The sequence below is a fragment of the Arachis ipaensis genome, chromosome B5 (assembly GCF_059453495.1).
Source record: "Arachis ipaensis isolate K30076 ecotype BB chromosome B5, ASM5945349v1, whole genome shotgun sequence".
Taxonomy (NCBI): Eukaryota; Viridiplantae; Streptophyta; class Magnoliopsida; order Fabales; family Fabaceae; genus Arachis; species Arachis ipaensis.
This window is the reverse complement of record NC_142440.1, coordinates 26,294,029-26,438,207: the sequence shown is the minus strand read 5'-3', so window position 1 is coordinate 26,438,207 and position 144,179 is coordinate 26,294,029. Positions and strand designations below refer to the sequence as shown.

The 144,179-nt window shown below is 34.6% G+C and overlaps 6 protein-coding genes, 1 non-coding gene and 1 pseudogene across 14 annotated transcripts; 2 read left to right on the top strand and 6 right to left on the bottom strand.

Annotated features, from left to right (window-relative positions):
• Positions 1-5,691: 5,691 nt before the first annotated feature.
• Positions 5,692-13,051, bottom strand: LOC107643375 (putative potassium transporter 12). Its single transcript, XM_016347001.3, has 10 exons — positions 12,669-13,051; positions 12,120-12,348; positions 11,795-12,043; positions 11,391-11,441; positions 10,027-10,287; positions 9,415-9,467; positions 9,192-9,306; positions 8,633-8,887; positions 7,307-8,400; positions 5,692-5,730 (listed from the first exon to the last, which is right to left on the bottom strand). Exons 1-9 carry the CDS (start codon positions 12,915-12,917, stop codon positions 7,361-7,363), a joined length of 2,502 nt encoding a protein of 833 aa, XP_016202487.1. The 5' UTR covers positions 12,918-13,051; the 3' UTR covers positions 5,692-5,730; positions 7,307-7,360.
• A 15,117-nt stretch (positions 13,052-28,168) lies between these two features.
• On the bottom strand, positions 28,169-29,723 carry LOC107640398 (cytosolic isocitrate dehydrogenase [NADP]-like; annotated as a pseudogene).
• Positions 29,724-57,504: 27,781 nt separating this feature from the next.
• On the bottom strand, positions 57,505-57,612 carry LOC148563666 (small nucleolar RNA R71). The gene has a single exon (XR_015884287.1). It is a non-coding gene; the product is annotated as a small nucleolar RNA R71 (small nucleolar RNA).
• Positions 57,613-69,956: 12,344 nt separating this feature from the next.
• LOC107643374 (uncharacterized) lies at positions 69,957-73,980 on the top strand. Of its 4 annotated transcripts, none has more exons than XM_088489017.1 (6): positions 69,957-70,106; positions 70,233-70,903; positions 71,057-72,467; positions 72,982-73,183; positions 73,287-73,477; positions 73,553-73,980. In XM_088489017.1, exons 2-6 carry the CDS (start codon positions 70,280-70,282, stop codon positions 73,588-73,590), a joined length of 2,466 nt encoding a protein of 821 aa, XP_088345143.1. In that variant the 5' UTR covers positions 69,957-70,106; positions 70,233-70,279; the 3' UTR covers positions 73,591-73,980. The 4 variants fall into 4 exon arrangements, with proteins under 4 accessions (XP_088345143.1, XP_088345142.1, XP_016202484.1 ...); XM_088489016.1 differs by having other exon boundaries at positions 69,957-70,156; positions 70,254-70,903; XM_016346998.3 differs by having other exon boundaries at positions 69,982-70,156; positions 70,254-72,467.
• A 6,060-nt stretch (positions 73,981-80,040) lies between these two features.
• LOC107643373 (spermidine synthase) lies at positions 80,041-84,029 on the bottom strand. Its single transcript, XM_016346997.3, has 9 exons — positions 83,684-84,029; positions 82,436-82,512; positions 82,221-82,343; positions 81,845-81,949; positions 81,615-81,687; positions 81,452-81,523; positions 81,163-81,358; positions 80,876-80,999; positions 80,041-80,416 (listed from the first exon to the last, which is right to left on the bottom strand). The coding sequence occupies exons 1-9, from the start codon at positions 83,859-83,861 to the stop codon at positions 80,351-80,353; spliced, it is 1,014 nt and encodes a 337-aa protein (XP_016202483.1). The 5' UTR covers positions 83,862-84,029; the 3' UTR covers positions 80,041-80,350.
• Positions 84,030-117,387: 33,358 nt separating this feature from the next.
• On the top strand, positions 117,388-122,233 carry LOC107643371 (cyclin-dependent kinase-activating kinase assembly factor-related / CDK-activating kinase assembly factor-like protein). The gene is made up of 6 exons (XM_016346995.3): positions 117,388-117,831; positions 119,087-119,187; positions 119,333-119,406; positions 119,506-119,609; positions 120,615-120,680; positions 121,781-122,233. The coding sequence occupies exons 2-6, from the start codon at positions 119,126-119,128 to the stop codon at positions 122,039-122,041; spliced, it is 567 nt and encodes a 188-aa protein (XP_016202481.1). The 5' UTR covers positions 117,388-117,831; positions 119,087-119,125; the 3' UTR covers positions 122,042-122,233.
• LOC107641786 (putative disease resistance protein RGA4) lies at positions 122,206-127,617 on the bottom strand. Its single transcript, XM_016345243.3, has 2 exons — positions 124,224-127,617; positions 122,206-122,475 (listed from the first exon to the last, which is right to left on the bottom strand). The coding sequence occupies exons 1-2, from the start codon at positions 127,474-127,476 to the stop codon at positions 122,354-122,356; spliced, it is 3,375 nt and encodes a 1,124-aa protein (XP_016200729.2). The 5' UTR covers positions 127,477-127,617; the 3' UTR covers positions 122,206-122,353.
• Positions 127,618-128,086: 469 nt separating this feature from the next.
• On the bottom strand, positions 128,087-136,535 carry LOC107643370 (superoxide dismutase [Fe] 3, chloroplastic). Of its 5 annotated transcripts, none has more exons than XM_016346991.3 (10): positions 136,176-136,535; positions 135,444-135,631; positions 134,623-134,764; positions 132,928-133,005; positions 132,436-132,627; positions 129,902-130,073; positions 128,779-128,852; positions 128,675-128,701; positions 128,524-128,547; positions 128,087-128,447 (listed from the first exon to the last, which is right to left on the bottom strand). In XM_016346991.3, exons 3-10 carry the CDS (start codon positions 134,713-134,715, stop codon positions 128,322-128,324), a joined length of 786 nt encoding a protein of 261 aa, XP_016202477.1. In that variant the 5' UTR covers positions 134,716-134,764; positions 135,444-135,631; positions 136,176-136,535; the 3' UTR covers positions 128,087-128,321. The 5 variants fall into 5 exon arrangements, with proteins under 5 accessions (XP_016202477.1, XP_016202478.1, XP_088343981.1 ...); XM_016346992.3 differs by having other exon boundaries at positions 134,623-134,729; positions 136,176-136,530; XM_088487855.1 differs by having other exon boundaries at positions 134,623-134,846; positions 136,176-136,529.
• Between the last annotated feature and the right edge of the window lie 7,644 nt (positions 136,536-144,179).

The following is a 144,179-nucleotide window of genomic DNA, read 5'->3' as shown; positions in this document are numbered from 1 at the left end:
TTCGATGGTAAACTTAAATTTTATTTTTTAAAAAATTTGTTTAAAAATTTAATACATAATTTTAAATATCTAAATTCAAAATTTTTAAACTAAAAATTAAAAATTTTAAATTTTCATAATAATTTATCTATAATTTTCGTTAAAAGTTCACAAACAAGTTCACAAATAAATATTGAAACTCTCTAGATAATAAAATGTTAAAAAAATTAATTATACAAATAGGACAAATTAAGATTATAAATAATTCATGTTTATCAGCAAATAGGACAAATTAATTATACAAAGAGAGTACAAGTTATAAGCAAATAGGACAAATTCACAACAAATTAATTAACATATCATGACACATTAACATTTTAAGTAATCTACTAACATACATATTATATCTCTTAATTAAATAGTATATCTATTTAAACTTATACAATTTTAGTAACTTACAAACTTAGTTGAAGGTTTTGCCTCACAAACCATTAATCTATGAATAAAGAATTACTAGCACTGAAAATCTACTGTCTACAGGCGTATTTTCTGGAATAGCAGGCTATACACCTTCAATTGCAAACTATAAACATAATCAACACACAAATTATAATTAAATAAACAAATCAAAGTTCATATATTCAAATGAGTAAATTGCAACAAACTCAATAAAATTGACAACAATCAACTTAGCAAAATTAATTCAGAAAACAATTAACTTAGACAACAATAAAATAAAAAAATTAACAACAATCAACAATAAGTCAATAATTAACTTAGAAAAATAATAAATTAAGATTAACTCGGAGAATGAATTACAATCAATACTAATTAACTCATAAAATAATTAACTCAGACAACAATAAAATAAAAAAATTAACAATAATCAACAATAAGTCAATAATTAACTTAGAAAAATAATAAATTAAGATTATCTCGGAGAATGAATTACAATCAATACTAATTAACTCAAAAAATAATTAACTCAGACAACAATAAATTCAAAAAATTAACAACAATCAACAATAAGTCAATAATTAACTTAAAAAATTAACAAGTTAAAATTAACTCAGAGAATTAACAAAATCAACACTAATTAACTCAGAAAATAATTAACTCAGACAACAAAAAACTCAGAAAATTAACAATCATCCAAAACACTATTAACTCAGAACAAATCCTAAATTACACCCAATCTAATCTAACATTATTTAATTTCTAATTACACTAAATTAATATAATAAATCCTAATCTCACACTTTATTAAAAAAATTTAATTAAGAATTTAATAAAATACTTAACAAAATCCTAAACAAACAAAAAAATTTAAAAAATAAAAAATATAGAAAAAAATACCTCTGATAGTGGCTGCAGGATGGTAGATGTATGGTGGTGACTGGAGGCGGCAATAAAACCTATGATGGTGGAGCTAGGATTTAGTAATATAATAAACAACTAAAAGAAAAAATAGACAACAACCTTACTTTTGGCACGGTGGACCTCAGCCACGGACCACGGTGAGGGGGACAAGATGACAACTTTCGATGGCAAAGAACACCAATAGCGGCGGCGCGATGGAGACTTTCTATGGAGACTCTAGCAGTAGTGACAATGACGTGCTAATCTGCAACAATAATATGGCTTACCGGTGGCGATGGAAGCTCCAGGTGGTGGCGGTGTAATCTTTTTCAATGGAGCAGAGGGAGAGAGACGAGAGAGAGAGAGAGAGAAGAGAAGAGAGAGAGAGTATACAGGAGTGAGGGAGAGTTTTGCGTTTGAATTTTATCCCAAATTTACTGTCGAATTTATCGGTGGAAAAATGTAACGGTAAAGTATTCGTTGTTGCCTAAATGCTGTGTTTCACTAAATTCTATTACCGTCAGAATTTTTCAACAGAAAATCTAACAGTAAATTCGGTGCTAATAAATTTAATTTTCATGCCTCTATTTGGATTTAATTACAGAAATTTAAATCCGATGGTGACTTATTCGAAAGACGAATTTTTACTAGTAATCATCAGAAAATTTGCCGTAAATTTGTCGGTAACGTCCGTCGCTAAATCCGACAGTATTCAGTGCATTTTTTTATAGTTTTTTTTTGTCAAATTCTCTTCTAAAATAATTTTATAATTAGTGTAAAATTTTTTATTGGCTCCTCTTAATAAAAAAAATTGATTTGAACTTATCACATTATTATTGTAAATTATAAGATGTTCGTCTATCTTCTTAATACAAGTATTTGGATAAGAATAGAATTCTAACTCTATCTAATCCTATAATTAAATATCTAACCCTAGCGACTTTTTCATGACGATTTTGTGCTGGACTCAAAAGAGGGGAGAAAAAAGTTTGTCATAGATATATAATAACAAATTCACTAGGAAAATAATTTGGAAATTATTAACATGCACGATTGCAGTAAAATAATGTAGAAATTACACGACTCCATTGATACAAACTCCAAAACTAATGTTGTATTGCATTACTCGAGACTAGATACACACACGTTTACCCCACCTAAGTTTTGGGCAAAGTCCAACAAACCATAATCCTAGGCCAATAAACACCTTTTGTGTAGCGAATGACAACTGCACTATAAAATTACGTACTACTGCATGCAAAAATCATAGTATCTAAATGAATACGTCAGTCCAGATAAAGTGTTGAGTCAATAGCGAAGAAATAGTCCTTAAACAATTATATGTACACCAATTTAGTTCTGAAAAGATTAATCTTCTCATTAAATTGGTCCTTAAAAAATATAATATTAAATTAAATTAGTTCTTATCTAAATGAGATGATTATGTATCATTAAATAATTTATATCATATATATGTCATATCATATTATTATTTAACTGACAAAAAAATCTAATTTAATTTATAATTATATTTTTTAAAGACTAATTTAAGAAATTAATCTTTTGAAGTCTAAGTTGACATATGAAACTGTTAACCCTTAAGAAATTAATCTTTTTAAGAACATGTATTATGATGTCACATTTTCTCTCTCTCTCTCTCATACCATCATGATACCTCTTCTCTAAATCTTCTCTCAACTCTCTTATCACCATCATGGATCTCAGGCAATTTTATATACCAGACAAATAGATCAGCCTTCTATTATACGTGGCTTCAAGGGCTGACATACACAACATTTATCACAATTCTGAGTTATTCATTTTATTCTTTTCAGATTTTTTATATTCCACTTGGATGCCATTTATAAACCCAAGGTTGAAGGAAAACTATACACGTTTCATCGTGTACTCTCTAGTCTCTACACACTAAGGGACCAAATGCTAGAGTTTATCTTTCTTGTTTTTATGTACATCTAATCCATAGCCCCCTCCTTTTTCTTTTTCTTAATTTGTATTTTAGTTGTGATGGTTACTTATTTCTATTTGATTCCTCATCAAGTGTTGGGGTTTAATTTGTTATAACAATATGACTCTAGATTCATCATTTTTTTAATTTAATTTTAATAAATTGATAGTATAAAATAATTTTATACATATATTAATTAATTATATATTATTATATTAATAAAATAAATATTTTTTATATTAATTACATAAATAATTATATAAACTATCAGATATAATTAAATAACTGTATAAATTATTTTACGCTGAATCAAAGTTTTAATTTTTGAGCAGCCCTACCTCATTTAGATAAACGTTGTTATCATGTCATTTTCACAAGCTGTCCTTCAACCCTTTCAATGCTTGATAGGGGTTCGCTGCATGCTTAGCCTTTTGGGTTAAATTATTGTATATTTATAAATATATAAAATTTATATAGATGAGACTATTAATAAGGATTTAAATTTTAATGACTTTTTTGTGGATATATCGTTCGCTGCATTCATATATGGTATCTGGTATGAAAAAACTAATTAAAATATAAGGGAAGAATTTTCATGGATTTAATATTATCCGTTAAATTTGAGGCCCGTTAGGCGAACATATACATTCTAGAAGCTAGCTACTTCATGACCCCCAAAAAAAAAAAAAAAGCTACTTGAGATATGTCTTTGAAGTTTGAACCCCCTAATCACTAAATTAATATTAAATGTGCGTTTGACTTGTATTTTTTTTTAGTATTTTTTATTTTTTAAATTTTGTAGAAAAAAAAAACAAAAAATAAAAAATAAAAATAAAAAATAAAATTTTATCATTTTTATTTTTTAATAAAATTTAAAAAACAAAAAATATTATAAATAAAAACAGAAAATAAAAACGTAAATCAAATCTACCCTAAAATTTTATTAATTCTCATACCAAATTACTCTTTATTGTGGTAATTTCTATAACAGACTTAAAGGTAGTCTGATTGGTTCGTTTCTGTTTTTATTTTTATTTTTTTAGAATTTTATAATAAAAGTAAAAACTAATAAAATATGATTTTGTTATTTTTACTGTTCAATTTCTTATAAAATTCTGAAAATAAAAATATTAAAAATAAAAATGGAAACAAACTAGGTTCTAATAAGCTGCATATAATTAGCATATTATTAGCTATCCATAAGCATGAATCTAGATTGGAGGCTTTCATTTTCTCCAATCAACAGCTCAAAAAAGTGGACAAGATGTATAGAATTTGATATTTGAACACATCAAAGTGTTTAAGCAAATAAGACATGAAAGTTCAACCACTCATATTATGTAATAATGATCCTGCTAATTAATAAATATACTCATCTAAATGATCTCAATATCTAATTTAGCTATTGTTAATGTTGTAAGTATAAAAAATGCCTAAAATTAGTCATATATCAGAAAAAATAAAAAAAATAAAAAAAATATAAAATAAAAAATCTATTAATTTAACACTTTAAAATTTTAAATTAAATATTGTGTCTTTTTATTTTATATTTTTTCATTTGATTTTTCAATAATCGAGAACTCCAGCACCCTTCTAATATCAAGATATGCAAGAGTTATGTGAAAGCTATGTGTTAGTTAGTATTATATATTAATATAAAGATGATGAAGAACCAAAGAATCAGACAATTGTGATGGTTTGATAAATAACCAAACGTGTAATCTCATGGGCAACCATTTTGTCCTTTTGTATTTAATAGTGATAATTATATTATTTTTATATATTGCATGAGTATCATAGACAGAGTGAATACCGAAGTGCCCTTGACAAGGACTTGAAACATGCCCTACCAGTTATGGGCATATCCTCAAGTAAATTGCACTTCTTCGTGCCGACATTATTAAAAAAATCTAGTACTTCTTAGGAGGGATGCAAATTAAGAAATTAATTCTCTTACCGAAAAAAGAACACATATATTTAAATTTTAAACATTGTTTTATTTTTGTTGAAGTGTTTTTCTTTATTAATTTTTTTTTTGTGAGCAAAATTATTATATTCCAAATTATTGGCAAATTCTAAGTTGGCCGAGTGATAAACAAATTCATTTCATTGTTAATAGTATTTCAATAAAGTTTGAAAAACTGGATAAATCATTGAATCAATAAATGTAGATGTTAAAAGGTTTAGAAATTCAACTAAAAAAATAATAAAATAATACGATTAACTGTTAAAAAATCATATCGATTTAATTGTTTAATTAATTTTTGACTTTTTCTTGTCTTGAACTAGACTATTTTAATAATTTATTACCAATTAATCCGATTGAACCAGCTTACTTATTCTAATTCTTAGAATCTCAAAAAAAAAAGGGAAAAAGGGGCTAAAAATACTTTTTTTTTTTTTGTTGGTGAACAAGATAAAAAGACCTTTATTTTGAGGTACACCACTCAAATTCAATTACGAGGAAATTTTTATTTTTGGAACAAAATTTACAAAGATCTTGATTTGGTAATTCGTATTGAAACTGGTTAAAGCCCAAAAGAAAAAAAACTAGATACAAATTAAACGGGCTAGGATAATATATCTTTCATCTTTTGAAAAGGATACTAATAATATTTGGTGAGGTTTATCCAAAACAAAACCCTTCATGCTTAACTTCTTTTTAATCCCATATAAGCCCTGTCTCCATTTCTTTTTTGACTGAGCATCTATTGCTCTCTCTACTAAACCCTAATTGAAGAGTAGTTGTCATTTTTGTTTGAAAGTGGCCTTTTAAACTGTGGGCTTTATAGTCAAATTATAAAATAAATGGATCAACACACATTTGGCCCATAAACAGAAAGCTGTTGGGGACTGAGTAGTCTTCCGGTTGCCGGTTGACCAATGAGTAATGACTAAGCACATCAGATTCTCCTAACTCAATAAAAAGCACATCAGATTCTATTAAACATAAAATATTTGGTGCAAATAAAATAGAATAAAATAAAATATTTCAGATCTAATAAAATCAACAAATTTATTATTTTTCGTCAATACTAAATTAAGTACTAAATTTTAAAGGATAAAATATTAAATTGGTCCTTTATCTTTGGACGTAATTCTGTTTTGGTCTTTAAAGTTTAAAGTATCCTATTTAAATTCAAAAAAAATTTATTTAGCATCAATGTAGTCCACTGTGAAATTAAAGTTACATAATTAATAAAATATCTTACATGACAGTAGTATAAGAACAAGGTTGATAATTTGGAGAATAAGTACAAGCTCTAGAGGTACAAAATCAACCGTAGATGCATCAATACATGTATTTATCATTTTTCTTAGTTTTATAGAAAATATTTCATTTAAATTATAAGAAAAATAATAAATAAATATATTGATGCTTGTACTTATTCTCTAAATTATCGACCATGTTCTTGTACTACTGTTATGTAGGACATTTCGTTAATTATTTAACTTTGAGCTCACGGTGAGACTAAATTAAAGCTAAATGAAATTTTTTTGGATTCAAATAGGACACTTTAAACCTTAAGGATCAAAACAGGATTACACCCAAATGTAGAAGACCAATTTAGTACTTTACCCAATTTTAAATTATAAACTTTAAATCTTAAATTACAATAATATAAAGATAAAGCATTAACTAAGTATTAAATAATATGGTTATGCTAGGTAATCAATAACTTTCTTGAACAACATGAACAACAGGCCCTAAAATTGCCTAAATTCAAGTAAAACACACTACACTCCAAAATATTCACCTAAATTTTAATATTAGAATAACCATCCGCCTAGTGAATTGAACATCCGATATATCCATTATTCACATTGTTTAATATTTTTATTGTTTGCCTATACTTTTTCTAAATAATATCGATAAAAAGTATTAAACCCCTAATATTTTCCTTTTTTTTAGTCACCAAAAAATTTTCTCCACTAATATGCAAATATGATATGAGTTCTTAGGATAAATTACACATATACAAATGTGAATGTCATTGTTACCAATCATTGATAACCAAATTGAGGTTGCATAAGTAAAGTATGATAAATAAGTAATTAGACCATATATGTCATCCCAACTTGAATGATATTTGTATGAGGCACTCTCATATTTGCAGTGCCTCCTCTGCAATTGTTTCTAAGGAATGCATAGAAGTAATTAATCACCAATTTCTTGAAGAACAAGGAGTTCTTCTTGGCCCTCACATCACCATGTCCAAGAAGATACGTGCACCCTGATGCAGTTGCTTCTCTAAGTGCCGAAAGCTCATATTCAATACCATCATCTTCATCTAATGACATGTAACTTGTCGGGGCTTCCTCGGTGATTGAAGTTCCAGTTTCTTCGGAACTATTCTGGCCATGCATCAATGGAATCCTTAGCTCCTCAGCTACATTATTGTTATCAGAATCCTTGGATTTCACCAATGCATTGTCCATGTCCTCCTCAGTTAAGTTACTGCTTTCCATGGTAGTTTCTTGAGCCTCTTTTCTCAAGAATTTCTCCAGACTTTCGATGAGAAGTTGCTCGAATGCATGGTGATCCTCCTTCCTTACATCTTTATAGCCATACCTCGCGACGCAGCGAAACATATGGTAATCTTTCGGACAAACTCTTCGGAATAGAAACCTTTCCTCTTGAGGTACAACCGGGATAGGAACATGTTTAATGCAGACGAAAACTATGGTCGAGTGAAGGGCCGGAAGACTCAGCAAGAACTGTAAAAAAACTGAAGGAATGCCTTGGACAAGCTCATTATATAGCAATCCAATTCCCGGAACTCTTACCGTTCCAAGATTTGATCCAAGTTCAAGCATCAAGTCTAAGGAAATTTTCTCCTGGACTTCACTTCTATACTTCAACACGCTCCCGTAGTTCCAAGTGTACATCACGGAGAGGAAAAAGGTGGCGAAGGCGAGTGGAAGCCAGCCGCCCTCGAAGATTTTCGATAGGACGGACGACATGTAAATGAGCTCCACCGATCCAAATGCAATTGGGAAACAAAATGCCCAAAACAAGTTAGTTTGCCAAATTAGAAGCATTACTAGTGTCACCAAGGTTGTGCTAACTATCATGACACCAACTTCAGCAATGCCTGCATAAGTTTGCAATAAGATTTGGAGAAAAAATGTTACAAGTTAACCAATATCACCTTGTTTGATTAATGCAGTTATTTCCAAACATTGCTGTTGCGATCATGAATAGAATCAAACACAGATAAGAGAGGCAGGGGTAAATCCAAGACCAATTGTCAAATTGTCACTCTAAAACCATAAAAGAGAAAGAGAAATGAATAGTCCTAGAGGATGAGATGAAGAGAACTTTACCATAAGCATTTGCAATATCAGTAGTGCTTTGGAAGATAGAGACAACAACTATGCACATGACCATCAGAAACCAGTTAATTACAGGGATGTAAATTTGACCCATGAACTTTCTCGAGGTGTGAATTATCTTGAGCCGAGGAAAGCACCCCAAAGCCATAGATTGCTTTACGCATGAAAATGTAGCCGATATCATTGCTTGGCTAGCTATCATAGCTGCAAGTGTGGCTATCACAAACACTGGCCAGAAAAGACTTCCTATGTCACATGGAAAATGCAAACATAATGTACCAATTTGATTACTACTCCCTCCGTTCCCTAATGATGGTCGTTCTAATTTAGCCACCAATGTATTTGTGTATAAGTACATGTATTACTTAACTCATTTTTAATGTATTCTAATATGTATTTTATATTATATTAGTGGCTGATTTTAGTGTACACCTATCATGATTTATAAATGTACTGCAAACTCGAGGGCGACCACCACTAAGGAATGGAAAGTATGTTGAACAAATGTCTCATAAGTAGACGCAATTAGCACTGTGTTAGAAAATATTACCTGGAACAGAGTCATAGAATACTCTTGCATATGATGTAGGGTTCTTCAGCAAAAAAGCAGCTTGGCCCATATAAGCAAGGAGGAGACATGGAAATACCACACAAGTAAAGGCAATCTGCATAGAAAATTGTATGAGAAACTTAAAGAAAAATTCAAATGCTTATAGAGTTTTAATTAAGAAAACTCTTTGGTTTACTCTTCAAAAGGTTTCACTTTCACATACCTGTATCGCTGGTACCGAAAAATGACCAAGATCGGCAAACATTGCTTCTGCGCCTGCAAGCAACATATGTAAGTCACTGAATTAGTTATTTAAGAGACAAAATAAATACTAATTCAACATTGAATAAGTCTGCAAAGAACAAAATCTTCATCAATGTTTAGAAACCACAAATTCAATTAGATGTGACACAAAATCATTAACATATTCTACCAACTTTGCATTGTTTTAACTGCATAAACCTGTTATCTCATTTCTGGAACACAATTCTGAAACTCAATAGTGATCTATACAAATAGAGAAGATGTACAATATAGCATGCAGACTAATGAGATGAATCAATAAGGAAATACCATATTCTTGTGATAAGAAAGGGAATTCCCATCTTTATAGCCAATTAACTATGTCAAAAAAGGTGACTGCACGCACGAAATTGCTTTCACGTGAAAATGATAGATAAGAACCCTTAGTTAACAATTTAGTCAATTATATCAAACCATCCAACAGTTCTCAACTATCATCTTCATATGAAGACAACTTTATGTGAGTAGTCACCATAAAAAAATTATGCCAATCAACTACATTGTTAAAGGTTTGAAGCAATAAAAATATTACCTGTAATACAAAGAACACAACCACCAAGAGCTGACCATGCCTTTTTGCCATTCTTCTTAAAGAAGTAAAAAATAAAAGCCGGATTAATTGCTCTCAGAACCATAATATCATGCTTAACTATATTATAGATTCCAATAGAACCAAGACAAAAGAACCATAAAGCAAGTATAGGTGCAAACATGAAGCCAACTTTGCTAGTTCCGAACCGCTGTATGCTGAACAAAGCTACCAGGACTACTATTGAAACAAGAACCACTGAATCTGCAAGTTTAGAAAGTAGAAACATCCAAAGTCAAAATGATTAACCTTTGATCCATATAATGCCTCCATTTCTATAAACAGTTCAAGGCTGCAAAATTTGACTCCTCTTTCTAAAATCCAACGTACGAGAAGAGATGTTGACTAGCCATTTTTCAGAAAGACCATGCTTGTTCTACTTTTAGCCAAAGTGCACCCTGCTCATGGTAGGATGCACCAACCACAAGAATTTCCATCCAAAGTAACATGTAACTATTGATGCTTTGTGCCTTATTTAGCATTCATTAATTGTTGCAACAATTAATGAATGTTAAATAAAACAAGTTATGCCTGTTTTTGGCTAATTTTCTTTGGTTACCAAACATTTTCGTTATAATAAATAAAATGATTAATTATTTTGTCCATTCTTAAAATTTTACCAATTTTTCAATTAAGTTTTTATAGTTTAAAAGTTTGTAATAGAATTTCTATATTAGGAAAAAAAATTCAATTAGGTCCCTCAAAATTTTTTTTATTTAAAAAATACAAAATATTATTGGAATGTTCATTTTTTCATTTTTGTATTTGACGTAAAATAAATTATGGAATATCCTAAAAGTAAATAATCTCGGATTATTACGATTTTTTTTTCTTTTGGAAAAAATAAAAGAAAAGTCTAGGGGGCAAGCAATTTTATTGCATTTTGGCCAGCATGTAACCAGCAGAGAAAGGTGAGCCATTGGATGAAATTTTACACCAATCTCACACCATCAAATCATCATTGATGGCTAGTTGATAACTACCAATCACAAATGTTGCTGGTCCCCTAGCATTGCTCAAAAATAAAACTAGTAAGGATTTAATTATAAATTTTCATCTAATATGGAAATCTAATTACAAATTTTTCAACTATAAGAATCCAATTAAAATTAGAGTGAGATTATAAAGATTAACAGAGTAATTAAAGCTAAATAAAATACAAATTGGAATTTCTTCACAAACTTCCAACCCCTAATTTTTGTTGACCCTTTTTCCTCTTAACTTTAACTATATGTATGTTCACTTCTATCTTTCTTTCAAAAAAAAAAAAAATCAAATTATTAGAAAGAAAAGGAAAATGTACCCACTTGTACCAAATCCATGTATTTCACCTTGCAGCCCACTTATGGCAGACATCACTGCAACAAATAAAGAAGTATCATGGTTAAAATTAAGCTGCAAAACAAACCATATTTTCTTCACAACATCTTACTTCAACTTTGGAATAAGATAAACATTAAATTAAAACTCCAAGGAAATATGGCGAATTACTTTTGATCAAATGCATACATCAAATTTAATACAAAAAGTAGCAATCAGATGATACAGCTCAAAAAAAAAAAAAAAAAAAAATTAAAAGTAGAAATTCAACATACAGGAATGTTATATATGTGCTGATGAACATATGAACATTGAGCATTCATCTTTGAAAGAGTAGAATATGTCACCATAACTCTTCTCTGTGCTTGTCAAAAAGTTGTTTATTATGTACCTGATATTGCTGGGGTTAGAATACCATCTCCAATAATCATGGAAGTTCCCAGCAGAACCAACAATAACAAAAAGGTTTTCAAAGATGAGCTCTTCTCCAAAGTCTCCTTTATGTTTAAAGCCCTTTTCATTTCTGGAGTGGGGAGTTTGAGCCTAAAACTAGAGATATGTTCATCGGCTGGTTGACGATTCGGAAGCATATTCACATTTGCATATCTGCAGATCAAGGAGTATAGCGCAAACGTTCCTCCTACAGTTGAACCATTCAATGATAATAAATGTGGAATTTAGCTACAACAATGGTTAGAGGGAAGTAAATCTGTTACCTTCTCCATTGTCATTTGCTTTGAGAACAACAAAAACATACTTTGCCAATGGAATAAGAGCTATTGTGTACATTACTAGTGATAAGGCCCCCAAGACATCAACGTCCGACTCGATCGGAACCTTGCTAAAGACATCTGCAAAAACATAGAGAGGACTTGTTCCCATGTCCCCATATACCACGCCAAGAGTCTGAAATGCTAATGCAAGAGTGGGCCAAAGTGAAGCATCCTGATTTACATTAAAATACATTTATGTCTTCAACTGTATACTTGAGAGGTTTATTTGAAATTATGCATCACTTGAATTATTAAATGTTCAAATTGTTGGACGGCGGATACAAGCAACAAAATCAATGATATTGAAATGGTGGCTTCAAGTTCTTATGAATACCAAGCTCATTAGAGAAGTGTTGTACCAAGTAACTGCAATTAACGAGAAATTGACCATTGAAGAACAAAACTGATTTCATTGAATCCTTGAAGGATCAACTTGAGCCCCAAAATGCAGAACGAACAAACATGCATGAAACATAAAAATGACAAAATCACCTTGGAGTGTTGATCTTGACTCTTAGCGATGGCCATGACTTCAACATCCAAAGAATTCAATCTCTTGGGACCCTTCAAAAGCCTCCTCCTCACTGATCCATACCCTTCTCTACCCTCATTTGACCATGCAGGAACCTCCATAGTATCCACTTCACTGCCATCAACCCACCTTGACTCAATACTACTCCCTTCATTGCTTCCACTTTCCAGCAATCTCGCATTGCTCTCTTCAACCCCACCAACTTCCATTTCTCTCCAAACTCCCAAAGTGAATTGTCTGAATCTTTGAAACCTTATAATATAAACTCACTTGGGTCTAATATACTAAGGAGTTAGTGATCAAATAATATTACTAATCAAATTTGTGTGACAAATGAAATGAAGACAAGTGTACAAACCATAGGTGGATCAATGCTTAATTTTTGTGATGGTATGAATGATTGAATGCAGCATGGACAAGACTAATATGTATGTTGTTTTTATGGAAGATGCCATGTGATGAGAGTGGCACCTTAGACCCTACAAGATGGGTCTCTCATTTTTCTTTTGCACTAGTTTTCTTGCTGGACTTTTCTTGTCAGAAAGGACCTAGTATAATTCCAGCACAAGTCCTTCGTTATTATTACTTTATTACCTCAAAGGATAAACTATCCAAATATTTTTTGTATCTCCTAAATTAGTAAATTCATAATATCAATAGAAAATTATTTAGTGATTTAGGAATATGAAAAAACAAAAAATCAAAATAACTTTTACCGTCAAATATTATAATTTGTTTTGATAAGCAAAATATTTCAAAAGCTTTTAATGATATTTTTTAAAATATATAATTGAATAGCTATATAAAAATTTTATATAAAAATGACTACTAATTTCTAATTAATTTTACACCGTCATCATCACGTAGGCAATATTTATACCAAACAAATAAAAATAACACTATCAAATAGAAAAAAAATTACCGATTAATTGATATTTATTAAAATACCGATTATATTATGTGTACATTAATATTAATTAATAAAGTCTGTTATCAATATAAAATATATATCAAAAATAAATTAAATTATATATATACAAATACATTAATAACTGATTTTAGTATATGAATAATATTTTTTATTAAAATAATACCTTCTATAATAAAAAAATATCATCTGCTTTTATTAGATATCTATAATAAATTTTCTTCCTCTTGTGTTACTTACCATTATATAGCACGCACAACAAAATTATTGAGTATCCGCCAGATATCTACATTTGGTGATATGTTGATAAATATAGGTTTTTTTTTTTTTTTTACCAAAGATAGGAGATTTAAATCCGTAACTTTTTAATTGAATATGAGAAGACTATGCTATTTGAACTATAATTTATTGGCATAGATTAAAAAGAACAAATATAACAGATCTATTATAATTTAATAATATTTTTCTATCATAATAAATTTGTTGAACAAAATAGGTTACATCATAATGAATTTAATAAAGCAATAATTAGATTATACTCGTGTTATTGCTTGTACTAGTATTTAGGGTGTGTAAATATACTAACATCATATATTACGAACACTATAATATGAGTATATTTATTTTTATTGGATTGAATTAAATTATTAATTAATTTAAATTATATTTATTTAAATTTTGAGTTTAAAATTTTATAATTTTAAAATTTTAAATTATTTGAATAAAATTGAGTGAACTTAAAAAATAAAAATCAAATACAATATTATCTAAAATATAATATCAACGTATTAAGAGATTATGTACATGTATTGAATAATTTTAAAATTTTAAATTGTTAATTTTTTTAATTTAAAAAATTTAAGTCATTAATTTTTTTCAAATTAAATGTTTAATTAACCATATAAGTACAAGATTATAAATACGTAAATATTATGTTTAAATGATTAAATCATTACAATTATACACGTATGTCGGATACACTAATATTAAATCCATTATACTTATATCCTGAATTTTCTTTTAATTTACCATATTCCGAATACTGTGTATCCGATTTATGTTTTAATAATTTTTTTGGCACAATATCCAAAATGTATAATTTGTATTTAATATCTTAAATTATCTGTAATTATATATTTTAGTAAATATAATATTTATTTAATTTAAATAAAAAACTCAAAGAAAGAGAGTATGTGCATTTAATTGGCATTTAATGATATTAAATGACTCTTTATATTTATTAATGGAGTAATAAATTTAATCAATTTTAAAAATATTTTTAGTCAAACACTTTAAACTTTTGGAAATGTTTGGTAACAAAAAAAAATCAGCCAAAAATAGTCATAATTTATTTTATTTAGCATTTATTAATTATTACAACAATTAATTAATGTTAAATAAGACAAGTTCTGACTATTTTTTTGTCTTAAATTTTAAAAAAATTAATTAACAAATTAATTCTTAAAAATTATTTTCATTAGATAATACATTTTTTAAATTAATATTGTTGTTAGTAAATAACATCATTCGTGTACATACAGCGGTAACTAGTTATGTAGCCATCTATATATTTATCTATTTATATTTTATAAAAGTTGATGTGAAATTGTCAATATTTCTATACAATAAATTTTAGTTATTTTTTTTTTTAATGATGTCATATCAACATTTTTAAACACATGATAACATATGAGAATTAACCATATCTTTAAGAAAAAGAATAAAAAAATTAAAAAGAAAAAACTCTTACCTATAATTATTATTCAATTAAAACATAAATTACTAATTGAACGCAATAAATATATACATTAAAAATATCATAATAATCATAATTATAAAAAAATTTCGTTACAAATATTCAAATTTTACATAATTTAGCATACTTATACATATGGTACAAGACTCTTATTATTACACTATCACTAAAAAAAAATGTTGAGTACCGTTAGATTTTGCGTCGGACGTTAGCAGCGAGTTTTTCGTTGGATTTGGCAATAAATTCGTTACTCTAAAATATTGCTGTCAGAATTGATGTTCTGACGATAACATCGACGGTAATATTTGAAGGGAAAAAAGAAATTTTGGCGAGCTCACTACCATCGGATTTTCCAGCAGGTAAATCCGACGGTAACCTTGTTTAATGAAATGTTGCGTTTTGGGCACACGGAAAATGTCACCGTCAGATTTTTTCGACGATAAATCCAACGGTAATTAATCGTGCCCTTAACCAAAGAACGAACTGTAGTCTCCCTCATTTCGAATTTCTCCATTCTCTCTCTTCATCACCACCCCCTCTCTCTCATCACTGCCTCTACCTCTATTCTCTGTCCCCTCCTGTTGCCGCTGCTGCCGCTCCACCGTTCTCGGCGAGCCAGAACCTCTGCCGCCGGCCATGCTCAACGCTCTACGTGGATTTAGGGAAGCAGAACCTCCACCGCGAGCCATGCCTCCACCACTGCGACGTCTGCCGCTCTCTCTACCGATGCGCACTTCGACAAGCCACCTCCACCGCTGTAACCTCCACCTCCACCGTCGCTCCACTTTTCTTGCTCTGAGGTTGGTTTTGAAATTTTGTGAATTTTTCTATTAATCTTTTCTATTTTAAATTCATTATGGTTTAATTAGAGTTTAATTTTTCGTTAGTAATTTAATTTAGTTAACTACTTTTTGCTGTTAGGTTGATTTACAGTAAAATTAGAATTTTTTATTAAGATTTCTCTTGGTTCATAGGTAATTAAGCATGCTACTGTGATTCTTGGGTTTATAATTTGAACTTATTTAAGGTTCATTGACTAATATTCTGCTGAACACTGCAATATAATACTGAATTAATCTATACTTTCTCTTATGAATTATACCTTGTTATAAATGTAATAGGGTGAAAAATATTGTTTAAAGAGCAAAAAATAATAGCCTGGTATTATTTAAGATTAATATTTATAAATATTATATGGTTGTTAGTGCTATTTTGTGTTTTTTGTGTTTCTGCATGTCAAGTGTTCAATGATATGAATTTCTGTGTTAGTATTATTATAATTCATTGTTCATTTAGTTGTTCTGATTGATATGCTATTTTTAGATATCATGACTGGTAGAGATCTGCCGGATCAAGCTGCTGGTCGTGGTCGTAGCCGTGGTCATGGTAGAAGGAAGGCTTCTTCTGGTACCCCCGAAAATTCTGGATCCTCTCCCTATACTCTGACAATCCCAGTGACGTTACAGATTGCGGGATTAGCGGACCAGCCGTTCATCATGGTCCTTAACCCCAATAACGTGCCTCCGTCTATGGTGACGACGCCGTCTCCTATCGCTTAGCAGTCCGTTGCCATGGCAACTCTGCCTCCAGCGACGGAAGTTGCGGCCTCGGAGTCCTCTCACAAAAGTGAGGCAGCTGATACCCTTTCATGCCCTCCCATCGTACGATTGACCATCCTTATAGCGGCACGGGGTAAATATCACTTTGAATTTTATATATTTTTTTATTATTGTTATTGCTGAAAGTTCAATAATTCTTGGTTATTTATTCTTATTTAGTGGATTTAAGTTTGATTGCCTGAAAGTGTTTCCTGTTTTTAGATTATAAAATTGCTGAAAGTTCAATTCCTGGTTATTTATTTTTTTTAGTGGATTTAGGTTTCATTGCTTGAATGTGTTTCCTATTTCATTAATTATGGAATTGCTGAAAGTTCAGTTCTTGGATATTGATTCTTGTTTAGTAGATTTAGGTTTCATTGCCTAAATGTGTTTCCTATTTCGTTGACTGTAGAATTACTGAAAGTTCAGTTTCTGGTTATTGATTCTTGTTTAGTGGATTTAAGTTTCATTGCCTGAATGTTTTTTCTATTTCATTGATTGTGGCTCATTCTAGTTATAGATAAAACTCTGCCGAAATTTCTATAAAAATCTCTATGTATTATTGTTTGTCTGTGGATTGTTGATAAGTTCGCGTCGAACAACAATGCATGTACTAAGGAGATGACTAACGTCATCAAGCTGATGTACGACCACCTCTAGCCCAGCTACAAGAAGATTCCCACTGAGACCAGACAGCGATGGTTTGAGTAATTGAGTTATGGGCGGTAATTAATTTTTTTTTTTAAGATTCAAACCTTTTTTGATAGTTTATATCATCTGTTTTACGTAACTAACTTAAAAGCTTCGTTGTGCAACTGCACTTTCTATGGGACGTTGAGCACAATATTACTATTAGGAAAATATTCAACCATAGAATAGGTCAGCAGCTCCAGAAGATGCTAGATGATGTTTGTAAGGGACGGGACCACCTGACGACCTGGCTCCAACCGGATATAAAGAAGGCTCTGTTAGTTTATTGGGAGACCGATGAGGGGTTCAGGCATCGACGTCTCACCAACATAGCTAATAGGACATCGGCCAGGTAGTCCAAGTATATCGGCAGCTCAGCAATCTTCATGAAGACTATGGCCAGGCTGGTATATAGTGTCTTTAATTTTGTTAATAACTTAGTTATATTCTTTTACGTATCATTACTAGGCATCCTAATCATATTGTTTCAATGCAACATGTGTAGTCGAATTAGTTGAATCGCGAGGTGACATTAGCGAAGACGTTCAAGCAACCCACATGCTAAAGGAGAACAAAGAGAGATTAGCTAATCAGCAGTCTGAGGACTATTATGTGAGTAATATACATCTGATCCTCTGTTATAAAATTATTAGAGATTAACTGTATATTTGTCGTACTAATCACAATAACTTGTGCTAGACAAGAGTCCTACATACATAGACTAAAGGTCGTGACTCAGCAGTCTCAGCAAAGTGGGGAGGACGTCGCCGATGGCTCTACAGCTTCAGTCGTCGATTGTAACACCCTACCACACTAAGCTTTACGCTTAAGTCATAAAACAGAGGTGGTGTGGTATTACGACCTCTAAAATAAAATGAGTTTATATAATAACAGAAGAATTATAATATGCTAGGAGCCATGAAGAATAGAGGAAATAAAAATCACGAAATAAAAGCGCAACGCTCCAGGAACGAGTTAACTTGCGTGCTAAGAAAACCTTAACTTATTAAACATAAGATAATAGAAGTAGGAATAGAGTGCCAAAGATACAAAAAACAAGCTCCTGACTCAGCCCGCGAAGTCAAGACTGGTCGGAGAATATTTACATATATGTACATACATATCCAAAACCCCAAAAGTTCATATACACAGTCCTGCCTCTCCATAAACCTCTAAGAGGATAAAAAAGAACAAGTTATGCGGAGGGAAAACTAAGTACATATATATGCATCACTGTACAGCAAAACTACCCAGTAACCACTCCGCTTCAAGAGTCCAGACGCCTAACGAGATGCCTCTTGACCTGCATCTGGAAAACAACAACATAGTATGGAATGAGAACCGGAGGTTCTCAGTATGGTAAAGGTGCCACACACATAATATATAAGGTCTTGGGAATGCCAGAGGCAATCCTAGAACGCCGGCACTCAGATTATAGAGCTTAAAGTATTAAACAGGAGCCATAAAAGGTGGTTTTCTAAGAATATTTAATCCTAACTTAACTTTAAAATCTAAGTCCCATACTGCCATTCCTCCATACCTCCAACTCCATCATGCATTTTCACAGACAAATAAACAGATAAAGGCAAGCACAAGAAGGTTACAATTATTGCAGGTAACAAATACACATTTAACATGGCAAGCACACATAGGCACACCCAATTAAAGCACAAGCAAGTAATTCAAGTATTATGCATATGATGCATGCCTGTCCTATGGCTGATGAGGCTCATCTGTCGGTTATCCAGCCAACCCGACAAGTCTGAATTGTACTTAGACTGTCCCCCGACGTGCATCCCCAAGAGTCTATGCAAAGCTTTATCTCAAATAATCAATAATGATCAATGGGGGTAATATTTCCGGGAATTTATATAGTGCCCGGTCACACTTACGTCGTAGGGTCAATAGAGTATCGAGTTTTCAACCTAGTACACATGGTGGCAAGCCACGGCACTTAATCCAGGGAACCTCGTATCTCAAATCATTAAATTATTCAAGAAAGTTTCATACATAATCTTTCATCAGAATATCCAGTCAAGCATCATATATGACTTATCCATAACATCTCATAATCAATTCATCACTTTTCAACTTTACTTCACCTTCAAGTTATCCTCATTTTCCTAGCTTCATCTGATTATCAAGTTCAACACTATTATTTATGACAAATGGAATGAAAATAGAGGTTTAGTAGTTTGAAATAGGTTTTAAAAACCTTAAAATCATGTTTGCTGGAAAAGGGTGCCACGCGTACGCGTGGCTCACGCGTACGCGTGGAATTGCAAAAACGCAGCTCGCGCGCGCGTCCCTCGTCATGCGTACGCGTAGGTGGATGCCTTATGTCACGCGTACGCGTGGACATGCTTGCTGGTCCATCACGCGTACGCACAGGGTTACTCGCGTCGTGCAACCAAAATTTCCATTCCACGCGTATGCGTGGGCCACGCGTACGCGTGGGCGTATTTCTTTTCAAAAAAAAAACAGCATCAGTTACACCAGAGAGCTGCAACCTTACAATTTCCAGCTGCATTACCACACATTTGTCACCCAAACTTCCGACGGGCATAACTCAATCATTTTAAATCGTTTTCCTTCCATTCTTCGAATGGCATAAACTTCATGAATCCAATTTTCGTTTTAAAATATTGGAAATAAATTGAGGGTCCGGAAGCCAAGTTATACCTCGCCGAAGTTTGACCAAAACCAACTTTTGGAAAAACTTGCAAAACCTCTTTCCTCATTCAAACAATTCTCATGCTCCCAATACATTCACCTGCACATACTAACATCAACAAATCCTATTTCCTCAACACCATATCCACCATAAACATCATACTTCACACCCACAATTATCACATATATACAAGCCAAAACCACCATCAATAATGGCATATATACAAGCCAAGTCTCACAACCAAACTAATAACAAAACTCAACTATACTTACACCATTCATCAACCACCAACCATCAATACTACACACACACACACACACACACACACATATCAACAAAACCATCAAGCCTACAACCATTATGCATGTAATCTATAAAATCATCATCTTAGCCATATCTCATTACTCATATCTCATTAAAATGTCCACATAATAACCATCTCTATTACACAATCAAACCACATCATAGATATCGAGTTTACTAAGCATTATACCATTCCGTTGCAATTAAGCTTATCCTATGGTCATCTAGCCTAAATTTTCACAGAACATTATATATTAAATGCAAGAAACCTAAACCATACCTTGGCCGATTTTCATGTAACGACCAAAGCTATTTATTCAAAATCAAGACAGCCCCTCAGAACCTCAACTAATCAGCTTCCTCCAAGTTCCAGTATTCACAATTTCAAGCTCCAATTATTTATTTACAACCTAATACACATTTATAACACATATATATCCAATTTAATACTCAAAGCTCAAATTCAATAAAATTAAAATAGAATTATCGCATCCTCACCTTACCCAAGCTTCACATAAGCAAGAATGAACATTTTTCTCAAGTTAATTGGATCATAAAACATCAGAAATCAAAGAAATTCAACCTTCCTATTCATAATTCAAAAATTGGGGAAAAGGAGAAACTAAGGTAAAATAACAAGTTACCTATGAAATTATTCTGGTAGAAACGTAGAGCTCGCCGCGGTGATCGCGTGGCCGCAAACGGTGCGGCGATTGGAGCTCGGACGGAAAATTTACGAGGATCGAAAACCACCGTAAGGGTTTTCGGTAAAGTTTCGTTCTCTTCTCCCCAAGGTATGCTTCAGTTACGTTTCTGTTGAAATGAAGGGGATGAAGGGCTTGGGCTCATTTAAAAGGGCTGGCCCGGTTGGACCGACAGTCTGGTTCGAGTTTGGTTCAACCAGTTCGGCTCGTTTGGTCCAATTTTGAACCGATTTCTTCAAAATTAGTGTCAAATTCTCGTTTTGATGAGCTCTACCCTAATTTAATATTATTTTTTGCATGTCTAATCTTCCTTGTTAAAAACTAATTTATTGACTAATTATTTACTAATTTAACCGGAGTTTACATCGATTCCGATGCAGTTGGCACGAGATCACCTCAGCGCCCTATAAGAACCGTGTATACGGATGAGCTCAGGCTGAAGTGGAGGGAGTCGCTGGGGCGACTTCAACATATGGAAGCTCAGATGAAGGTGTATCAAGCCCAGATGCATGCCGCTGGCATCAACCCTGCTGGTGGCACACGATGGATATCACTGCCTTCTGCACCACCGACTCAGGGCCACGGGATCGATGACAACGACGACGACGAGGACTACCTGGATCTGTAGTTATTAGTGTTTGGTTTTATTGGTTCATTGTATTTATTTGATGTACTTGACTTTTAATTTATTTGAACATTGTATTATTTATTTTAAATAATAGGTTTTCATTATTTATGAATTGATCATTATTTGTGTGAAAAATAAATTCAAATAAAAATTAAAATTGACCTTATTTCAAATTAAAAAAATTGACATTACCGTCGAATTTACCGAGGGAATAATCCGACGATAATAGTGCAGAAAACAACATATCTTGGTGTCAACATTACCGTAAAAAAAATTTGCAGGTAACCAAATGGCTTTTCAAACAGGTATCCCGTCGCAGAATCTGACGGTAGTCACCGTCGGACAAAAAAATTCCGATGGTAAATATTTACCGGCGAGATTTATACCGTCGGACGATAATTTAACTATCGTCTAGTTTCTTTTATTTTTTCAACAGTAAATCCGGTGGTACTCAACATTTTTCTCGTAGTGTATTTGGTCGCTGAAAATTTGTCCAAATAAGTTCAAATTTGGTACAACATTTTCTTATTAGGTACATTCAAATACAAGGTAAATTACTAAATTGGTCCCCTACGTTTGGGCATAATCCTGGTTTGGTCCGTAAGGTTTAAAGTGTCCTATTTGATTCCAAAAAAGTTTCATTTAGCTTCAATGTACTCCCACTATGAGGTCAAAGTTAAATAATTAACAGAATGTCCTACACGACAGTAGTACAAGAATAAGGTCGATAATCTAGAGAACAAGTACAAGCTCCAGAGGCACAAAATCAACCGTGGATGCATCAATACATTTATTTATCATTTTTCTTATAATTTAAATAAAATACTTTCTATAGAACTAAAGAGAATGATAAACAAATGTATTGAAGCATCTACGGTTGATTTTGTGCTTTTAGAGCTTGTATTTGTTCTTCAGATTATCGATGTTGTTCTTATACTGCTGTCATGTATGATATTCCGTTAATTTTTTAACTTTGACCTCACAGTGGGACTACATTGAAACTAAATGAAATTTTTTTGAGTTCAAATAGAACATTTTAAACCTTAAGGACCAAAACAGAATTACGCCCAAACGTAAAGACCAATTTAATACTTTACCCTTCAAATATATCATGATTATAAAGTTAATTCATAATTTTATATTACATTTTTGATATTTATATTTTAATTCATTTTTTTCTAATTTTTTTAATTATTTACAAACAATAAAAACAACATATATATATATATATATATATATACAATTCTAATATAAAAAATTTATATTTTTAAAAAATAAATAAATTTAAATTTTTAAACAATAAACTATAATCTAATTTGTCTTATATTTTAATTGAATAATTATATACAAATTATTAAATAAATATTTTACAAGATATTTTAATATAAAATACGTTAAATTTAATATTAGTTTACATATTATTTAATTAAATTTTAAATAATACAATATTAGAATATAATATATAATATGATTAATTTATTTTTTCGTACATGCTGCAGGTCTCACTCAAATTTAAGTATTATTTATATAATAATGACAAGTCAATCCCTCTGTACAGTAAATAAGACTGTGTTTTGCTGTCATTAAAAATATTGATTTTCACGGAGTCTAATATTTTGTTTTTAATTTTTTTTAAGAATTAAGTTAAAAAAATTTTTTTTAAAGAGTTAGTTGTCTTGTCAATATTCTGATTGAAAATAACATATTTAAATTCATAATCTTATCAATATTCAAATAATAAAAAAATTGATAAATATAGTGTCAAATTTTTTTTTTTTTACATTTTAACAATGATGGATATAATATTAAGTGTTAAGCATGATTTTTAGTCCTTTTAGTTTTAGTAGAAAATTAAAATCATTCAGTTTTTTTTCATTTGAAATTGTCCTATCATTCAATTTAATTTTTAAAATATCATTGAAACAAAAATACTTTTTTGTTTATAGAAAAGTTTAAGGGTAAACAATTTTATTAAATTTTGGCCAGCATGTAACCAACAAAAAAAAATGAGTTATTGAATGAAATCTCACCAATCTCACACTATTAAAATCATCGTTAATAACTATTTAATAGTTACAAATCACAAAAATTACTATCCTAACATTCCTTCTTGTTTATTACTCGATCTCCTTATCACACCTTCAATGTTAACAAATTATTCAAATTAACAATCAAGAATCAATACAATAAAGAGAAGAGTTGGTTCAACACAGCAGTTACGACAATCATCTAGTGGCAGCGTCATCATCATGTCACTACCGTCACCTACTTACTCCTCATCATTGCTCTCTCTCTCTCTCTCTAGTTTACATTCGGCGGCGGCGACAATGGCTTTCTCTGCCACGCTGTCATTGTCTTCTCTCTCTCTCTCTCTAGTTTGCATTCGACGGTGGTGGCGACAATGGCTTTCTCTACCACGCCGTCATTGTCTTCTTCCTCATTTTTTTTTCCATTTCTTCTTTTCTTATTCTCTTATCAGATCATATGTTCATCTTTTCTTTTTCTTTTGTGTTTCTGTGTGGGTGTGAGTGGGGTGTGTGGGTGATGAGTGTAAGTGTGAGTGTGTGTGAGAGAAATTGGTACTAATTTAATAATGATAGATTAGATATATAAAAAGAAAGAGAGAGAGATATTTTAAACATTAGAAATGATTTGAACACACAAAAATATTAGAGATGATTTTGATTTTTGACAAAAAATTATATAGACAAAAATCATAATTAACCGTAATATTAAAATAGTTTTACTTACATTACGATCAAACTCTATTTGACTTCATATTAGATTTAGACTTCTTCCCTTCTTTTAAGTGTTAAATAATAAATATGACTATTGTAACATGCTTTCGATAAGCACTTGCATAATTTAATATATGCTTCTTCCTTAGTTTACTGTTTTTTATATATCTTTTTTATTTTTTTTATTCATTCATTTTGACGGACTTAATATAACAATTAAAGTTAATTGTGGTAAAGCATACTATCTACTCGGTTATTCATTGTTTACAATATAATAATAAGCTAAAACACAATTATTCGAGAGTAAATATTTAAATTATTTAAAAAAAAAAGTTCTTAACAAAATTTTTATAAGGTAATCAAGTTTTAAAAATATCATTATTAAATAAATTAGTCCTTTTTCAAAACCAAACAACTAATTTGTCTAATTAAAGTAGTTCTCGAAAATTTGTAAAAGATAAAAATTTTGTTGAGATCAAAACGTTTGATTTAAAATTTTTTAAAGATTAATTTAAATATTTATTTATAATTCAATCATTATTTTAAAATTAAATCATAAGTTAAACAACTGCTAACCTAAATTAAAAGTCCAACATACACGTACACTTAATAAAAAAAATACTTTTTTTAAAAATCTATTTATAAAATAATTTATAGGCTTAATTTTGAGTGTAGATGAAAGGAACAAAGATACATGCGTAATTTGCGTTGGAAGATTGTGTGATTGACAAGTGTCTTATGAGGAGGATAATTAGTTTTGAGTCTCTCGATATAGAACTAACTTGAGTTGATTAAGTGGTTGGTTCACTCATTTGTTTAAGTAAATGTCGAAAGTTTGAATTTCGCATTGTTCATATAGCAAGCTATTGACCAGTAGTAAATCTTTAAATGAAGCTCAGCATATATGAGCTGCAAGTCTTTTTTGAGCTTGTAAACCTACCAAAAAATATAAAACCACGATGACACAATTTTGCAGACTTTTGTAACACCATGATAACCGAGGGGAGCCAGCAAATTGACCCCATCTTATGAGGTTTATAAATTTCTGAATAAAAGTTAGGTGTAGAAATAATTGAAGATTAAATTAGATTAGTAGATAGTTAGATATTGCTTTGCTTCATTTTGTTGTTAAAAATTTCGTATTCTATTTTATTATTTTAACGATAAAGAAAGATGTTATTTGTATATCAAAACTTGCAAAACAAAACTCATATTAACGAGAAAAGTTAATTGAATTAGGATAATTGCTTTCAATAAAAAGATACAATTAATATTTATAATAAAATAAAATTTAAAATTAGGGTTAAAACTTATGATTCCAGCATTATATTTATCCAAAAATCCTTATGAAGAGTTTGAGAGTTTAGAGATGGACCAATATATCTTTAATGTGTTATTTATATTTTATATTGTTCTTAATTAATAAAAAATTAAATATAAATAAGTATTTTTTTAAATCTTAAAACCAATTTATTTATAACATTTAGTTTATATATGTCTGATGAACACATATTAAAGTCATTAATAATAATTTTTTAAAAAAGTTAAACAAAATTAATTTTCAATATATGTATTTTATATTTATTTTAATAGATAATTTAAAAATTATTATGTATAATACTCTTAATATGTGTTTTAATGCGTGTATTGACTAAATCATTCTTTATAATACAAGTCAAAGTGAATAAGTTGCAATAGTGTGACTATTGTTTATTTTTCTCTCAATACTATATAGAATATAAAGTTAGAGTAAAGGATAAATAAGTCATCAATTTTTTGTTTTGTGGACATTTTTGTTCTTTAAATTTAAAAATATTTTAAAATTTTTTAATTTTACAAACGGCGGACGGATAGGTCTTTTCCGTACATTTGCCTCTCGAAGAACAATAGAAATTGGTGAAGTGATGCTCGCGTATTCGTTACAGAACTATGTGTCTGTTACGATGCTGATGTGGTATGTCTCCCCAAAAAGCAAAGGACAAATAAGCCCTTGCACTACAAAACGACACCATTTTGTAATTTTACAGTTCTGCAATCTGAGAGAGGGTGAGCTAGAGAGAGATTAGGTGAGAGCCAAAAGGAGGAGGAGAAGAAGAAGGCAGCATGTGGTGGTTTTGTGGTGGCCAGACATGTGATCACTAGAGGTGAGACAAATGGCCAACGATGATGTTGATGAAGATGGTGGTTAGAGAGTGAGAGGGGTTGTTCTTTTTCTTCTGTTTTTGTGAAGAAAAAGAAAGAGTCAGAATGTGGGGAAGGGAAAAAGGAGAAAGGAAAAAGGAGAAGGAAGTGGAGGAGGCCGCGGTGGTGGCATGGACTGCTGGTAATGAAACAGCAGAAGGCAGCGATGATGTGGGACAACGAAGAGGAGGGAAAGAGAGAGGACCGCGGCGGTTTGGTGTGGCGGTTTCATCATAGATGGTGGAGGCTAAGGTGGTTCTAGGACGACGAGGGTGGTGGTTTCGGCGATGGAAGAGGAAGATGGTTGTTATTGGGGTCTGAACAATAACTATAGAGTCACTACTACATAATTGACTTTTACTAACATTTAAAAAATGTTACCAAATCATATTAAAATGTTTCCTATGTATATTAGTAACATTTTAACAAATGTTAAATATATCCTATGTTACTAAAGAGTTTTACTAATATTTTTCTAAAGATTTAATAACATTTAGTAAAAATGTTATAAAAGATATTCTATAGTAATATTATGAGAAATGTTACAATAGATTCATGGTAACACTTAGAAAAATGTTACAATAGATATTTTTTGTAACTCTTAGAAAAATGTTACCATAAGTAATTTTTGTAACATTTAGAAAAATGTTACCATAGGTAATTTGTATAACACTTAAAAAAATGTTACAATAGATATTTTTTGTAACATAAGAGATATTTTATGTAACACTTAAAAAATTATCACAATAAGTCTTTCTAATAATATTTTAAAAAAATATTACAATAGATATTTTATAGCAATACTCTAATAAATGTTACAAAAGATTTTCTTTGCTAACAACAAAAAATATTACAATAGATCTTTAGTAATATTTAAATACACAAAATATTGAATTAAAATCTTTTTCTCAATTACATATTTACACCCACTTTACAAATTAAATCCAAGAAATTTAAACATTAAAATTAGTCTAATAAGTCAATTTTCTATTTCTTCAATATGCTTACATAATTAAATACAAAATTAAAACCACAATTAATATAACCATTGATTTAATATAATTCTAGACAATGTGAAAAATATACTACACATAATACACTCTAAGGCCTAGCTGCATAAGCACTCAATTAATATAACTGCATTCTCGTGCATCATATAATGGTAGGATATTAGAATTTAAATATGTCAAACATTTTATTTTATTAGAAAAAAAAAAGAAAAAAAAAAGAAAAGAAAACGAAGTGTCCCAGTGCCAAAAATTACTTAAGCCCATGGACAAGAAGTGCAAGATCCTTTGTCATCTTTTCCAATTCCACTGTTCCAATGCAAGTTGCTTTCAGTTTCTCTGTAAAGTCCAACAATCTAGCATTTCCATCCAACTTTGTCCTGGAAAGATTAAATCTCTTAGTCTTTTATTCACGAAGTATAATTTCTTTCTTTCGGAGTACAGGTGGGGATATTAATTTTGATGAATTTAGTACAAGAAAAATTTATTTGGATGGATTTTGACATTTACCTATGCACAAGACCTCGAGGCTAGGCAAAAATTGATGCTATACTATTTGTGCTGGTTTCACCTCCCTTCTTATGAACCCGGTAATGACGAGTAACAGTGTCATGTGCTACCTCTGCTTCAATGGTTTTTCCATCTGGACAAACCTGTCAAAAAATGTAGCTTCTTAAATCAAAATCCATGCTGAAAATACATGCAAATAAAAAAATGGCAGAAAAAGATTAGGAAAGCAATACTAGCACTGATGTCATCAAGCTAAGAGAATCAAATCCTGTTCAATGAAAAAATTTGTTCAGATCACATTAAACATAAGCAAGTCTAGTGAAGAATTTTCTAAATCCTTGTGTGCAACCAGTTTTATTACAAGCAACAAAGCTATCACAAACTAAAATCTGCTTGAAGATCACAAAAGAATATGATATCCACCTTGAGCCAAGAAATCACTCCACATGTAGCCAATTGGTAACTGAGATATCGATCCACGGTACATACTGAAGTATGCAATAGGAGCAAGCTTCAATTTGTTTTTCCTGAAGTCATTGATGATTCCTCTTATGCCCCACCATATTAGTAGATCCACAACTATATAAGATAGCTGGAGCCAGAAAGAAATATTAAAAAAAGATCTATTGAAAACCACAAAAGCACCAAAATCAAATAACAAAATATTATTTTGGCAAAAGACTTATCCAATAACCAACACTTTTAGGAACTCATGCCAAAGGGTGAGGAAATGCATATGTTGGCCTGCATATTAAATATCAAATTCTGAAGTTATGCCTAACTTGTTATGAAACCTTATCTTACCTATATAAAATTGTTAAGGCAATTTAAACTCACGTCCATGGCATTGTGAAGAAGATGTGAAGAGGTACCCCAAGGACTTCAGCAACATGTGTGTGTCCTGCAAGCCAGAGCAGATGATAGAGTTTGATCTATTTCATTCTTAAAAAGTCATGTGCCAGTGTTACACAAATCTGCAAACAATAAACATGTTCTGCAAGAATGAAAGGAAAACTTTTCTTTTGAAATAAAGAGCAATCAACAATAACCTTATGAATTTGGGAAACAAATTCTGGAAAAATAAACTTCTATGTTCTACATGCTTTTTTATGTAAAAGCCTCTGAATTTCAAACTTCAAATTTGCAAGTTACTTTTGTGATCCTAGTTTTCCTATTCCCTTTCTAAGAATATTACTAACAATTTATATTTGATCTACTAACTACTCACCATAAGCTAGAGGATTGGCAATAATAGCCTGGGCTCTAAATGGAACACCGGTCTCCAAATCAGGCGCCATGCATGCTGTAAGAGTCCGAGTTTTTCACGCAAAACTGTTTTTATAAAAATAATAATTTTAAGTTCCTGGAATAGATTCAAAATTTAGAAGTTTTAATTTGAAAATAAAAATGTGAAATTTAATTTTAGTGAATTTTTCTGAGTTAAAAAATGTACCTTCTTCAAAAAGTTTTTGTAAAAATTGCGTACTGACGCTTAAGCTGGCAGTACCGGCTCTAATTTGTCCAATACCGCGTATTTTGGAAAATGAGATTTTGAAAAATGATTTATTATTTTGAAAGGGGTAAAAATAATTTATAATAAAAAACCGGACACTAATCTTAAAGGTTTTGGCCCAAAGTGGGCCAAACGGGCTAAAAACACTAACGGGTAAGACCGGACTCTTCCTTTCTATCTAAAGAAATATGGTAAGATCTCACGTCTCCATCTCCAGTTTCTAGCCCTAGATTCTGCGCATTTTTATGTATGCTTTTTGAGTAGATTTTGTGGTTTTGGTTGTTTAGGTGATCTCTAGTAGTGGGTAATTGTTGGATTTTACCCCTACTCTCGTTGGATAAGGTAAGGTTCCACTAAACCCTTGTGTTTAGTTATTTTGTGTATCTTAGGTTTTGATTTTGGTGATATATGTATTGTTCGTTTGAGCTTTGGTGTTTGTTGGAGTTGGTTGAGGCTTTGGATCAAGCTTGGTGGCTTCGTTTTGGTGTTTGGTGTGTTTGGAAATCGGCCAAGGTATGGTTTCGGTTTTCTTTATGTAATATGTAATGTTTCTGGACACTTAGGCTAGTTGACCTTAAGATAGGATTGAATGTTTGGGTGTATGATTACTTGTATGTATATTGGATGCTTGATGTTAAGTTGTATGGAGGTGGATAATGAGTGTTGTGATTTAATTGTAATTGATGAGGGATTGATTATTATTGAAATTGATGGAAATTTGTAGTAATTATTCATATTGTTGATGGTTGATATTGATTATGCGGGTTTATGATGGTTTTGGATGTTGGTGGTGATTTTGATTATTGGTTATTGTGGTTCATGTTAAAAGTAAGTGAATGAGGTGGTTTGATGAATTGAATGGATTGGTTGATGATAATAGAATGAAGGAAGTGGTACTTGTAGCATTGATTAATGTTGAGAATTTGAATGGTGGTATTAAGGATATGGGATGTGATGTTAGGTTGAATTTAGAGTTGGATGAGGTGAGTATTAAATGGTTTATATGATTGAATGGTTGATGTGGTTGAGAAATATTTGGTATGGATTCTTGAGTGATTCTAGTAATTTTGGGTTGTGAATAATTGGTTTTGGATTGAGTTTTGGTTAAAATTGAGTTTGTTGAGATTTTGGATAAAAATGAATTTTTGGTGAACTTTGATGAATTATAACTTGGCCCTCGGTTTTTGAAATCGACTGAAATTGGTTTTAAATTGAAGATGATTTCAAGGGCTTTAAGACGATATAAAGTTTAAGGAAAATAGATTTTTGTAGAGGAAGTTATGATTGTTCAAAGTTTGGTGTCGAAATCTAAAATTCTGCAGAGTTGCAGAATTTTGTGATTTTTGGTATGTGCACGCACACACCAATGGAGTTTTACAACCTGCGTGTATGCACAGCCCTGTGCGCAAGCACAAGTTGGGAAGGGTTGTCTGTTGGGGGCGCTAGCACAGGTTATGCGAATGAACAGACTGTGAATTTTGGCACCTGTGCGTATGCACACGTTTTGAAACTTCCTGGGCGTGCGCACGCACACCCCTGTGCATACGCACACGCCCTGTTTCTCAAACTTAAACTTTGTTTTCAACTATTTCACCTTCCGAACAAGGTTATAAGCTTCTATAACCCCATTTTAAGGCTTTTGGGCTTATTTTTGGGTATTAGAATATGGGAAATGTCCTAGGAGGTTTGATTTGGTATTGTTTTAAAAAGCTAGCAAACGGAAGTTTAGGTTTCTGGAGTGCTGAGGATGGGTCTGGTAGAGTGTGAGAGAAGGAAGATATATGAATTGAGAAGCTATTGAACCGATGAGTTTGGAATGGAAAATTATGAATTGATGATGGTTGTGACGAGTTGAGAACTTGGAAAGGAATAATGAGGAAATGTTTGGATTATATGAAAGTGTGAGGGGCCTATCTCTCCGGCGTGACAGATGTTTCTGTTGCATGATTTGTTGAATGTTAAGAGTGTACAGGGCCTATATCTCCGGCGTAGTAGATTGTTCTGCTGCATGATTTGTTTGTGGTCGGTTCCTTCTCTGCTGTAGAAAGTGTGCGGGGCCCATATCCCTGACGTAGTAGACTCCCTACTGCAGGAGTGCGCAGGGCACTATATCTCTGACGCAGAGAAGAGCTGATGTATGAGTACGCAGGGCACTATATCTCTGGCATGACAGAAAAGGCTACATCCAGGAGGATGTGTTGGGTTGGCATTTACGGACCGACAAGTGATATCATGAGCCAATAGGATAGACATTCATCAAATGCATCTCTTATGTGCTTGATTGCTTTGATTACTTGAGTTTGCCTAATTGTATAGCATGCCTACGTGCTTTTCGAATTACTTGCTATGTATGAATATTACCTATGTATTACTTGCTTGCATTATCTGTGCTTGTCTGGTGCTGAGGAGGTTAGGAAGGCGGTGGCGATGGGAACTTATGGAGGTTAGGTTGGCGAAGGCTGTGAGATACAGCGGTGTTATTAGTATTAGTTAGAATTCCCTTAAGTTTAGATAACCCGGTTTATGGTTTAAGTTCTTTATTTATTTATTTTTGTTCTAAGCTTTAATATCATTATGTGATGTGAAGTTCTAGGATTGCCTTCGGCATTCCGGGGCCTTACATCTTACATCATTGGGCACTGTTACCATACTGAGAACCTTCGGTTCTCATTCCATACTTTGTTGTTGTTTTTCAGATGCAGGTCGTAATTCACCTCGGTGAAATTGCGGACATGGTGACAGAGCGGAGTATAGTTCTTTCCTCGTATGTTTCTGTTTTACTTTGTCGTAGTATTCTCTCACCTTTTTTATATTTAACTTTATGGCCATATAGGCTTATTTGAAAGATAAGTTGTATAAGCTGTTTTAACTCCAAAATTCTTTATTTTTTTATTTGTAACTAGTCGGCTTAAACTCCGTAAGTTGCGGCTAGTTCTCTATGATTATAATATATATATATATATATGTGTGTGTGTGTGTGTGTGTGTGTGTGTGTGTGTGTGTGTGTGTGTGTGTGTGTGTGTGTGTGTGTGTGTGTGTGTGTTTTATTTTCTTGCATCTATACCTTATGTCTTGCGCTTTAGCTTCGTATGAACGTTTCGCGCTTTTGTAATTCTGTTTTGAGCTTAATCCTTCATTGGGCTTCTAGAATATATTATTTCCTTATATATATGTATGTATGTATGTATGTATGTATGTATGTATGTATGTATGTATGTATGTATGTATGTATGTATAAGCCTTAGGATTCTCGTAACCTCTGATTAACCTTTGCTTTACGGCTAGAGGTAAGGCTTAGGGTAATTGGGGTGTTACACATGCTAGAAGAAGGGAATCAATAATGTCCTTCAGATCAATATGAAGAACCAAAAACTGGTTAATATATAAGTGAAGCATTTCATTGTTAATTAGTTTCTGCTATATTCCATACCATGCACTATTCATGAAAATAATAAGTTAGTACAAGATGGTCTTAATAAAGTACATATAATAAGTCCTTGAATGAGCAAGAGGAATACTTTGAACATGTGCATTACTGGCGCAAATAGAATGGTGAAGAGCAGAAGATGACAAGTTAATAACTTAAAAGACTATGTTTCTTTTATTACACAGCAGGAACAACAAAAGAAAGAACTAAAAAAGTTTAAGTGCACACCTCAAGAGACAGGATCAAGCAATGTCTTGGCACCAGCTAATCCTCTTCTCCAAAGCAACCAACAGTTAGGAGGACAAATTTCAATTTCACAAATCATAACCACTGTATGTATACAAATAAAGGAATATATATATATATATATATATATATATATATATATATATATATATATATATATATCAAGGTTCGAAAAACCGGACCGATAATCAAACCGCTCTAGTTACTGGTTTACTGGTTCACTGGTCCAACCGGTTTAACCAGTGGTTCAACTGGAAAAACCGTTTTAAAATAAAATAATAAATAAATTATAAATAAACATCCTAAAATATAATTATAGTATAATATAAATATTAAAATAATTTTCAAATTTAAAAAACTATCTTAAATGTCATCAATCAAATTCATATACTCTTATTAATATACAAACTCAAGTTAAATAGTATAAAGAAATATCAAATATTAAATGTCAACATAAAGATTTATCAATCAGAGAGGTTAATGGAAATACAAAACAATAAGAGAAGTGGTTAATGGAAATACAAAACAATCAAAATAATGCATACTTTTTTCCTCAAGGTGTGATAGAATCTTATGGCATGGGAGAGGCCTTCACCAATTATCTTACGATCTTGGGGAGTCAAGATTCTCTGATCAAGTGATCATAGACCTGTGTATAGCATATTCTCAGCAGAAATTGATCAAAGAAGCTCTAGTGGCCAAAACATTTCAGCAAAACCAGCATTCAACATTCCAAAACTAGCAAAATCAGCAACTATAAATGACCATAAGTCTCTTTACCCAAGTCAAAATAAACAACTATATCTGAACTCAACAATCAGCCTTCAGCACCAAACATTACAAAACATTAACCAATAATCACAATAAACCTGCAACCAGCAATTACAAAACAGCAACTACAAAACAGTAACAAACATTGTACATTATAAAACATTCCAAATCAGTGATGACACTAAACACCCAGCAACCAGCAATTACAAAATAGCAACAAACATACAAAATATTACAAAACATTACAAGAAAATTTGAACAAAAATTTCAGAAATTTCAGAAACTGTGTTTTGTTTGAACTTTGAAGCAATGAAGTACTGCTACAACTTGAATATTTGACTAAATGGATTTAATTCAATTAAAATTTCAGGAACAAAAAATAAGAATCTTCTTATAAAATTGATTTTCATTATTGGCCATAGCGGAAACAACACTCTTCCCATCATCCTTCATTTCGTTATTATTCCGATAATGTGAAGATTAAAATCAAATTAGCTCAAATTTCTTTAATAAAATGAAAATATGAGAAACATGTCGACGAAAATGAGCTGCAACCGAATAATCAAATTAAATATAATTATTATCACAAATATAGGGTATGATAAAGGATGAACTAATATTCGCGATTATGGGTCCCTTGTAATAAGCTTTTGATATCCATTCATAATTTCCATCAAAGTACTACAACTTTGAATCTACGATAAATGCTTAAAAGCAATCACAACTTCACAAGCTGAATAACAAAAGACCAATACACAAATTTAAAAAAAAATGAAAAGCTGATTGAAACAGGGGAAAAAGGAATCCAAGGGTCACTTTCGCTCTCATCCAAGGCTGTGTTGGAATGGAAACAACCAAAAAACCTCAAGCAGCTTAGGGGTTTTTTGGGTTTGATAGCTCAAAATAAAAAACAAATTCACTAACCTTCCACTGACAGCAGGACGACAACGGCGACACGACGGCGCAGCAGCTGAAAGCCTTGAACAGCGAAGTTACCGACGAAGACAGGACGACGTGCCGAGCTAGAAAGCCTAGAAGAGAAGGTCTGGCCGTATGGATTTGGGACAGGGGAAGGAGGAGGCCGTGGAGATGCCGACAACCACGGACGGCGGCGGCAGTTCCATTGACGAAGATGGATTTTAGGTTTGGCCGTCTGGGGAACCTTAGGGCTTGAGTGTGTGGGTGTTTGGTGTGTGGGGGTGGGTATGTGAGTGAGGAACTCGCGTGGGGGTGGGGGTTTTTTAATTTTTTTTTTAAAAAAAATGAAAATGACGTCGTTTCTTAAGAACCGGTCGGTTTCTAGTCCGGTCCAACCGACCGGTTATCGGCCGGTTCAACGATTTTCTAATAGTTTTGAAAATGACGGCTTTAGGGGGAGGACCGGACCGTTTTTCACACCGGTTCCCGGTTAAATCGGTCCGATCGGCCGGTCCGGTCCGATTTTCAGAACATTGATATATATATATATATATATAGCACATTCATTAATAACAGATGTTTTACATTACACAGTTCAATGACTCAACACTTATCGAAGTAATGCATCAGTTACTTATAAGAATGGCTAGTGTTCACCAATGATCATTAGTTGAATTAATAGAAACAAGAGCATATTGATCCATGCAGTTAACTTTTCTCCTTTTTTGGGAGGGGGAGGGTTCACTGTTTACATTCATTAATAAAATTCTTTGAAAATTCTCCACGTGGCACCTAATGTGTGAATCAACAAGTACAACATTGCAGCAACAAATCTAGCTAGCCAAGAATGTATATGTAAATGTTGCCCATGAAGCTACATAAACATGAATGAGCAGCTAAACAAAGCATTTATAACTATTTACAACTCAATATCTATTTTTATAAATCAGAAAATGCAAAGCATAATAAAAAGAGGTTCAAAAAGGACCACAACATTATACACCATAACGGTCCAAAAATTAAAAAAAAAAACTAAAATAAAATAAGAATGAATTAACACAATGACAAGTCCAAAAGCTCAGACTCCAAATTTTATATCTTCTTTAGTAAAGTTAAAAGATGCAACGAAGCTAACTAATCTTTTTTCTTTCAAAAATTAGGACAAATGCAATAGGGACAAAAAAACTACAAATTGGGGAGATTATAGAACCTAACTATAAACAAAATCACTGAAAGGAACTTTAATGGGTAGGACTTCAAATTGAAAACAAAGGACTTACCACTCACACGTCTAGATAACTTTTCCAACTTTGCTCGTTACTGCTAGCTTAGCCTTTTTGCCAACAAATTCTCTTTTTTCAACAGCTTCAGCACCCCACTACCACCTTAAAAGTAAATTGTTAGAGAAGAAAAGATACAAAGTGGAGGAAAAGATATCCTCTCAACTGAGAATACAAAGAAAATCAAAACATTTGTGAACTATGAATTTCCAATCTCTCAACATGTGAAAGGGAAGTCCTTTGAAGAGACCATGTGCTTTACACCATACAGATGACTGACACCTAATTCCTTTGATGTAATGTGTGGATGATAAATAGGTCCATTGTGAATGTATGACTTGATATATAAAATTTCTAATAAACTAATGTATCAAAGGGGAAAAAATAGTACGAAATAATGGTAAAAACGAAAAAAATCATTAAAATGTATATGGAAGGATAAGATCACTGCACCTTGCTTTAGTGCAAAGGGAAGCTGGAGATAATCAAATGCTTCAAGTATTAGCTCCACATTCTCTAGTAGTACCACTTCTAAATGACAACAAATATCCAACTTTAAAATCAGTCCACAAACAACCTTCAATTAAACATACACACAGATACAAAAATAAGTTCACACACACACACATGATTAAGTCCTTCAAACATACAAGCAATACCTGTTTCATCCTCATCTCTTTCAGCAATAAATAGGTCATGACATTAGTTTGGCCCTTCATTATTAATTTTTGACATTCAATTAGGTTTTAACGCGCTTTAACTACTAATGCACTATTCTATTTCCGAAGTGAAATGATGAAGTCAATAACTAAAATTTGTCTGAATTTCATAATGCTAAACATAGGGAATTTAATTTCCTAAAAATCAACTGCAGTAATCAAAATTTACAAAAATTAACAAATACAGTAATCAAAATTAATGCATATATTAACACATTCTGTAAAAAAAAAAAGCACTAAATTAGGGGTTGGCCACGAATTCATAACATAAATTAACACAATGAGGATCGAAGGATGACCTACCTACAGGGCGACGGTGACAATGATTGCGAGTGAAAAGCAGAGACACTTACAATGAGGAAGACAGAGGAGTAGCAATGATCACAAAGGCAACAATGTCTTAGGAGAGCAGATCGGCGACAAGTTCAAAGGTTGCAGCCTCACTGAAGAGATATCGATAATTGAGATCGAGCGAGAGCGAGGTCGAGAATCAAGTGAGATCAAGATCGAGCAAGAGCGAGATTGAGGTTGAAATCGCGAGATCGAGATTGAAGCAAACGCACGAAGGAATAAGTGATTAGATCACAGCGTGAGCGAGATTTGGATGTGAGGAGTGAGAGATTTTGATTTTGTGACCAATGAGTTTTTCTTGTTCCTGTGAATATGAATAAGTGATTAGGAATAGGTAACATTTTTAAAAAAATATATATATTTGGTAACATTTTAGCATAAATGTTACTTAATATGTAATTTTGTTATAATTACTAGTTAAAAGATAAATGTTACTAAAAGTCTAAAATGTAGTAGTCAGTGGTGGTGATGGTGAATCGGAGGTGATGGTAGTGAAAGGAAGGCAACACGCAAATCAGAGGGGAGGAGAGGGGAAGAAGATAATTTGAAAATGAGTTTACGGTTTTGGGTTTTTTTCAAACGCGGGGGAGTTCATCGGTAGTTGTGGCTGGAGGTTCATGCAGATGGAGATGGTGATGGTGAAGCGAAGATGAAGCTGCATGTGAGGAATAGCAAGAAGGAACTCCGTCATATTTAGAGCTGCTTTTGAAACGACATTGTTTTGCAGCCAGGAACTTAATTGTCCCGTTTTGAAAAGGTTCCATCCACATATGTATCTGTAAGACCAGGTTAGTATAATGGGGCCACGTCAGACTTTTTTGTTGGTTCCGATGGACCCATATGAACAGAAGACTCTTTTGTCCAACTTTTGAAGAGGTCAAGGACTTAAAAGTATTTCCAAATCTTGAGGAATGAAAATGTCTGCAGAAAAAATGGTCAGGGACTTATTTGTCTTTTACTCATAAAATATATATGTCCATATGATATCAATCATATCCATTGGTTAATGCAAGAGTTTGCACTATTATGATGGATCAAGAGTCCATTGTAAAAGTTTTTGGATTAATTATAATGTAAAAATCCATTTACTCAATTTTTGCTAAAAAAATAGCATCAGTGACAAAAAGCCCAAATAATTAATTTAATTAACCTTTTTGCTAATTAATAAAGATAATCGTATTGTCAGTAATAAAAAATGAAATCATCTGACTTGTTCAACATGATTTTTGCTGCAGAAACAACATTCATCACAACTCTCTTATCCCCTACTAGGGACACTTGTCTTTTTAAAGACTCTTCCAACACACAAGGAACACTTGTCCTTTTAAAGACTCTTCCAACACACATACACACACACATATGTATAGATGTCTTTAGTCAATCTACGCTCAAGAATTTGCCTAACATATTAGATTATTTACTTTTTTGTTCTATCTTTGGAACTAATTTTTTAATAATTTTCTTGCATATCCAATCATCCAACCTGATTTGTATCTCCATCAATCTATATTTCAACCTATTATTATCAACACTATGTACCCAAATTAGCAACAAATTTCACATGAATAATAGATATATATGAAGTCAAACACCGAGTCAATCCGTGCAAAAAACTTGAAGTGAGGTATGGGTAGCTTTTCTTACTCACTATTCATACCCTATCCGAATAATAAAGTCAGGTCCAAAGTAGACAAGCCCAACTCACAAAATAAAGATCTAAAAACCTTTTTATGTCTGTCTAATCTACATGAAGAATGGATCCATTAGTCTGTAAACCCGATCTACATGCAGAATCTTAACTATATAAGATCTTAACAACTCCTAAATAAAAGGGAAAGAAACCACCCATCATTATATGTGGATAAGTTACATAAAGAGAACAATCTTATCTTTTCTATTGTATAAATACAACATTTAGCTCAGGTATTTCTCAATTTTAATATACTAAAATCTGTTTAAAACCCTTACTAACTTAAGTATCGGAGTCCCTTAGCTTGCAGGTACCATCCCCATCCTCACTTAAAGACCTCGGACGGCTTCGCCTCACTAGAGGAGACGTCAGCATCATCATACAAAGGATCCTGGACCTCACGTTTAGGCTTAAGTCACATCGATTTTAGATAACCCTTGGAATATTGGTGCCATTGCCGGAGACTTGGAGTTCAACACCCAAACATGGCGAACGATTATCCAAAAGAGGGACACACGACATCCGAATCAGAACCCTAAGGAGAATAATGGATTAATAATGATCAAGTAGTTGTTATCTCTCCTCCTACTAAGAGGTAGGAAAGTTGATGAAGAAACAGATAATCCAAGAGAACAAAGATTAGGATCAGATATCCATAGACCTGGAACATTAGGAGACAGTAAAGCAACAAAAATAATGAAATTGGTCCATGGGAACCAAGACCATCTGGAGCAGCTTGAGATCAAGCTGGAGCGAGTCTGAATGAGCTCTACGAAAAGAGGTACAACGCCGTAGAAAGTTGGAGGAAAAATTGGAAAGACTATAGTTCGATCTCAAGGGAAAGAGACCTCAAACTGATTAGGAAACCACTCCCATTGGAAGTGAGACCTCAAGGGAAAGAGACCTCAAGAATAGGATATATTTAGCCGACGCTTCAAATGCAACTCGGTGCAAAGAATTTTCGATCACTCTAACTAAGGTGGCCATGAAGTGGTTTAATAGTCTTCCTCCAAGGTCGGTCTCCTGTTTCGATGACCTAGCCAAGGGCTTCCTTATACGATTTGTCATCCAGAAGAACAAAGCTAAGCACGCTCTGAGTTTCTTGGGTGTTAAACAAAAGGTCGGAGAATCCCTCAAGGTATACATGAAAAAGTTCAACAAAGCATGTTTAGATATTCAGAACTTGCTTACTGAAGCAACTATCATGGGATTGGTTAATGGCCTTAGAGAGGGTCCCTTCTCATAGTCCATATAAAAAAGATACCCGACTTTTTGTACGAAGTTCAAAAACGAGTAAAGAAATACATCAACATAGAAGAGACTGCTCAAATGAGAAAGCCTACAACTAGACAAAACAAAAGGATTACAACTCGAACAGGCCTAGGAAGTACCACTTCTATATCCCATTACGACTCTCCTTGGTCGATGTCTATAGGAAGGTATGCCACATTGAAAATATACCACCTCTAAGACCAATCAAAAGAAAGAATGGGAGAAATTAGTCAGAATACTGCGAATACCACAAGATCTATGATCATGCTACTAATGATTGTTATGACTTGAAAAATATCATAGAAAAGCTAGCCAGAGAAGGGTGACTAGATAAATACCTGGCTGGGAGGTCGGATGAAACCAGCAAAAGGAAAAGAGACAGGAAAGATAGCGAGAGGCGAGAAAGATCAGCAAGAACACTTGAAAGACACATTCACACAATTGCTGGTGGCTTTGCAGGAGGAGGAGTAACTAAGTCCTCCTACAAGAGACACTTGAAAGAGGTCTACTAGGTCGGAGAGGACGAGGGGATACCCAACCTGCCTACAATAACCTTCTCTAAAGAAGACGCTTGGGGTATCGTGCTCGAGCATGATGATCTAGTGGTCATAACCATTATCCTAGCCAATACTCATCTTCACAGGACACTGGTGGATCAACAAAGTTCAACGTATATCCTATTTAAACCAGCCTTTAACAAGCTAGGTTTGGCGGATAAAGATTTGAAAGTATATCCAGACTCTCTTTTTAGCTTAGGAGTCTCCTATCCAACCTTTAAGGTACATCATAATGTTTACTACTTTTGATAAAGGGTTAAAATCATGAACCTTAAACTTCAACTACATTGTGGTAGACGTGGCGTTAGCATATAATGCCTTGATAGGTTGGACAACCCTAAATTGACTTACTGCTGTAGTGTCAACTCCTCGTCTCTAGATGAAATTCTGGACTTCGAAGGAAAAAACTACCATAAGAGGAGATCAGCAACTGACTAGAAGATGCTATAATGAAAACTTAAATTTATAGGGCTACCTAAGAAGAAGGGAAGTAAACTCCATAGAGTTTGACAATGTCTCAGTCTGAGAAGATTGAGACCTCAGCCTGAGGAAAAGATAGAAGTACAAATAAATAACAAAGTAGGAAAAACCACCAATGTAGGAACCAATCTATATCAATAATTGAAGGAAGATCTCATAAAACTCTCACAAAAGACTTCTGACCTCTTTGTTTGGAAAGCTTCTAACATGCCTGGCATCCATCCCAATCTGATGTGTCATAAGTTAGCTGTTCATTCGGGCTCCTTACCTATACAACAGCGGTAAAGAAATCTTAGTCCAAAAAAGAGCACATGTTGTGGAAGAGAAAGTTCAAGCATTTTTAGAAGTCGGATTTATAAGGGAAGTGAAATACCCTCTATGGCTAGTGAATGTTGTCTTAGTAAAAAAGAAAAAATAGAAAGTGGAGGATGTGCGTAGATTATACCGACCTCAACAAAGCTTGCCCTGAAGACCTTTATCCTTTTCCTAGCATTAACGCCTTGGTAGATTCAGCATCAGGGTACAAATTTCTCTCCTTTATGGATGCTTACCCGAGATACAATCAAATCCTGATGTACAAGTCCGATCAAGAGAAGACGTCCTTCATTACCCCTAAGACCAACTATTGTTATGTGATTATGCCTTTTGGATTGAAAAATGTAGGAGCAACATAACAGCGATTGATGAATAAGGTATTCTTACTCCATTTGGGAAAGCTTATGGAAATCTACTTGATGATATGCTTATCAAAACTAACCTGCTGACTGACTTGTCAGAAATGTTCAACACTATAAAGTAGCACGAGATGCGATTAAATTCTACTAAGTTCACCTTCGTAGTAGAAACAGCGAAGTTTCTTGGGTTTATGCTTACCCAAAGGGGCATTGAAGTCAACCCGAACAAATACAACCTGAATATGAAAAGTCCAACTCGTCTACAAGAAGTCTAGCAATTGAATGGCAGACTAGCAACTCTATCTAGATTCTTGGTGGGTTCAGCCCTAAAGTCGTTACTATTATTTGCAATCCTTAGAAAAAAAGCGTGACTTCAAATGGATCCAAGAATGTGAACAAGCTTTTCAAGAGTTTAAGAAGTTCTTCAGTCAACCCCCATATTAACCCGACCTAAGGGCGAAGAAGAATTCATGCTATATCTAGCTATTTCTGACAAAGCTATAGCCGCCGTCCTTGTCTGAGAAGATGAAGGCAGACAACGACTTGTTTATTTCACAAGCAAGACATTACAAGGAGCCGAACTAAACTACTAGAAGATTGAAAAACTTGCCTATGTCATTGTTTTGGCTTCTAGCAGATTACGATCCTACTTTCAAGCTCACACCATAAGGGTTCGAACTAATCAACCCATGAAGCATATCCTAGAGAAGACAGACATTGCAGGACAAATGCTATAATGGGTTGTCAATCTGTTCGAGTTTGACTTGAGATATGAAACTTGGACAACTATCAAATTGCAATACTTGGTTGACTTCTTGGTGGAGTACACGGAAGTGTCAAAGGAAGCTCTACTACTTAGAACTTGTACATAGATGATTCATCAAACAAGGCAGGCAGCGGAGCAGGAGTTATCCTTGAAAATGAAGAAAGAACTCGGGTAGAACTCTCCCTTATGCTCGACATCCCAATATCTAATAACCAAGCTGAATTTGAAGCAACGCTAGCTAGCTTACGAATGGATGAAGAGGTTAGAGCCTTTGAAAATAATAGTCTTTAGTGACTCCCAAGTTATGACCTCACAAGTAAATGGCAAATATTAGGCTAAAGATCCCAACATGAAAAAGTGTTTAGAGAAAATGCTAGCCTATTTGGCTTAATTTCAAGAAGATGAAGTCCAGCATATAATTCAAGAGTTGAATAGACGAGCTAAAGCCCTTTCTAAGTTGGTCAATATGAAGCCAAGGGACAATAATAGAAGCCTGATTCAAGAAACACTACAATCACCTTCAGTAGCAAAAAAAAGTTGACGGGTCGGACACACTAACAATCTTCAACCCAAATTGGACTAGATAACTCCTATGATAGAATACCTCAAGTTTGACATCTCTCCTCCAAGAGAAAGAGAAGCAAGAAGACTGGTAAGAGAGGCCCAAAACTACACACCAGTTCATAATGTCCATTACAGAAGAAGGATATCTACACTTTTGTTGATATGTGTTCCAACTTCGAAGATGGAAGAAGTCTCAGATGAAATCCAAGTGGCATCTGTGAAAATTATTTAGGGGCAAGATCATTGGCAAAAAAGTACTACAAGTTGGCTTCTATTGGCCGACTTTGTAAAAAGATGCAACTGACTTCGTGAAAAAATATCCGCCCTGTCAGCTGCATGCAAAATTTCATGTGGCACCTCCAAATGAGCTTATTAGTATCACCTCATCATTGCCCTTTGTAAAATGGGGGTTAGATTTGCTCAGACCATTTTTTTCAAGTGCCTGGGCAGGTATAATACCTCATAATAGTTGTTGTTTACTTTACCAAGTGAATCAAAGTAGAACCTTTGGCAACTATAATAACTCAGAGAAGTCGAAAGTTTCTCTACAAGAACATTATTACAAGATTTGGAGTACCATTCTTAGTTACCACTGACAATGAGACTTAGTTCACTGATTCAACATTCAGAAACTTGGTAGCAAATCTACAAATCAAGCACCAATTCACATTGGTAGAGCACTCTCAAGTCAATGAACAAGCAGAATTAACAAAGTCATACTGGTTGGGCTCAAAAGAAGGTTACAAGAAGCAAAAAAAGCATGGAATAAAGAGCTCCTACAAGTCCTATGGGCATATCGGACAACTCCTCAATCAACAACTGGAGAGTCTCCATTCTGATTGGTGTATGGTATAGAAGCCATAATCCCTATTAAAGTCAATGAAAAAGTCCAAGGGTGAGATTTTACAACAAAGTTGGTAATGTTCAAGACCATAAGGAAGAACTCGACCTTCTCCCAAAAATTTAAGAACAAGATTAGATAAGAGAAGAAGCATTGAAGCAAAGAATATCTATAAAATACAACAAAACGGTCATAAGAAGGAACTTTGCCAAAAATAACCTCATACTAATGACATTGGGGTACAGAATTTGAGTAAAGAAAAGTTGGCCGCAAATTAAAAAGTACCTTATAAGATCATTGAAATCTTAGGAAAATATTACTACAAAGTGTTCGACTTCAAGGGTGTCGAGCTACTCACGTCGTGGCATGCTTGTAATATGAAGAAATACTATAGCTAGAAACCAAACATGGCTCTCTAGTATATTCTTTTTCCCAACTTCATGGCTTGTTCCCAAAGAATTTTCTTGAAGGGGTTTTAATGAGACACCATAGCAAGGGCTAGGAGTAAAAGGTTAAACTCTTAGTAGCAACTAGCAAGTTGTAATTCATCTTAGTTAATAAAAATGTATTTTCTCTACATTCATTACTTCTTCATTTATGCCAATTCATACTCGACAAAATACAAAAATCATGACCGACCTTTTATGGTCGGCACGATAAAGCAACGAGGTCCGAGTTGTTGTATAATAGTTACATACACAAATTAAAAAGTCCTTAAAACAATTTGAATGCAAATGAGTTGTTGAAATAAATCACAAAAGTAACTTAATAAAATTATGCAAATAAAGCATGATAAACTATAACCCAAAAGCAGTAAAATTAAAAGCCCAAAGGGCTCAATATATTCAAACTATAAAAAAAACTTGTTGTTTAGCCCACAACTCGGGTACCATACTTACAAATATAATAAAATAAAAGAAACATCATGAAGCAGGAGTAGAGTGGTCATCACTGGCAGGGATCTCAGACTCAGGAGCTGCAACCTTTGACTCAGAAGCGATTTGAGGTTCAGAAGCAGTAGCCAGAACCTCCAGCTCGATTGCAGAAAGCTTGACCTCCAAAAGGGAGGAAGTCAATCCCGTCAAAGAGAGCAAAGGCCCCTTCAAACTCACAAAAGTAGGAGCGTCCTCGTCATCTTCAGGAATGTCGACAGCCTCCCCATTGATGGATGTCTTGTTTGGATACACGATTGAGAGGTCGAGGTAGGGAGCTAGGACTTAGACTTGAGCCTTCACATACTCTATAATCTCGTCCAAGTCATTGGTGGAAGTATACTCCAACTCCTCATACTTCTTCGTAAGTTCTTCAAGGTCCTTGGCCAAGGACATCTTCTCCTAGTAAAGTCGGACGTTTGTTGCCATAATCTGCTCTCTCTCGACGACGGCCTTGGCGCACTCCTTATTGTCCAACTTCACTATATCCTCCAACTGGGTGGCATCCGACTTCATGGCTACTTCCCTGGCCTCCCACAAAGCATTGGCCTTCTGTAGCTCTTCCACCTCTTTTCTCAGCTCGAAAGCCTCCGACTTGAGTGCATTAAGGGGTGCTTCTTTTAACCTATTCATTAAGGTTGTACATACCCCAACAATATGAATGCCCCTTTTAACAAGAATTTCAATATTATTTATAGTAGGGTCATCCATAGCAATATTGTTGCCCAGAAGGATGTATTCCTTGGTAAATGATAAACCCTATTTTTAGGGTTTATCTTGTGCTTAATTTAGAGGATTTTATTAATTTTTTCTATATTTATTCAATGAAATGGCATGGTTTCATGATTTTCTCCTAATTTGTGCTTGAGAGTGAAAACATATTTTTTAGGCCCTTAATTGCTAATTTTAATTCACCTTTGAGTTTACTAGATGCATTGATGTGTTTGTTAGTGAATTCAGGATTGAAAAGGGCTAGGAATGGATCAAAGGAGTGAAGAGAAAAGCATACAAAGTGGAGAATTCATGAAAAATCAAGGATTTGGAGTGCATACATCGACACGCGTGTGACAGACGCGCACATGTGAATAAGAAGTCGCATGGCAACGCGTACGCGTGACATGGCGTGTATGCGTGCGAAGGAAAACACCAAACGACGCGTACGCGTGACCCATGCGTACGCGTCAAAGCTCGCACGTGACCTCATTAAAGTGAAAATGCTGGGGGCGATTTTTGAGCTGCCCAGGCCCAGATCCAACTCATTTCTGAGGCTATTACATGCAGAATTCGGGGGGGATGATTGATACACATTAGTTTTAGAGAGAGATGTATAATTCTAGAGAGAAAGGCTCTCTCCTCTCTCTAGATTAGGGTTTTTAGTTTTCTTCCTTTTAGATCTAGATTTGAATTCTCTCCTTGCTTTAGTTTACCTTTACTTTTATTTGTTCTAACAATTTATTTCTCTTGTAGTTCCTTTATTTGGTTAATTTTAGTTCATGCACTCTTTTGTTGATTTCAATTCTCTTTTAATGCAAATTATGATTTCTATGTCTTTTGATGTTTGCCTTAATTTCTATTGTTGAGTTCTTACTTTGATTAGTTATAGCTTCCTTTAATTCTTGCAATTAATGATGTTTACTTTTATTGCTTTCTATGTGTTTGATGAAATGTCTCTTTTAGTTTTGAGTAAGATTTTTCCCCTCTTGACTTGGGTTGAGTAATTGGAGACGCTTGAGTTATCAAACTCTCTTGTTGATTGATAATTGAATGCCATTAAAGCTAGTCTTTCATTAGGATTTGACTAGGACATGTATGTGGACTCAAGTTGATTGTATCTACTTGACTTTCCTCATAGTTAGAGGTTAACTAAGTGGGAGCAATGGACAATTCTTGTCACAATTGATGATGATAATGAGGATAGGACTTTTAGTTCTCATCCCTTGCCAAGAGCTTTCTTAGTTGTTAGCCTATTTCTTTTGCTATTCACATTTCGTGTTCCTTATTACAAAAATCCCAAAACATTTCTTCCTAGCCAATAACAAGAACACTTCCCTTCAATTCCTTGAGAGACGACCCGAAGTTTAAATACTTCGGTTATTTTTATTGGGGTTTGTACTTGTGACAAACAAAATTTGATTGAGGATTGTTTGTTGGTTTAGAACTATACTTACAACGAGATTTCATTTGTAAAATACTTTACCATCAAATTTTCCCTTCATCAAATGGCGTCGTTGCCGGAAAATTACAAATGTGTGCCTTGTTATTGGTTATTGTACATATGTTAATATTGTGAATAGCTTGATTTTTGGATTGCTTGTTAGTTCTTGCTAGTTTTAGGACTTTGTTTCATTATTTCTTGTTAGCTTTTGTTTTTATTTTCTCTTTTCATTATAATTTTTCACTTTGGCTATGAGTTTGGTTCTAACTATATTGTAGGAAATGAGAGTTACAATGAAGATATGCATCAAGGATGGAACAATCAAAGGTGGGAGGAGCCATATGCATATGATCAATCCTCTTGGCAACAACCTCCACCAATGCACTATGAACAAGAGCTATTCTATGATGCATACTAATCCAATAGCTATGGTGGACCTCCTTTTGACAATCAACAACCACCACCATATGCCTATGGACCTCATCCTCAACATAGCCCTCAACCATACTCACAAGCCCTTTTTTACCAAACACCTCTATATGGCCCTAATCCTTATCCACCATACCAACAACCATATGAGCCATATGAACCACACATAGAACCACCACCATTCCAACCTCAATACCTCCAAGAACCACATCCTCCATACCATTACCAAGATGAACCACCTTCAATGTATGCAAATTTTCACCCACAAGATGAATTCTACATTCCATCACAACCCTCCATGAAAGAATATCCATGTCCATCAATCTAAGAACAATATGATCCTACTTATGTTAGCAAAGCGGAACAAGAATCAAAGGATCACCTCAAGGAATCAATGGATCGGCTTCAAGCAACCATCCGTCAAAAGTTAGACTCATGGGAGTCATACCACAAGCAAAACATGTCCACGGATGATTGTGGAGGAGCAACCGAAGAGAGGAGTGTGAAGGGAATCGTAGAATCTCAACTTGAGAGCAAGGGATTGGAGTGTGTTATGCAACAAGTGGAAAAGATGGAGAGTGTTGCACCGCTACACCATTACCAAGAAGAACTACCTTCATATCATGAACCCTTTCCTCCAAAACAATGAACCCTCCTATCCACCCGAATCTCCAATAGATGAAACCATTGGTCCTATTCTTCAAGGGCAAGAAGAGATAAAAAGAGAGGTACTAGAATTCGCAGCCACCTTGACCGAGGTAGTAAACCGATTAGCCTCCCAATGCTTGCACACTCAAAGTACACCCTTGGCCACATGTGGAGAATCAAATAAAGAGCATAGTATGAAGAAGAGATTGGAAACTCCGGTGGGTGATGAGGAATGTTGCTTTGTGTTGGAACAATTGGAGGAAGCTATGATTGTTGAAGAAAAGGAAAAAATGGTTGAAGACTTAGGAGATGCAAAACCTCCATGGGAACCTAAAGTTGAGGAAAACCCCTCCCAGAAGATTGAATTTGATGTTAAGGAGGAAAGTGCACAACCTCCAAGGCATATTCTATATGAAGAATTGGACGGGATAGAGCAAGAATTGAGTTCCCATGGCAATGAAAATCAAGCATCAAATCTCCTTGGTGAAGAATCCTTTAAACTTGAAGAACCTTCTCCTGGTGAGTTTAAAAGTATTGTGGAGGTAGACTTTTCTTATCCTTCCAATTATGGTTTGAGTAAGGGAAAAGAGTTGGATAAAATTGATGAACAAATGATTGAATTTGAGAAATCTTGTGAAGAGGTGGAAGTCCTTAGAAAAAGAAGGACGAGAGTTGAACACGCTTTGTCAAGATCCTTGGAAGCTTCTTTACCTAGGTTGTCATCTACTCCTTCACTTGAGTGGGTAAAACTCATCTCTATTAGCTTTATTGTCCCACTTGAGTACGGCTTGCTTGAAACGGATGGTCAACTTAGGACGCTTTGCAGGATGAAGCGTAAGAGGAGGATGTTTCGTGGTTGGCGTTGCAAATCAAGGCTCATTTTGGTTGACACATCAAAGATGAGATACAAAGGTTAGACTAGTGCTCAATTAGATGGGTCTAGGAGGAGAGTTAGGTACTTCATTGAGAATTCCTCTTGCTTGCCACCCGGATGCATTAATGATGATCAGCTTGAAGACGAGTGCAGAAATAAGATTTGGGATCCCGGCATACACGAGGATCAATTTTGGGAGCCTTTAGCTTGTGTGGAACTCCATCAAGGCTTGGTGGCATTAATTTTGAAGAATAGAGCTTATTGGAGATTCAAGCATTGGTGGATGTTCAAGAATGGATACAAGCACAAGTCACCATGACAAGGAGCTTCCCAAAATGTCCAACTTAAGGACAATAAATAAAAGTGCTAGGTGGCAGACACCCCACCATGGTAACATCTTTTTCACTCTTTCTCTTTTGTAAATATTGGTAAAAATAGGTTTAATTTCATGTTTGTTTAGTTTGTTGAGTTTATTTGGTAGTTTAGTATGTTAAATACGATTTTATGGAGTTTTGGTAGCTGTTGGAAGGCTTGGAATGCTTGGTTTGATGCAAGAGATTGAAAAATTTTGAAAAACAGAGCATCACCCACGCGTACGTGTCACCCATGCGTACACGTGACCCCAAGTTTTTCGATCATCCACGCGTACGCATCACCCACGCGTACGCGTGGATCCAAAATTTTCACCTTCCATACAAAAACCCGAGAGTTATGCGAGTTTTGGGCTGGAATTGTGCCTCTAGCACAAAGTCCACCCACGCGTTCGCGTCGCCCCTCTGAGTAACCCATAACGCGTACGCGTGACCCACGCGTACGCGTGACCCACGTGTACGCGTCGAAACCATTTCACCCCTCCACGCTTACGCATTGCACGACGCGTACGCGTGGATTGCCTTGTTCCACCCACCTTCTTTTCTTCTCCTATTTCCATTTCTTTCCTTCTTCTCTCTTCTCTTCTTTTCTTTCCCCTTCTCCGACCATCATCCAACACTACCAATCACCATCTAAAACTATTTCTTTTAGTTAGATAGTTAATTAGTTGTTTAGTTAGTTTAATTTTTTATTTAATTTTCTGTTGTTCATTATGAGTGTTGGATTATTAATATTGTTTGCTGTTTATTGCTGCTGACCGATGATAGGATGTTATTTTAACATCATTATTACTAATTCCTATTGTTGATTTTCATTATTGAGGTTATATTGGGTTACTTGATTTCGAACTTTTCATGTTTAACATTTTTGAATACCAAGTGAATGAAAATTGCCTTCAAGCATTCTAAATCTTTTAAATTGCATGTTGTAGCTAGCCACCATGTGATTTGAATCCTTTTCTTTGATTAGGCAATTTCTTGATGGATATTGTGCATTTATCTTAATGCATTGTATTTCTTGATCATATGCATCCATATGTTATGCTTATGTCTTAATAACATGTTTGACCATTAATTGTCTACTTATGTGCTCTACACATATTTGAAATTAGTCATTTTGGCACAATGTTCTTTTGTGAAATTGGATTGGAAGCTCACCTAAGGACACCCTTTTGAAACTCTCAAGCCATATGGACCATGCTAGCTATGTGATTGACTTTTCACCTCTAGTTCTCTTTTACTACATTGCATAGCAACCATGTTTCACATCTTATGTCTACTAGGTAATGTGAGCCCAAATTCAAGGTGTGTCATTGGTTGGTGTGTAAGTTTCATATACCATTTGGTCCATTAAGTTCTCTTGCACATAAATCAATGTCCATTTATTATCCAATTCACAATTGCTTGATTTTTGGCTGGAATGCTTTCATGCTTCTTTATCGCTTATTTGGTTGTCTTAACCTACGAGTTTAGAGTATTTTAAGCACACTAGGATGAGTGAAGTGCATTCTTCTTTTGTGTAAATTGTGATGAAGTTTTTTTTATGCTAGTGTGCGTGTGTTCTAAACCGCGGGCAATTCAGAACTCACACACTCTTTTCTTCAATATCACACTAATTCACTCACTTCATTCTAGTGCTTATTACCTCATTCCAACAATATTTGCTTCCTTGCTTTTGCATTTACTTGTTTTCTTATCTGGTTTTCTATTTTTCATTGAGGATGCACTATAAGCAACAAAGGAAGCGGGAGAAAGAACATGCAGCAACCGATTGACCTACCAGCTGAAGGTAGCAACTCGAAGAGTCGCCGTACCCCTTTGCTCATCTTAGAATGCAACAAGGACGGTGCAAACTTTTAAGTGTGGGGAGGTCGTCCGACCAGTCGGCGTTTTTGGGTGACAATTTCTAACCCCAACACTTTTGCATTTCATTTTTTTAGGTCTTTTAGGATCTTTAGTTGCATATTTATATATAATAAGCTTAGTTAAAATAATGAAATACTCCAAGAAAAACATTCTTAATAGGGCATTGACATCCCAATTGATTTGAGTAAAAATTTTTCATTGAACTTGCTTGAACTATACATTGTGGATCATGTTTTTGATCTAAGAACACAAGCATGTGAGATTTGAGCCTAATGGTGTGGTTACATCATATAACCACTTATTTTCCTTCTTATGTGCATTATTCTCTTTCTATGATTGTAATCTTTGATTTGTTTGATTCTTTATATCCATTATTCCATGTATACATGCATTTATATGATTGAGGCCATCATTTCATTTAGCTCACTTACCCAAATAGCCTTACCTTTTATCTTCTATTGTTAGCCAACTTTGAGCCTACGATTAATCTACTTTGTTCTTTAATTTAGCACATTACAAGCCTTAGAGCGAAAAACAATAAATGTCCTTAATTTGGATCTTTGATTAGCTTACGCTAGTGAGTGTGTGTATCATTCAAGTGTGGAAAAACATGGGACACTGGGTGAGGTAAAAGTGTGTTTTTGTATTTTTGTTGAAAACATTGGGAATTGGGTACATACTCATGCATTAAATGTTTAAACTATATACATTGATACCTTTGTATATATTCTATTGCAAAAAGAAAAAAATACACAATAATATATATATATATATATATATATATATATATATATATATATATATAAAGAAAAAAAAAGAAAAAAAAGAAAAGCTATAAGAAGGGGACAAAATGCCCCAAAGTAAAGATCAATAAGAATCAATTCATATGGGCTGTGAAAAAAAAAAGAGAATGCATGAGTGTGTGAAAAAGTGAAGAATTGGTAGTTAGGTTAACTCTGAAATTGTAGGTCGTCATAGGTTAGGTGGGAAGTTTAGGTTAATCAAAGATTCAAATTTCAAGTCCACTTGACCATATATATCCTACCTTGACCCTAGCCCCATTACAACCTTGAGGAAAGACCTTATGATAATTGTATGCATGCATGAATTAATTGTTGATTGTTAGATGAAAAATAAATCTTGGAAAGCATGATTAGGAGAGAATTGAGTGAATCAACCTTATACACTTGAGCGACTAGAGCGGATACACATCCGGTGAGGGTTCAATTGCTCAATTACATGTTTTCACATATGATCATCACTTTTCTTGCAAGTTTGTAAAAATCTTTAATAACTCAATTCAATTGTGGTTTGACTTGATTGCTATTACCTTAGTCCTTATGCTTATATATGTTTTCTTAGAAATTGATTTATTTTGACCAAGTAGTTGCATTCATTTAGATAGATTGCATGTAGATAGGTTGCATTTAATTAATTTGCATTGAATAAATGTTGATACCCTTTGTTTCTTTCTTGATTCTAGTATGAAGACATGCTTGGTTTAAGTGTGGGGAGGTTGATAAACCCCATTTTTAGGGTTTATCTTGTGCTTAATTTAGAGGATTTTATCAACTTTTTCCCATATTTATTCAATGAAATGGCATGGTTTTATAATTTTCTCCTAATTTGTGCTTGATGAGCGGATAATTTATACGCTTTTTGACATTGTTTTTAGTATGTTTTTAGTAGGATCTAGTTACTTTTAGGGATGTTTTTAATAGATTTTGTGTTAAATTCACATTTCTGGACTTTACTATGAGTTTGTGTGTTTTTCTGTGATTTCAGGTATTTTCTGGCTGAAATTGAGGGACTTGAGCAGAAATCAGATTCAGAGGTTGAAGAAGGACTGCTAATGCTGTTGGATTCTGACCTCCCTGCACTCAAAGTGGATTTTCTGGAGTTACAGAACTCGAAATGGCTCGCTTCCAATTGCGTTGGAAAGTAGACATCCAGGGCTTTCCAGAAATATATAATAGTCCATACTTTGGCCAAGAATTGATGACGTAAACTGGCGTTCAACGCCAGCTTTCTACCCAAATCTGGCGTCCAGCGCCAGAAAAGGATCCAAAACCAGAGTTGAACGCCCAAACAGGCACAGAAACTGGCGTTCAACTCCACAAATGGCCTCTGCACGTGCAACACTCAGGCTCAGCCCAAACACACACCAAGTGGGCCCAGGAAGTGGATTTATGCATCAATTACTTACTCATGTAAACCCTAGTGACTAGTTTATTATAAATAGGACCTTTTACTATTGTATTAGACATCTTTGGACGCCTGGTTCTTAGATCAGAGGGGCTGGCCATCTCGGCCATGCCTGGACCTTCCACTTATGTATTTTCAACGGTAGAGTTTCTACACTCCATAGATTAAGGTGTGGAGCTCTGCTGTTCCTCAAAGATTAATGCAAAGTACTACTGTTTTCTATTCAATTCTTCTTATTTCGCTTCTAAGATATCCATTCGCACCCAAGAACGTGATGAAGGTGATGATTATGTGTGACGCTCATCATCCTTTTCCCTTATGAATGCGTGCCTGACAAACACTTCTGTTCTACATGAATTAAGCTAGAATGAATATCTCTTAGATCTCCTAACCAGAATCTTCGTGGCGTAAGCTAGAATGATGGCGGCATTCAAGAGAATCCGGAAGGTCTAAACCTTGTCTGTGGTATTCTGAGTAGGATTCAATGATTGAATGACTGTGACGAGCTTCAAACTCGCGATTGTTGGGCGTTAGTGACAGACGCAAAAGGAGGGTGAATCCTATTCCAGCATGATCGAGAACCGACAGATGAATAGCCGTGCCGTGACAAGGTGCGTGAGCATATTATTCACTGAGAGGAGGGGATGTAGCCACTGACAACGGTGATGCCCTTGCATAAAGCCAGCCATGGAAAGGAGTAAGACTGATTGGATGAAGATAGCAGGAAAGCAGAGGTTCAGAGGAACGAAAAGCATCTCCATTCGCTTATCTGAAATTCCTACCAATGATTTACATAAGTATCTCTATCCCTATTCTATTATTTATTATTCGAAAACTCCATAATTATTTTATATCCGCCTGACTGAGATTTACAAGGTGACCATAGCTTGCTTCATACCAACAATCTCCGTGGGATTCGACCCTTACTCACGTAAGGTATTACTTGGACGACCCAGTGCACTTGCTGGTTAGTTGTATCGAAGTTGTGACAATTATGAATTAAGATCAGAGCACCAAGCTTTGGAGCCATTACCAGGATTCGTTCGAGCCTGGAGATCACAATTTCGTGCACCAAGTTTTTGGCGCCGTTGCCGGGGATTGTTTGAGTTTGGACAACTGACGGTTCATCTTGTTGCTCAGATTAGGTAATTTTCTTTTTATTTTATTTTCAAATATTTTTCAAAAATAATTTCAAAAATCTCTCATCTGTTTTCGAAAAAAAAAGATAAAAATGTTTTCAAAAATAAATTATTCTATGGCTTCAGAATTTTTAAGAATGAATTCTAGTGTTTCATGAAGCATGTGAAGCTTGGCTGGCTGTAAAGCCATGTCTAAATTTATTTGGACTGAGGCAGCAATTTGTTATCAAGAGCAAGCTAGTTGGAGTTAATCCACCTGCTACTGTTTCTGATTTACATGCTAAAGCTTGGCTGGCCATTAGCCATGTCTAGTGTTTTGGACTGGAGCTTTCTTTGAAAGCTTGGCTGGCTAGTGAGCCATGTCTAATTCCTGGACTGAAGCTTTAGACTAAGAATGCAAGATTCCTGGAATTCATATTAAAAATTTTGGATTCCTTATTTACTTTTTCAAAAGAATTTTTCGAAAAATATAAAATAAAAATCCAAAAAAATTAGAAAATCATAAAAATCAAAAATATTTTTGTGTTTCTTGTTTGAGTCTTGAGTCATATTATAAGTTTGGTGTCACTTGCATATGCATCTTGCATTTTTTCGAAAATATCATGCATTCATAGTGTTCTTCATGATCTTCAAGTTGTTCTTGGTAAGTCTTCTTGTTTGATCTTGATGATTTTTTGTTTTGTGTCTTTTCATGTTTATCATATGCATTCTTGAATTCTTAGTGTCTAAGCATTAAAGAATTCTAAGTTTGGTGTCTTGCATGTTTTCTTTGCATAAAAAAATTTTTCAAAAATATGTTCTTGATGTTCATCATGACATTCAAAGTGTTCTTGGTGTTCATCTTGACATTCATAGCATTCTTGCATGCATTCATTGTTTTGATCTAAAAATTTCATGCATTGCATAATTTTCATGTTTTCATAAAAATTCAAAAAATCAAAAAAATATCTTTCCCTTTTTCTCTCATCAAATTCGAAAATTTGAGTTGACTTTTTCAAAAATTTTTAAAATCAAGTTGTTTCTTAAAAGTCAAATCAAATTTTCAATTTGAAAATCTTATCTTTTTCAAAATTCAAATCTTTTTCAAAATTCTTAGTTATTTTCGAAAATTCCAAAAATATTTTTTAAAAATCTTTTTCTTATTTTTATACCAAATTTTCGAAAATAACATAATCAATTAATGTTTTGATTCAAAAATTTGAAGTTTGTTACTTGCTTGTTAAGAAAGATTCAAACTTTAAGTTCTAGAATCATATCTTGTGATTTCTTATGAATCAAGTCATTAATTGTGATTTTAAAAATCAAATCCTTTTCAAAAACTAATTTCTATCATATCTTTTCAAAAATATCTTCTTATCTTATCTTTTTCAAAAATATCTTTTCAAAATATCTTCTCTAACCTCCTAACTTCTTATCTTTTCAAAATTTGTTTCAACTAACTAACTAACTTTTTGTTTGTTTCTTAACTTTTTCAAAACCACCTAACTAACTCTCTCTCTCTCATTTTCGAAAATATCTCTCCCCTTTTTCAAAATTTCTTTTTAATTTATTAATTATTTTAATTTTTAAAACTTAATTTTCGAAAATTTCTAACACTTTTTCAAAAACTATTTTCAAAAATCACTAACTCTTTTTCAAAACAATTTTCGAAAATTATCCCTCCCCCATCTCATTCTATTTATTCATTCATATCCTAACATCTCATCTCACATCTCTTCCATTCGTACAGTTGTGTTTCTTCCTTTACATTACATCCTTTATCTTCCTCTTTTCTTCCACTCACAAAGGGATCCCTATACTGTGGTATAAAGGATCTCCATTATTATTATTATTTTTCTGTGCCTTCTTCTTTGTCATATGAGCAGGAGCAAGGATAAGAACATTCTTGTGGAAGCAGATCCAGAACCTGAAAGGACTCTGAAGAGAAAATTAAGAGAAGCTAAAATACAACAATCCAGAGATAATCTTTCAGAAATTTTTGAACAGGAGAAGGAGATGGCAGCCGAAAATAATAATAATGTAAGGAAGATGCTTGGTGACTTCACTGCACCTAATTCCAATTTACATGGAAGAAGCATCTCCATTCCTGCCATTGGAGCAAACAACTTTGAGCTGAAACCTCAATTAGTTTCTCTGATGCAGCAGAACTGCAAGTTTCATGGACTTCCATCTGAAGATCCTTTTCAGTTCTTAACTGAATTCTTGCAGATATGTGATACTGTTAAGACTAATGGAGTAGATCCTGAAGTCTACAGGCTCATGCTTTTCCCTTTTGCTGTAAGAGACAGAGCTAGATTATGGTTGGATTCTCAACCCAAAGACAGCCTGAACTCTTGGGATAAGCTGGTCACGGCTTTCTTAGCCAAGTACTTTCCTCCTCAAAAGCTGAGCAAGCTTAGAGCTGATGTTCAAACCTTCAGACAGAAAGAAGGTGAATTCCTCTATGAAGCTTGGGAAAGATACAAACAGTTGACCAAAAAGTGTCCTTCTGACATGCTTTCAGAATGGACCATCTTGGATATATTCTATGATGGTTTATCTGAGCTATCAAAGATGTCACTGGACACCTCTGCAGGTGGATCCATTCACCTAAAGAAAACGCCTGCAGAAGCTCAAGAACTCATTGACATGGTTGCTAATAACCAGTTCATGTACACTTCTGAAAGGAATCCTGTGAGTAATGGGACGCCTATGAAGAAGGGAGTTCTTGAGGTTGATACTCTGAATGCCATACTGGCTCAGAACAAAATATTGACTCAGCAAGTCAATATGATTTCTCAGAGTCTGCATGGAATGCAAGCTGCATCCAACAGTACTCAAGAGGCATCTTCTGAAGAAGAAGCCTATGATCCTGAGAACCCTGCAATAGCAGAGGTAAATTACTTAGGTGAACCTTATGGAAACACCTATAACTCAACATGAAGAAATCATCCAAATTTCTCATGGAAGGATCAAAAGCCCCAACAAGGCTTTAATAATGGTGGAAGAAACAGGTTTAGCAATAGCAAGCCTTTTCCATCATCAACTCAGCAACAGACAGAGAACTCTGAACAAAATGCTTCTAATTTAGCAAATCTAGTCTCTGATCTATCTAAGGCCACTGTAAGTTTCATGAATGAAACAAGGTCTTCCATTAGAAATTTGGAAGCACAAGTGGGCCAGCTGAGTAAAAGGATCACTGAAATCCCTCCTAGTACTCTCCCAAGCAATACAGAAGAGAATCCAAAAGGAGAGTGCAAGGCCATTGACATAAGCGCCATGGCTGAACCTGTGAGGAGAGGAGAGGACGTGAATCCCAAGGAGGAAGACCTCCTGGGACGTCCAGTGATCAATAAGGAGCTTCCCTCTGAGGAACCAAAGGACTCTGAGGCTCATCTAGAGACCATAGAGATTCCATTGAACCTCCTTATGCCCTTCATGAGCTCTGATGATTATTCCTCTTCTAAAGAGAATGAGGGTGCCACTGAAGAGTAAACTGCCAAGTTTCTTGGTGCAATCATGAAGCTGAATGCCAAATTGTTTGGCATTGATGCTTGGGAAGTTGAACCTCCCTTGTTCATCAATGAACTAAGTGATCTGGATCAACTGACATTGCCTCAGAAGAGACAGGATCCTGGAAAGTTCATAATACCCTGCACCATAGGCACCATGATCTTTAAAGCTCTGTGTGACCTTGGTTCAGGGATAAACCTCATGCCCCTCTCTGTAATAGAGAAACTGGGAATCTATGGGGTGCAAGCTGCTAAAATCTCACTAGAGATGGCAGACAGCTCAAGAAAACAGGCTTATGGACAAGTAGAAGATGTATTAGTAAAGGTTGAGGGCCTTTACATCCCTGCTGATTTCATAGTCCTGGATACTGGAAAGGAAGAGGATGAATCCATCATCCTAGGAAGACCTTTCCTGGCCACAGCAAGAGCTGTGATTGATGTTGACAGAGGTGAAATAGTCCTTCAATGGAATGAGAACTCCCTTGTATTCAAAACTCAAGGATCTCCCTCTGCAACCATGGAGAGGAAGCAGGAAAAGCTTCTCTCCAAGCAGAGTCAACCAGAGCCCCCACAGTCAAACTCTAAGTTTGGTGTTGGGAGGCCACAACCAAACTCTAAGTTTGGTGTTGAACTCCCATATCCAAACTCTAAGTTTGGTGTTGGAGAGTCTCAACAAAGCTCTGCACATTTGTGAGGCTCCATGAGAGCCCACTGTCAAGCTATTGACATTAAAGAAGCGCTTGTTGGGAAGCAACCCAATGTTTATTTATCTAACTATATTTTTCTTAGTTATGTGTCTTTATAGGTTCATGATCATGAGGAGTCATAAAATAAATATAAAAATTGAAAACGGAATCAAAAACAGCAGAAGAAAAATCACACCCTGGAGGAGCATCTGTCTGGCGTTCAAACGCCAGAACAGAGCATAGTTCTGGCGCTGAACGCCCAGAATGGGAGCATCCTGGCGCTGAACGCCCAGAACAAGCATGGTTCTGGCGTTCAACGCCAGAAATGGCAGCAAAGGGGCGTTGAACGCCCAAAATGGGCACCAACCTGGCGCTGAACGCCCAGAGTTGTGTGCAAGGGCATTTTACATGCCTAAATTGGTGCAGGGATGTAAATGCCTTGACACCTCAGGATCTGTGAACCCCACAGGATCCCCACCTACCTCATCATCTCTCTTTCTATTCATGATCATCCCTTCTTTTTTTCCATTTACCACTCACATCCATACACCCACTACCTTCAAAAATTCAACATCTCTCTCCCACCCAATCCCACCCATATGGCCGAATACACACTCCCATCCATCTCCTCCATATCTTCTTCTTATTCTTCTATTCTTTCTTCTTTTGCTCGAGGGCGAGCAACATTCTAAGTTTGGTGTGGTAAAAGCATAGCTTTTTTGTTTTTTCCATAACCATTGATGGCACCTAAGGCCAGAGAAACCTCTAGAAAGAGGAAAGGGAAGACAAAAGCTTCCATCAAGGGTCTATAGCTCAGTGGTAGAACATTTGACTGCAAATCAAGAGATCCCTGAGATACCTCAAGGGATACATTTTCTTCCACACAATTATTGGAAGCAACTAAGGGTGGAACATCAAGAGCACTCCATCATCCTTCATGAAATCAGAGAAGATCTAAAAGCACTGAAGGAGGAGCAACAAAGGCAAGGAAGAGACATAGAAGAGCTCAAGGACATCATTGATTCCTCAAGAAGGAAATGCCACCATTACTAAGGTGGATTCATTCCTTGTTCTTAATTCTTCTGCTTTTTGTTTTCTATGTTATATGTTTATCTATGTTTGTGTCTTCATTACATGATCATTAGTAGTTAGTAACTTTGTCTTAAAGTTATAAATGTCCTATGAATCCATCACCTCTCTTAAATGAAAAATGTTTTAATTCAAAAGAACAAGAAGTACATGAGTTTCGAATTTATCCTTGAACTTAGTTTAATTATATTGATGTGGTGACAATGCTTCTTGTTTTCTGAATGTATGCTTGAACAGTGCATATGTCTTTTGAAGTTGTTGTTTAAGAATGTTAAATATGTTGGCTCTTGAAAGAATGATGACTAGGAGACATGTTATTTGATAATCTGAAAAATCATAAAAATGATTATTGAAGCAAGAAAAAGCAGCAAAGAACAAAGCTTGCAGAAAAAAAATAGGCGAAAAAAAATATAGAAAGAAAAAGAAAAAGCAAGCAGAAAAAGCCAAAGCTCTTAAAACCAAGAGGCAAGAGCAAAAAGCCAATAACCCTTAAAACCAAAAGGCAAGGGCAAACAAAAAGGATCCCAAGGCTTTGAGCATCAGTGGATAGGAGGGCCTAAAGGAATAAAATCCTGGTCTAAGCGGCTAAACCAAGTTGTCCCTAACCATGTGCTTGTGGCGTGTAGGTGTCAAGTGAAAACTTGAGACTGAGCGGTTAAAGTCAAGGTCCAAAGCAAAAAAAGAGTGTGCTTAAGAACCCTGGACACCTCTAATTGGGGACTTTAGCAAAGCTGAGTCACAATCTGAAAAGGTTCACCCAATTATGTGTCTGTGGCATTTATGTATCCGGTGGTAATACTGGAAAACAAAGTGCTTAGGGCCACAGCCAAGACTCATAAAATAGCTGTGTTCAAGAATCATCATACTAAACTAGGAGAATCAATAACACTATCTGAACTCTGAGTTCTTATAGATGCCAATCATTCTGAACCTCAATGGATAAAGTGAGATGCCAAAACTATTCAAGAGGCAAAAAGCTATAAGTCCCGCTCATATGATTGAAGTTCTGTTTCATTAATAGTTTGGAATTTATAGTATATTCTATTCTTTTTATCCTATTTTGATTTTCAGTTGCTTGGGGACAAGCAACAATTTAAGTTTGGTGTTGTGATGAGCGGATAATTTATACGCTTTTTGACATTGTTTTTAGTATGTTTTTAGTAGGATCTAGTTACTTTTAGGGATGTTTTTAATAGATTTTGTGTTAAATTCACATTTCTGGACTTTACTATGAGTTTGTGTGTTTTTCTGTGATTTCAGGTATTTTCTGGCTGAAATTGAGGGACTTGAGCAGAAATCAGATTCAGAGGTTGAAGAAGGACTGCTAATGCTGTTGGATTCTGACCTCCCTGCACTCAAAGTGGATTTTCTGGAGTTACAGAACTCGAAATGGCTCGCTTCCAATTGCGTTGGAAAGTAGACATCCAGGGCTTTCCAGCAATATATAATAGTCCATACTTTGGCCAAGAATTGACGACGTAAACTGGCGTTCAACGCCAGCTTTCTACCCAAATCTGGCGTCCAGCGCCAAAAAAGGATCCAAAACCAGAGTTGAACGCCCAAACTGGCACAGAAACTGGCGTTCAACTCCACAAATGGCCTCTGCACGTGCAACACTCAGGCTCAGCCCAAACACACACCAAGTGGGCCCAGGAAGTGGATTTATGCATCAATTACTTACTCATGTAAACCCTAGTGACTAGTTTATTATAAATAGGACCTTTTACTATTGTATTAGATATCTTTGGACGCCTGGTTCTTAGATCAGAGGGGCTGGCCATCTCGGCCATGCCTGGACCTTCCACTTATGTATTTTCAACGGTAGAGTTTCTACACTCTATAGATTAAGGTGTGGAGCTCTGCTGTTCCTCAAAGATTAATGCAAAGTACTAATGTTTTCTATTCAATTCTTCTTATTTCGCTTCTAAGATATCCATTCGCACCCAAGAACGTGATGAAGGTGATGATTATGTGTGACGCTCATCATCCTTCTCCCTTATGAACGCGTGCCTGACAAACACTTCTGTTCTACATGAATTAAGCTAGAATGAATATCTCTTAGATCTCCTAACCAGAATCTTCGTGGCGTAAGCTAGAATGATGGCGGCATTCAAGAGAATCCGGAAGGTCTAAACCTTGTCTGTGGTATTCTGAGTAGGATTCAATGATTGAATGACTGTGACGAGCTTCAAACTCGCGATTGTTGGGCGTTAGTGACAGACGCAAAAGGAGGGTGAATCCTATTCCAGCATGATCGAGAACCGACAGATGAATAGCCGTGCCGTGACAGGGTGCGTGAGCATATTATTCACTGAGAGGAGGGGATGTAGCCACTGACAACGGTGATGCCCTTGCATAAAGCCAGCCATGAAAAGGAGTAAGACTGATTGGATGAAGATAGCAGGAAAGCAGAGGTTCAGAGGAACGAAAAGCATCTCCATTCGCTTATCTGAAATTCCTACCAATGATTTACATAAGTATCTCTATCCCTATTCTATTATTTATTATTCGAAAACTCCATAATTATTTTATATCCGCCTGACTGAGATTTACAAGGTGACCATAGCTTGCTTCATACCAACAATCTCCGTGGGATTCGACCCTTACTCACGTAAGGTATTACTTGGACGACCCAGTGCACTTGCTGGTTAGTTGTATCGAAGTTGTGACAATTATGAATTAAGATCAGAGCACCAAGCTTTGGAGCCATTACCAGGATTTGTTCGAGCCTGGAGATCACAATTTCGTGCACCAGTGCTTGAGAGTGAAAACATGCTTTTTAGGCCCTTAATTGCTAATTTTAATTCACCTTTGGTTCCACTTGATGTCTTGATGTGTTTGTTAGTGAATTCAGGATTGAAAAAAGCTAGGAATATAATGGATCAAAGGACTGAAGAGAAAAGCATGCAAAGTGGAGAATTCATGGAAAATCAAGGATTTGGAGTGCATATATCGACGCGCACGCGTGAATATGAAGTCGCATGGTGACGCGTACGCGTGACATGATGCGTACACGTGGGAAGGAAAACGCCAAATGACGCGTACGCGTGACCCATGCGTACGCGTTGAAGCTCGCACGTGACCTCATTAAAGTGAAAATATTGGGGGCGATTTCTGAGCTGCTCAGGCCTATATCCAACTCATTTCTGAGGCTATTACATGCAGAATTCGGGGGGTGGGGGTGATTGATACACATTAGTTTTAGAGAGAGAAATAGAATTCTAAAGAGAGAGACTCTCTCCTCTCTCTAGATTAGGGTTTTTAGTTTTCTTCCTTTTAAATCTAGATTTGAATTCTCTCCATGCTTTAGTTTACCTTTACTTTTATTTGTTCTAGCAATTTACTTCTCTTGTAGTTCCTTTATTTTGTTAATTTTAGTTCATGCACTCTTTTGTTGATTTCAATTCTCTTTTAATGCAAATTATGATTTCTATGTCTTTTGATGTTTGCCTTAATTTCTATTGTTGAGTTCTTACTTTGATTAGTTATAGCTTCCTTTAATTCTTGGAATTAATGATGTTTACTTTTATTGCCTTCTATGTGTTTGATGAAATGTCTCTTTTAGTTTTGAGTTAGATTTTTTCCCTCTTGGCTTGAGTTGAGTAATTGGAGACGCTTGAGTTATCAAACTCTCTTGTTGATTGATAATTGGAAGTTGTTAGTTGACTTGAATGCCATTAAAACTAGTCTTTCATTAGGATTTGACTAGGACTTGTGGACTCAAGTTGATTGTATCCACTTGACTTTCCTTCATAGTTAGATGTTAACTAAGTGGGAGCAATGGACAATTCTTGTCACAATTGATGATGATAATGAGGATAGGACTTCTAGTTATCATCCCTTGCCAAGAGCTTTCTTAGTTGTTAGCCTATTTCTTTTTCTATTCACATTTCGTGTTCCTTATTACGAAAACCCCAAAACATTCCTTCCTAGCCAATAACAACAACACTTTCCTGTAATTCCTTGAGAGACGACCCGAGGTTTAAATACTTCGGTTATTTTTATTGGGATTTGTACTTGTGACAAACAAAATTTTGATTGAGGATTGTTTGTTGGTTTAGAACTATACTTACAACGAGATTTCATTTGTGAAATTCTTTACCATCAAATTTTGAGTTGAAAATGCTCCCGAATGTATTAGAGGGGGTCTTCCTCTTCCAAGCCGACCCAAATGTTGACTCCGAAACCAGAAAAACTAGTAGCAGCTGAGCAATAGCCATCCAAGATGGAGGGGTAGGAGAAATCTCCAATGTCGGTTCAACAAAAGTATAAGTCAATGTCAGGTCAACAATGGGAATATGGGCCATCTTCTTAGCCTCAAGCTTAGCCGCTTGTCGAGCCACAATATTCTTCCTTGTCTACCTTAGCTTCTTATAATGATCAGAGTTGTTTACCATTTTTTCTACAAGAGAAATGAGAAATTTAGCAACATAAACATTTATATAAAAAAGACTATACACAAAACAAAACTAACTACCTAACTCGATCCGAACATAGCTTGGCTTTGCTACCAAAAATTTCTTTGTGATGAAGTGTGGAGATCGATCCCACTCTTGGAAGAGAGCCTGATCAATTGCTCCTCCTCGTCCAAATCTTCAAGGTCGCGTCTCACTATTGCGAATTTCTCTTTCCAGTATAACCAAAATATATATTAAGACTTCTCATTCACCCAGAAAGGTCGGGTATCCTCTACAGGTCAGATTTGAAAGTAATAATTTTTGAAATCATAAAAAGATTCTTTAAAAATTAAAAAAAATCTTCCTACCCTGTACAACTCGGAAGGAGGTCCATTGCTGCTTCTTTCTACTAAAAGGCTTGGTTAGGAAAAAAAATAGAAAAACACTTTCAAAGAGATTAGGAGCTCTAGAGTTCGACAAACTAGCTGAAAAACTTTCATAAAACCCCACGAGTTGGGATGTAACTAAGTAGGATCTGTTCATTAGGCTAACAATATGTCTTACTCGAAGTCGGTGAAAGAAAACTTAACCTTGAGCCTAGTGAAAAGACATTCGTATATGAAAAGGAAGTGATCTTCTGACCTATTAAAGCGGACATAGCATACCCGCTCCTCAGGGTCGGGGGCTTCTAAAGTGTATTTCTCTTCATCCTCTTGTTTAGAACAAATCAAGTACTTAAGATGAAAATTTTTTATGGTTTCTCTATCCATCATAGACACAACTCCTAAAACAGTTATGTCTACCCAATCTAAATTTTTTGGCATGTTAGAAGGCATGATTTGTACTATAAATCGAGACATATAGAAATCATACACCTATAAAAAAACAAGATCTACAATAAAGAGGTCGGTCATGCTTGTAAAGAAGTCGGCATCATCATCAACAGTAAATCTAACAAAGCTATCATGACATTGTAAACACTACAGAGATGGCAGAAACGTAAAATAATGCACACATCAACCTTGATGCTAGCACCAATTGGAGGCAACACTAACCCCCTAAAATACACTCACACAATCAAGAGCAATTGGTTATTCGAAACTCCAGCAATTACCAACTAAATGCAAGAAATACAAGAAACAAATAGCAAATTGCAAGAAAACAATTTCGGAAAAGACTGAAGTTCAAAAAAAAATGAAGGATATTTCAGGCGAGAAAATGAAAAGATGATGAAAAAGAAGAAAGGTTGAGTATATATAAAGGCATATATAGGGGTAAAATGGTAACTTTATCCCACTTTAAATGATGCACGGTTACCAAAAAGCGTGCGAAAAACGATTATGGAACAGGGAACGTTACTGGAACATTACAACCACCCAAATCACGTCGAGTTCTACAAATTCAAAAATACGTCGAGTCAGCCAACTTCTTCAGATAAGATCACATCGAAAAAACGACTTGTGAACTATGCAAGATGAAGAATCAAGGGCGACCTACTTATGCCCGACATCGACTTGAACGAACTCGACATCAAGTAGGGACACTATTCATACCCTGGTCCAATAATAAAGCCAGACCCAAAGTAGACAAGCCAACCCCACAAAAGAAAGGTCCAAAAAATCGTTTTTGTCTATCCGACCTACATGAGGAACGAACCTATTAATCTGTATGCCCGACCTACGTGCAGAACCTTGACTGTACGTATTGATTTGCCCAACAATTCAAATATAAGATCTTAACAACTCATACATAAAAGGAAAAATAACCACCCATCATAGGTGGATAAGTTACATAAAAATAACAATCTTGTCTTTTTTACTATATAAATATCTCATCTAACTTAGATATTTCAGTCTACTAAATTCTGTCTAAAATTTTTACTAACTTAAATATAGAAATTTCTTGCAGGTATCACATTCATCCTCACTCAAAAATCTCAGACAATTTCACCTCATCGAAAGAGATATGAATATTATCATCTAAAAAAATCTAGACCTCACGTTCAAATTCAAATCACATTGATTTCAGATAACTCTTGAAATATTCACCTAATAGATCTATTTTATTCATTCATTTATATCAAATGATCCAAAATATCTATAGTATTTTGTAGATTGAGTACCCAAAATTTCATAGGAACCCTATATCCATGTGTGGCGCCCTCTTTCGGCAATTTTGTCTCTACTAACGTTGTGATAAATGTCAGTTGTCCACTTTTCATGCATTTTTCACCATGATTTAATGATAACTTGCTTTCCTTATTAGGTGTCGTTAGAGCTAAATTTTAATCGCTTTTTCTTTGAGTGCTTAAATATTAATAGCAATAAGATAAGATTACAAATTTAGACATTTAAATCTCCACCAAATTATTAAAAAAAAACAATTAAATTTTTAAAAAATTTTAAAATTTTCAGTTTAGTTCCGAAGAAAATCTAAAAAAGATATATTAGTCGATATAAATATGAACACTTTTAACAATTGCAAGACGACACAATTTTAGTAATTGTATATAGAGATTGTTTGTCCATTATACACCTGGTATTTAACAATCACATAACAAGTTAACGCTTCATGTGGACAAATGCTGTTATTCATTGATGATAAAATTAATGTAGAGTGCATTATCTAATAAAAATAATCTTTAAGAATTATTTTATCAATTAATTTTTTTAGAATTAAAATATTTGACTAAAACTTTTTTGAGAATTGATTTGGTGTATTCATATATTAAATTGATCCATTTCACACCATAAATACTCTTATTTTTAGATATTTTGTTAATAGTGTGTTTACGTGTTGTGAAAAAATAAAGAAAATATTTAGGAAGAAAAAGGGAAAAAATGTAAAACGAGATCAAATGATTATTAAATTTTTGTTTATAAATTTAAAATAAATAAAATAAAAAATTTATTATATATTTCACAATTTAATTTTTATAAAAAATAAATAATTATATAATAATATATTAAAAAAAGAGTAAATTAAGCTCGATTTTCAAAAAGCCTATGATAGAGTCAAATGGAACTTCCTGGACACTGTGTTACAAAAGATGGGATTCAGACAGAAATGAAAAGTTTGGGTTATGGAATGTGTGACCACTGTTTCTATGTCGCTTCTGATAAATGGATCGCCTTCTAAGCCGTTCAAAATGGAAAGAGGATTGAGACAAGGTGACCCCCTTTCACCCTTCTTGTTTGTTTTAGTTGTGGATGTCCTGCATCGAATGATTGGAGAGGCAGTTAGGAACAGACGGATATCACCATTGTTGGTTGGCAGAGACAGTATAGAACTGTCACACCTTCAATTTGCTGACGATACCATTCTATTCTGCCCACCAGATGAGGAGACTATAAGGAATTACAAGCGGATGCTGAGATGCTTTGAGTTAATGTCAGGGCTTAACATCAACTTTGATAAGTCCAGCTTGATCCCAATCAACTGTGATGAGCAGTGGGCCCGGCGTATGTGCAAGTTGTTGGGTTGCAAAGGGCCACTGTTCCAGTCAAATACCTTAGAATCTCCTTAGGTGCAAATCCGAGGTTGGTGAAGACCTGGAAGCCTATCATAGACAGAGTGGAGGAGAAACTCAGTTTGTGGAAAGCTAAGGTGTTAAATAAAGCTGGGAAACTGGTGCTTATCAAATCAGTCTTAAATAGCTTGCCAGTGTATTATTTGAGTCTGTTCAAGATGCTAAAAGCTGTTGCTGAGAAGTTGATTTCATTATAGAGAAGATTCTTGTGGTGTAAGGAGGATGGTCGAAATGGTATGGCAGTCGTTAGATGGGAAGTGGTGTAGGCTCCTAAGAAGCTAGGCGGGTTGGGAGTTGGGGATGCTTTGATTCGAAATACTGCTCAGTTGTTTAAGTGGTGGTGGCGGTTTTCAAAGGAAGAGTGCCCGTTGTGGAAGAAGGTAGTGTGTTCCTGTCATAATCTGAACCCAACTGAGCTACTATCAACGCAAGTACTACCATCTAGAGAAGGCCCATGGAAGGATATATGCCAAGTACATATCACGAATCAATATATTAGGGATAAGATGGTTACAGGCTTGTCAATGGAGGTGGGTGATGGGCAATGGACACGATTTTGGTAGGATGTTTGGCTTTTCGGTGGAGCTTTAAAGGATTAGTTTTCGAGGTTCTTCTCTGTTTCAAACCAAGGGGGATCTGTCATACGGGACTGTGGGTTTTGGGATGGGTTAGAGTGGATTTGGAACTTCCAATGGAGGTGAGAGCTTTTTCAATGGGAGTTGGAACTTCTGAGTCATTTGCATGAGGCCGTGAGACCTGTAAAACTAGTACATAACAGAGAGGATAGAGTGGTGTGGAAATATATAGGCAAGGTGTTTTTTCAACTAACTCATTTGTGCAGGTGTTGCAGGAGGAATTGCTCCCAGAGGAGGTCACCAGTTTCAGCTTTACTAGGACTATTTGGAAAGGCTTGGTTCCACCAAGAATGGAGCTGTTTGCTTGGTTTGTGCTAATAGGCCGAGTGAATACAAAGGAGAGGCTAAGCCGGTTTGGTATTATCCCTCAGGAAGATAATGTATGTGTGTTATGTAATACTGATGTGGAGCATGTACATCACTTGTTTCTAGGCTGTACTTTTACTTGGCAGGTGTGGAGTGCTTGGATTTCAGCTTTTGGCCGACAATGGTCCTGTCCGGGTTCGATGAAAGAGCACTTTCTAAGTTGGATAGAAGAACCGAGGAGTAAGGAGACTAAAAAACAGCGGTTGATGTGCTTCTGTGCGATTCTCTGGAACATTTGGATGGAGAGGAATAGGAGGATATTCCAGAATACAAGTAAAGGCGTTGAAGAAGTTATCAACATGACCTTCATTAGCGCTAACGAGTGGAGTAGTGTGAATCCCTTTTGTTGTTGATGGCTATGCCGGAGATGGCTTAGGGATCGTATTCGTGTTGTAATTTTATTTAGTTTTCTCGGATTGTTGACTAGCTCTGACTACTCCACCTTGTTGTGTTGAGTTCTTATTTTCAAAAAAAAAAAAGACTAAATTAAATAATATTTATTAATAGTTGAAATATTAGCATTTTTATTTTCCAATAAAGCTATTGCAGCAATATGATTTTTTCCCTTTCGGTTTTTTTTCCCACTGAGTCACTCAGAAACAAACCGGCCCGGATAACCTTTCTCCTTTGGAACCTTGCCTATTCAATTCATAGTCATACATCCTCCATTCATACATCCCTCTCTTTGCCCTAACCGGTCCATCCGGTTACACGTCCACGGTTCTCTTCTCTCTTCTCTTCCCTCTTCGAACAGAAAGAAAGAAGTCAAAGAACTCGTTACGACGCTGACGCTAACCCGGGTTTGTTCTTTTTCCCTCGTATTCCCAATTCTTGCATCCAAATCGTAAAGGTGAACTCTTTTTATCATTTGTTATTGAATAGAATTCGAACTTACAAGTAGGTCTAGTTTCAATTTTGTGACACAGTGCATGTTGTTGAGGTTTTAGTTGGAGGGGTTTTGAGGTTGATTTAAATGAGTTCAATTATAAACCTTGAGGAGGTTCCAGTTACACCCATGAAACGTGATCCTGCATGGAAGCATGTTCAGATGTTTAAGAATGGGAAGAAGGAGCAACTTAAGTGCATATATTGCATGAAGTTGTTCAATGGTGGTGGCATTTATAGGGTTAAGGAACATCTTGCTTGTAGGAAGGGCAATGGATCCATTTGCAGTCTTGTTCCCAAGGATGTTAGGTTTCATATGCAGCAGAGCTTGGAAGATAGTGGGACGAAGAATATTAAGAAAGGGAAGAAGCAGAAGCAGCAGAAGCAGCAGAAGAAGCAGAAGATTGAGGAAGAGGTCATGCCCTTGGTTTCAAATCAGGTGGATGAGAATGATGAGGTAGTGGATGCTCGTGTTGGTGAGGGGATGAGTAAAAATGCAGCAATGAAGAAGAGGAAGAAGCAGAAGGCTGAAGAAGAAGAGACCATGGTTTCAAATCAGGTGTTTGAGAATCATGAATTAGTGGTTGCTGGTGAAGGAATGAGTATAAATTTAGTGGATGCTCATGTTGGTGAGGGGATGAGTAAAAATGCAGCAATAAAGAAGAGGAAGAAGCAGAAGGCTGAAGAAGAAGAGACCATGGTTTCAAATCAGGTGTTTGAGAATCATGAATTAGTGGTTGCTGGTGAAGGAATGAGTATAAATTTAGTGGATGCTCATGCTGGTGAGGGGATGAGTAAAAATGCAGCAACGAAGAAGAGGAAGAAGCAGAAGGCTGAAGAAGAAGAGACCATGGTTTCAAATCAGGTGTTTGAGAATCATGAGTTAGTGGTTGCTGGTGAGGGAATGAGTATAAATGTAGAAATGACGAAGAACTCAACACCGATGCACTCTACAGATATTGATGCTGATTCTGAAGCTGTTCTTGCGGTGGAGAAAAATGCATTGGGTCCCAAAGGGTTTGACAATGACATTAAGACGGCAATAGGTCAGTTTTTGTATTATGTTGGTGCACCTTTTGATGCTGTGAACTCAGTCTATTTTAAACAGATGGTGGAGGCAATTTCTTCAAGGGGTTCGGGATTTGAGTGTCCCTCGCAGCATGAACTCCGCGGTTGGGTCCTGAAATACTCTGTGGAAGAAATGAAGAATGATGTAGAGAGGTGCAGGTTGAAATGGGGGAGGACAGGCTGTTCTATCTTGGTTGATCAGTTGACTACAGAAGCCGGTAGAGTGCTGCTAAATTTTTTTGCCTGTTTTCCCGATGGAATAATCTGTTTGAAAACCTTTGACTCGACCGAGATTTTTGTTCCCGCAAAGTGTTATGAGTTGATAAGACAAATAGTAGAAGAAATTGGAGTTGGACATGTGCTGCAAGTGATTACACCAGGTGAAGAACTATATGCTGTTGCTGGTAAGTGGCTAACTGATACTTTTCCTACCCTTTTTTGGAGCCCTTCAGCAGCTTATTGCATTGATCTGATATTTGAAGATTTTGGAAATCTTGAGTGGATTAGTATTGTGATTGAACAAGCTAGATCTATAACTAGATTTGTCTACAATTGTAGTGCAGTCTTGAGTATGGTTAGAAGGTATACTTTAGGGAATGATATTGTTGATCCTGCATTCTCACACTCGTCAACAAACTTTTCCACAATAAAACGATTTGTTGATCTCAAACACAAGTTACAGACCATGATCACATCTCAAGAGTGGATGGATTGTCCATACTCAAAGAAAGCAGAAGGTTTGGAAATGTTAGATATCCTGAGTGATAAAGTTTTTTGGTCCTCATGTCAAATGGTCGTTCGTCTAACAGCTCCTCTCTTGGGGGTCCTGAGAATAGCTACTAGTGAGTTGAAACCTGCAATGGGATACATTTATGCTGGAATTTACCGGGCAAAAGAAGCTATTAAGAAAGCACTTGTTAAGAGGGAGGATTATATGGTGTACTGGAATATTATACATAACAGATGGGAAAGGTTGTGGAATCATCCCCTTCATGCTGCTGGCTTCTACCTTAATCCAAAGTTCTTCTATAGTATTCATGAGGATATGCAAAATGAGATTCTCTCAAGGTTGTTTGATTGTATAGAGAGATTAGTTCCTGATACAAGAATCCAAGATAAAATTGTCAAGGAGATAACCTTATACAAGACTGCTGCTGGAGATTTCGGGAGAAAGATGGCAATCAGAGCTAGAAATAATCTGCTTCCTAGTAAGGGCTAATAACCTATTCTCTTAGATAGGAATATATGTTCACTAACCAAGTTGTGTTTTAACTTCTACTTTCAATAACTTTTAATAGGAAAAAAAATTAAATCTTTGAAACACTACTCAAAATAGTTATGATGCATAGATGTAGAAAACTGAGAAACTGAACGGGGAAATATCTGCCTTCTCTTTTGCATAAAATGCTTATGCTGTGACAAGTAAACCGATCTAACTTATATGAGCTGAGATAGAAATTTTCTGTGTCGACCTCCCCATTGACCTTGTGGTTGTAAGCTTGTTTACATCATAGAGTGACTGCCAGCATAATTCTGAAATCCTGTAAAAAAGGTGGAGATAATGTTTATATGACTGGCCTAGAATTATCACACTAACAATTATGCCACTTATCCTATTTGAGTATTTCCTTTCTCTCATGACCCTTTGTGAGAATTCCCTTTTATTTTTTCTTTTCTGTTTGTTTCTTTGTTTTTCATTAAGAATGTGTGTTTCATTTATAGCTGAATGGTGGTCAACATATGGAGGAGGCTGCCCCAACTTATCCCGTTTATCAATTCGTATTCTCAGTCAGACATGCAGTTTGCCAATGTACAAGAGAAACCAGATGTCTTTCGAACAAAAAGTGAATTCGGGGAATTTTATAGTAAGCCAACATCTCAGCGATCTTGCCTTTGTTCAGCACAACTTACAATTAAGACAAATGTGAGCTTGGACCATTGTAGACTAATAGATTTTATTTTATTTTCTCGAAGAAAAAGTTTAGATAGATTGTAGACTAATATCCTGTTGTTTGATTTTCTTTCAGGCTCACTAGCAAAGAACAAAATTTTAGTGATCCGTTATCTTTCAATAGCATTGGCATGGTTGAGGAGTGGATCAGGCCAAGTGATTTACTCTTTGAAGAGAATGGGAGCTCATATTGGATGGTACTTGACCCTTCTGTTAACTCAATGCTCATAAGGCCGTCAAATGATGAAGCTGAAGAATTGGGCGAAGGTAAATTGTGTGTTTCAATGGATGTGGAAACTGCTAGACAATGCCATTAATTAACATGTTTCCATCTGTTTGCAGGGTTTGATGATGATGAAATTTTCAATTATGGGAAATAGATAGTGGATGATCCAGAGAGCCATTGTTTTGGTCTGTATGATCCATGCTGATGAGGGACAATAGATAGTGGATGATCCTCGTTATTGCCCAGCACAGAAAATGCGTATTATTTACATTTTCCAGTTGTTTTCCTGATGCTAGTGGCTAATTGCTAGGTGGACTTTTTGGGAAGAGGAGGATGTCCCAATTCTTGTTAGATCTGTTACTTCTTGTACAGTTGCCTATGTTTATTTGCTAGTTTTGCAGCGTGTGTCGCTCCAATTTAGGGTACAACTCTTACAAACTTGAACTCTTAAGTGTAACAGAACGAGCTAGTGGATCTTGAATGTGTTTTGGCTAAGATTGTTCATCTTGTGAATTGATATGTTTGGCTGTTTGCAATTGCGAAATGTCTCTCGGATTTTTTTTTGCTTATAGTCGTTGTTTGTGAATCACAATCTTAGGGGACAAGTACTTTAATTCAATTCAACTCTATAATATTCTTTTGGTCTCTTTATAAAAAAATAATTGTTGATTTTGACATGTCCCATGCCCAACAATTGTAGCCATTGAGAGACTTATTCATAGATTGAATGCACTCAGAATCGAACTGTGTCGTTGCCATGAGGAAAGTTACTTCCGGAAAGTCTATTTTGTGCTTTTTGCATTCAAGCCTTTACTAAAGAGGATGCTTCCATTTTGTCTACGCCATTTTGCCGCCATACACTTCCCGCTTTCCTGTCATCCTCATTCTCAGGTACTCCTTTAATCTTCATCTTCATCCTGTAAACTACTCTTAGAAAAATCATCTATAAATTTCATGTTTCATGGGGGCTAAGGTTTACTGCTCATTACTGTGATGTTTATTGTGAGCTGAATGTGTTTGGACTTTGGAATGAGGCAAAATTGAAGGAACCAATGGGATTGTTGGTTAGTTTAGGTTGATGGTGATGGAATATAGAGTAGAGTTAGAATGCTGATTGAGTTAATCGTGAACGATATAGGTAAAGAGCTAATGAGTCTCAAATTGTTAATTTTAAGACTTTGACTTTTGGGTCCTATTCTTTATGTGGTTCCTTAGTTGGCTAGTTGCCGTGGTTCTTGAGTTTTGTTCATGGTAAACATAATGAACATATGTGAATCAGTGTGTTTCTTGGTTTTATTTCTTATTCGGTTGAGAGCTTATACAAACTGGTAAAGTATTCTTTTTATCTCTAAAGTTTGGGAAAAGTTTCAAAAATATCTCTAAGTTTTATTTATTTCAATTTTATCTCAAAAGTTTTCGATTGACATCAAATATATCCCTTCCGGCTGATTTTTCAAAAAATTTAGCTAACAACAATAATTACATAACAACTTTCAATACAAGCAAATCAAACATAATTGTCAACTTGTCAAGTATTATTATGGGATTGGTCTTAAATTTTTTGAAAATTTAGCTGTTAGGAGTATATTTAATATAAATTGAAAATTTTTGGGACAAAATTAAAACAAATAAAACTTTTAAAATTTTTGTCAAACTTCAGGAACAAAAAATATACTTTACCTTTATTTGTTTTATTTATTTTTTATATATTTGCCTTTTATTTTTTATTCTAGCAAAGCCAAGACCCAACTATTAAAATGGTATAAGAATTTCTTAGCCTCCTCACTTTTCATAACTTCCCTTTCCTTTCTCAGTAAGTTCTCTAATTTTCTTGGAAATTTTTCCTTTTCTTGTTTGTGCATTCATGCAGATATTAGTATGGTTTCTCAGGACAAATTGAACTGATATTCTTGACATCTCAGAACTTACATAGGTAACTAAAATAGTACCGTTTTTGTTGATTACTTTGGTTGGCTGAAAACATGGCACATTGACACTCGTGATTATGTAATACTTGCTCCTTCCATGTTGTCACATCTATTAGCTTCTACCGAGTGCATTTGAATTTCATTAGGATTAGTGGCCACCTTACATATGAAAGATTTGTTGACTAAAAGGACTAACTTGCTAAACACAAATGTTAACGTGACCACCTTACATAATGTCACATAATCCAATTCACAAAAATAGAATTATTTCACAATGAGTTATTTTCTTATTTTTGTCAAACTTTTAAATCTTTTATAACTTTTCTATTCTCATTTTTTTAGTTATTTTTGTCAACGTCTTAATCTGTTAAATGTTTTGATCTATTTATTTATGTATTTTGATTAATGATTTTTAAAAGTGTTATAATTTTTACATGATTTATAAGATATTTGTATTTATTTAACTTACTTTATTGAGTCAAATGATTATAATTAATTTATTATATCAATTATTTAATTTAATTAATTTAAATATATATTATTTGATTTAATTTATTGACATGTTGATGTTTGAGTTGTTTATCAAAAATTTCTCTTTATTTTTTCTTTGATTTTAAATTTCAGATTTTTATTTATTGTTTATATTTCTTTTTCTATTTTAATATCAAATATAATAATTCTATTAATATTTCTTTACAATTTATTGTCTAATAGTTATATGTTCACTATTAATTATATGGTAATGAATATTTTTTCAATTTATTGAAAAACACAATTTCATTCTTTTTTTTTTTTTACCTATTTCTATATTTCATAACTTATTTATGGTAAAAGTCATGTATGTTAGAAGAGAATTTTATTTTTTTACCAATTGTTCTTTCATTTGGTAATACTTTTTCTTCTTCTATGGTACCTTATTTTTACTCTTTGATTTTTTTTATAAATTTATAAAATATTACTATTCGTTATTGTACGCATTCTCTTTTATTTCTTTTATTTTGTTTCTATTTATTTAAACTTTTATAATTTTTTATTATAAATTTAATCATTTTATTTTATACAAGTTTGTCATAACTCTTCACATATTAATGTTTAAATTACATTCCTTATGTCCTTAATTTCATTTATAATTTGGGAGATTGAGTGATAAAATAACATTAATAAAGGTTATGACTTATGCGTCTTCTTTGTCTTTTTAGCTTACCTCTATTTTTGTATATTATCTAGTGTAGAGCTATGAAGCACGGACACTTCGCTAAGTTATCGTGTCCGCGTGTCAGACACATTTTGGACACGACACTCACCGACACGCGTGTCTGCTGTGTCCAACCGTGTCTTAATAAAAAATAAAAATTTTTTTTCCGAACACGCCTGGACACACCTAAATACCATCACGTGTCCGCGTGTCCAGTCTTATTCTTAACATATATTCTTAAAATAAATTTATATATAGTATATATTATTATTTATTAAAACAAAATATATTTTAAATACTTGATATAATTAAAATAAGACATTAAAAATAATTAAAAATTTTAATTTATATTTTAATATCAATAAAATATCAAAATATCATTACAATTTATCTAAAAAATATTTTAAAATTCGCGTGTCGACGTGTCCCGTATCATGTCGTGTCCCGTGTTCGTGTTCGTATTATTGTCCGTGCATCATAGGTGTAGAGTAAGGAAACACATACAGTTTATTCTAAATTAAGATTTTTAAATAATAATAATAATAATAAAAAGAAGGCCGTGGACCTCTTATGATGTGATCGTGTGCTGCAACAGTAGCAATGTTTCCAAATATGCAGGTTATAATATATTCCTTATGAAGAGTAAAGATCATTGTAATGCATTTTCTGATCAATGATTATCTCATGAATCATGATGACAATATTTGATATTCTATCTTATATTTGATGAAATAAGCAAATACAAACAGAAATGACAAAAAGCAAAGCTGATAATGATGAACCAAACTAGCTCTTTTATCATAAAAATAGACTAGAGTCCAAAATACACTTTGATAGAATAACTAGTGTCATATTTAGACCCACGATCAAAAAAATAGTCATTTTTTCTCTATCACCTATCACTTAATAGTCCAATAAGCTATTCGGCGTACCTTAAAAAAAGGTTAATTCTATGATACTTATTATTTGATGTTTAAATTTTATCTAATTTATTTTTTATGATAAATTTTAAATATTTAAAATTTATTATATTTTTAATCTTATTTTGTGTATGTAACAATTCATTAGTCAACAGTAAATTTTTAAATAAAATTCTGATATGCGATGGATTAGTTCTTGACCAGTTAGGTCAGAAGAAATTGTGGATAACCAAAAAAAAAATTAATTCACAAGAAACCTAATTGCTGACGTTTGTGAAGATCGTGTGAATATTGTGGAAAAGATAAAATAGTTGACATAATTGGTAGAAATGATCTCATTAAACAAAGATACGAACGGAAAACACTACTTCAGTATATAGAACTTTTTGTTTTTCGTGTGAGAGAGAAGAGTGTATTTTTCAATTATGTGAGAAGAGAAGTATTTAACTTTGTTATGGGAGCTACAAATGGGTGCCTTCGATTTGTTTTATTTTTTCCCAAACAATCATAAATCGGACGGTCCGATTTGTGATTTCAAAAATAAAAAAATTTTTAATATTAAAATCGGACCGTCCGATTTTTATTTTAAAAAATAAAAAATACAAAACGGACCATGCGATTTGTAGTTTTCTTTTTTTTTTCAAACAAATCGGAGAGTTCGATTTGTAGTTTACTTTTTTCTTCAAACAAATCGGACCGTCCGATTTGAATAAAACACCATATAAAAAAAATTAGCCCGGTATATAACCATTATCTAATGCTTATTTCTATTTTTTATTTAAAAAAGAAATTATACCCAAATCTAAGTTCTAGTTGTATACTTTAGGAGTTAAACCCCAAAATGGTCCCTCAGATTGGCGTCGTGCACTAAAATCATTTTTGAAATTCCAATTGCACCAATTACGTCCCTGAGATTGACAAAAATGCACTATATTAGTCCCTGACCCATTTTTCATTAACGACGTGATGACATAGCTTGATGACGTGGTCCGTTATTGACACGTGTCACTCCATGATTTAGCCATGTGTAATGGTATGATGATGTGTTGACCAGTGACACGTGGCATGCTTATGTAGATGGTTGTGCCACGTGTCACAATGCTATTTGGCCACGTGTCATCCATTATGCCATCATTGTAGATGCACCAAATTAGCCCCTCACTTTGCATTAAGTGACTCATTTTAGTCCCTAAAATTGAATGTCGTGCACCAGACTAGTCCTTTCACCAGTTTTTTCTCCTTTTTTTAAAAATTTAAAATTTTCAATATCTTGGATGCACTGATTTCAATTTTATTTTTTCACATATCATTTAAATACAAGTGTTTTTATAAAAAATTTTAAGATGTTAGTTTTAATTATATAATTTTTTTCCTATAATAATTTAACATTGATAAATTTTGTAATATATAAAGATGTTATTATAAAAAAGAATTATATAATTGATTAGACACATTTTTTTATAAAAAAACATGTGTTTTTAACAAGAAATTAAGAATTAAAATACACGTTTTGTTTTCGATTCTTATGAAATACACGTATTCAATGTGTGTAAATGGGATAGACTGAAGGCACTTCAAGCACCCCTACTACCATCTTCGAAAGAGGTCGGAGATGGTAGTGGGGGTGTTTGAAATGTCTTCACCTCAACTCCAAGACGGCGGTTAAGGGTACCCGCAAGTGAAAAAATATTTTATAAAAATATTTGTATTTAAATAACATGTGAAAAAATAGAATTGGAATTAATGGATTCAAAGATATTAAGAATTCTGAATTTATAGAAAAAATGAGAAAAAACTAGTGAAGGGATTAGTTTGGTGCACGACATTCAATTTCAAGGACTAAAATGAGTCACTTAATACAAAGTGAGGGACTAATTTGGTGCATCTACAATAATAACATAATGGATGACACATGGACGAATACGGTTGTGACACGTGACACAAATAGACACGTGGCCAAATATCATTGTGACACATGGCACAACCATCCACATCAGCATGCCACTTGTTACTGGTCAACACATCATCATACCATTACACGTGGCCAAATCATGGAGTGACACGTATCACTAGCAGGCCACGTCATCAAGCTATGTCATCACGTCGTTAATGAAAAATGAGTTAGGGACTATCATGGTGCATTTTTGTCAATCTCAGAGACGATTTTATTGCACGACGCCAATCTCAATGACTATTTTGGGATTTAACTCTATACTTTAGTCTTCAATAAATTTCAACTACTAATTTTTATTTCTATTTTTATACTATTTTTCATACTGTTCATTTATAGAAGTATTTACCCAAAAATTTTTTAGAAACTATTTTGTTATTCATTAAATAATAATAAAAATTAATTTATCTAATTCTTTATCAAAAGTTGTCATAAAAATTAATGTCTAACAAAACAAAAAATTAAGACTGATTTAGTTGATTAAAATTAAATGAAAATTAAATTTTCCAACTAAATTTTTCAGAAATCGATTTGAAATATTACTCTAAAAGAAGTGGATGTACGCCAAATGCATGAAGGACAAAATAAATAAATTAAGAACACGTTTCAATTTTAAGCAAATTAGTAAAAATTAAAAAACAACCATATTGCATTACAAATTAAAGAAAAAAAGTACTCTTAAGGTCTCTCAAGGTTGCGCATTATCTATAATGATTAACGGGTAAAGCTACTAACAACTGAATCCATCATCTTACTCATTTCAAGAAATAAAAGTTACTCTCTTCAATGTCGACTTGAAGTTCTAAACTTATTCCGCAGTTCCTTGATAGATAGATAATGGACTAGTTTACCAAGGACGAATGCCGGGCCGGATTTCAAGGTCAACGACACGTGCTAAGTCGAATCTCCGGCGAATTCCCTCAGTTTGCTTTGGAACCAATGGCCCTCTTAGCAAAAGATGGCAAACAGAACGCAGCTGTATGAAGCTGGAACAACAAAAGAACACGTTAGAAAATAGTCAACAAGTCAGAAACAATAATAAGGTAGCTTTTGAAAGAGAAACAGAAACTGAGAGACAGAGGCTGAGAGACAGACTAAAATAAGTCTTAGTATTGTGTTTAGTGTAAAGTGGGAAATAGAGATTGAAATAAAAATGAAGTTCTAATTTAATTTGCACAAAGAGTAAAGTTAGAATTAATTAATTAAAATAGGGGTATTTTAGGTATAAAATGTTATTAAAATTTCAATCTTCGTTCTCAAAAATTTCAGTCTCCTGTGTCTTAACTTTTTTGAGGGACTGAAATACTGAAATTTTAGTACCAGTCTCTAAGCCAACAAACATAATATTGAGTCTCAGTCTTCCAGTCTCCCAATCTCCGTCTTAGTACCTTAAAACAAACGCTACCTAAGAGAACAACGGCATGATGAAGGAGAAGAAGCATTACCTCAGAGTTGTAAAATTTCAGTGGCTTCGCCGAGTTCTGATCATTCTCATCTATGCGATTCACCGGATGCTTGAAATCTACAGCAGGCCCCTCAGTTGAGCAAAGCATGAAACCAATCATCCCACTGCAATGGAAGAAATACGAATTAATCATCACTTCTCGAGTTCTACATCATAACTAAACCACAAAGTACATTAAAATGTCACAGTATTATAACCAGAAGAAGAACATACATGAATCTTTTGCAGAAAGCAAATTTGAAAATAGAAAGTAGATTTAATGAGTACCTCGGGTATGTAGGAACTGTGGTCCAAGCATAGTTGACAGAACCTTTAAATATCTGGCGACAATTTGCAACGATGTCCTCGATGATATGCATGTGGAGCCAAATACTTTCTGCTTGAGTACACACGACACCTCCTGGACGAAGAGCCCTTGCAATCGACTCGAAAAAAGGTTTCTCAAAAAGCTCTTGGGCAGGACCTTCAAGGATATACAAAATAATCTCAGTTTTACGAAGCAAATTACGTATGTACAAGGCCAGAAAAACTCTAAGGCATTACATGTATATCCTACCAATAGGATCAGACGAATCCACTATAATTGCGTCATAGGTTCCTTCTGGGACTGCCTTCAAAAATGCAACACCTAGAACATTCAGAGAAAATATCATGAGAAAAGTAGTCCTATAACAGCTAGTGAACATTTTTTTCTACCGAAAAGATGTAGCTGATCATACCATCGCCAACATGAAGTGTTACACGTGGGTCCTCATAACCTATAGCTACATCAGGGAAAAATTGTTTGGAGACCTGCAAAAGTATAACGATTTCAGTTTTAATATTGAACATGTATTGCTATACTAGAGAGGTCTTTAAATATCAAAGTGTTGTAGCTTTTAGGCCGAGTGAAATATATATATAGCACCGATTAGAGCGAGGAAGCAAGTGTCATAATGCCAAGACTTACATCGACAACCATCTTGTCTATCTCACAGATGTCTATCTTTTCTACAGAAGAATGGCGTGCTACTTCCCGCAGGACTCCACCATCACCTCCCCCAATAACCAAAACCTAATTGAAAATTAAGGTGATTATAAGAAGGAAAGAACAGTTAAATTTCATAAGTTACAGAAAGGAAAACAATCAAATCTCTTAGGTCTCGGGTCAGAAAAAGGAGAATAAACCACAAATAAATTTTCTTGCAATTATAAACGAAACGTCCACCAGAAGTCACCTTATATATATAAATCACAATAGATTTTGTTATCACACATATTTGGCAACAAATAAGGCATAATAGACATGTACGAAATTCGAGGTGAGATTCAAATTATCAAAAGACCTTTTTTGGATCTGGAATCGAGCAAAGAGGAAGATGAGTGATCATCTCTTGATAAGCACATTCATCCCTTTCTGTCAGCTGAATGACTCCATCTAGAACAAGAACCTTGCCATATGTCGAAGACTGCAAAAAGATATCACCCACATACAAGTTAAATAAAACTAGGACCATGAATAGGGGAAAAAATGAAACTTTTTTACTTGATGTATATGTACCTGGAAGACCATGACATTCTGGTAGTCAGACTTCTCTTGAAACAAAATCTTTTCCACCTTCAACGAGTGAGCCTCCCCTGCAAAAACACGGCCGAATTCGACTTCCTGAGTCTTATTACTAAAGACTGGTGCAAACATTGTAAACTTACCGAAGCATTTGATAACAATGTGCAAGTTACTCTAAGGATAATATCCCGTTTTGGTTTTGTGAAAAATTAAAGGCATAAGATGTAGACAAATATATTTATTCCCTTGCAAAGAGATTGAAAATCCACTTCTGTAGTTCTGTTAATGATAACAGACCATTATTCTACCAAAATAACTTCATATACCATAGCAAAGGCGATGGCCCTTGAAGCGAGTCCAACATAATAGAATATAAAGTGAGTTGAAAATATAGCCAAAAAAAAAAGGAAGGCTGAATCATTTAAGACAATGATTAAGTGCCTCAAAATGGAATACACAGATCTGAAATGCACTTTTATGCATAATCCATTCAGTTAACAAACCAACTCCTCTATCATTTAAGTAGCTCATTTACATGCTTCATCTCATCATATACATAGTAAAAACCTCAAAGTGGATTATACAAACAGGAATAGATATATATAAATAAATTGTTGACATCATACAAGCATTCAAGTTAACTCTCATATGTAAAAAAAACCAGAGTCTGCATAGATCTTTAAGTCTCCAATGAATCCATATGTATAGTCATGAAAATATGCAACAGATGAAAGCAGAACTTCCAAATGTTCTAAAGTAACCAATCACACTCCATGTTTTTTATTATTTATTAATTATTATTATTAACAGAAAAAATACTAGTTACTACACCAATCATCAACTCTTAGTTACAGAATCCTTAAAATCCATGATAAAGGGTTAAAAAAATTCTAGAACACAACAGAACCAAGAGAGAAAAAGTCATGTAGTAGTAAACACCCCTGCAAACTAAAAATCATGCTGAGATGAGATTTTAAAAATTTGAGACAGAAAACAATTAAACAATCAAAACGTCAATTTCAAAAAACAAAACCTGCCAACTGATAGTAAATAAATGATATACCAAACAATCAAAACCCGTGTTCCTTCACAGAACCACAAACACCACAAGATGTTAAATATATTTAAAAAATAAAAATAAAAAAGAAAGCAAGTTTAAAAATTTCAGTTATGGGGTGACCAGAAACAACGAAAAGTTTCCATCTTTGAAATACGGAGGGTGATGGTATAAAAAAACCGAACCGGGCCACATTGGGCTGATTTCGGAGAACCAGCCAGGGATAACGGCAGAGATTCCGTTCGGGTCCTTTGCGGCGGCGGCGTCGACGGTGAGGGTGGAAGCTGAGCCATTCTCTTCGTTCTCCCTTGGCCTCTTGACGGGAAAATCGGTGGAGTCAACTATGCTCTCTTCTGCCGCCATGTCTATGGTCACTGAAGCGTTTTGTGATGAGTAGTTTGCACGAACCGCACACACTTTAGTTTGTTTTGTTTACCTTTCACCCTATTACTTGTTTTGTTCTCTATTATATAATGGTGGATTGGTGGGTTAACCCACACGCTCTTTGCATTTATTTATTTATTTAAATTTAAATTTGGGTATTTTTCATCATTGCCATATAACACTCCAAGTCAATAAAGTTACGTTTTTTCTTTACCGAAAGTTGGTACTGGACGAGACTCGATCATGATACAAATTTTTGTGAGTATTTAAAGGCTTGAAATCCTGTTATTTAATTTAAATAAAAATTGTCATATTAGTCATTTACTTTAATTAATTCACAATATAAATTATACTTTTGCATTGTCGAATGTCAATACATTATTGTTAAATACTTTATTGTATAAAAGAATAATACTTCATGTAAAAGTTTATAATTTTTTATTAATATTTAATTAAATTTAAATATTAAAAACTAAATTTTAAATTTTAAATTTTAATAGTATAAAAATAAAATATTAATTAAAATTAATAAAAAATATTAATCTTTAACGCTTCTCTATACGAAAAATTAATTAAATCTTTGATTTTAAAATTGCCATTCACAAGAATAAATAAAATAATCTTAAAAGTAAGTAATTATCTAACATTATAGCATTATGTGTTTGCGCGATTAAATCAATAAAATAAGATATTTTTTCAATAAAAAATATTTTTTTATTTTTTATTATATTTGGAAAATTTTTAATAGTAAAAATAAAAGTATTAGAAAAATAAAAAATATCTTTTTGAGAAGTTATAATTTACATCTTTTTTTTAAAAAATATTTTTTTAGAAAAAGATATTTTTTACATTATAAATGAACAAAAAAATACTTTTATCTTATTTTACCCAAACATAATTGATAGATAAAAAGATCTTTTTACATGAAATATCCAAACATAAAATTACTTTTACTTTTATAAAAGATCTTTAAAAAATATATCATTAGAAAAAAGATCTTTTTTAAAAATAGCATCTAAACAAACTCTATATATTACAATGGCATTAATGATGTTAAAATAGATTTAATTAGTACTTTTTTTTTACCAAAATTAGAGTGACTCAAACCCCACAACCTCTTAGATGAATATAGAGAGATTATATTATTTGAGCTATAATTTATCGATAATTTAATTAGTACTTTATTAGGTGTTAAATATAAAAATAATTATGATATATGTATATAAAAAACAAACAATTATTCATATAAAATATATGTAATATATATATATATATATATATATAACTTATTTAATAACTTATTTTTTATAAGAATAAAAAATACTAAAATTTTTAAATTTCTAAAATATTAATTCATCATAACTAAACTAGAGAACTATTTTAAAAATAAAAATATCTGATAATAATTCAATGGATGTGGGGGCCTCGATAAGTGAAAAAAGAATCTGCTTTATTCGCGGATGCGTTTGGGGTGTGTGATTATTTGACACTGGTGATATGAGCGATTGCACGCGGCTTTCCAAACAATGCCTTATTGTGATGTGCATGTGACGGGTTATTTTTTACAAGTAGTCAAGTACAAGTGAAAATCAATAACAATAATCATAGGGCTTTCAATTAGGGTTTCTTTGGGATTAGGACACCTTGACTTGTGCACTTTACTTGAGTAGTTAGTTGCCTTGCCTCCTTTTTTGTTTTGCATGAGTCAGCTTCACTTCCACTTTCACATGCTATCTCTCTCTTATGACTAATCTACAAAATTAATCTAATTAACTAACTACTCCTATTAAAAAAATCAAATAAAATACAATTTGCCTAGGGTATCATTCTCAATTTTTTTAAATCTATTGTTACAACTTCCTTATCTTTAATTCTCAATTTTTGGTGACTATCTTTAATTCTCAATTGAATGAGCTTTCGTTAATGCTGACTTTTGTATTCATTAGCCCAATTCATATTATTAGTTTAATTCAAAACAATATCCACAAAATTACTTATAGGGGTAATCTAAGTATATTTTTTTGAATTGATGAGATTTATCTAATTTCGTGTATTAAACTAATAATTTTTAAAAAAACTTTATTTTTATATATGAAAAGATTTTATACAGATAGTTAATTTTATATTGTCATATTAGTAAAAAACTAAAAATGATTAATTTTATGCATTAAAATTAAACTTTTTAATTATAAAATAAAATGTATTCGTATTTTATTTAATAATAAAAATAGTATGATCAATACATGAAACAAAATGAATGTGCAAATTTTATTTTGTTTTGTTTGTTAAATCATGTTGTGAGAAGAATAATTTGAATATAACACGAATAATTAATTAATTATTCTTATGTACTCAGCTAAGAAACATGAACCGATAGTTGTCACCCTTGGGATTTGTCCACGTGCAGTGTATATATAGATGTATACCAAATACAATTACCTCCAAAGATTCAAGATAATGAAATTAAACGTAGTTGCAGGTTTCTCTGTCGGATATCTAACAACAATAGTAATATATAAAGAATTTAATTTTAATATATTGTCAATCTAATTAATATATATATATATAATTACATAATATTATATTAATAAAAATAATTATTTTTATATTAATTATGTAAATTATTATTAAAAAATTATTATAATTATATAATTATATAAAATATTTTATATTGTGAATGTACCAAAATTAAATTTGTATACAAATAGGTAATATATACCTAGGCATATATCGATTTGGCGTCCAAGAGTGAAGAATCTTGGAATAAGCCAAAACCTCATTAGGTAGCTGATGACATCCTTAATCAAATACCAAAAGACAATCTTGAAAATGATGAGGTTTTTGCAAAATTTTAAAAAACAGATCAATTATTTAACCATTTTAATTATTAGTTTATTAATTTAACTAATTTAATCATAATATAATTAAAATAATTATTTTATAATAAAATAATAAATAAACAACTAATTAATAAATAAATTTATAACAAATGCTAATTATTATATATAAATACATTTAATTAACACAGTATATAAAACAAATGCCAATAAATTACAATTAAAATTAATATTAGTAGACAAATATAATTTTTATAATGTTCTCTCTGAGAAAAAATTAAAATGGTTACACATCCAATAAAAAATACAGGAAAAAGAAGTAGTAGGCTCGTAGCAGAGAAAAAACAGAAAGAGAGAATAAACTACAATTATTCAATAATAAATAATAAAATTATACAAGATAAAAATAGATTTTTAGATATATCCTCACACTTTACACTCACACCTTTTATATACACTGATTAAGATGGGTAAACATTAATTTCTAAAATCAGAAATTTAACACCTATTGAGAACTAACATATTTAACTAATTTTGATTTTTTTTATTAATTAAGCTTTGATCAGGTTCTTTTCACTTTTATTTCTACACTTTTCAACCTTAACTCTTCCAGTTACATGTACAGACTCTTTAACAACAAATGACCATTTAATTGAGTGATACATAATGGAGTTTGAACAGTAATAAATAGAGTCATCATCAAACAGTGACAAAACAAAGCTAATCAACCAAAAATGAATTTGAGCACTGAGCAGAGCAACTATTACCTTTGCTAAGTGAGGCAGTGAGCAAAGTTTGAGGAAGAGCAGTTGAGTGCGACAGATGACGGCAACCTAGCGATGACCACGACGATGGTGACCTGGCGATGACCACAACGACGGACCACGGGTGAAGAGTGGTAGAATAGGGCCCGTGGACGCTGATGATTGGCGAATCTAGGGAGGGGTTGGAGGCTTTGAGAATGATGAGACGAACGATGATGGGTTTGAGGCTACGAGGGACAAGCATGATGGACGACTCGATAGACGACGAGGGACGGCGGGCAAAGTGCGACTGAACAGTATACGGGGTTGGAGCACAACGACTTGACGAGCACGATGAAGAAGCTGGATACTGGCGAATGAGGAGAGGGGTTGGAGCACGACGAACAGACGAAGATCTTGAGTACGGTAGTGGGTGGCGGCAGTGAGAAGAACCGCAGCGATGGTGGCGGTAGATGAGGCTGGCGTTTCCTTTGAGGGAGGTGTTCTTCAGTTTTGAGAAACTAAGAAGGAAAAGTATATGGAACCAAGAGATGATCAGTCAAAAATTAAACAACTCAATTAATTATAATTAATTTCTTTTATTAAATTATAATTTAAATAATTGACATTAATGATTTGTTTGAAAAATTAGGTTTTGTAAAACAACCCCCATAATCCTGTATTCTTCTCTCCCACATCGCGATAACGCTCTGCGATGGTGTCCCGCCCCACTGGAACTACTCTCGCCATCGTCGTCCCTCGGGAGTGCCATCTTCCCTCGTGATTTACACCGCCGTCAAACACCGCAGCGCCTCCCTCGCGATTCGCAGCCGTCACCACCGCAGACCCGTTTTTGTCGCGATTCGCAGCGCCGCCAACCACCACAGCCTCCTCGTCGCGATTTGTCACCACCACACCACCGTTCTCGTCGTGATTCGCACCACCGCTACCACCGCCGCAGCCCTCCCCCTCACGATTTGCAGATTGTATGTTCCTCTGAAGCGTCTAAAGCTGAATAGTCCTTGATCATCAACGCAATGGCTATGAGACAACCACTCTTGTTTAAGACAAAGTAACCTTTTTATTTCTTCATTAACATCACCTTCTGCATTCACCAAATGGGAATTCTCCCTGCTCATAAACAATTTCTAGAATCCCCAAAGCATTATGCCATCTACTGAAGGGTGTGCCATGGCTTTTCTCATCATAACTTCCAAATCATCAGCTTTAACATACTCATTTCTTGAAGAAACATCAAGCTCAGTGAACCATGTTGGTAAACCAAGAGTCCCTAATTTTTTAAGTGCAGAACAAACAATAGAACCCACAGGACTATCTATGTGTCCTTGAATTCCAATTCCACCAACTGGTGCACTTTGGTGTTGCAAATCAAGAATCTGTTGAATGTATTTCCCTGGTGTTGATCTTGAACATGTTTGCTAATTGGTGTGCTGTCTTGAACATGTTTGCTCTTATGTCTCTACCAAGCTTGTCTTGATAAAATGAACCATGCAGCATTTCATTGTTAAATTCAAGAGGCTGCTTAACTAATTTTGGACCGCTTTCATCAAATCGTCTTTGTTCAGTGATTTGATCCACTGCTGAACTGTGCCTTCTACTTCCCAAAAGATGCAGTGGCCGCGGGTTTTTATCTTATTCTTGAGGCATAAGTCTAACATTTCATCAGCATCTTTGTAGTTGATATTCCCTTATTATGGTTCTGTCCAATACCACTTCAACTCATTTCCAAACACAGCCCAGTTAAACAAATGTGATAATGTTACCTTTTGAGACACTTTTGATATATTTTGAGATTTTTCTTGAGTTATAGTTGTGAATTTTTATAATATTTTAAGAATTGGATGTATTTTATTTTGGTTCTATTTAGTATCTTTCTTCTTGTAGGCAACTTGAATGTTTATGCAAAAATTTACATCACATGACGTCACATGTTTCTTTTGTTAAACAAATAGATGTTTTTTTTTTATACTAAATGGATGATTCTTCTTGTATTACTTTTGGTCATAATGAATTCCTATATCTACAACATTGTAAATTGTATGGATAAGTTGAATGAATATTATGATTCATTTCATTACATCTTAGCATGATAACAATTTTATAGTTATTTATGTGGGATAAGCTTTTTTTATTTTTCATTCACATGGCTTCTATTAAAATAACATCTATTTAGTATGAAAAAAGAAAATCTTGATGCTTGACAGAAGTAACATTTACTAAGAAAGTCCTTCTTAATTTTGCAACCTCCACCCAAATAATATTATAATTTTGTATTTATTGTTTGAACATCTTAAATTTCTTAGCCAGAAAGTCCTTCTTAGTTTTGAAATTATCATCCAAATCAAGAAAATAAAAACCAAAAGATTAACTGAAATCAGAAGAAAAAAGAAATGATTTCTTGATGCTATACTTGGCTTCTAGTATCTAAATAAAAGAGTTTTCTTTATTCTTCATCTTTCCTCTTAAACTCAATGAAAATACAATCAGAAGAAAACATAAGAAAAATTCCATACTTTCAAGAACTTCTCACCTTGTGAATTAAAGAAAAACACTCTATTTGGGACTAGATAACTGAGACATGGTTGGACATGCAACATGTCAGAATAATGAGAATATGGCATGCATATCCATATACATAGTATTTATTAATTTATTTACGTCAAGCTGTATGCAACAAATGAATATCCATCTATGTCTATTATATATTAACTATAAAAATGCTCATAAGTCACAATTGAATCAATAAGTACAACATGTGTTCAATTACTTCAAAGTTAATTTTCATCTTAAATGATGATTCATTTCAAAGAATCATCCATTTAGTATAAAAAGAAACATTCATTTGTTTAACAAAAAAAAAAAAAACATCGGACGTAGATTTTGGGACATTGTGCTCGGCTCTTCACGATCCCCCTGGAAAGTGAAAGCAAAACAAAGCAATTACGGTCAAGGTGTATGCAACAAATAATAGCCATCTATGGCTATTATATATTAACTATAAAAATGCTCATAAGTCACAACAATTGAATCAATAAGTACAACATGCGTTGAATTACTTCAAAGTTAATTTCCACCTTAAATGATGATTCATTTCAAAGAATAATCAATTTAGTATAAAAAGAAACATTCATTTGTTTAACAAAAGAACCATCCAATCTATAATTAAAAAAAAAAATCCAATCTCAGATAAAAGAACCATACAGTTGTCCAACTAGATAATCATCTCATAGCTACCAATAGATCAAGTTAAAATTCCAACAAATCTGTCCAAAAAATTACTTTTTGATGCTACAATGTTAAATGGCCACATTCAAACCAAGTTATAACTAACTTTTTTTTCCAAAACTCCCAAACCATAAGGAAGAACATCAGCTACTGAATACAACAGAAATCCAGCATGACACACAGAATCAGTAACATGAAAAATTAATTTCAAATCATACACTCAAATATCTAAAATTATTTAACAAAAACGTCCAGTAATTTAACAAAATCAAAGAACATCTCATATGAACACCATTCCTAGTATCTAAACCCTAGAACAGATCAGAAACATCTAATCTCTAACAATTACAATTACAATATCCAACCCAGATAAAAGCAACATCCAATCTCTAATAATTGCAACATCCAATCATAATTTCAACAACATTCGATTTCTAATTACAGCAATTCAACAGCATATAGCAAATTAGCAAAATTAAATCAAATTGATTACCACCGCAGTTCCTGAATCCTAGCACAGATTAGTAACATTTACTGTCAAACGAAACCATACCCATCCATTTACCTGTTACAGTTGCCTGAGGAGGTTGTAGAGCAGCAGCAAGCGACGGAACTGGAGGAGACGGGTCCTGCTGACCTTCACGCGGAGGCGTTGAATGGTGCACGATGCGGAGCTTCGACCGAGCCAACAGTGAAGACGAACCCGCAACAGCAAGTTCGAATAGGGTCAGACTCGCATCCGATGGTGCTGATGTGGAGCTCCGCGGACTACACGGTGCAAACAGTGGTTGTTGAAGACGCTGGGTGCGAGGTCGGGAGAGTGATGCGCCACCGTTGGGAGATACGCTGGGTGGGGGATATGCCACCGTTGGGGATGCTTGCCGACGGGATTGAGGTGGGAGGTGATAAGCTCTGGTCGTAAGAGGCAGTGGGGTGAAACGGAGAATTTTGAAAAACTAGGGTAAATGCTAGGTAATTAGAGTCGCGTCGCTTTGGTACCGTGTGCAGAGGCGCGATGGGCGGAGAGGCTAGGAACGGCGTCGCAGCGTCCGAAGAAGAGAGGGAAGAGGGTTGCGCGATGTTCCGGAGGCGTGGCGCGGGTGTAGATGATTTTCAAACTTCTGTGTGGTAAAACGGTGAAAGCAAATGTAGGGTTTTTGGGGAGGGTGATTCTAGTTTATCCTGTGTCAATTTTGGGATGGTGCTGAATTGATTTGGGCTTTCGGGTTCCAGTCCAGAGACATTTGGCTGGTTTTTGGCTGATATGATCTTGGTTCCCTAGCATTATTGAACTGAGAATGATAAGGGAGAAGAGTTCGACCAAACCTATGTTTCAATTTTTTTTTTTAAAATAACAAAACGACGTCGGAATTTAAAAAACTAGCCGGGTATTGGTGCAGTTTAACCGGCCGAGCGATTTTTTCATTTAACGGTTTTATTTACTAAACTGAATCGTAATTGCCTCCGATTTTTGGTTAAACCAGTCCGACTGATTGATTCGGTCCGATTTTCATAACCATGGGTTTTTGGCATGCCTTTTATGCATTAGCTAATTATGCATATTATTATAATTAGATTTTAGTTTTTTTAGGCATAAATAATATAAAATATTTTATAAAGTCATTCAATAATATATTATCCATGTTCTTTGAATTGTTAAACATATAGAGTGAAAAAATAGTTATTTTTTTAAATAGTAATATATAATTTAATATACATGTAAAAAACTTTTAAACTAATAGTATATGTAATGTTCTCTTAAGAATATGTGCCTATTAGGGTGAGTTGTGCTCTGTTAGGGTTTAGTGTAAAAATCTTAATTTTTCATCTCTTAACATATTGTGAGACTTGGTCTTGACCTTTGCAATCAAACGCACCCAGAGATCATACATGGCTACTAGTAATGTTAGTGCTACACAAAATTTGGATTTTCTTGGAGAAGAAGAGGAAGAGATTGTGGTTCTTGAAGCGAAAGATGTAAAAGAAGGGATTGAAGGTTGCACTAAAAGTCTTGTAGGACGGTTAATGGTAGATAGGGATTTCAGTGAAGGCACCATGGAGAGAGCATTTAGCGCTATCTGAAACCACCCAGGGGGCTAAGGGTGAAGATGCATGAAAGGAAACAGATGTGATCAGAGTGGAAAGAGGATCACCCTGGCTGTTTAAGCAAATATGATACATCTTAAGCGGTAGAACCCTCCCATGAAGATAGAAGATGAAGACTACTCCCAAATACCAATTTGGATTCAATTGTGGAGAATGCCTGAGTTTAGTAAAACAAAAACAGCAGCAAGGAGAATAAGACAGTGACTGGTGAGGTACTAGAAGTTGATGCTTTTATGATAATAGGCATGGAAGATAAGATAATGAAGGTAAGGGTTAATTTGGACGTGATTAAAACACTGAGACAAACAATTAAGATTTCCAGTCCTGATAAATCAGTGTTTGAGATTAGGCATAAGTATAAGAAGTTAGGGGTTTGCTGCAGTTTTTGTGGGCATATAGGGCATGAAACCAGAAATTGTTCTTTTTACTAGGAAGTTTCAGCGATTAATCTAGAGGTGGAGGAGAAGTGGAGCAAGGAGATGAAGTCAGACCAGTTAGAATGGAGAGTAGATGATCAAAGAGAAAATTCAATTCCTAACCAACAGAAAAAAGAAGCGGGATTCCAAGAAACCAACCAGAAACCCACATCTATAAGCTTAATAAAGAGTTTCTCTCAACTCTCATTTACTGAAACAACTTGCATTTCAAATTTCCATCATAGAATAGACCTAAATCCACAACACATAAATTCAACCACCTTAAACAAACACACACGCATCCCAACCATAACAGCTACAAACAGCCAGCAATATACATCATCACATAAACTTAACACATTCATGTCCACATCAACCTAAAACCCTAGCCAACAACATGCAATTACACTCATATTTGACAAACACATTCATAACACACACCTATTATCATCAAATAACCCAACCCATTATGACAAAAACTTATTAAACCTTACAATTAATAATCCAAAAGTAAGAGACAATAGAGGAGATGAAAGAAGGTTGGAATTGGGGAAGCTAAAAAATTTTCATATCGGTAATAAAAAGAAGGAATTTATAAGGAGTAGTAAAAAACAAAAAATAAAACACCTAGCAAGGAAGGCGGAAACAAATGGGACCATCAAATTATTAGAACTAAAATAAGCACAAGGCAGAGGGGGGAGGAGATAAATGTAGAAGGAAAACAATTGTCAATGGAGAGTAATGCTGAAGGGCTTTTGGATGTCATCCCGCAAGAGGAACCCCAAAATTTATGAAGATGCTCAGGTGAAATTGCCAGAGTTTGGAAAAAACTCCTGGTAGTTCACAACATCAAAGGGATTAAGAGTTACCATTCTCTCGATGTGGTATTTTTAAGCGAGACAAAACACAAAATCTCGTTTGTTGAGAGACAAGTAAGGAGTTGTGGCTATCCGAAAACCTTTTGTGTTAATCCAAATGACAATGCAGGAGGATTAGCACTATTTTGGAAGGAAGGAATGCGGTTGGAAGTCAAGCAAAGTGCTGAGTTCTTCATACACTTCACCATTGAGGATCCAGAAAGGACAATCAATTGGAAAATGTTGGGAGTGCACCTCTACAGCAATGATAATACTCGTATGACGCAATACATAGACTTACTAGAGGAGATTGGACATATGGGTGATCGATATTTGGTTGTAGGAGATTTTAATGCAATTATGGCAAGACATGAGAAGGAGGGAGGAAGAGATAGGTCAGTCGAATCGATGCAGAATTTTCATAATTTTATCAATCGAAGAAGGCTGGTGGATATAGGTTACGTTGGAGAGAAGTTCACTTAGTGTAATAGGAATTATGGGAAGAGAGTAATTAGAGAGAGAATTGATAGAGCCTTTCTTTCTCTAGAATTACGGAAGGAGTATCCTTTGGCTACCAAAGAACATTTGAAAGATATCGGCTCAGATCATAAACCAATTCTTCTGAAAACTAATTCAGCAACTCAAAAACAAAAAAGCGATTCAGATTTCAAGAGAGGTGATGTGGGAAAGAGAAAGTGGATAACATTGTTCCAGAAGTGTGGAAGCTCAGCATCAATGGCTCATCTATGTTTCAACTATTTCAAAAGTTAAAAATTTGCATATTTGAAATAGTGAAGTGGCAGTTAAGGGCTGGAAACTCAAGGAGACATATGGCAAGATTTGAAGATAAACTAGCAGAGCTTAAAGGAAAACCAGCAGAGGCAGATAAAATTGAAATTATGCAGTCGGAAGAAGAACTCAGCAATGCTAGCATGATGGAAGAAAGATTCTGAAAAGAAAAATCAAGAATAAATTGGCCAAAATGGAGAGATCAAAATACAAGATTCTTTCACTCAAATAATTAAGCCATGAATAGGAGGAATAAAATTTGAAAGTTTGAAGATGAGAATGGAAATTGGTGTACAACACCAGAGGAAATCGGTGGTCGGGCACAAAAATTTTTTGAAGACTTATTTACTACCAGCAACTCTCAAGACCCAGCATTGATGCTAGAGGACATTAGAAGGAAAGTATCTTCTGATCTTAACCGGAACCTTATAAAACCAATGGAGAAGAGTAAATTAAAAAAAAATGTTTTTCCATTAACCTAGGAGCTACACCTGGGGACGATGGATTTACAGCAAAATTTTTTTAGTTCTATTAGGGAGTCATTAAGGAAGATGTCTATTGGGCTGTTAAGAGTTTTTTTGGAGGTGAATGCATTCTAAAGAGCTTTAACCATACGGAGATATGCATAATCCCAAAACTTTCGAATGCATAGTTATGAATCAAATTCGACCTATTAGCCTTAGCACAGTATTTTACAAGGTGATATCAAAAATCCTAATGCACAGGTTATAGCCCCTCATGAACAGAATCATAAGTGATAACCAAAGCACTTTTATCTGGAGAAGGCTAATAAGTGATAACATATTGGTGGCCTATGAATGCATGCATTTTCTGAAGACTAAAACTTATGGAGGAACAGATATGGCCTTGAAACTAGACATGAACAAGGCCTATGACAAGGTGGAATAGAGGTTTGTGTGGTTTATGATGGAGAAGCTTGGATTTTGTCAGAGGTGGATAGAGTGAGTTATGGAGTGTGCCACTATAGTTTCTTATTCTGTTATTGTGGATAATGTTCTTACGGGTTTTTTCAAACCTAGTAGAGGGTTCCATCAAGGAGATCCCCTTTTCCCTTATTTTTGTCTTATATGTGCGGAAGGCCTATCCTTTTTGCTCCACAAAGGAGAATAGAATAACCTATTTTAGGAGTTTCGGCTGAACAATAGGTGTCCTATTATTAATCATCTCTTATTTGCTGACGACTCTCTATTATTTTGTAAGGCAAATCCCCAGAGCTGTGGTAATCTGCTCAATATCCTGCAACAATATAGCTCTATAAGCACGCAAATAGTTAACTTGAGTAATTCGGCTGCCTTTTAAGTAGAAACACCCCTCAGACTATTAAAGAAGAGTTGGCTGCATTACTAAGAGTCCCTAATATAGGAGCACATGACAGATACTTAGGACTCCCTTCCACTATCAATATATTCAAAACTCAGATATTTGCTTTTTTGAAAGATAAAGTTTCTAAGAATCTATAGGGTTGGAAACGCTCATTATTGTCAACAAGTGGTAGAGAAGTATTGATCAAAGTAGTAGGAACAACAATATTTATATATACGTTAAGCTGCTTTAGATTGCCCGAAACGCTGCTAGATGACCTACACAGAATGATGATGCAGTTTTGGTAGGGATAGAGATAGAGTGAGCAAAGAAACAAAGGAACATGGAGGAATGGGTTTCAAAGATCTTAAGGCCTTCAACTTAGCAATGTTAGCAAAAAAGGGATGGTGATTGTTGACTAGACCTAACACTCTATTTTAGAAGATATTTAAAAACAGATTTTTACTATTTTAGACTAACCTATTTTCTACAAGCTAAATTTAGTATGAGACTGTCTTAGGCCTAGCAAAGCTTTCTGGAAGGGAGGAAGGTCATGGAATAGGGAACAAAATGGAAGATCACAAGGGAAAGCATGGTAAAAATCAAAGATAATCCATGGCTCGAGAATTTACCTCCATTCAGATAGGATGTAGAGGAATGCAGTAAGAAGAATTTAACTTATATCTGGCTACTCATTGATTCTTTAGGCAATTGAAATACCGAATTAATTCAAGAAAACTTTAGTATAAATATTGCACAACAAATCTGTCAAATGAAAATTGAACAGGGAGAAAACTCAGTAATATGAAATAACCATAACTCAGGTGACTACACAGTTAACACAGGTTATGAAATAGCTTACAAATTTGTTCATCCACCAATTGAAGAACTAAATGAGAGATTTAGAGAAAAGAAGGTATGGAGGAGCATTTGGGATTTGAGAAGTCAATAAAAAATTAAGGCGTTCATCTGGAAGTTTGTACATGAGGGTCTGACAGTAAAGGCGAATCTCCACACCCGAATAGCACAGGTCAGCAACATATGCCCAAGATGCTTGTTGGCACCATAAACCCATCTCCACACCATGGTGTTTTGTCCGGAAGTACAGAGTATCTGGGATGCTTCTTCAATGGCGAGTGCGATACTGAGAGACTCGAGCCTTCAACAATGGTAATGGTGGAAAAAAATGATTGAATACCTACAGTAGATAGGAAAAATGAGGAATCACATGGCAAAAGCTAGCTACCTCCTACAGAAAATTTGGTTGGCAAGAAATTTACTAGTTTTTTAGGATAGAAGATAAGAATGTGAGGAAGTTTTAACTCAAGCGTTGAATTTGGTTGAGGAATTTGAAAGACATGGAGCTTATGGCCGTCGAAGATGAAGCAAAAGGGGAAAGATCGTGTTCACTTTACCTTTTACCTGAAGTCCCTTTTAGATAATTGTATTATGGATATTTTTGGGAGCCCCCTTTTTTATTTTCGTTTTGCACTTGGGTACTGTAATCAGAATCTATTTATGATTGCAATAATAGTAATGTCTTTGGAAAAAAAAATAATAGTGTATGTATCAAAATTAAATTTCTCTAATTCTTGCTTTTTCTAAAAGTGAAACTTGTCAATAAAAGAGACAATTCATCATCTAAAGTTAAGTTAGAGATTTGAAGTACAAAAGTAGTAAATTTCTTTACGTAATCACTAGTTGTGTTTTTGTACCATCTCTTCTATTCATTTAAAAAGGAGATTTCAACAACCTCTTTATCAAAAAAGAGTAACGAACTCACCTCCAAAGATGGAACTACTCAAAAGGCAGTTGTTAACTCCACCTCTATACTTATAAATACCATTCGAATTTCAATCTACTAAAAAACTTGCCTAAAATCCTTGCTGCTAACTTAAACATCAAAGTCCCTTACAAATACCACCCCTATCTCCTCACAAGGAATTCGACGACTTCATTCCTATAGGAGAAGACGTCAGATCTTTCACCTAAAGGTGTCTGGATCTCACGTTTAAATCCAAATCACCCTGATTCTAAGTAAGCTTCGAAAAAGTAGGTATTCTAGTTTTAATAAAATTAGATTCTTGTTGGATATCATATGTTTTGTCATTCAAAGTGTTGTAAGAAAAGTATAAATTAAAATGCGAGAAATATTATAGGTACAAGTTTTTTTTTTTTTGTGAATTAAGACCACTAAATTGAACCATAAAATTTGAGTGAGTAGGTGAATGAAAGTGATGAGAATAATTTTTTTTCATGTTAAATCAACTTAGTTAACATTACTCAAATATCATGTTAATGAAATGTTAACTTTTTATTTTTATGTAATAAATTTATTATAATTAAAAATTAGGAATAGAAAAAAAATTCATATTTATACTAATTTAGTATTATAATATTTTTATATGCTACTTTTAGTAATAACTGTTATCTAATTGCATCTCCGATAATTGAGTTCGTTCCAATTATATTCATTATATCAATATTTATCTCTATTTTTACTATTTTTAGTATTATAATTTTTATTTTTTTCGAACTTAATTATAGTCGTGACATTATATTCTCTTTCAAGACAACTATTTATCGAGTTAAGTCCCACTTTGATCCTTGAGATTGATGAGTTGTACTGATTTACTCCCTGATTTTTCAATTGCTATAATTTGGTTCTCCAGATTTAAAAAAGTGCACCAATATAGTCACTCATCAATACCGTTAATGAGATAGCTCAAATCTTACCATGTTAGACATATTAAAACAACATTGTATACGTTTTGTCGCTAAAAGAGCACTAAATGATGTTATTTCAGAGTTTGAACAATATTAAAAGGGAAGAATATAACGTTTTAGTATTGTTCAAACCCTCAAACGACGTTATTTAGTGCCTTCTTTAGCGTCAAAACGCATACCACGTCGTTTTAATATGTCTAGCGTGACAAGGCTTGAACTACGCCACTAACGATATTAAGTTTTGGCGACAGAAGATACCCGAAGGATTACATTGGTGCACTTTTTTTAATCTGGAGGACCAAATTGTGGCAATTGAAAAATCAGGGACCAAATCAGTGCAACTCGCCAATCTTATAGACTAAAATGGGATTTAACTCCAACTTTATCCTCAAAGTTGTGAAAAGAAACAAATTAAATTTTATTTTTTTAAGCAAAATAAATTTTAATTACTGTATAAACAAAACTTGAATATATTGTATTAAATATATTTTCTTTTATATTTTGGGTATATATTAAAAAATATATATATTGTATTAACCTCATATTTCTTTTTTTTTTTGGGGACATTGTATTAACCCAATATAAATGTTGCCTTCTGTTCATACCCTGGCCCAATGATAAGGCCCAGGTCTAAACGAAAGGCCCAATCCAAAGGATTGAGCCTCGCCCTACACCGACCTTCGCCCTACGAAGTCGGTCCCTACCACGACTTGCTCTAAAGAAGTCGGGACGAAGATTAGCTGGCAGATAAACACCCATTTAAATGAGTAACTACCTCTAAAATCTCTCTACCCACTTCCTGGAGCCATATCTCAACCTCCCTAAGATAAAGGGACGGTTATCCACCATAAATAACGGAACTACACCAACGGTGGTTATGGGTTCACCACTATAAATACACTGACACTTCTCAGGTATCTCAGAAGTCCCAATACTCTCTAGACCTGCTTACCCCCTTGCTGACTTAGGCATCGGAGTGTCTTTACAGGTACCACCCCCCATTCACTCGTATTCACAAGTCGGACGGAGGCCCTGAAGACGCGAATCTGCCCGAAGGCTTCCCTCCATGGACGATTGGGCCAACCCAGCGAGTCTAGTCCAATAATCTCCGGTTACCCCATCGTAACATTGGCGCCGTTGCCGGAGACCCGTGAGATCAGCCAGTAATGGCAGATGTATCCCCTGAAGATGGTCATGTGGCGTCGGATTCTGAACAAGAGAATCTGGATACCGGAAACAACGACGCAGACCTGACCCTCCACCAGGAAACCAACGACCAACACAGGGAAGGAACCTCCGGATTTAAAAATCCGAAGACAAATTCCTCGGAGGGGCGTGAATCAAAAAAGGATGGACCACCCCACGCAAATGAACTAATGGGGCTAGTCCATGTCCACCAAAGTCGCTTGGAACAGCTGGAACAGGAGCGGGAGCGACAAAGGGAGACAGAAAAGCACCTAAGAGGGGAGATGGATCGACGAAAAGAGTTAGAGGAAAAACTCTTAAGAATAGAATCTTCTCTGAAAAGTCGGAACTCCCGTGGCGACCGAGAAGAGTCGCCCCTGGGAGGAGAAGATCCGTTCAGTGAGGACATCATGAGGGCAAAAGTTCCAAGAAACTTCAAAAGCCCTAATATGAACCTCTATGACGGAACCACTGATCCGAAGCATCACCTAAGCAATTTCAAAATTCTTGAAAATTCTTGATGAGGTTCTCCATCCAAAAGGATAAAGTAAAACATGCACCGAGCCACCTGGGAATAAAGCAGGAGGTCGGAGAACCTTTGCGGGACTATATGGAAAGGTTCAATAAAGCATGTTTAGAGATTCAGGACCTGCCCACCGAAGCTGTCATCATGGGGTTAGTGAATGGACTTAGAGAAGGTCCCTTCTCACAGTCTATATCAAAAAGACACCCCACCTCCTTAAGTGATGTACAGGAACGAGCTGAAAAGTACATCAACATGGAGGAAAATGCCAGACTGAGAGAGTCGAGTTAGCAACCTGGGCACCTTCCCTCGATAAAAGAGAGGGAGAGGGAGCCCAAGAAGAAAGAAGACCTCGGTCCCGACAGACCCAGGAAATATCACTCTTATACTCCTCTAAAGGTTTCTATAGTGGACGTATACAGAGAAATTTGTAATACTGAAAGGCTGCCACCTCCCAGGCCCATTAAAAATAAAATAGGGGGGAGTCGCAGCGACTACTTTGAGTACCATAAAATATATGGTCACTCAACAAATGACTGTTACGACCTTAAAAATGTGATAGAAAAGCTGGCCAGAGAAGGCCGACTTGACAGATATCTCATAGAAAGGTCGGACAATCATGGGAAGAGAAAGCGAGACGATGCGGATAGAAGAAACCCACCACCGCAGACTCCGGAGAGACATATACATATGATCTTAGGCAGGTTCGCGGGAGGGGGACTCACCAAGTCCTCTCGCAAAAGACACCTCAACCGAGTCTACCAGGTCGGAAGTGAGTCACCCGACCTTCCTACCATCTCATTCACAAAGGAGGATGGGCAAGGAGTAATCCCTGGACATGATGATCCAGTGGTAATAACTATAATCCTAGCTAATGCCCATCTCCACAGAACCCTAGTAGATCAAGGAAGCTCGGCGGACATCCTTTTCAAGCCCGCGTTTGACAAACTGGGGCTGGATGAAAAAGAGTTAAGAGCCTACCCCGACACCTTGTACGGGCTAGGCGACACGCCAATAAAACCACTGGGATTTCTACCCCTCCACACTACCTTTGGAAAGGGGAAAAAGTCCAAAACTCTGAGCATAGACTTTATAGTTATCGATGTGGGGTCAGCATATAATGCCCTAATCGGCAGAACTACCCTGAATCGACTCGGAGCGGCGGTGTCTACCCCCATCTCTGCATGAAATTTCCGACACCTGCGGGAATAGCAACAGTGCGAGGAGACCAGAAGTTGGTAAGAAAGTGCTACAATGAAAGCCTGAACCTGAGGAAAAAAGGCAAAGAGGTTCACACCATAGAGCTCGGTGGTGCAAGGGCCAAAGAAGAGCTACGACCACAGCCAGGAGGAAAAACTGAAGAAATACAGGTCGACGAAGAGGAAGGGAAGAATACTAACATAGGAGCCAACCTAGGGGAAACCCTGAAGCAAGGGTTGACTAAGCTCCTAAGAGACAATTCTGACCTCTTCGCCTGGAAAGCTTCCGACATGCCCGGGATAGACCCTGAGCTCATGTCCCACAAGCTCTCAGTACATCCGGGATCCCGACCTGTACAACAGAAAAGGCGCAAGCTCAGCCCGGAACGAGCCCTAGTGGTGGAAGAGCAGGTACAGGCACTCCTAGAAGCCGGCTTCATTAGAGAAGTTAAATATCCAACATGGCTAGCAAATGTAGTGCTAGTCAAGAAGCAAAACGGCAAATGGAGGATGTGTGTTGACTACACCGACTTAAATAAGGCATGTCCCAAAGACCCTTATCCACTCCCGAGTCTTGATACCCTAGTAGATTCTAGCTCGAGATATCAATACTTGTCGTTCATGGATGCCTACTCGGGATATAACCAAATCCCAATGTATGAGCCAGACCATGAGAAAACATCATTCATCACGCCCAGAGCAAATTTTTGCTACGTGGTCATGCCATTTGGATTAAAAAATGCAGGGGCCACATACCAAAGGCTGATGAACAAGGTGTTTCCTTCCCACCTTGGGAGCTTAATGGAAGTCTATGTAGACGACATGCTAGTAAAAACCAAGGAAGAAGCCGACCTCTTGGCAGACCTCTCGCAAGTATTCGACACCATAAGGTTACACGGGATGAGGCTAAATCCCGCAAAGTGTACCTTCGCGGTGGAGGCCGGAAAATTCCTAGGATTTATGCTAACACAGAGAGGGATTGAAGCAAATCCCGATAAGTGTAAAGCTATCTTGGAAATGAAGAGCTCGACTTGCTTAAGAGAGGTTCAGCAACTGAATGGCCGACTTGTAGCCCTCTCCAGATTTTTGGCAGGATCGGCACTAAAAGCCCTTCCACTGTTTTCTTTATTAAGAAAGGGATGCCAGTTCGAATGGACTCCAGAATGCGAAGGAGCGTTCCAGGAGTTCAAAAGGTTCTTGAGCCAACCACCAATACTAACCCGACCTCTAGTCGGAGAGGACCTCGTCCTTTATTTGTCCGTGATGAGAGAACTTTTGCGTGGTCTAGAACTTTGCGGATAAATTCTCGTTGCAAGTATAGTTTCTAAACCTTCAAAAGTCCTTTCATGCAAACGTTTTGGTTGTCACAAGTAACAAACCCCTTTGAAATTGATAACCGAGTATTCAAACCTCGGGTCGTCTTCTCAAGGAATTGCAGGGAAGTATGTTCTTATTATTGGTTATGAGTTATGTAAATTGGGGGTTTTGGAGCTTGGGCAATGAGCACAGATATATTTAAATGACAAATAAAATAAATAAATAAATGTAAAATAAACTTTTGGCAAGGTATGAGAAATTGGAAGTCCAGACTTAGTTATCCTTATCAATAATAATGAAAGTTGAATCTTAATTCCACTTAGTTGACCTTTACTAAAGCAAAGGAAAGTCAAGGGACAAATTGGTTTGATCTTCGAATCCTATTTATTTCCTAAGAAAAGATTGGGATTATTGAAGTTCAACTCAATTGGCAAGATAACAATTATCAATTATGCTGTTGAGTTGGATAACTCCTGAGTTACTGATTTCTTAACCAAAACCAAAAGGGAAAAAGTAAATCTACTAGAATAAAAATGCCTTCAGATGGGAAGCAATAATCATGTAAATAAAAGAAAGCAATAATAACTGAAATACCTCAATTAATATTAATTAAGAAAATTATATGTAACATGGAAGAGTTCATGAATTAAATTGGAAAAATAAATAAAAATAAAGAACCTGGGATTGAGAGTCACTCCTAAAACTAAGAGAAGTCCTAAATCCTAATCCTAAGAGAGAGGAGAGAACCTCTCTCTCTAAAAACTACATCTACTCCTAAAATTGTGAATATGAAAGCCTTCTTTTTTGAATGGATGCATTCTCCCACTTTATAGCTTTCAATCTGTGCTTTCTGGGCCGAAAACTGGGTCAGAAACAGCCTAGAAATCGCTGGTTGCGAAATCTGCCACGCTGGTTTTTTGTCATTGCGATGCGGCCGCATGGAGCACGCGGTCGCGTCACCTAGAATCAGGGAAACTATGGCATATTATATATCAAATCAAAGCCTCAGATGTTAGCTTTCCAATGCAACTGAAACCGCGTCGTTTGGACCTCTGTAGCTAAAGTTATAGCCGTTTGAGTGCGAAGAGGTCAGGCTGGACAGCTTAGCAATTTCCCCAACTTCTTGTATTCCTTCCACTTTTGCATGCTTCCTTTCCATCCTCTGAGTCATTCCTGCCCTGTAATCTCTGAAATCACTCAACACACATATCAAGGCATCTAATGGTAATAAGAGAGGATTAAACATAGGGAACATAAGGCCAAAGAAGCATGTTTTCAATCAAAGCACATAATTAGGAAGGCAAATGTAAAACCATGCAAATAGTATGAATAAGTGGGTAAAGAGTTGATAAAATCCACTCAATTAAGCACAAGATAAACCATAAAATAGTGGTTTATCAACCTCCCCACACTTAAATACTAGCATGTCCTCATGCTAAGCTCAAGAGAAACTATAAAGATGAAGAGGAATGGTAGGATGTATGCAATGCAACCTATCTATATGAATGCAACTACATGCAAAAATGTTTCTACCTACTTGGTTAAAAGTAAATAAGTTCTCCAAGACAAAAATAATTCAAATTCCACTAATTCAAATCATATAAAATAAAGACAAGTAAACTTGTAAGAAGATAGCTCATGAAAGCAGGGAACATAGAATCAAGCATTGAACCCTCGCTGGTAGTATATATCACTCTAATCTCTCAAGTGTCTAGGGTCAATCACTCTACTCTTCTCTAATCATGCTTTCTAAACCTTGTTCTTCATCTAACCAATCAACAAATATTTAATGTACCAATGCAAACATCATGAGGTCTTTTCAAGGTTGTAATGGGGCTGAGGTAAAGGTAAGGATATATGTATGGCCAAGTGAACTATAATATGAATCTTTAATTAACCTAAGCTCTCACCTAATATACATATACTCTATATACTTTTAAATTCATGCCTAGCTACCCATAATTCCCACTTTTGTATAATTTCCATACTCATGTACCAATTTTTCTTTAATTTTTTTTTATCACATGTGCATTGATCTTTTATTAAACTTAATATTGGGGTAATTTTGTCCCCTTATTTATTTATATTATATATATTTTTTTTCTTTTTCTCTTTTTTTTTGAATCATAAAAGCAAACATAACTTATCAATGCACATGGATTCTCCATTATTTTTCTATTTTGGTTTTTTATGAGTAGGTTCCCAAATTCCCAATATTCAAATAAATTAGAAACATGATACATTCCCTTATTAACCCATGTTCCCACAGTTTCCCCACACTTAATTGTTACACAATCCCTATCTTAATCTAACCAAAGATTCAATTGGGATATTTAATTATTTTTCTGCTTTAAGGCTAGTGATGTGGTAAAATACAGAACAAATGGGATTAAAAAGGCTCAAAGTGGCTGACAATGGTGATTTAAAGGGTATGCTTATTTGGGATAAGTGAGCTAAAATCAAACAATGGCCTCAATCATATGCAAGCATGTAAATACACTAAATAATGGACATATAGATTGGAACAAAATATAGATTACAATCATAGAGAAGGAAACACACAGGAATAAAATATTTATGGTTAAATAATGTAACCATATAAATAAGCTCAAAATCTCACAGGTTGTGTGTTCTTTGGCTCAAAAATCGTGTTCCAATTACAACTTCAAACAAATTTAACACAAAAAAATTTTTAAATTAGTGAAATGCTATAAAATTTCTTGAAAAAGAAAATATTACTTTAACCAAGTAGTAACTAAATGCATAAAATCAAATAAACATGCAATTAAATATGCAAATGCAACAACTAACAAGAAAAAATAAAACATTGGTGTTTGAGATAGGAAGGTACTAACCCACGGAGATCGGTATCGACCTCCCCACACTTAAAGATTGCACCGTCTTCGGTGCATGCTGAGATTTGCAAGTGGACGGGGGTTGTGGTTCCTCAGCTGGGGCTCTTTTTGTTCCTTTTCTTGCCGGTAGTTTGGGAGTAGCTTTCTCTTTACCCTTTTTGGTGGCCATCCTGAAAAGGAAAAAAGAAAGTGACTTTTAAAGATAAGGGTTAGAGCAAGGAAGAGAGCGGGAAAGGTGGTAATCAATGCACAATAAAGAAGAATGACGTTAACACACGCTCATGAGTACATGTGAAAAGTCATCAATGGAAAATAGCTAGTGCATATGATGACAAGTGAATGCAAGGTGTTTATTGGCATGCTGGCAAAGGCATGAGTAGCATAGATCAAGCATTCAATGTCCAAATTAGATTACCAAGTCTTTCAAACTATCAACATGTTTGTAATAACAATTATATTTAATCAATAAAACATGAAAGGGGTTTTGTGAAAAACAACAGGCATTAATAGTAGAATAATTTAAAATAGTGTTCAATGCCATACAGACTTTTTCACAAATACATAGCGTGCATGGTAAATAAGTTATTGAATGTATTAAATTGAACATGCAAGCAACCCTTTAAAAAGTAATATATAATTGTCAAACCATTTTAATAATCTAAAAATATATAAAAATAATGACCCAAATAAATTTCTAACACCAATGAAAATAATGTAATGAATGAAAGTATGCAAATAAATTAAATAAAATAGAATGAAAGGGAAAAAGGATGAGAAGAAGAAAAAGAAAGTGAGAAAGGAGAGAGGAGGAAGAAATTAGGATTAGAAAAGAAAAGATAAGAAAATTGACACTAATCTGGATAGGTTGTGTGACGCTGGCGACGCGGTCGCGTGGGTGACGCGGTCGCGTGGTGTGCGATAAGGTTGGGTGACGCGGACGCGTGGGGCACGCGATTGCGTGACTCGATTTGTGCTAGTGGCGCGAGTGCAGCCTCGCGGTCGCACAACTCTCTGTTCAAAACTTAGTATTGCCAAAATCCAGGGTAACGCGATCGCGTGGGGCATGCGATCGCGTGAGTGGCCATTATGAGGATATGACGCGGTCGCGCCGGTCACGCGTCCGCGTGGAAAGGTCTGTGCGTCTAGTGCCAGTCCAGCATCACTCCAGCTCATCTTTTGGGCATGCACCCTTTTGACGTCGATTTTCAGGTCCCGCGGCCGCGTGGGTGACGCGGCCTCGTGGGAGGCCCAAGTTCCCACCTGACGCGGACGCGTCAGCGACGCGGTCGCGTGGGGTCAAATGATGCTAAAGGCGTGCCTCCAGCCACGCTTTCGCGTGACTCTCTGTTCAATTCTTTTCTCCTCAACGCACTAGTGACGCGGACGCATCAGCGACGCTGCCGCGTCGCGTGCGTGTTTTTTTTTTATATCTGAAAAAAATGCAGAATGCAGTGTTAATATGAATGTGATACAAAACTCCAGGTTCAATATAATATAATAAAATAAAACTCGAAAACAAATAAAACTACATAAAAAAATGAAAAAAAAAACGATCATACCATGGTGGGTTGTCTCCCACCTAGCACTTTTAGTTAAAGTCCTTAAGTTGGACATTTGGTGAGCTCCCTGTTATGGTGGCTTGTGCTTGAACTCATCCAGGAATCTCCACCAATGTTTGTGATTCCAATAACCTCCGAGGTCCCAAACTAGGCGCAGAAAGCCTTCAAGTAAGTTGAAGCAAGTGACAAGGCCCCAAGAGTGTTGATTACTGGACTGAATTCCAGGGTCCCAACCCTTGCTTTTGCACCCGTCTTCTTGTTGAGCAATATTGTTCCATCCAGGTGGCAGGCAATCTGAATTCTCACTAAGGCGGCTAAACAACTTCCTAGACCCATTCAGCTGAGCTCTACACCAACCTTTGCATTTAAACTTAAAGCTTCCAACCATAATGAACTTTGCAGGACAGTTCTTACCACTGACCATCTTCTTACTCTTAATGCCACAAAGAGTTCTAAGTTGACCATCCGTCTCCAGTAGCCCATATTCAAGTGGAATTAGAAAGCTAAGGGATATGAATTTTACCCACTTGAATCTTGTGAAGGATGATGGCAACTTAGAGGGAGGTGTTTTTAATGAAATTGCAAGCTCCACTCTCTTGTGCTTTTCTCTGATAATTACCACCTCTTTGCAAGCTTCTTCAATTTCAACCTCTTCCTCTTGGTAGCTTTCTTCCAATTCAATCTTCTCTTCATTGCTTTCCAAGGGCATGGGAGGTTGTGCTTCTTCTTCTTGAATCTCCATCTCTTGATCAACCTCTTCCAAGTCTTTAACTGTGATATGCCTTGGAGGTTGTACACCCTCCTCAGCATCAATTTCAAACGTCTTTGAAGGGGGTTCTATGACTGGACTTTCCCATGGAGGTTCTGCATCTCCTAAGTCTTCAACCACTTCTTCTTCTTCAATAATTTCGGCTTCCTCTACTTGTTCTAGTACAAAGTCATGCTCCGTACTGTTCACTGGAGTTTCTAGTATCTCCTTCATGCTACGCTCTTTTATTGATTCTTCATATGTAGCCATGGGAACACTTTGAGTGTCCGAGCGTCGGGAACCTAATTGACTTATCGCTTGATTTAATTGATGAAGGGTTGCATGAAATTGATCCTTGAGACGATCCGTTGATTCTTGTTGTGCTCGGCTATCATAGGTAGGATCATAGTGCTCTTGGATTAATGGATATGGAGATGGAAAATATTGAGGTGGTGGTGGGATAGGAAGATCATTCTGTAATTGAAAAGGAAGTGCACTAGAGCTTAAGGGTTGATTGTTGAAGGTATTTGGTGGTCCGATTTGGGCGGCGAGAGCTCGTATAGTAGAGTTTAGATCGGTAAGTGCTCTCTCCATGGAGGTTTGGGGTGGATAGGAGGGTTCATTTGGCTCATAAGGTGGTTGGTATGGTGGATATGGGTTAGGGTCATATGGAGGTGAATGGTGTAAAGGGGCTTGTGAGTTTGGTGGTCCAAAGTTATGTTGAGAAAAGAGTCCATAGGCATATGGTGGTAGTTGTTGATAGTCCATTGGAGGTGGTTGTTGCCATGAGGGTTTATCAAATCCTTGTGGCTCCTCCCATCTTTGATTGTTCCAACCTTGACGCTTGTTCTCATTGTAATTTCTTCTTCCTGCAACATAATTGTAACCAGACTCATAGCGATGGGAGTGAGAACTCATAGTAGCAAATAAAAATTAAAAATGGAAATAAAAACAATTTTAAATTAAAAGGTTATTTAAATTTTAAATTTGAAAATTAAATTTTGAAATTTGAAATTTGAAATCTGAAATTTGAATTTAAAAATTTTTAAATTTGAATTTTGAAATTTGAGATTTGAAATTTGAAAAATTTTTAAAATTAAATTTTGAAAAATTTTTTTTAATTTGAATTTTGAAATTCAATTTTTAAATTTTGAATTTTTAAATTTAATAAGGAAAGAGAAAAAAATAAAATGACACCAAACTTAAAATTTTTAGATCAAAACGAAGAAAACAACTAAGAACAACTTGAAGGTCAAGATGAACACGAAGAACAACTTGAAGATCAAGATGAACACCAAAAAAAAATTTTTTTTTTGAAAAAATTTTAATAATTAAATAAAAATCAATAACCTCTTAATTTATAAAAAAAAGCAAAAATAAAAGCAAAAATAAAAACAAATAAACAAGTAAAAGGAAAATATTTACAATAACCAATAATAAGGCACACGTTTGCAATTTCCCGGCAACGGCGCCATTTTGATGAGAGAACTTTTGCGTGGTCTAGAACTTTGCGGATAAATCCTCGTTGCAAGTATAGTTTCTAAACCTTCAAAAGTTCTTTCATGCAAACGTTTTGGTTGTCACAAGTAACAAACCCCTTTGAAATTGATAACCGAGTATTCAAACCTCGGGTCGTCTTCTCAAGGAATTGCAGGGAAGTATGTTCTTATTATTGGTTATGAGTTATGTAAATTGGGGGTTTTGGAGCTTGGGCAATGAGCACAGATATATTTAAATGACAAATAAAATAAATAAATAAATGTAAAATAAACTTTTGGCAATGTATGAAAAATTGGAAGTCCAGACTTAGTTATCCTTATCAATAATAATGAAAGTTGAATCTTAATTCCACTTAGTTGACCTTTACTAAAGCAAAGGAAAGTCAAGGGACAAATTGGTTTGATCTTCGAATCCTATTTATTTCCTAAGAAAAGATTGGGATTATTGAAGTTCAACTCAATTGGCAAGATAACAATTATCAATTATGCTGTTGAGTTGGATAACTCCTGAGTTACTGATTTCTTAACCAAAACCAAAAGGGAAAAAGTAAATCTACTAGAATAAAAATGCCTTCAGATGGGAAGCAATAATCATGTAAATAAAAGAAAGCAATAATAACTGAAATACCTCAATTAATATTAATTAAGAAAATTATATGTAACATGGAAGAGTTCATGAATTAAATTGGGAAAATAAATAAAAATAAAGAACCTGGGATTGAGAGTCACTCCTAAAACTAAGAGAAGTCCTAAATCCTAATCCTAAGAGAGAGGAGAGAACCTCTCTCTCTCTAAAAACTACATCTACTCCTAAAATTGTGAATGTGAAAGCCTTCTTTTTTGAATGGATGCATTCTCCCACTTTATAGCCTTCAATCTGTGCTTTCTGGGCCGAAAACTGGGTCAGAAACAGCCCAGAAATCGCTGGTTGCGAAATTTGCCACGTTGGTTTTTCGTCATTGCGACGCGGCCGCATGGAGCACGCGGTCGCGTCATCTAGCGTCAAAGAAACTATGGCATATTATATATCAAATCGAATCCCCGGACGTTAGCTTTCCAACGCAACTAGAACCGCGTCGTTTGGATCTTTGTAGCTAAAGTTATAGCCGTTTGAGTGCGAAGAGGTCAGGCTGGACAGCTTAGCAATTTCCCCAATTTCTTGTATTCCTTCCACTTTTGCATGCTTCTTTTCCATCCTCTGAGCCATTCCTGCCCTGTAATCTCTGAAATCACTCAACACACGTATCAAGGCATCTAATGGTAATAAGAGAGGATTAAACATAGGAAACTTAAGGCCAAAGAAGCATGTTTTCAATCAAAGCACATAATTAGGAAGGCAAATGTAAAACCATGCAAATAGTATGAATAAGTGGGTAAAGAGTTGATAAAATTCACTCAATTAAGCACAAGATAAACCATAAAATAGTGATTTATCAGTCCGTAGCAGACAAAGCTGTCGCATCAGCCCTGATAAGGGAGGACGAGGTCGGACACCATCCAGTTTACTTCATCAGCAAAGTTCTACAGGATCCCGAGCTAAGGTACCACAAACTAGAAAAGTTTGCCTACTCCTTAGTAATAGCCTCACGAAGGCTACGGCCTTACTTTCAAGCACATACAATAAAAGTCAGGACGAACTAACCCATGAAGCAAATCCTCCAAAAGATGGATGTTGCAGGGAGAATGGTTCAATGGGCAATAGAGCTCTCCGAGTTCGACTTGAAGTATGAAACTCGGACAGCAATCAAAGCCCAATGCCTCACCGACTTTATAGTAGAATACGCGGGAGATCAAGAGGAAAAGCCAACTACATGGGAACTTTATGTAGATGGATCCTCAAACAAGACAGGGAGCGGTGCAGGCATAATACTGGCCAACGAAAGGGGAACTCAAATAGAGGTATCCCTCAAATTTGAATTCCCAGCTTCAAATAATCAGGCAGAATATGAAGCCCTGATTGCAGGATTGAAGCTGGCCGAAGAAGTCGGTGCAACAAAAGTGATGATATACAGTGACTCTCAGGTGGTGACCTCCCAGATAAATGGAGAGTATCAGGCCAAAGACCCAAACATGAAGAGATACTTGAAAAAAACTCTGGAGTATCTAGGGCACTTTGCGGAGACCGAGGTTAGCATATAACTCAGGATCTCAATAGTAGAGCAGATGCCCTCTCCAAGTTAGCAAGTACAAAACCAGGAGGGAATAATAGAAGCTTGATCCAGAAAACTCTCCAAGAACCCTCTGTGGTAAAAGCAGAGGACAAACGAGATGTCCTTAAGGTAACCGGGCTAAATCTTGGATGGATGAACCCTCTGGTCGAATACCTAAAATTCGACATCCTCCCCAAAGAGGAAAAAGAGGCCAAGAAAATCTGGAGGGAAGCACAATATTACACTTTGATGAAAAATATACTTTATAAAAGAGGAATATCAACACCATTGTTGAAGTGCGTACCGACCTCAAGGACCACTGAAGTGCTAGAGGAAGTTCATAATGGGATCTGCGAAAACCATCTCGGAGCCAGGTCACTAGCCAGAAAATTAATCCGAGCTGGATTCTACTGGCCGACTTTGCAGAAAGATGCCATAGAATTTGTGAAAAAATGTCAACCATGCCAGATGCATGCAAATTTCCACGTGGCTCCCCCCGAGGAGCTCATCAGTATAACTTCTCCATGGCCCTTCGCAAAATGGAGAATGAATTTGTTAGGTCCTTTTCCGCAGGCGCCAGGACAAGTCAAATACCTGATCGTGGGAATAGATTACTTCACAAAGTGGATAGAAGCAGAACCATTGGCCACCATCACAACCCAAAGAAGTCGAAGGTTCCTCTACAAAAATATCATCACAAGGTATGGAATACCTTATTCCATTACTACAGATAACGGAACCCAGTTCACCGACTCTACCTTTAGAAGCCTAGTGGCCAGTATGAAAATCAAACACCAGTTCACCTCGGTGGAACATCCACAAGCAAATGGACAAGCCGAGGCAGCCAACAAAGTCATACTGGCAGGGCTAAAGAAAAGACTACAAGATGCAAAAGGAGCCTGGACAGAGGAGCTCCCCCAAGTGTTGTGGGCTTATCGGACGACACCCCAATCTGCCACTGGAGAAACACCCTTCCGACTTGTCTATGGTGTAGAAGCTATGATACCAGTGGAAATCAGTGAGCAAAGCCCAAGAGTGATTCTCCATGATGAAATCGGGAACATACAGGGGCACAAAGAGGAGCTTGAATTGCTCCCCGAAGTCCGAGAACAAGCCCAGATAAGAGAAGCAGCGCTGAAGCAAAGGATGACTACCAGGTACAACAAAAAAGTCATTCGAAGAAGTTTCGCCCTAAACGATCTGGTCTTGATCAGAAACGATATAGGAGTCAACAAATCGGAGGAAGGAAAACTCGCTGCCAATTGGAAAGGGTCCTACAAAGTTAGCGAGGTCTTAGAAAAAGGTTATTATAAGGTGACCGACTTAAACGGCACCGAGCTACCAAGGTCGTGGCATGCTTGTAACATGAAAATGTACTATAGCTAAAAGCGAACTCTACTCCCTGATGTACTCTTTTCCCAACTTCACGATTTTTCCCAAGAATTAAAGGGTTTTTTCTGAAGAAGGGTTTTTAACGAGGCATCATAGTAGAGGCTAAGGGGGGAATAGATCATTAAACCCTTAGTAGCCGTAAAGTACCTTCCCAAATAAATAAAGATCTTTTTTACAATATCTCTTATAAATTCTTTCTCGTTTACTTTTCTACGAAACGCGCCGACTTAAGCTCGACAAAACATGAAAATCCCATGAACCGACCTAGATGGTCGTCAGGATAAAATGACGAGGTACAAGTCGGTGTAAAGAGGTTATAAAAGTTGATCGTGAGAAACTCGGAAACATTCCGACTCATAAGTCGAAATGAAAAACCGAGTAGAAAAGAAAACGCATCGCAAAAATAACCTAAGTCATAAGAACTCAATAAAACAAAGTTGAGTATAAGGAATAACAAAAAAGGGATTGAAAAAGCCTAGAAGAAGCTTAAAAGCTGTCCTAAAGTCCTTAAAGCGAAAAGGCTCAGAAAGATAGACAAGCCAAAGAAAAGGTTTTCAGAAAAGATCAAGGGGACTTCGAAAAATCAAAATCAGAAAAGCATGCACACAAAAAGGTAGCTGAAACCCTTAACCAAAAAGGGTATTTTTGTTAAATAAAACCCTTATCCAAAAAAAGGGGCAATTATAAATATTTTTGTTTACGGCCATAAAAGGCCAAGACAAATGTCAACATACCACCACCACGAATATAAAGAGTTTAAAAAGAGGGGACCCACAGGCCGGGCCCCCATATAGCCAACAAATTTTTAAAGAGTATCACCACCAGGACCGAAGGGAGTAGTCGGATCACCGCCAGAGTCGGGAAGAGAAATCGGAGCGCCATTAGGACCAGGGAGAGAAGTATCCATAGGAGTCGGAGAAGAGGTGCCGTGAGGTCTTGAGGAACTCGGAACATCCTTTGGACGAGGAGGGGACTCAATGATTCTCTGCCCCCGAGTCTTCAAATCTGACTCGGTGACGACCTCGGGAGCTGGGGGATAAACTATGGCACCATCAATAACGACCTTGTCAGGATCCAAAGGAGAGAGATCCAGGTCGGGAGCAAGGACTCCGACCTGCTCCTTAAAAATCCTCCTCGGCCCCTCAGCAATAGAGTCCTCCAACTCGGCGTAGGCAGTCCGAGAGTTCAACAAATTCCTCCTTACAGCCACAAGGTCCTCAAATAAACTCTGATAACTCTCCTGCGCCTTCTTTCTCAAGCCCTCCTCCATGTTACATTGGGCTTGTAACTTGCTCTCCTTCTCTCGGAGGCCATCCCTCTCCTCCTTCAATTTGGCGACCTCCTTCTTCAACTCCTTCTCATGTTCCTGATATATGAGAAGCTTTCCCTCCAACTCTTCAACCCTAGAGGTTGAACCCAGAGAGCTAAGAGGAGTCTTCTCAAAAATATCGAAGAACTTGGCACAGATCCCCGCCGCCCTGATGCTCTCCTCAGCCAGAATAGTGAGGTGGTTCCGAATAGAAACATCATCCATACCTATACGGGTATGGGGATAGATGAATTTTCGGATAAATGCAGGAGCATCCACCTTAGCCTCACCTTCAAAAGAAGAGCCAGACTCTAAAGCCTTGCGCTTCTTCTTCTCTGGCTCAGGGGAAGGTCGGGGAGGAGGGGACGGTTGAGAAGAAGCCGAGGAGGAAATAACAATGGGTTGAGAAGGAATCCCCAAATTTCGGGAAGAAGGGGGAGGAAGAGGAAGAGGAGAGCTAGTTACCTTGGCACCACCGGTTCTGGCGCGAGACCTCGCCTTAGCCTCCTGAACTCTCTGGTAAGACTCATTGGAATTCTTCCTCGCCATCTCTGTAAAAGAAAACAATTAGTAAAACAAGTCGGTAAACTTCAAGTCGGTAGAAACAAGTCAGAAACAAAGTAGATAAAAGCTACCTAGTTGTGTCTGGACAAAAGACGACGACCCTTGAAGAAATTTTTTGGTATCCAGATATGGGGCCCTCCCCCATACTTCTCGGAGGAACCTTACAATGGTTGCCTCCACCTCATCCAGATCCTCCAAACCATATTTCTCACAAGGGGAGGCCTCTAACCAGTACAAGGGAAAGCAAGGAGAAGAATTCTCATCCAAGAAAAAGGGGTGGTGACCCTCTACGGCTTGAACTTTGAAAAAATAATTTTGAAGTTATGGAAAGATTCATCAAAAAGGGTAAAGACCCTCTGACCTTGTATAGCTCGGAAGGACACCTATTATTGCTTATTATTCTGCCCACTGAAGGGCTTGGTCATGTGGAAAAGAAAGAAGAAAATCCTCAAAGACGTCGGAAATTTCAAGGCATGGCTGATAAACTGATAAATTTTCAGAAAACCCCAGGAATTGGGATGAAGCTGGGTAGGTGCAACACGGTAGTGACGTAAAACAGCAACCTCAAAATCGGAGAAAGGGAGAAAAATGCCCAGGCGGGTAATCATACTCTCATACATATAAAAGAAATGAGGAGCTACATCTGAAGCCCTCTCAAAGCAAACCTGGTCTTCCAGACCCGGGGCAAGCAGTTCATACTTTGGCTCATCAGAGGTGCAGAGCCGGTGACGAGTGTGAAGGTCAGTAATAAAATCAGTGTCAACCAGAGGTTCCTCTCCTAAGACTGTGACATCGACCCACTGAGCAAGAATTTCTACGGAAGACATTTTTTTTCCTAAAAAGGTGAGTGAAACCTACAAAGGAAAAAGAAAAGAAAATAAAAAACATGGTCTCTAAGGGGAATACGGAATCAGAGCCTACGAATCAACTTCTTTCTATCTAAAGAATAAAAGCATGCAAAACAGAAAGCACGTTGTAAAGAAGAGAAGAAAAGACTAACCTTTATCTGGGAGTAAGGTAGAGGAAGATAAAAGCCTTCAAACAAGGGGTGCTCCACAAACGGATGAGAAGAAGAAAATTTGAAAAATCGCAGAAACGAAGCAACGAAAGAGAAGGAAAGTATTTATAAACACGTTAGGGGCATAATGGTAAAAATGGACGCAGTCATTAATGGGTGCACCGTTACCAAGACAATCCCTACGCAAATCTCTAACGGACACGACGTTTGATTAGACGTAACTGTGAAAATCAAAAGTCACGAAAAGTCACGTCGGTTCCAAACCATCACATCGGTCCTCCAACAAGTCGGCTACGACCCCGAGTAGAATACTCGAACCCAAGTCCTAAAAGAAATTTGGCTCGAGTAGGGGCACTGTTCATACCCTGGCCCAATGATAAGGCCCAGGTCCAAACGAAAGGCCCAATCCAAAGGATTGAGCCTCGCCCTACACCGACCTTCGCCCTACGAAGTCGGTCCCTACCACAACTTGCTCTAAAGAAGTCGGGACGAAGATTAGCTGGCAGATAAACACCCATTCAAATGAGTAACTGCCCCTAAAATCTCTCTACCCACTTCCTGGAGCTATATCTCAACCTCCCTAAGATAAAGGGACGGTTATCCACCATAAATAACGGAACTACACCAACGGTGGTTATGGGTTCACCACTATAAATACACTGACACTTCTCAGGTATCTCAGAAGTCCCAATACTCTCTAGACCTGCTTACCCCCCTTGCTGACTTAGGCATCGGAGTGTCTTTGCAGGTACCACCCCCCATTCACTCGTATTCACAAGTCGGACGGAGGTCCTGAAGACGTGAATCCGCCCGAAGGCTTCCCTCCATGGACGATTGGGCCAACCCAGCGAGTCCAGTCCAATAATCTCCGATTACCCATCGTAACACCTTCCTTTTGTTTTTGGTTATTAATGTGGGTTTTTTGTTTTTAAAAAAGTTTTGGTTATTAATGTGGCCTTCTAATAGCTGGATTTCATTGGGCTTGATAGATAAAATTTACGACAAGACATATTTTTTCATACTCAGATTGGATATAGGCTTGTTTACAAAAGAAGGTTCAATGTTATGGTCTATGCTCATCCAAGGCCCAACTCTGGAACAGGAGGGAGCGGCTCTCCCTCTTCAGAAGCACTCCTGCGGTTTGTCCAAAAAATAAAACAAAGGAAGCACTCCTGCGGCTTGTTTTGCGCCGACGTCAGTGTGTGAAAATGAGAAGGCAAGTCCGATGACTGAGGAGCTTTTGATCCGCCGCCACAAATCGCATTGCGCCGCTCGTCTCCGATCGTCCAATATGAAACTGTGAGCAGCTTCTCCTCAGGCCAAACAAACCGCCAAGAACCAACTATCACTTGCTGCCGCCAGTCTATCCGTCTTGCGCGGCTTCGCTTCTGCCACATCTTCTCTCGCATCTCCGTCAAAGACCACTCCGTGCGAGTTCAAGTTCGGTGGCTTTGGTGGTTGTCTCTGCACAACATTCACCCTCGCCAGCTCAAACCCTTCGCCTTTGCTTCGATCTTAGAAGTCACTCGTTGCATCGCCATAGCCGTTTTTCGGCTCATCTAAGTCATCTTCGTCTTCTTGCTTCTGGTATGTTGGTGAGAGTGATTCTTGAATTTCAATTATTGCTATTGATGATTCCATGTTTGCAACAACAAATTTTATCTCCGAATCTGGATTTGCTATCGAACTGTGATCTGGTCTTTTTGACTTCAAATGTTGATCTGTGATGTTTGCATCTGAATCTTGATCTGCAATTTTTCCTTAATAGAACTTTGCCAGGGCTCGGAAAATAGTTTCTGTATTTTCGAAAGAGATTTCTCTATGAATGTGAATTTGCAATCCATTTATAAAGCAAGCAACTAAAATTTCATGATCATGCATATGATCAAAATATTTTTTTTTGAAGAGATGCATGTGAACAGAATTTGCATGAAGCCATGAAATTGTCATAATATTCGGTAACATTTTAGTTTAGATGATATTTGAGCTTGCCAAACCACTCTAGAAATTGGATAGAGTGCTCAATGAAAGCACCACTGTAATAGGTTTATTATAATTAGACAAGAAAAGACTTCATTAGTTAAAAGAGAATTTCAGGAGAAGGAGAGATGTCCCAAGACATTTTACATTTCACAATTCACATGTTCACTAATTTAGTATGACAATACTTATTTCCTATTTATACTTTTTTTTAGTAATATCGATTATCTAATTCTCTCTCTCTCTAATAATTGAGCCGAGCCCAATTATACTCATTACATCAGTACTTATATCTATTTATATTATTCTTTTTTGTATTCGTTATCTAACTCTTATCTATTTCTATTGTCTATTCATTAGGTTAAACTCAATTATACTCGTTGCATCTTAATAGTTGTATTATGCATATATTTCATCTTCAATATATGGTTTAGTTCTTGTTGGTTATAATGAGATCTGTATGCCAAGTGTTGCACAAGAAAACCTACTATCCTTATGAATGAAACCCAAATCATTTTCACATTCATTTTCACATTTCTGAATGCTTCTGATATTGGTTACTCTATGATTATAGAAGACATGGGAAAAAGGGCAGATGTTTTGGATTGTGTTGTTTCGATTTGATTGTTGCTTTAGTTTTGTCTTCCTTCTTCAATTGTGGAAATCCAAAATTGTTGTTTGAATTGTGGAAGTCCGAAATTGTTGTTCATGACCTGTATTCAAATTGTTGTTTATTTGATTATTCTTGCATATAGCATTTTGGCATTCATTTTACTTCATGATTCTCATAAGCAGAAAAGGTATTTGATATTTCTCATCCATACTTGTAAATCACGTTCTTTCTTAATGCTTAAAATTTCAGTTGAGGAAGGGAGGGGAATAGGAAGTTGACTACAGCGGAATGGTGATCTCCAACAATCCCCACAATAAGGAAATAGCCATAAGGAGGAGGATTGCTAACATGTAATTTTTCCTCAATCCTATTGTAACTTAATTGCTATATTAATATGTCATGTGGGAAACATTAGGTTCAAACATTTTTTTGTGTAAATATATCCATGTTATACCAAATTTGTTCAATAATGTTTACTTTACTGTGTATTCATAGATTTAATAAACGTGAAGATGATTTTCCTTCTTTGAGAGAATACAATGATTATTTGGAGGAAGTAGAGGACATGAGTAAGTTTCAAGTGTCTTGTTTACAAGTGTTTCACAGATTAAACATTTTTCCTTTTTGCTTTATTGAGAAGATTTCTATCCCATATCCACCATTTGCAGCATTCAATTTGATTGAAGGAATAGATGTTGCTGCTATTGAAGCAAGAATTGCTAAGTATCAGGAAGAAAATACAGAGCAAATAATGATTAATCGGGCCCGAAAGGTATTTCTGAGTTGTAATGCCTCTTTGTTCGTCTTTGTCTTTGGCATCGTCTTCTGTCTTCCACTTCCTCTTCCTCTCCCCTCCCCTCCCTTCTTACCACTGTTGGCTCTTCTCCCTCCAATGCCTCTGGCCCGTTCTTGATCTTTGCTTTCCTTTTCCTTTAACTTTTCCTTTTCTTTTTCTTTATTTATTTTTTATTTATTTTAGAAGTATGGATGTGTTATATAATAGATTAATGACTTATTGTAGTTAATAATGTGTTGAGGTTGGATTTTTTAATTTTTAGTTGCTGTTTTCTGTTGAAGAAGAAAGGAGAAAGGAGGTTAATGATTTTTCTCTTGAAGATGAAGGGAGAAGAAAGGAGAGGAAATAGGGGAAAATTGGTTTTTTATGAAAAATGTATTTATGTCTCTTGATTAGTGTCTTCACAATCAAACAAACTTAATATGAGACTAACTATTGTGTCTATGACTCTATGTATAGCTATGTGTTTGTGCCTTAGTCTCAAATTTTGAGACAGAAACCAAATGGAGCCTTAAGTATTAACGTTATTTCCTTTATTGACAAAGTTCACAATTTCAATCTGTGGTTCATCAAAGGCATGACTAGAAACTTCTAGAATTTCATCAATCGGTGAAAACTCATGTTCTACAATATCCCACATCATTATTTCTCCTTCTCTTTTTGGTCTTTATATATATGTATTTTGGCCTATCCAAAAGGTAAGGTTGATAAAAGAAGATTGGTTCGCAAAAAACCAAACATCTCACCTGGAAAAAAAAGGAGGAAAAACAGATAGGCCATATGTTGTATGTATTGGAGTTGTGTTCTCTGTGTCTGAGCCGTGTATGCCATGTTTTGAGCGGTGTCTAGCTTGTATCTGAGCTTCAAATTGACATTTTTAAAATGGGGCGAACGCACAACATGCAGACACACCATTTCTTAGGTGGGCTTCAAACTTTTGTAATGTATCGTTGTGTTGATAGGAATTGAATTACTGAACAGGCTGAAGAATTGGCTGCAGCTCTGGCAGCAAGCAAGGGCCAACCTGTACAAACAGACAATGATGCGGTGAGCATTATATTGCTGATCTATTTTATTTTCGTTATTAACTGTTAATCTTTTGGCATGATTTGTTGAACTTAAATCAATTTGTTTTATTATTTTAAACTAAGTTTATATTCATTTTTATTAAGTTACGTTCTGCTTTTTGCATTTACAAACATATAAATTATCATTGAAAACAACCATTTCCCCTTGTGTTAGAATTGGGTGGCTTTTTGATATTTGACAAACAGTAAAATATCATTGTAATCCCAAACAAATAAAGAAATCCCCATCAGTTTTCTTTTCTTTTCTTTTTAATAAAAAAACGGAAATGAATATGGTTGTTGAGAAATGCCAATAGCAAATCCATCAAGTGAGGAAACACTTGATTTGTTGTTATGTCTTAACAATTGTCGAGAAATATGAAGTGAAAATAAAATAAAATAATCATTTCTTAACAAGCTCTAGCATTTGGAGAGTGGAAGTGAAGTGCATAAGATTTTGCATTAATGGGATGACAGAGAATACTGCTCAGACTAAGGTTGTGAAGATTTCATTATGTATATACATCTCTAAAAATTACGATCCACATATGGTCTCATTGTTTCAGGTTCCAGTAGGTCCTGCATTGTGTTACTTTTGTCCACCCCATCTCCCATCAAATGTATAAAATCAAAGTTACCTCTTTTACATGCAATTTGGTATTTCCTCCGGTTCAATATCCATCAATTCAGAGAAAATTCTTTGGTTCAATATATCTGTTATTCTCACTTTTTAATATAATATGTATTAATTATTTTTCATGTTTACCCTCTACACTGTTAAGCACACAAACAGCAAAAGATTTACACTATAAATTAGTTGTATGATAAGGGGCTTTTGATCAATAGCTTTGTAATTAATTCTTGAATTTATTGTTAAGTAATGTGACAAGGAACCAAAGTGACCCATATTGTGAAAAGGAGGGAGTGGTATTTTTGGGATACTAATTGTAAGATTTTTAATGCGAGACTTATTAAAGAATTCTGACTTCCAAGTGTGTTTAAATCGTTGATCCTTGAAGATGTTCATGCTGCAATATATGCATTTGAGTAAGTTCCTCTTCTCTGTTCTCTTGGAAATAGGCTGCAAACCAAAATTCGCAAGCAGGGTTTGGTGCAGCTCCTCAGGGACTGTATGCACCTACATTTGCAGGACAGCCAAGACCCACTGGCATGGCTCCACAACCTTTACCGCTTGGTGGTGGTGACATGTTGGGATATGCAGATGATGAAGAAACAATGCGGCTACGAGCCGAAAGAGGTGCAAAGGCTGCAGGATGGAGTATGGAAATAAGCAGGAAGAGGGCACTTGAAGAAGCCTTTGGAAGCATGTGGGTTTATTAAGACATTTTCAGAGGATGCAGGACATGTTTCATTTAAATTCTGAGGACCTGCACATATTGGCATGTTCATTGTCATAAGATATCCACATTATGCTGTAATTGAAATGGTGGAGAATGTAAAATTTTGTGCATTTTTGTGTCATCCTTTTCAATTTTATTTGAGGATCCTTAAGGTCATTTCTTTTCTTTTTAACCATTTCTCTCCCTTTTTTTCCCCAACAATAAAAAACTTCAATACCAGAATGTAAAAAAATAAACAAATAGACAGACATGCTTCTCAATACTAACCAGAATATTTCCTTGTTTGGCAAACTTAATTGAATTTTGGATCATCAGCTATCATGTCAAATTCATCATCCAAATAAAGGCACTGATCACCGTTCATCAAATTATGAAATAAAATCTTCCTTGAATTCCAATTAAACCTGATTTTCTCTGTATGCAGGACCAACAAAAGAATGTTACGTGTATAGTATGGACCAACAAAAGAGAGACATGCTTCTCTGTGTGTGTTTGGATTACAGTTTGCAAACGGGAGTCTGCATAGAATTGATTTTGCAAACTTAATTTTGATGAAAAGTAAGTTTGTGTTAACGTGATTTATGTTTGGTAATCTTTATGTCAAAATAGATTATAGTAAAATAAATGTTGTTTGGATTATACTACTCAAAATCACTTTTAGATGAAAAATTACTAAGAGAGACATTAATTAAAATAATTTCGAATATTATTCTATTATTTTACTTTAGATATTTGAATAAATTTTTTTAATTCATTTTATAATAATGTTAATATTTACTTACTAAATTAAAGTAACATATAAAAATTGACAATATAGAACTTTTTTGGCATCCAACATTCATAATTTTATTAATACTTATGAATAATTTTTTATTTAATTTGTCTTTTTTAATGGGATCAATTAATCTATATTATAAAAAAGTTACAATAAAATATAATATATGAGAATTATAATTATAAATTTTACATCGTCGAATAAAAAATAAAAACGACACTTTACATATTAAATATAAAGAACGGTAAATAATAAAAAAAATTCATATGAACTAAAAAACAATAAGAAATAAAAATATAAAAGGGAGTACTATACATTTTATAATATTAAACCAAAAAAATATTTTATAATTTATTTTAGTGTCGTTAGTACTCTTTAATCTAGTGTCATTTTGGACTATAAATTTTTATTATTTATAACTCTTTTGTTACTTATAATTAGTATATAATAAAAACAAAAATAAAATACAATAAAGAGTACAATAAAAATAAAAAACAAAGACAAAAGAAAAATTCATACAAACATAGTATATAATAATCATAACCAACAACATATATTATATGAACAAAAAAATTATAATAAAAAGTAAATAAAATTCATATAAAAAAATTAAATAAAAAAATAAAAAATTTTATGCACAACATAAATATAGTACAATAAAGAATAGAAAAAAATAATTTATATAAACAAAAAATAATAAAAATATCATAAAAATTAATAAAAATAAAAATTTATATCAATAATAGTTGTCATATAAATAAAAAAATACAATAAAAATATAACAATAGAAAATTAAAAAATAACATAAAAAAAATGATATAAAAAATATTTATCATATAAATAAAAAATACAATAAAAAACATAAAAATCAAAATATGAAAGAAAGAACAAAAAATAATAAAAAAAAATTAAAATATTTACCTTGGCAGTGATGAAAATAAATCTAGAAAAAAAATTTGTAACCAAGAACATACAGAGAAGAACATACAGAAAGTGTGAAATTATGTGGTTATGTGCATCCTTTTTTACAGAAAAAAATAAAGGGTACAGTTGGTAGATATGGAATAAATTTCTTATCTAATTCCTCCAACGATAATTAACTTTCCCAACGTGAACGCAGAAGTTTGAATTTTTAGCTTCACGTCAACATACGTTCAGAGGTGAAAGTACTTCTGGGTTAGGAATTCCAAAAAGTTGCCAAACATAACAATGAGATGTTCAAGACACTCAAACGGCTTTTTTATTCTCCAACGTGAACCCCAAACACACCCTAAGTAGTAATTAAAAGTAGAGTGTAAATTTACTTATCGAACTCGTTCACGAAAATTTTCATCTCATTTTAACCCAAAGCTAAGGAAAATTACAAAGAAAACATTGATCAACTTACCACAAAATGTCCTTCTGTGTCCTGAAACCAATTTGAGTTCTGAGATGTGAGCTATATGTTGCCAATCTTCCCCTGTTATCCTTTTGCATCGCTTCTCCAACATTGGACTTTTCTCAATTAATAACTTGTGCAAGTTTGTTAATTGTCCAAAGCTACTTGGCAATGATTTCAACTCAGGGCAGTAACTGATGCGTAATTCTTGAAGAGAAGTCATGTCTCCTAACCATTCTGGCAATGAATCTACATTATATAGACTCAAAGTTTGTAGGGAAGGGATACCCTGCAAGCCTTTTGGAAGAACTCGATTATGGTCCCCGCCGATGATTGTAACGTGGTGGAGGGTAGTTAGCACATTCACGCTGCTTGGTACAGCCACCAGCTCTGGACAGTATGCGATGTCAAGGCACTGGAGATAAGTTAGGTGTCTCACACCTTCGGATAAAGACTTCAACTTCTTGTAGCGATGAATGCTCAAAGCTCGAAGTGAGTTCAGACCTTGCAGAACATTTTCTGAGAAAAACTCAAGCTCATCGCAATATCCGATTTCTAAAGTTTGTAACAAGCTGAGGCTGCACAATACATCCGGTAATGCCTTGAGTTTAGGGAAGTATTCAACGCATAGTGTCTCAACATGATCCAAATTATGCACAATTTCTACTGGGAAGGAAGCCATGTCTTGAATTTCAAGATTCTTGACAGATGGAAGGCATGGCAATTTAAATTTGGGAACAGATGAAATACTAACTTCTAGAAGATTAGGCAGCATCTCTGCTCCTTCATCTTTCAACATAGAGATAAAGTTTGGCAACCCATGTAGCATTAGTTTCTTTAAGGACTTGAAAGCCTTCTCCTCAAAGCCTTCATACGAGTCATCATTGATGTGTTCCACACCTTCCATTCCACATATAGAAAGATAAGTTAAATGAGGTAACTTACCAAGGGGAGGAAGTTGCTTACAACTTTTGCAATGGTGAAATGTAACACTGACTAAGCTTGAGAGAAGTGAGGTATTTCTCAACCAAGGGGCCAATTGTGTTCCTCCATAACCCTTCATCCCAAAACTTTTGAGATTTGAATGAGGCTCAAGGCCATTAAGCACCTTTTCTGAATCTGCATTATTATTGCCCCAGGACAAGTATAAACGATTCAGGTTCTTCTTACTAATCAAATTAGCAGCCCTAGCATCACTTTCACTGAGGACATTCTCAAGTCCTTTGATATGTAGCTTGCCTCCAAGATTAAGATCGCGTAACTCGGCTATGCTAGACCCAGCTTTTGAATCCACAATGAAAGTACTCAATGTCTTGAGACATTTCAGTGTACCGATTTTCGAGGGCATTGATACTAATGACGGACACCTTTGAATGGAGAGATGTCTAAGATCTTGTAGGCATGTCAAGTGTTTAGGTAAGGAACGGAGATAAAAGCAAGAATACAGTTTTAGAACTTGCAATTTCCGCAGCATAGAAATACACTCAGGCAATGTTATGATCAAACTATTGCAAATATTTAAGTACCTCAAGTGTGTTAAGCTTTTGAGTGCAGAGAGTTGCATAGAGCTCATGCTTAATGCTCGGAGAGAATTGAATGGTGGCAAGCCATGTGAATTAAACAAAACAAACGAATCAAACTCAATAAAAGTCCTTAGGGATTCAACTTTCTTGAAGGCACCCATGTTGAATTTGGATTCTCCATCCAAGCCTACCAAACTTATATGGTGGAGTCTACTTGACAGATTACTCAAGTTTGCAGACTTAGAAACCTTACACTCTTCCCCTACAATAGATTGAGCAAGTTCATGGAATAAATCATGAATCTTGAATGTAACATTTCCAAATAAATCAACCTTCACTTCTTCAAAAAATGATCTCTGACACAATTCATCCCACACATCGTTGCCAACATGCTCAACCTCCAAATTTCCTTCTGACTTAATAAGCCCATTTGCCATCCAGAGATGAATTAGCTCTTCTTTCAAGATTCGAAAGTCTTCAGGGTAAATGGCACAAAAAGAAAAGCACTGCCTTAGCGACAACTTCAAATTAAAGTAGCTTATTCTCAGAGCACGCATGATCGCATCACCTCCGGATATATTCCAAATCTTACTTTCCTTTATACCAAGCCATTGTTGTTTCTCACTTTTGTTGCGTAGAAGGCTTCCAAGTACTTTGGATGCAAGAGGGGAACCTACACATTTTTTCACGATTTCCTTTCCTATCTTTTCAAGCTCTGCACTTTCTTCGTTATTGCCAAATGCATGGTGTTTGAACAATGACCAGTTGTCATTCTCGGATAAAGGTAAGAGGCGATGAATAGAGCATGTTTCCATGATGGATGCAACACTTTCATTTCGAGTAGTTACCAAAATTACAGAACCTCTTACTCCGCTTCCACATTGTAACATGCATTTCAACTTCTTCCATTCTTCTTGATCCTCATTCCACGCGTCGTCTAGAACAAGTAAATACCTTTTGCGGAGTAACATCTCTTGAACTTTCTTTTGCATTGATTCTAAAGTAGAGAGGTTGGGGTTTTGTAAGGTGATGGATTCTACAATGGACTGCAAAATTCTCATTATGTTAAAATCATTGGAAATGCAAACCCAAATTCTGAGGTCAAAGTGTTTGATTACACAATCATCATTGAAGATCCATTGAGCAAGTGTTGTTTTTCCAAGTCCTCCAATACCAACAATGGGATAGACGGAGAGCTCATCACTGTTGCCAGAATGGCTTAAAAGAAACTTCAAAATTTCATCTCTGTCTTGATCTCTTCCATACAAGTGCTGCTCAGTTCGGACAGAACTCGTCTGGCGCCATTGATCATCTTCTTGCTCCCTCTCTGCGACACCTGCACGCAACTCAAACTTCCTCCTCTCTTCATCAATCTCATGGAATCTTTTGGTAATCTCTTTCATCCTCCTACCAATGTCACGACGAAACAGAATGATCCTGGGATGAAAACAGGCAAAGCACATAACATGTGCCTTAAGCACTAGACGGTTGGATTCTATTGAACATTCATCTAAGATATCATCAAGCACATATGCTGCATCTGAAAGCTTCTGCAGCCAAAGCTTCACAGCACGCTCTGTAATTTGCTTCTCTTCAGCATCTTGGAGCACTGCATGGATTGAATTGAGGTTACTACATAGCTTTACGGTATGTGATTCAACCCCGCAAATTGTTGCAAGCTCATTCTGGACAAAATTCTGCAAGTTTCCAATGACAATTCCAAGTAAAGCAGTAGCCATGAGTGTAGTGTGGGGAGGAATGCTCAAGAGGTATTGCTTTGTTTTTGTGCTATATATGTTATATGCTAATTCTTAATGATTCTGTGAATTATATTATTTTCAAGTGGCAAGTTGAACCAAAGCCATGACATCAGAGCCCGCATGATACATTAGGTAGTGTTGGTTCAGCCAATAATACTCGTGCTGTGGTCATTTTTTTTTATATCAATTTATGAATATTTTACATTATCGTTTACCAAACAAAATTTAGAACATTTCTACCAGACAAAACATGTAACCTTTTTTTAACAAAGAATTTAAATAAAACCTTACTTTTAAGGTTACAATAAATATCTATGGAAATTGGAAACATTAAAACACATGTTAATTATAACTAATTTCAACTACTCAGATTTTTCGTTAATATACAAAATTAACTCTTCATAATTCATATTATAAACACAAATTAGACAAACTACCTCTCCATCTCCTTAATTTCAACATATTCCGAAGAGAGAGGAAGTTACGGGGTGCTGTACTTATAATGATAGTTAAGTGCCAAAACAATAAAGTGGTTGGATGTACAAATTCATGATCGTGCAGCAATTTAAGAAAAAAGATGGCCAGCGACTAGGTTAAGTATTTACTCTTTTATATATATATGTAGAAGATATTACATGCATACAAATAGAATGGTAGCCTAAACCCTTTTATACTGTTCTAAGTCACATATACCCCGATATGTCAAGTTGTCATTAATCGTAGACTTAAAATTGCAAAAATCGACAACTGGGAAAAAACACACGGGGCGATCATCAACACGGTGAATCCCTTGCAGTGAGGATCACATATACCATTTCAGCAGTTCATGCAACAGGGATTTTAGGCTCCCCTAAATTCACAAAAGCCTCTGCCCGTGTCAAGTGCATTGATGCAGCATCCCAAGATACAAGGTGGTCAAGAAATACATTCACATACCTTGCCCTGTCATTCTGTCCAAAAAGTCGCATCAGAATTGTTCAGTTAATATTCTCCTGGAAACTAAGTGATAATCCATGATGAACATACCTTATAATCCAGATAATAAGCATGCTGTACAAAAGGGAAGAAAGTATTTTCAGTTAGTAATGATAAACATAAAGGTTCCTGCGATGTAATTGTATGTACATATCCTCATCACCACAAGTTTTGTTTTGATAGAGAGAAAGAGAGACTATACCTCCCACAAATCCAAGTTGATAATTGGCTGCATCATAAAAATATCCTCAGTTCCAATGACAATAATAAATCAACCAATTTCGAGGAATGTGGAAATTAGCTTACTATGTGATCCCACACAATTGGACAAATGGCATTTGCAGTTTTCACTATGGCTAGTCGCCTTTCTTCTCGCTTCACTAAAACAATCAAACGTGAATATTAGCAATAACCATTGACATTATTAGAACAAAATATCTGGAAAAGAATTGTATCAACAGAATAGGAAAAAGACAACTGATAAAAGATTAAATCAACGCATATACGAACAACCTTGGCAATTTTAAGTAGAGGAGGATGATAATGGAATCCTAATGACATTACGTTTATGGAAGAGGATATTAAATAAAATATCTATAAAGTGTAATGTGAAGTCAATCAATAATCTAATTGATAAAACAAAATTTAGGATTTCTGAATTCAGATTTCTATTTTATCATATACCTAATGCATATTATTAGGGTATTATTCTTCTAGTTTGCATACATGGGCTCACATCAATAGGACTACATTATTTAACCTAGCAATGCATATTAGGCTGATCTTTTCCTATTATCTAAATCATATTTGGTGAATATTTCACCTTTGTTTATTCCTTAATCCTAAAATTATAAATATTCGATAGTTTAGGATAATATACTTGAGCATAGTTCTATCAAACACAGATCATCCAAACAATTGTTCCATATTTGAACTGGGAATGAGGAAAGTTTAGCTCTGCCTCAGGAATAATAAACAAAAGTATTCTACATAATGGCAATGAGGGTTTAAGAACCACACCAGTAAAACAATTTGAACATCTTACTTTTTGAAAAAATTGATTTACTTTGATAATGTTAGACTGGAATCAGAAATATGTCTTTTTTTTATTCTTTTTATTAAAAAAAAATACGCACCCGGGGGGGGGGGAGGGGACAAAAAGTACTCAAGAAATGTGTTTATTGACTAAGGATCTTGATTAGCATGATCAAAGAGACCCCTAACTCTCCAAAACATCACTGATCCTAGCTGAACTAATCCTTTTTTTTTCTTTATTTACTGTCAACTGAAATCTTCTAGAAAACCTTTGTGTCCTTCCATAGCCACACATGTATTATAGGGAAACTCCAATGGTTATATACACATATTAAGATCATTTATGAATTCTGTGCAACCAACACATTATTTTTTAAGCATTGAGTAGACTTACAAACTAGCCAAACCCAGCCAGAACCGAATAGTGTGAGGGAAGCTTCTACAAACTTGTCTCTAAAGTTTGTAAATGATCCGAAATCTTTTTCAATCTGTTGAAGAAGACCTAGCTCAGGCATATCACCCCCATCTGGTCGCATACACTCCCAGAAGAAGTTATGATTCCAAACCTGCGCGGGAAAGGGGCACAATTAATTACCTGACACAGCTATGATGTGTGTTTTTCTGTTAAAATAAAAAAGGTATTTACAGTCACAATTGCAACTTCTTCATTATTATCAATCATATGAACAAACAAAATTAGCTTAATCATACAGATAGGACTGACAAATTATTTGCTGCCACAAAAAGAAAATGGTTCAAGAACAAGAACAAGAATGATTATTAAGTGTCTGCTTGGTTTGCATATTTTGGCTTAAATATGTTTTTGGTCCCTCACTCCCCCCTAAGTTGTTAGTTTCTCCTTTCCGGTATCATTTCGTCCCTCTTTTTCAATGTGAGGTTGTCTTTGTTGTATTAGTCCGTCGATTATCTGGTGTAATTTACAAAGACTGAATGAAAATCCTTAAAATCTTATATAGATCAAGACAAAATATTTAATATTTGAAGTACTATATGTATATTCCAAAATATCTATAAAAAAAAACTTAAATATGGACTAGACACAGGTTTGAGAAAACGACTCAGACATGGAATAATGCCCCCACCAAAACCATTAATGTAACATCCTAAATTTTCGAACCATGTTAATTATCCCATTTTGTAATGTTTGGTATGATAATAAACAAATTAGAAGTCATAAGGTAGTCTATTGATAAACTTAAGGAAAAATAAGAAATATCACAATAAACATAAAATTTTAATAAATAAAAGTAGATATTTAAAATTAAAAGTTATTATAAAAGTTTGATGATCATTAATAACCACAAGCTTAAGATGCAAAAGAAATTCAAAATCCATAAGATCATTTATAAGTTTAATTATTCAATAATTAATTCATTATTAATTAATTAAATTCATGGCAAAAACCTAGATGATGCACATGAAAACTAACTTACCTAATTTAAAATTTGAAAGTATGATAACACAAACTTAAGTAAATTCTTAACCGGCAATAACTCTACAAAATATAGTCATAACTCATTCCATATTTATCGAATTTAAATGATCTTTGACATTATGAGAAGATGAGAACAATTCCTTCATTCTTTCAGATCATCACAAGATCAATTTTGAATTATGTTAGGGAGACAAAATAGTAGCAAGTTTAGAGTAGGAAATCACGCTATAACCAACCAACTTGACAAATGATCAGTTATAAATATCTCCAACTACAGATACATTTGACTTGGTTTAAGGGTCATTTTAAAGCTATCTATAATTTATTTCCTATTTCCAAATATAGAGAACACTACAGAGCTTGCAAAGTGACACTCTAGAAGAAAGACTTCACCTAAACACAAATTAGATTTTTCCTAACCCAATTTGAACACACCTAAGGAACATTTGAACCTTTCCGACTCGTTCTAATCTTCTTTTTATAGAAAATCTCTAGGCTATCTATCTCTTGTATCTTTGGTTATCTTTTCAATATGTCATTCACGTACTTTCGCCTTATGCCCTTATCTCTTCCCACCTCCTCACTCTCATGTTATGCTGTCCTTCACTAAACTGAAAGGATTTCCACCCATAGATTCTCGAAGAAAGGACCCTCATTGAACTCTAAGTCATACACTAACTATGGAAATCAGAAAGACGGAGATTTCTTTTGGCGGCAAAGCCAACTAGGTCTCGGAGATCTGCTTTTTGGAGCATGAAGCAAAAATTATCTTTTGATTGCATTTGATCCATATCTCGCAACCTTGATATTTATAGCCAACCCCACATAAAAGACATTTATCTGTAGGCTCAACTTTTGCAGTGTTATCATTATGCATACCCTAAGTTTCAAATACCAGTAATAATCCTAATTATCATGACCGTAGTTATTTTCAAAATGGCTTTCAAGAAGAGAAAAGAAATGGGAAAAAATGTTAATTACCCACTATTTTTTGTAAACTATTTTCTATAAATATAGTTAAATTCCGCAAACTTAAATGCTAACCACTAACATAATCCAAGCACAACTTAAGCCTGGTTTGAAAATATTAGGGTGTTACAATTAATGTCCTAATTCTTCTTTCAACCATAATTGTCATGTTTCGTGTTTAACCTACAGCAGTATAATGCCAATGTCTTAACATGCTATTGTACCAAAAGTCTTAAGTTCTTTGTGGAGACATATACATCATCCCAGTATTGAAGAATGAAGAATGAAGTCCCTTTATGACCTATGTAGCTCCAAACTGAAACTTTAGGTGTTTCTGAAAGTGCTAGTAAATTACTCAGGGATGCTCCCATTTATATGTGTAGTATATTATCATAGCTACTTCGTATTAGATCTTTTTAATTTCCTTAAATTTCTTTCCTTTTTATGGATAAATATAAGTTAAGGAAATTTTTTGGAGTAAATGACACCAATTTAATCAGTACCTCAGCAGCATTGTTGAATTCAGGTAAGGGATTGCCATTGTTGTACGTCACTTTGACTAGTTCATCCAAGGTGTACCCGTATAGTATATCATCCTTCTCCAGCTGTTTGTTCAAACCTTCTATAAAATTATGATGATGTTCTCCCCAATGCATGTCAATTGTCATCTTACTCATATACGGCTCTAGTGCATCCTATAAGAGCATGAAGCAGTGCAAAAGTATAAGACAAACAAACAAAACTTGGAAAAAATACAAGTTCAAGAATCAAATTTGTAATTTGAAATGAAGAAAAATGTTTTAAAAGCTTCCAGTTTCTAAGAGCCACAAAGGTTTCTGGGATTTTTAATTCTTTTTCATGTAAATTATGAGATCTTCATTATTGTATAATATGTGGCGAAATTCTAGTTTTTAGTTTTTTGGTAAATGTTGCACCAAAATCCTATTTTTCTTCATATAGAAACATGAAATCCAGTAACTGAGTGATTCACTTACATGTTCATAAGGAGGGGTCCTCAAGCCATAAAATGCAGTCACTTTCAAAGATCTTGAAGAGACTTGACACCTCTTTTTCTGCTTAAATACAATTGAAAGGGAAGATATCAGCACAAATCGGTAAGGAAGTTGCCTTATTGAAGAGGCTCTTCATGTGGAATCAGGAATGACATGAAATCAATTTCATTAATACAAAAGAAGTATTTGGCAATTGCCAATACCTATTTAGCTTGCCCAAGTATACAATATTCGTAAGCCTTCACTAACAATTCATAGTTTTCTATCCTAAGGAATGATATTATCCAATAGTGTCTACAAGTTATTATCAACCTATCCCATTTCACACAAGAAAATATAGAGATTTGAAGAAACATAGTCGACAAGCAGCCAACAATAATACAAAGCCACACAAAAAAGTCATATTTACATGAATTCCATGACTGGAAACCAAACAATATCAACAGAAAGTATGCAGTAAGTCCTACTTGGCAAGACTTTGGATAAGATGAATTTAGGCCTTGGGTGATTCTGTTGATTATGTTTCTTGTTTGAGAGTTGCATTTTTTAGAATCTCTAGGCGATTCCACAGGCTTCAGAAGAAATCTTACCAAAGTTTACAAGGATAGGAAAAATATATGGTTTTTTGGTTTATCTACCGTTAAAATTATGTAGGAAGTGTACTATTTTTCCACTATTAGGTTTTCTATTGGTTTTATTAATGAAGGTTAATATAATAAGACACAAACTAGATAAAACTGACTTCATTTTATTATAAGTTGGTGGGTGCTTGGTAATTTAATTACTTTCACTTGTTTCTTTAGTCTTTGTATTTAAAGGCTTTTCTTGTGTAGCTTGTAAGTTTGCTTCATTCATTTTGAATGTCAAGTGTCAACCACTTATTCAAAAAATAAAACGGAGAGACTAAACTACCATTTTGGTCCCCAAAAGCTTCAGTTCTTTCCAAAATGGACCCAGAAAGAAGGAAATGACATCTTGGCCCCTCAAGGATCATCTCTATTGAACAAAATGCACCAAATATGAAGAGACATGCTCTAAAAAGGCTCTAAAGATCAAATTCCGACAGTTTTTCAAGTTTACTTAGAAAGAAAAATGATATATTTCGATTCTCCAAATTTGGTGATGTTAAGTTGATTTAATTTTACGATTTCTATTATGTGAATGGCAAAACATTTAAAATGAAATTTAAAAAGGGTACAAAAATCGAATTTTAGTATTTTACCTCAATTTTTCTATATATACCTTTTAAATAATTACGCAAATGTTTTTACAAAAATTGGATCAAATGCATGAATTGGTTAGGAAAAGATAGTACATTTTGTAAAATTAAGATCATCTTTGGAGGATCAAAATGGCATTTTTTTTTTCAAAGACTATTTTGTCAAAAAATGAATCTTTTGGGGGAACACAAAATGGTAGTTTCTTAACCTTCTATTTTTGTAGAAAATGATTAATAGTTTAAGCATGTTCATGTGGATAATCTGAAACACCTTTTCAATCAAAGGTGAATATGGTTCATGTGGTCTAACTTCAAACATCGATCAAATGAGAAATATGCTACCTGAAACTAGATGTTGACAATTAATGTGTGAACACATGCTATACTGGGTGATTAAAGTAATTTTAAAGGGAGAAATTAATAAGGATGACAATAAAGTATTAGCCCAAGAAATTTACCATGTGAAGCTTCGGAATCTTGAACTTTGTAGATAAGCCTGTAGAAGTGAGATGACAAGTAGTATGCAGAGGGCTGAAGTAACAAGAAGTCATTGCTACTTTGTTGCCTAGCAATTTACACACACAGCATATCAATATGGTTCTGCCCAAGGTTGCAAGAACCAAATCGGTCAGTGAACTGGTCAAGTGACTGGTTCAAAGGTTCAATGGTGTAACCATGTGAACTGTCATCAAACCAATTTAATTAAATATAAAATAAAACTCTTTAAAATATATCAATATTAATTTCTAGATATCTAAATTCAATGATTCAATAACAATAAAATTCAAAATTTCACATTCCCAAGTAATATTTTGTCTATTTCATTCCTAAAATTTCACATTCAAGTTCATCCCATCAAAGTTCTTAACTAAATGCACATAACTTAAAAGATCACTAATTAATGTTAAATAACAAAAAAAGCAAAACAGGGCCTCTTCTAATTAATGATAAACCACACACTACACAGTCATGGGAGTTTCTTGTATTGCACAGGAGGAATGGCATGAACACAGCATGGCAGAAAGGGAGATATGGTGAAAAATTGGAAATACAATCATATATCTGTAAACAGAATAGCCAACAAAATCAGAACCGCATTCATTAACAAAAACAACAGCCACCAACATCGAAAAATCAAAATCAAATTCATGGGGAAAAATAGAATTTTAAAATATGAAAAATTACATTATCAGAAACTAATTATTAATTAGCATGAAATGAAATTAATGAAGTAAAATGCCAAAATCCAAGCAGAAAAGGAGAGAGCAGTGAATCTTACCAGGGATAGGGGAGAAATGGCCGGAGAGGTGAGAGATGCCGGCGAAGAGAAGAGCAGAGACGCGGAGTAGCAATGCAGCACGGCGACGGTGCAGGAGTTGAACGGAGCAGCGAAGTTGGCAAAGGAAAAGGGGAGAAGATGAAGTCACAGAAGTGCAGCAGCCTAAGGTTGGAACTTGGGTCTGGGTACTGGATAATAACCAAGAGTAATTACCAAAGTTGCAAAAATCGAACCGGTTAATAAACCGATAAAATCACTGGTTAAACAGTTCACCGGTTCGACCGAAGTTCAATCGGATTCAACCATTTAATTAAATATTACATCAATTACCAAAAAAAATTAACTCAGCTTACAAACTTTCATCACAGTGCTTACAAAACTACTCAGCAAACAACAAATTTATGAATAGAATTAAGTCAATAAACTCAGCAGTGCTTATGAACAAATATGAACAAAATTATGAATAAAATTATGAACAGCAAACAAAAATTTTATGAACAAAATTAACAAACTACACAGCATTTAATATTATCATTGTTTATGAACAAATATGAACAAAATTATGAACAGCAAACAGACATTTTATGAACAAAATTCACAAAGTACACAGCATTCAACATTATCAGTGCTTAAGTGCTTATGAATAAAAAAATGAACAAAATTATGAACAGCAAAGTGACTGTTTAACAAACTACACAGCATTCAATGTTCTCAATTTATCACAGTACTCACCGGCTGCGAGGAGGAAGGGCAGTGGCAGAAACACAACGGCGACACAGAGAGAGAGAGCTCGAACAGAGGAGACGGCCAACGAGCTTCCAAACGACGGCAAGGGAGCTTCCAAACGACGGCAAGGGAGCTTCCAATCACGGCGACACAGCTTCCTACGACGGTGACGGATCTTCTACGGTGGCGGTAGAGGCTGTGTGGGTGTGGGGGCTGCGATGGCTGCGCCGCTGCAGGGCTGCGAGGCTGTGGGGTTTGCGGGGAGCTGCGAGGGCTGATGCGGGGGCTGGGTGGCTGGGGGCAGGTTTAGTTGATGCTGTGTAGTTTAAGAGAGGAGAGGATAGTTGATGCTGGGTGAGTGGGTGTGGCTGTGTTAGTTTCCTTCTTTAGTTTTAGGGTTTTGCCGGTTTTTTTTTTTTTTTTCTAAAGCCCAAAACGGTTATAATGATTGGTGGCATTATCCTTTTTAATACCGATTCAACCGATTTTTTGATTGATTTTTTTCAAATGATTTTCGAACCCAATCAGATCGGTCTAATGATTGGTGCTCGGTTAATTAAATTAAATCGACCAATCCGGTTCAATTTTCAGAACAATAGGAATAACCCAAAAATCTTATCTAGTGTTTTTTGGTACGACAATAGAATATGACTTAAATTTTGACCATAGTTTTTTTTTATTAGATTTTGTAATATTATTTAAATGAAATATATATATTAAATATTTATATATCTATAATTGGTTCTTATATAATAAATCATGCAAAATTAGTTTTTCTATTTTATAGTTTAGTTAAAAAAAATTTATTATAAAATATTAAAGTAGTATAAAATTATTTGTTTATATTATTAGTGTTTCATAATTATATTTCATTTAGTAAAATTATTATAGTTTAAATTACATAATTATTTAAGCCGTGATGATTATTTCATTGCATATTATTATATTTTAATATTATTATACGATGATAATTATTACGTTTTATATATATATATATATATATATATATATATATATATATATGAGAAGTGCTAGGGACGAGGGCGGAGTTAGAAATTTTTTTGGGAGGGGTAACATGAAAAATATAAGTTAAAAAGAAAGGAAAATTAAAAAAAAAAAACTAAATTAAAAAAATTGAAATTTATACATATATATTATTTATTTTGGGGGCCATTGCCCCTTCTCTATAACGTGGCTTCGCCACTGTTAGAGGCTAACAACTTTTATGTTTTGTAACTATCAATTGATGATTAATAATTTTTTTAATAGTGTAAGATTACATCTAATGTGAGAGTTCATTCACTTTTCTTTTGATGGTTAAGTACTGACCATAAAACACAAAAATTGCTGTCTCCTAGACTTTTCCTATATATTATCAACTAATATTAATGCACATTTAAGCCGTGGTTATATTTAGTACTTCAATAATTATTTCATTCCTTATATATAATATTATTGTGTTATTATATATAAATCGTGATCAATTTCTTATATACTAGAATATTTTTATTTTTTATATACATTCTTGTATTATTATATTTAATTAAGTTGTGATGATTTTTTCGTTATATATATATATATATAGAATTTGTATTATTATACATTATTTTTTATTAATATTAAAAAATCTTTTATCTTTTAAGAAAAGTTACAACAACTCAATCACAAAAATTTTTATATATCATCATTAAACACATTGACTTGTATGTCATTGATTGTGCCTAATAAAAAATTAAACTAATTAATTACTATTTTAAAAGTGTATAATAAAACTGAAAATCAAAAGTATAAAAGTGTAAGATTTTGATATTAACATTAATTAATTAATAGAATTTGTTGTTGAATTTTTTTTTGTTTAAAATCATAATATTGCAAGCTGAATTTATAATATTTTTTCAGTTATAAATAAATAAATATTTTTAATATTTTAATTAATAGTATTACGGATTTTGATCCTCTAAAGTTTGAATTTCATTTTAGAGAGTAAAGTGTGATCTCTCACTATTGATTTCATAGGTGGGACTAATAATAAATATAAAAGTATTCAATGGGAGAATATCACACTTTACTCTCTAAAGTGAAATTCCAACTTTAGAGGATCCAAATCCAAATCCATAGTATTATATATCTAATAACATATATTCACATTTAGCCGAAACCCTAGAACTTAAAAATTATACATTAAAATTCATATACACGCATATATGTTATACATTTAAAATACCAAAGCCAATTCTGTAATTGCCACATGTTAAATAAATGGATTATATATATATATATATATTAAAATTAGTCACAAATATCAGTCACTAGTATAAAATATATTATTAGAATATATACATATTAAAAATAAATTAAATCATACATATATTTATATATAAATATATCAATAATTAATTTTGGTGTACAAAAATTATTTTTATAAATAAATATATGTGTATTTGTGACACTGATAAGGCTGCGTTTGTTTTTAGAGACAGGATAGAACATGACAATGAAACGGAGACAATAGGATGGAGACACTAAAAATTATCTTTTGTGTATTGTGTTTGGATACGATGGACAAGATACTAATGTAATGTCTAGTATTATGTTTGGATACACATGAACAAGACTAAAATATTATATGAAAGGACTAAAATAGTCCTGTGATTCCAGATTTTCTACATCAATACAAATTAATTTAATAAAAAATGAGAGTACGTAGAAGTACAGACGAAACTTGAAAAAAATATTTGAAGAGGAAAAAAATTTTAATAAAAAAATATATTAGTATTTATATTAAAATAAAATTTATAAATATAATTATTTTATTTTAAAATTTATTATTAATATGTAGGAATACATATAGTTAAGATTAACAAAAAAAAATTTGAGTTTGATTAATAAAAAATTCTGTTTAAGTTAATAAGCCAAATTAATTTTAAATAAAAAATTAATTTTAAAAAAAATCTATTTTTACATGAAAAAATAATTAGTTTTTGCATATAAAAATCTATTTTTATTTAAAAAAAACTATTTTTTTATCTAAAAACTGATTTTTCTTTATAAAAAACTGATTTTTCTTTAAATTATATAAAATCAATTACAATTTATAAATTATTTTTTAGCATTTTAAAAGATCAATTTTACTTTTGTTAATATTTATCTTTCAAAAGTTTTAAGATTAATTATTTTTGTTATTATTTTTATTACAAATCAAATAATATAATATAAGGTTAAAATGGTATTGAAGTAAAACGATAAAAAGAAAAGAATTATCTACTTCCAATAAAAAATTCTACAGAAAGGAGAGAGTACCTGGAAAAGAAAGAGATAGAGGAATAACAGGAAGAAAAAAGTATCTCTGAACAACGCAATAGAAAAAATAAGAAGGGGTAATAGTGAAAAAAAGGAAAACAAAATTTATAAAATTGTCCGTATCCACTCTTCCAAATTCCGTGTTCATCATTGTCCTTCGTGAAAGAGTGGACACAAAATTATAAAAAACTGTCTCAAAGACAATATGTCTACTGTCCATGTCTCTACTTTCAAACACTTTTTAAACAAGTGTTGTCCATGTCTCCGTGTCCTGTCCCCAAAAACAAACGCTACCTAATATATTGTGCAACGTCTTATACATATTTGATTTGCTAACAAGTCACTTAATTATCAATATATTCTAATAATTCTCTAAACCAAACAAATAATATAATTTAATAGAACAATATATATCCTAAATAAAAAGAACACCGATCAAATATTATAGTGTTTTACAAATAAAAAACAACATCAAATTATATTTAATATCCCATAAAAAAAAATCATCTAAATTAAGATTAGCAAGTTTAAAACAGTATATAAATAAGAATAGTTAATAGTGTCATATATAAAAGGTATGAAAAATCTATTATGAACAATTCTCATAATGACAAATTTCATCATGTAAAAGTTATTTTTGTATCAGTTCTGTCTAAAAGTGTTTAAAATTGATCTAAATCGAACAAAATCGACCAATCAAATAAAAAAAATAAAAAATCGAACAAACTGAAAAAAACCGGAAAAAAAAAAAATCATATTTTGCCCTTTTTTCTGTGATTCAGTTTAGTTTTTTATTCTGACACTAGAAACTTCAACCAAATTGAATCGAATCGGTCATTTAAAAAACCCTAACAAAACTATTAGACTAACCCCATTACCCCACCCCCAAATCAGATAACCTAAAATCCTATCCTAGCGCAGTTGAAGAAACCCCTCCCAGCACCTCCCACCAGTGCTGAACCCCTTCCTCCCAGCACCTCTCAATGCCGAACTCCTTCGTCCTAGCACTGTCAAAGGCCACAGTCCATCGTACCATTGTTGACTCGTCGGCAGAACCCTCGCGGACAACACCCAACCACCCACAACACCGTTTTTGTCATTGCGGACAGCATCCATAGCATCAAGTCAGATATGGAGCTTCCGAGTCAAATATTCAATTTATGTTCAATGTATTTGTTCAGTGTATTTGTTCAATATATTTGTTGCTGATTATTGTTCATTGTTTAATGTATTTATTGTTGATTTTTTGAAATTGCTAGTAATTTTATTTTGTTTGTATTTCTATTTCTGTTTTTCTAATTATTTGTTTAGTGTATTTGTTCAATATATTTGTTGTTAATTTTTTAAATTGCTAGTAATTTTATTTTGTTATGTTTTTACTTCTGATTTTTTAATTATTTGTTCAGTGTATTTGTTCAATATATTTGTTATTGATTTTTTGAAATTACTAATAATTTTATTTTGTTATTCAATGTATTTGTTTATGCAGTTTGATATCAGTTCAAGTGAGAATATGGAGAATATGGACGACATTAGAGGAACAATAGGAATTGTTGTTTCTCTTCCGAATGAATCTGCAAGCATTATATCTCCGACTGCATTATTGTCTACTGCTCCAGCTCCTCATAGAAACATAAAGAAGCCTGCTAATAGTAATAGGTGGGCTGTTGAAGAAGCTTCTGTTGATGACACCACTAAAACTGAGAATAATGAAAGTAAGAGAAGTCTCGTAAACTAAATCTGAGGCGGGCTATATTATTATTATTATTATGTAATTGCCTTTTGATTTTTAGTTGGTTTGCTTAAAAAAGTTTATCTAGTTGTTTTATTGGAGAAGACACTAAAACGTGGTTATCTTTTGTTGAAAATTTATATTTATTTTTTGTTGTATTAACTATTGAACTTTTAAATTTCTTTAATTGTCGTATTTTAATTTCTTTTGTTATTAAATTTTATTAGATCAAAACTTTTGTTAGTTATTGTGTATTTGTGTTATATGATTTCAATGTTATGACTTTTTGAAATAGTATGGCAGGTTTTTGTTTGAATTGATTGAAAAAATCAAACAAATCAAACTAAATCAAACTGATTTTAATTGGTTTGGTTTGGTTTGATTCGAATAGTCTTGATAAAAAACAAACCAAACTAAAACACAATTTAATTAAACAATTGGATCGGATGATTTTTTTCTAAAACATTAAACTAAACTGCACCACAAACACTTCTAATTTTACATTCTTCATCGTCTTCTTCAACCAACCTTCAGATTTTGACATTTGATATCATAGACAGCTTTATTCCTTTTTAAATGCTATGTTCGTGCAGCTCTTTTTTTTTTTTTTGGAACCAATACCTTTGGAATTTCTAGGTTGCTGAAATTTTTTTCGATAAAAAACGATGAATATATTCTTATTCTATGAAATAGTTAAAAAAATAATAAATTAAAAAATTAAATAAAATACTTTATCTCTAAAACTTATATTCAAACCATAAAAAATACTATATATAACTTTTAGTAATACGAAATAAATTATAAAAATTATAATTTTTTACTAATTAACTACACACATACAAATTACAAATAAAGCTATTAAAGTAAATATCATATTTATGGCTAATTATATTTGATTCACAATTAATATAATTAGAATAATTGATAATTAGTATAATAATTTATTAAATATTAATTTTTATATAATTATAAATATGATAATTTTTTAAAATAAATTGAGAAAAGAAAAATATTTATACTAATATTAAAATGTACCATATCAATATTTTTTATGACACAATATTATTCGTTGTAAAATAATATAATAATAATTAGATTTTTATTTTCTGACTTTACAAACTTTATCACTTAAAAATAAGTAATAATAACCAAACAAATGAAATACTTCTAAGCTCTAGTCGTTTAATTTCTTTCCCCAACCGAGTCCAAAGCCTCTCTAACTGTACTTGGAAGCTTAGTTGAAGTGTTGAGATGCTTGGCCTCCCATAAAGTACACCTGGGTTCAAGATTTAGTTGGAGAGTGTGAGTATGCAACATAATAATAGTAAATAATTATTTTTTGGGCCTGCTACACATACAAGCAAAAATGCCCTACAAGTCATACAAGCTCCCAGCCCACAATTTTTGTACATGCGCACTGAATTACATTGAATGGAACGTCATTTACACGCGCTCCACTCAAACGGTTACACTTCGCGTAAACCGCTCCTTAATGGCGCACTCTTTCACTTCTCCAAGCCATTCGAAGAAAACACAACCGTTCCATTTTCGAGCAACATTCGAAACTGAAGATATAGAACTCGTCGCGAAGATTCGAACATTCCATCAACACAACATAGAACTCTCGATCAAGAATCTCCAGAAAAAACAAAGTTATAATACTCAAGGTACGTTACGTTACTATTTTAGTCATCCTGTATATTTTTCATATTTTGAAACTGAAGAACTAGGTTTTACTGTTCTTCTACGTTGTTATACGTTTTACTGTTCTTCTTGTTCTACGTCTCATTTTACAGTTTATAATGTTCTACTTGTTCTAGATTTTACTGTTATTCTTGGTTCTATGTTACACTGTTCTTCTTAGTTCTTCTAGGTGTTACTGTTCTTGTTGTTCTAGTTCTTCTGGTAACTGATTTTTGGGGGTATATTCCGTAGTTTGGTGGATGTATATGGAGTAATTTGTTGGGTGTATATAGCATAATTTGTTGGGTGTATATTTCTGAACTGATATACTGTAATAGTCAGCAGTTGTAACTGTTCTTATATTTGCTTGTCCATGGGTGTATATTGCTTGACCTTGTAATGTTGCTTGACCTTGTATATTAATGCATGTTTGAGTGATATCTGACTGATATATATAGGTGTATCTTACTGATATCTATGGGTGTATCTGACTCATATCTATGGGTGTATCTTATTGATATCTATGGGTGTATTTTTCATTTCAGAAAAAATGGCAGCGAGAAATCAAGCTGAAAAAAATGTAAGAACAAATATATGTCTTAGATGAAATCAGTTTTATATAATAGAAATATATCTGATTATAATTTTGTTTTGTTTACAGCAAACCAAAGACCTTAAGTGTGCAACACATTTGTTAAGTGAGAAATTCAGAAACATGAGTGAGGAGAAGAAAACGATTGTTAGGGATTTAGGATTCGGTGGCTTGATGCACATCCCGCCACTAAGGGTACATCACCAAGTATTAAGGGAGTTGGCTAACAACTTCAAATTAGGGGAGAACAGACTGAAAACCGGCTACGGTTCTTTTAAAATAAGACAAAAAATAATAGGTGATGCGCTTGGCATCAATGCATCAGGTAACTCGCTAAAAATTATAGGTGTATATTAACTGATGCTTGGGTGTATTTGAACTGATTTTCATACTATGTTATTTTCCTTTTTGTAGGAGATCTATTTCCTCAGAAATTCAATTATAAGGATCTTTCTGAGGATGATAAAGAAATTTTTAGAAGATTCCAGGGTAAGACCCTCAAAAATCTTACAGATGAGATGATGGATATTGGCGTTGGTAACGAACAGGATCGCCTAATGTTCAAGATAATTTTCATCCTCTATATACAGATGGCATTCCTTTTACCAACGACAATAAACAAAATCTCACATGTGCACCTGGCCCCAATTTTTGAGATGGACACCATAACAGAGCGAAACTGGGGAGGGCATATTTTGAGTTT

Bases quoted from the DNA above. Each gene is read 5' to 3' on its own strand.
- LOC107643375 (XM_016347001.3), bottom strand. From the start codon at position 12,917: ATGGAAGTTGGTGGGGTTGAAGAGAGCAATGCGAGATTGCTGGAAAGT. The intron at 10,288-11,390 runs GTGGGTACATTT...CTAAACTTGCAG, and splicing joins AATACATGGATTTGGTACAA to ATTCAGTGGTTCTTGTTTCA. The intron at 9,468-10,026 runs GTAATATTTTTA...TGTTGCTTGCAG, and splicing joins TTGTGTTCTTTGTATTACAG to GCGCAGAAGCAATGTTTGCC.
- LOC107643374 (XM_016346998.3), top strand. From the start codon at position 70,280: ATGAGTTCAATTATAAACCTTGAGGAGGTTCCAGTTACACCCATGAAA. The intron at 73,184-73,286 runs GTGAGCTTGGAC...ATTTTCTTTCAG, and splicing joins AACTTACAATTAAGACAAAT to GCTCACTAGCAAAGAACAAA. The intron at 73,478-73,552 runs GTAAATTGTGTG...ATCTGTTTGCAG, and splicing joins AGCTGAAGAATTGGGCGAAG to GGTTTGATGATGATGAAATT.
- LOC107643373 (XM_016346997.3), bottom strand. From the start codon at position 83,861: ATGGCGGCAGAAGAGAGCATAGTTGACTCCACCGATTTTCCCGTCAAG. The intron at 81,688-81,844 runs GTAAGTCTTGGC...ATACTTTTGCAG, and splicing joins TAGACAAGATGGTTGTCGAT to GTCTCCAAACAATTTTTCCC. The intron at 81,524-81,614 runs GTATGATCAGCT...TGAATGTTCTAG, and splicing joins AACACTTCATGTTGGCGATG to GTGTTGCATTTTTGAAGGCA.
- LOC107643371 (XM_016346995.3), top strand. From the start codon at position 119,126: ATGGTGATCTCCAACAATCCCCACAATAAGGAAATAGCCATAAGGAGG. The intron at 119,610-120,614 runs GTATTTCTGAGT...ATTACTGAACAG, and splicing joins TGATTAATCGGGCCCGAAAG to GCTGAAGAATTGGCTGCAGC. The intron at 120,681-121,780 runs GTGAGCATTATA...TCTTGGAAATAG, and splicing joins TACAAACAGACAATGATGCG to GCTGCAAACCAAAATTCGCA.
- LOC107641786 (XM_016345243.3), bottom strand. From the start codon at position 127,476: ATGGCTACTGCTTTACTTGGAATTGTCATTGGAAACTTGCAGAATTTT. The intron at 122,476-124,223 runs GTAAGTTGATCA...TCCTGCATACAG, and splicing joins ACACAGAAGGACATTTTGTG to AGAAAATCAGGTTTAATTGG.
- LOC107643370 (XM_016346989.3), bottom strand. From the start codon at position 134,715: ATGACTTCTTGTTACTTCAGCCCTCTGCATACTACTTGTCATCTCACT. The intron at 132,628-132,927 runs GTAAGTGAATCA...ATGCTCTTATAG, and splicing joins GGACCCCTCCTTATGAACAT to GATGCACTAGAGCCGTATAT. The intron at 130,074-132,435 runs GTACTGATTAAA...TTTCCCGCGCAG, and splicing joins AATTCAACAATGCTGCTGAG to GTTTGGAATCATAACTTCTT.